The sequence below is a fragment of the Electrona antarctica genome (assembly GCF_951216825.1).
Source record: "Electrona antarctica genome assembly, chromosome: 3".
NCBI classification, from domain to species: Eukaryota; Metazoa; Chordata; class Actinopteri; order Myctophiformes; family Myctophidae; genus Electrona; species Electrona antarctica.
The window spans coordinates 15,348,207-15,492,385 of NC_136808.1; the positions used below are offsets into that span (position 1 = coordinate 15,348,207).

At 43.1% G+C, this 144,179-nt stretch overlaps 5 protein-coding genes and 1 long non-coding RNA gene across 11 annotated transcripts; 4 read left to right on the forward strand and 2 right to left on the reverse strand.

The window, feature by feature from the left end:
- Positions 1 to 36,012: 36,012 nt before the first annotated feature.
- Positions 36,013 to 48,312, reverse strand: LOC306920703 (uncharacterized protein). Of its 3 annotated transcripts, none has more exons than XM_079497535.1 (3): positions 47,930 to 48,312; positions 43,197 to 43,257; positions 36,013 to 38,541 (listed from the first exon to the last, which is right to left on the reverse strand). In XM_079497535.1, the coding sequence occupies exon 3, from the start codon at positions 38,531 to 38,533 to the stop codon at positions 36,638 to 36,640; it is 1,896 nt and encodes a 631-aa protein (XP_079353661.1). In that variant the 5' UTR covers positions 38,534 to 38,541; positions 43,197 to 43,257; positions 47,930 to 48,312; the 3' UTR covers positions 36,013 to 36,637. The 3 variants fall into 3 exon arrangements, with proteins under 3 accessions (XP_079353661.1, XP_079353662.1, XP_079353660.1); XM_079497536.1 differs by lacking the exons at positions 43,197 to 43,257; positions 47,930 to 48,312 and adding an exon at positions 41,016 to 41,228 and having other exon boundaries at positions 36,013 to 37,549; positions 37,607 to 38,541; XM_079497534.1 differs by lacking the exons at positions 43,197 to 43,257; positions 47,930 to 48,312 and adding an exon at positions 41,016 to 41,228.
- Positions 48,313 to 48,685: 373 nt separating this feature from the next.
- On the forward strand, positions 48,686 to 70,178 carry dync1li2 (dynein, cytoplasmic 1, light intermediate chain 2). 2 transcript variants are annotated; one of them, XM_079496154.1, is made up of 13 exons: positions 48,686 to 49,112; positions 50,076 to 50,149; positions 50,421 to 50,537; positions 50,929 to 51,159; positions 55,319 to 55,479; positions 57,969 to 58,062; positions 60,099 to 60,234; positions 60,745 to 60,856; positions 61,365 to 61,424; positions 62,454 to 62,498; positions 63,370 to 63,487; positions 65,444 to 65,566; positions 66,666 to 70,178. In XM_079496154.1, exons 1-13 carry the CDS (start codon positions 49,027 to 49,029, stop codon positions 66,680 to 66,682), a joined length of 1,374 nt encoding a protein of 457 aa, XP_079352280.1. In that variant the 5' UTR covers positions 48,686 to 49,026; the 3' UTR covers positions 66,683 to 70,178. The 2 variants fall into 2 exon arrangements, with proteins under 2 accessions (XP_079352280.1, XP_079352279.1); XM_079496153.1 differs by having other exon boundaries at positions 48,687 to 49,112; positions 66,661 to 70,178.
- A 2,177-nt stretch (positions 70,179 to 72,355) lies between these two features.
- On the forward strand, positions 72,356 to 110,024 carry cmtm4 (CKLF-like MARVEL transmembrane domain containing 4). The gene is made up of 4 exons (XM_079497345.1): positions 72,356 to 73,051; positions 83,875 to 84,051; positions 104,037 to 104,135; positions 105,268 to 110,024. Exons 1-4 carry the CDS (start codon positions 72,863 to 72,865, stop codon positions 105,430 to 105,432), a joined length of 630 nt encoding a protein of 209 aa, XP_079353471.1. The 5' UTR covers positions 72,356 to 72,862; the 3' UTR covers positions 105,433 to 110,024.
- A 23-nt stretch (positions 110,025 to 110,047) lies between these two features.
- Positions 110,048 to 119,614, reverse strand: cmtm3 (CKLF-like MARVEL transmembrane domain containing 3). The gene is made up of 5 exons (XM_079497347.1): positions 119,374 to 119,614; positions 114,834 to 114,989; positions 114,300 to 114,395; positions 113,458 to 113,575; positions 110,048 to 112,374 (listed from the first exon to the last, which is right to left on the reverse strand). The coding sequence occupies exons 1-5, from the start codon at positions 119,491 to 119,493 to the stop codon at positions 112,346 to 112,348; spliced, it is 519 nt and encodes a 172-aa protein (XP_079353473.1). The 5' UTR covers positions 119,494 to 119,614; the 3' UTR covers positions 110,048 to 112,345.
- Positions 119,615 to 121,332: 1,718 nt separating this feature from the next.
- Positions 121,333 to 126,201, forward strand: LOC306920156. Its single transcript, XR_013789621.1, has 2 exons — positions 121,333 to 121,612; positions 125,306 to 126,201. It is a non-coding gene; the product is annotated as an uncharacterized lncRNA (long non-coding RNA).
- A 1,117-nt stretch (positions 126,202 to 127,318) lies between these two features.
- On the forward strand, positions 127,319 to 136,433 carry LOC306920452 (mitotic checkpoint serine/threonine-protein kinase BUB1-like). Of its 3 annotated transcripts, XM_079497209.1 has the most exons (12): positions 127,319 to 127,376; positions 129,895 to 129,938; positions 130,028 to 130,089; positions 130,617 to 130,807; positions 131,011 to 131,129; positions 132,354 to 132,405; positions 132,875 to 132,962; positions 133,077 to 133,435; positions 134,118 to 134,133; positions 134,387 to 134,475; positions 134,793 to 134,913; positions 135,351 to 135,451. In XM_079497209.1, the coding sequence occupies exons 3-9, from the start codon at positions 130,073 to 130,075 to the stop codon at positions 134,129 to 134,131; spliced, it is 840 nt and encodes a 279-aa protein (XP_079353335.1). In that variant the 5' UTR covers positions 127,319 to 127,376; positions 129,895 to 129,938; positions 130,028 to 130,072; the 3' UTR covers positions 134,132 to 134,133; positions 134,387 to 134,475; positions 134,793 to 134,913; positions 135,351 to 135,451. The 3 variants fall into 3 exon arrangements, with proteins under 3 accessions (XP_079353335.1, XP_079353336.1, XP_079353337.1); XM_079497210.1 differs by lacking the exon at positions 134,118 to 134,133 and having other exon boundaries at positions 133,077 to 133,439; XM_079497211.1 differs by lacking the exons at positions 127,319 to 127,376; positions 129,895 to 129,938; positions 130,028 to 130,089; ... (2 more) ...; positions 132,354 to 132,405; positions 134,118 to 134,133 and adding an exon at positions 136,260 to 136,433 and having other exon boundaries at positions 132,876 to 132,962; positions 133,077 to 133,434; positions 134,384 to 134,475; positions 134,793 to 134,954; positions 135,351 to 135,517.
- The last annotated feature ends 7,746 nt before the right edge of the window (positions 136,434 to 144,179 follow it).

Here is a 144,179-nt window from a genome sequence, read left to right on the forward strand (position 1 = left end):
CGGGGTAGAGAACACAGGACTCACATTCTCTTCACAGAGGAAGAACCCATTACGCACATGCTGGCATTCGCCAAGGTCTCTTGACTGATGCTTGTTTTATTTTCCGCCCCCCTCACCTCGCACACTGTGATTACTAAGAAGACAGAAAGAAGTGACAAATGACAAATGATGCAGCTAGGTGCGTCACTCACAAAAAAAACAAAACAAAAAAAAACACCACATAAATTTCTGTTGAGAAATCCAACCAGCATGGACAAGTATGCATCAATATTCTTATCTGTCATGTTTTACTTAAGATATCCTTCGATGTGCTATTATCTATCCTGTTTCGTTATTTTATTCAAAACGCCTTTGATGTGGGAACCCTGTTTGCCAGGAAAACAGTTGATAAATCTGAACCAGTGACAACTTTATGAGTTCCTCCCCCCTCAGTGGAGGTTAGCATGCTGCTCTGTTGAATAAATACATACTAATGTAGCACATGTAGCCACGTGTGCTATCTGTGAGGCTGTGATTTATGATATGACACCGCCATACGACTTAACTGCCCACACAACATGGGGATTTGTCTCACTGTAATATGACATGACATAACACAAGAGATTCAAATAAAATCATTAGATCATTTTGTGATGACATTAAGAAACTGAAAATTAAAGACCCCAAAAAAGGGGGGGGGGGGGGGGGGGGGAGAAAATCAATAAAACATATTAGAAAATAAATATCTTATATTAGCCTATTCATAATAAAAAAATACGTTCGCTGTTCACAATAAGATTTGAACTCACAGCCCATCAGTACATGGGGAAGGAAACAGGCCTATCACTGCTGTGACGTCAGGAACAGTGCATTTTAGAGCTCTTTGGTGGTCTTGGTGTCCAAGAACGGCTTTTGCTACTACTTCATAATTAACAGAATTCTTGAAAGAACAAATATTGGCAGAGGGGAAAAAATAAGTCGATATTTCAGACTTTCAACGGCCTGTCATAATCTTCAAGATAGCCCCATTGATTAAAACTTAAAAGTATAGTGCAAAGTGCGACTCACTTTATAGATTACCATTGTGTTGAAACCAATGGACAAAGATTTCATGAAACAATGGTGTTTGTGCAATTTTAGTAACTTAAGCTATTGAGTGTATCTGTGTGATTTGATATAGACTTCCTCTTTAATCTCATTAAGTCCCTCATTCCCATAAATAAATGTGATAGAATATGGAAAGCTGTCATCCCTAAAATATTGAGGAATTGTGTTTGGGAATGCCTCTGCATTAGTTGTGTATTCAAAGCTCATAATGGTCACAGAGTCAAACATACATCAAAATAAATTATTATGGGGCGGCTGTGGCTCAGGAGGTAGAGCAGGTCGTCCAATGATCCATGGGTCGGCGGTTCGAATCCTGGCTCCTCCTGTCCACATGTCGAAGTGTCCTTAGGCAAGACACTGAACCCTGCATTGCCTCCAGTGGTTGCCACCATTGGTGTGTGAATGTGGGAAGTGAGGACGCTGGCGACGACTGTTTGCTGCTTCACCTCCCAATGTATGAAATGTATGTATGTAAAGCGCTTTGAGTAAGCATGTACAGTAGTGCATAGAACAGCGCTATAAAAATGCAATCCATTATTATTACGATTAGTTGAATATACAAAAAGATTACAGACCGTTTTAATGCAAATCAATGAAATCATACCGTACATTCACATAAACATTTTATTTAAAACTGTCTCAGAAGGTATAGCAGTTATCTGATCATCAGAAGGTTTCCAGGCCAATCCCATGGCTTCTTCTGCCATTGTGTTGAAATGTATGTCAACAGGACACTGAACCCTTGAACTTGAAGAGCAGGTCGGTGTCTTGCATTCAAACTTTCAATGGTGCTACCTTGCAGATTATTGTGTTATGGCCCCTGAAAGCCTGAAATAGGCTATGCCATTTGTTCTTTCATGGCTTCTTTTGTCAATTATAGTTTAGTGAATGACAAAAGTGTCACCCTATAGGCCTATCACCCCCCTGAGTTCATCATCTCACACTGACTGAATAAAGTTTGAGAGTTATCATGAAGAATGCTCAGCGTTTTGTTTCTGGTTCTAAGGATGTCTAGACTCTAGAAGATCACTCAGCTGGGTCTGAGGATTCCTCACTATTTGTCCAAGTCATGCCAACGATTCTGGCAAGCTTACTCCTTAGTCTGCAATTGAGGTTGCCAAGCCATGATGTAAGGTTAAACATGCACACGCTCGACCAGAGTACGTGTGCACACATTTTAAAATTGGTTGGCTCACGTTAAGGCTGTGATTCGACAATAAAGGAGCATTTCTTGAATTCAGTGTTTTCAGAGAAGCTTGATACAATCCAAAACTGTACTCGAATACTTGAAGCTGCCTACAATTTCAACAGATTAAGTAAAAGTGCCGTTAAGACTTCCCGATGAGTGATCAGTTCTTTAGTTCTACCAGTGTTTACTCTACACCACTACTTTGACACCATGTTTGAGCTTCTGTGTTGCGTCAGATAACCTTCTTAACTTCAATAACAGTAATCAGTATACTTGTACAAACTGTAGCATTGTTATGGATTATGATTTAATCATAATTTAGTTGTCCAAAAAATGAGGCCACTGTTAACTCCAAGTTCAAAAGAATGAGTTGTCATTGTATTTTAAAGCAGAACAAAAATCTAAAAATAGCACTCAACCTTTAGGTTGCTGAAGATGTGTTGTAACACTGTTAAGCAAGGTTAAGATGATATAGTCTGTTCCTCTATCCTATATAAGGCAGTCTAAACTAGCAACATAGGAGGTTAAGATATTAAAACTCTTTCCATCTTGTCATGGCAAGGGTTGTGCAACCTCCTCCACTTTAATGCTATAGGAGAGGTTACAGGAGCACGGGTGCATAGTTGATCACATTCTGCACTATATTTCTGCACTCATTTGTTAAAAATAATTATAATTATAATTTAAAAAAAAAAAACAGATAATAGACACCAGTGTCTACGACACTATGACGTCAAATTCTCCATTCATTGTCAATGGGAATGATGTTTGTGTAGGACAACGTTTGTGAACATACACTAAAAGCTGGATATAGGAGGGGCTGGTGCCCCTCAAAGACTGTGATTTAACATTTGTCGTTCCCCTATATGTAGTGGAAGTGAAATTGCCTTTGGCTCCACTTCTTTAGAGGCCCCTGTGTCAGTACAATTTGGGGTAGATCAGATCAGTTCATGATTTATGCAAAAAGCGATTGGCCGGATTGGAATTGAATGCAGTGAGGCCAGAAAAGTGAGGACGCCAATTGTGATTGGCCGAAATGTGATGATGTATGATGATGTATGATGATAAGAGCACCCCTCACTTCACACAAGAGTGATTTTTAAGGGGCACTAGCCGCCTCTATAAACAGCTTTTGTCCCCGCCCGTTTGCCATTGATAATGAAAGGGGAATTCCAGTCAAATGTCCGATAAGTCTTGTCTCCGCCCGTCTCAATATTTGCCATTGACAATGAATGGAGAAATGACGTCAGAATTCCGCTAAATATAGGAGTGTTTTTTGTGCAAAACTAATGCTTGCAATGGATTCAGCATCATGAAAACCCCCTAGTTTGACATGTCACATGCTACTTAAAGTATAATGAAATTTTGAATTGTTTAAAATTGGTTGATAATGGTACCCCAATTTTCAGCAGCTGTCACAAAGTTTCCCAAGGGAGTTGGGTTGGAGAAAAAAAAATCTGTGATAGTAGACACCTTTATGAACACATCTGTGAAGAAAGCTAGTGGTAAGCATTTTTCTTCCAGATTTGCCATAACTTAAGCTAATTTTCCTTTATTACCATTCCAGCCTGACAAGTAAACTGAAGTCGATAGCAGTTTATCAGAACAATGAACAGGATAACAGAATGAATGAATGAATGAATGAATGAATGAATGAATGAATGAATGAATGAATGGTAAATGGTGCATTTATATAGCGCCTTTATCCAAGGCGCTTTACATAGATTGTGCATTACATTCACCCATTCACACACACATTCATACACCGATTGCGGCGGAAGCCATGCAAGGTACTAACCAGCACATCGGAATGGAGAAATTACGTCAGAATTCCGCTAAATATGACGTAAATTAAACATCAAAACATTAAACGCCATTGACATTGAAGGGAAAACTTACGTCATATGTAAACGAGCAAATCGGCTAACCAATCACATGTTGGTGGGAGCGCTTGACCAATAATGGACCATCTTATGTAGCCTACCTTGTGTAGCACTAACATAAATTGATGTACGATGACAAGATTCATTTCACACGGGTGTGATTGTTGTCCTCACTTTTGGCTTCAATGTTTGTGTTTACGCAGACACCAAAAACTGGGCATAGGAGGCCCCTCAAAAACGAAGTAGTGTCGGAGTATTTTGAAGAAAACGCAAAATGGTGGAAAATGTACAGTGCTACAGTTCAAGAGTTAATGGCCAAAATGTGAAGCAGCCTGTTATAGCGCCACGATGATGCCAATTTGAAACATTTGAGCTGGTCTTCCTTGGTCTACTGGGAGTGAGTGTCCAAAGTTTCATGGTAATCAGTGCAATGGTTGCCCAGATTAACTGGTCACACAGACACACTGTAGATGGATGGACAGACGGTTGAAAACATAATCCCCGCCTCCGGGCCATAGTTAGGTAAAGTTAGCTTAAGTTGTGGCAAATCTGCAAAAGAAAATGCTTACCACTAGCTTTCTTCACAGATGTGTTCATAATGTGTTCTCATTCATTGATTCATTGATTCATTGATTCATTGATTCGTTGAGTCATTCATTCATTCTGTTAACCTGTTCATTGTTCTAAATAATCCGGTTCTGATAAACTGCTATCGACTTCAGTACTTGTCAGGCTGGAATGGTAATAAGGGAAAATTAGCTTAAATTATGGCAAATCTGGAAAAAAAAGCTTACCACTAGCTTTCTTCACAGATGTGTTCATAAAGGTGTCTATTATCCATTATCAACCAATATAAGGCAAAGAATTCCAAATTTCATTATACTTTAAGTAGCATGTGAAATGTCAAACTAGGGGGTTTTCATGATGCTGAATCCATTCCAAGCATTAGCTTTGCACGAAAAACACTCCTTGGGCTAAATTCGGCCATAGCCACTTGCCCAAATGTGCCCAAATGTGCTGACCTCATCACATTTGTGATGACGGCTATGGGCATTTGTAGGCAAATGAGTGTTTTTTGTGCAAAACTAATGCTTGCAATGGATTCAGTATCATGAAAACCCCCTAGTTTGACATGTCACATGCTACTTAAAGTATAATGAAATTTGGAATTTTTTGCCTTATATTGGTTGATAATGGTACCCCAATTTTCAGCAGCTGTCACAAAGTTTCCCAAGGGAGTTGGGTTGGAAAAAAATGTTCTGTGATAGTAGACACCTTTATGAACACATATGTGAAGAAAGCAAGTGGTAAGCATTTATTTCCAGATTTGCCATAATTTAAGCTAATTTTCCCTTATTACCATTCCAGCCTGACAAGTAAACTGAAGTCGATCAGTTTATCAGATGCAGTTTATCAGAACTGGCTCCACAGGAGTCCCGGATTATTTAGAACAATGAACAGGATAACAGAATGCTAGAATGCACTCTGTCGAGTGCCTACTTGCTTGTTGCACACAAGTAGGCCATACATGGCATAAATGGCCTACTAAGTACTGTCGACCGCTACAAACTGTCAAATCTCAGCTTCTCTGTGAAAGAACGTTTGAAATATTGAATTATTAGGTTTAGCTATTTGCTACGTACCTACTTTTTGCACGTAAAAAAGTAGTATTATGCCTCTATGTATGTATGTAATTTGTAAGTTGATTAGTGGTATACTGTGGTTACTTTTGATGCGTATGCACCGTCCCAGCATATGACGTCAGGGTATAACTGGTATAGCTAGCTCTCAATGATGACTAGCTCTCAATGATGACGTAATAAAGATGTGGATTAAAGGTCCCAATGCCAGAGTGTAATTGGTTTTCGATGGTGACGTAATGACGATATGTTTTAGTGTCGGGAGGATTAGAGGTAATGCTCCTATGTATACATGTATGTAATCTGGCCCCACTGCCGTATCAGGCACAAGTAGTCATTACGTCATTTGCTGGGACGGTGCATACGCATCGTCCTGGGCGAAACTAGTACTTGCGCGCTCTGCTTGCGCAAGTAATGAATGAATGAATGAATGAATGAATGAATGACTCAACGAATCAACGAATTAATGAATGAGAATCATAACATGGCAGTATGTCCTCAACCACACTTGACTCATCACAACACTGGCTCTTTCTTGTCAATGACGTCACATTCGATGACAAAGGATTGGCTGGTGTTTGCAGCGAATTCCTTTTTTACTGGCCCTGCCCTTAGTGCATTGGGACATTCCCAAAGCTTGTCTCACACCTGTGAATACGTTTTTAGTTTTTTAGTTTTTTAGCTTTCCTCTCTCCTTTTGACACAATGTCACCACATGCATAAAGCAGATGACCTTTCATTGAGACGTCTCTTCAGCTATTTAGATAAACATGTTTTATTGTTTTGCGAAACTCGTTCTGGTGTCAGTGACATTGCCTTCATAGACATGTACTGTAGTATACTGTAGTATATGAGGAGATAGTGTCTGTGAGTTCACAACTTCTGTACAGGACTCAAAGCAATATAAGTATCCCATTCGGTATCCTCCAGACAGTCTCTGATTTTATCTTTGCTCCTTTCGGACCATACTTGTTGTATCACTTTGGTTGCATGCTTCTTTCACTTCACAATAAGCCCTGTACTTAGGCAAAAGGTGAACAACATGCGGTCTGCATACAGCCTTAAGCATCTGGGAGAGCCTATATTCCCAAAGCACAAATACAGTGGACTAGAATGAGTGGGACAGTGTATACTACTGAAGGTTTGGCAGGTGTCCAGATAGCTTGCAATTAAAACCTTCAAGGACAAAAACTGGTTGATCCAGAGAAAGGTTGGGCGAGAGTGTGCATTGTAGTAACTCACTATTCTCTCTGTGACTTCTTTATTGTCCAGGCCAGGTATATATGCCTATAGGCAAGGATTATAGTCCAGAAATCTTGCTCAACTCACACTGGAGGTACAATGGTATATATGAAACTGTTAAAAGGCTATTTCATGTGTGTTGTGTGTGTCCACTTTGTATTTCTGGCCACGAGAACCTTCATGTTACCCACTCATTCTCATGCACTGTCGTCCACCTCCTCTATTGCAATCACCAAGGCTTCAGCCTCCCGCCCCCGCTCGCAACAGCTTTATCTCCCGTCACAGGGGAGGCTGCATGGACAATGGATGAGAGAGAGTGTGTGTGTGTGTGTGTGTGTGTGTGTGTGTGTGTGTGTGTGTGTGTGTGTGTGTGTGTGTGTGTGTGTGTGTGTATGTGTGTGTGTCGGGGGGGGGGGGGGGGGGGGGTGCGTTTGTGTGGCTGGATTGTTAATGCTAAAATCAATCACTGAATCAGAAACACTGACTCGGCAGAAGGGCCACATTGCCAGCGATTATGTTTTTATTCTCTCACTGTGGTGTGGTGGCTTCTGAGAGGGTGATGAAGGGAGTTGGGGGAGGGGAAATGAGGGAGGAGAGGACAGCAAGAGCAAAGCAAAAGAAATGGGGGGGTGCAACAGTGCAAGGCAAGCGCTATTAATGCATTGCTGTATTGAACATTTCCAAAAAGTGTATGTATATATGTATATATATATAAAAAATCTATTTTTACATTTGTTTTGTGAGCTTGTATATCGGCTATTTTCACTATAATTGAATTAGGGCATAATTTGTTAATTCATAATATATTTTTGGTCCCAAGAGTCCCTTTATAGAGTGGAGTCACTCAAAAGTACAATATTTCTATTTAAAATGTGGAGAGAAAGTCCAAAAGAGGAATACTCAAAAAGTAGTCAAGTAAATGTAGCCTATATATACTTAGTTACTGTCCACGACCACCACTGGTCACATGGCACAGATGATGTATCCCCCTTCGTCCCAATCTGAAACTGGATAGAACACTCCCCTCCTGTGAGGCTGTGTGCTTTGTAAACAAATCATAAAGAGAAGGAGTGAGAGGGTCGAGCTGTTGGAGGCAGAGAGAAAGTTGAAAGCATACACTTCATACTTCATCATACCACCATTTTGTGAAAATAACAGGTTTATGAGTGTAAAACGTGACACGACAAGGGTGGGGGGGGGGGGGGGGGGGGGGGTTGGAGCATGATGCCTTAAGTTCTGATGGCTCACGATTATTAGTTTGAGATATTTACCTGGCTACGGTCCAGCCAGCTCAGCCCTCGCCTCTTCATGGGGCCCAAGAGGAGCTGAGCTGAATTAAAACAGGCCCTGCTGGAGCAGAGCACAGCGGAGAGCTCAGTGTGTTTACTGTGAGACTGCAGGAGACCTGCATACTTTAACCCTTGCAGGGTTCTGCTGAGAGGCTCCAAATTCTTCCCACTACCAGATGGAGCTGAAGGCGGTTGTAGTGCAGTGTGAACACTACAAGTAGAAGCACGGAGGAAATAAAAACCTACGTTTCGACCCCTTATGGGTCTTCGACAGGTATGAAGACAACAACATACCTGACGAAGACCCATAAGGGGTCGAAACGTTGTCATCACATAATAAATACATTTCCTGTGGAAGTTACAAAAAGTGTGCGGACTACTTCTCCTTCTCCTGTACGTATCTTTTTGTTCAGCACCTGAAAGTCTTTTTGTAGATGTGCGTACTTTTCTCTGGATTCAGGAGATGAGAGGACCAGACATGACTAGGGTTACTACATTACTAAATAGACTACATTATCTCATTCCGGCCAATTCGAATTTGTGTCTTCACCATCGTCTTCAATGTTTGTGTTTACGCAATGTTTGTGTTTACGCAATGTTTGTGTTTACACAAACACTCAAAACTGGCCATTCATTATCAATGGCTTAATGTTTGTGTTAGGACAATGTTTGTGTTTACACGCACCCGGCCTCAAAGCTGGACATAGGAGGGAGGATATATCCTGGATCGCTGCCCACCTCTCCAGCGTCAGCGCCTGGAACTTTGCAGTGTTGCTGGCGTCACGTAGGTGTGTCTACGTAGGTGGCACACCTCCTTCCCCTCCTAGCTGTGCCTTGGCTTGGCTCCCACAGCGTCAGTGGACTCGCCATCGTTCCCAGCCAGCCTCATCTTTCTGACTGCAGTTCCCAGCCAGCCTCATCTTTCTGACTGCAGTGTCCAGCCAGCCTCATCTTTCTGACTGCAGTTCCCAGCCAGTCTCATCTTTCTGACTGCAGTGTCCAGCCAGCCTCATCTTTCTGACTGCAGTTCCCAGCCAGCCTCATCTTTCTGACTGCAGTTCCCAGCCAGTCTCATCTTTCTGACTGCAGTGTCCAGCCAGCCTCATCTTTCTGACTGCAGTTCCCAGCCAGTCTCATCTTTCTGACTGCAGTGTCCAGCCAGCCTCATCTTTCTGACTGCAGTGTCCAGCCAGCCTCATCTTTCTGACTGCAGTTCCCAGCCAGCCTCATCTTTCTGACTGCAGTTCCCAGCCAGTCTCATCTTTCTGACTGCAGTGTCCAGCCAGCCTCATCTTTCTGACTGCAGTTCCCAGCCAGCCTCATCTTTCTGACTGCAGTGTCCAGCCAGCCTCATCTTTCTGACTGCAGTTCCCAGCCAGTCTCATCTTTCTGACTGCAGTGTCCAGCCAGCCTCATCTTTCTGACTGCAGTGCCCAGCCAGCCTCATCTTTCTGACTGCAGTGTCCAGCCAGCCTCATCTTTCTGACTGCAGTGTCCAGCCAGCCTCATCTTTCTGACTGCAGTGTCCAGCCAGCCTCATCTTTCTGACTGCAGTGCCCAGCCACTGCAGCCGGCCTCATCTATCTATCTATCTATCTATCTATCTATCTATCTATCTATCTATCTATCTATCTATCTATCTATCTATATATATATATATATATATATATATATATATATATATATATACTATAGTTATATGTCATATGTGTATGTTGTTTTGTAATCTTTTTGTCTGCTTGCCTGTCGACCAGCTCACCAGACTCTCTCCACTACTTTATTTGATATTTTTAATTGTGTATATACTTTCACCATCCATCCATCTGGAGTTCCATTAGCCGCAAGGCCTTTATTGAGCCTCTCAACCAGCCTCTCCAGATGGGATCACAGTCCTCTGTCTATAGGTCCCCGCAAGATCTGAGTGTCAGATTACACCCACACACACACACACAGACACACACACACACACACACACACACACACACACACACACACACACACACACACACACACACACACACACACACACACACACACACACAAACACACGTAGTATACTGTATGCCAAAAGTGTGCGCTACCACAGAGAGAGAGAGAGAGAGAGAGAGAGAGAGAGATACAGTATATATATATGTGTATAGTGTACACACAGTCCATGAGCAGAATGCACACACCCTATCTGTAATAGTCCCTTTCTCTCAGCACATACACAGCTGTGTGAATGTCACATGACTGAAACAATTAGAACAAAGGTGAATGTCGAACAGATGGTTCCGAGGTTTATCAATATCATCTCCTACTTCTCCAAAGTAATGGCCCGGAATGTAATGCAATAAAAGCTGTTTAATTATGTATTGTTTTCTTTAATATTTTTCTTTCTTTATTACTCCTTTATTGTAACCTTCATTTTCAATACTGTCAAGTTATGGTGAAACATTGGCATGACCGTACAGACAGCCGGTGTGTGATTCAGCGTGATCATTGTTATATCGATATTTGGTGATAAACCATGTGTAAACAGGAATGTTTTTGTTATGTCAGCTGCGTGCGTGCGTGCGTGCGTGCGTGCGTGCGTGCGTGCGTGCGTTTACGACACGTGTCTATGATGCATGCATGCGTGTGTGTGTGTGTGTGTGTGTGTGTGTGTGTGTGTGTGTGTGTGTGTGTGTGTTTACGACACGTGTCTATGATGCATGCATGCGTGCGTGCGCATGCACGTGTGTGTGTGTGTGTGTTTACGACACGTGTCTATGATGCATATATGCGTGTGTGTGTGTGTGTGTGTGTGTGTGTGTGTGTGTGTGTGTGTGTGTGTGTGTGTGTGTTTTTACGACACGTGTCTATGATGCATATATGCGTGTGTGTGTGTATGCGTGTATCTGCCTTAGGGTATCATAGCAGGAGCACATTCTCCAGGTGCCATTCTTATCTCTGACACTGTTCACCGGCCTTCTCTTCATCTGCCATCGCTAAGATCTCTCGGCGACAGGCAGCCTGGAATTCCATTTGGAAAAAAAAACATGGGTTGTGTGTGTGCGTGTGTGCGTGTGTGTGCGTGTGTGTGCATGCGTGTCTGTCTGTGTGGGGGTGTGTGCGTGGGTGTGTGGGTGTGTTTGACTGTGTGTTTTGAACCTCTGCCAGGCAGAGACCCGTCACAGTGAAACACAAGTTCATCTGTACGTGTCCTCAAATATGCAGCAGCACTTGTCAGGCAGACAAATAATTTACCTGTCTCTCCTTCACAGAGAACCAGCAGGCCGCCATTATTTTCCACAAAGGTTGTGTGCGCGTGTGCATGTGCGCGCGTGTGTGTGTGTGTGTGTGGTTAGTTACAGCACTGAGGCACATACACACATGGCTCCCCTTTAGATGTAAAGCCTTTCACCCTCCTTCCTCTGTGGAAATTGAAGAGGGGCCCCTATAGGTGAGAGAGAAGCACTGACTGAACGAACGGTTTGGAATTTCTGGAGCTGCTAATCCAAGTCGGACTTCTTCAGCCAGGGCTCCACACTCATTTTTTCACAGGTAGCACTGGTGCCACCTACCTTTTCATTTGGTAGCACCACCAGAAATTAGGTAGCACCATCTTTTTCTTTGTATAGCGTGGTATTAATACATGACCTTTAAGACCTTATCATGCTGATAGTTAATTGTTAATTTCCATACCATAGTTTTGCATTGATGTAAAGACTGACAATGACACAAACTTGATATTTGCAAACTTGATATTTGCAAAATATTTTAATCTGAACTGTAGGTTTCTCTGCAAGAGCAGCAGTTTGACAACATAGGTCATCTTCTTATAAAAAAATAAAAGCAAAACATAACAACAGTAGGCCTATGTTGTTTTTAGATCATATCATGACAATGTATTTAACTGCCTTCTCTTTTTAAAACTTTTTACTGCTGCACAGCACAGACATTAACTTAACAACAACAACAAGGTGCATTCAACATAACAACAGTAGGCCTATGTTGTTTTTAGATCATATCATGACAATATATTTAACTGCCTTCTCTTTTTAAAACTTTTTACTGCTGCACAGCACAGACATTAACTTAACAACAAAAACAAGGTGCATTCAACATAACTTAAAGTGACAGCAGCATTAAAAGAGTACTTTTTTTTCTTTCCCCCCTCCTCAGTCTCTTTGGCCAACCTGTCACTGTCCTCTTCACTCTCAGAATATGAGATTATCGCCGGTTCCACAACTTCCTCTCCACCTTCTTGGTCTCCTAACCCATCTCCAGCACTAGCAGCCTCATTTGTCTCCTCTGACACATTTCTTTTCTTGAAAAAAATCAACTATTGAGCCGCGTTTCATGTCTGCATCTTTGTATGTTTTCTTTTTCGGAGTTCAGTGAGCGCGCCGCTTGTACGCTTGTACTTCATCACGTGACTCACATGCGCAGGCACGTGACGTCACTCACATGCATGCAAGCTACTAGCTAGGCACTAGCAGGCAGGCAGAGCGGGTGAGACCGAGAGAGAGAGAGAGAGGGGATTCGATTGAGCCAAAAGAAAGTAATACTTTATTATCGCACTACTAACATAGCCGCCCGGCGCCCGTGCCTCAGTGTTGAGACGGGGTAAAAAAAAAAAAAAAAAACGGATCGTTTTTTTTTTTTTTTTCTCTCGCCTTTCCAAGTATCACCGGTGCGACCTCGTTAAATTTTAAGTATCACCCTTAATAAATTAAGTCGCATATGCGACCTAATAGGTCGCACGGTGGAGCCCTGTCTTCAGCCATAAACTGCTAGTTGTAAAAATGTTGTGCAACATTTTACGACCAAATCCAGAAACTCTCCATGAGTCCCTGACACACATCTTCACCCATTTCTCCACGCTCAGAGTTACTGTAAGGTAACACTGAGGGTTTTACTGAGCAGTGACAGTCTCTCTTCTCATTTTTCACACAAAACCTTGAATTAGCAACACCTGTTTCAAAACACATTCAAAACACGAAGGGAGAGAGAACTATGTGAGTTATGTGGACAGGGGCATGCATGGAAAACTGGAATTTGTGGTATGTCCAGGATTTGAAACTCTGACATGTCAGAGTTTGTTTCTTCTACGGTTTCTCGTATACAACAATAGCTCACCGTGTGTGTGTGTGTGTGTGTGTGTGTGTGTGTGTGTGTGTGTGTGTGTGTGTGTGTGTGTGTGTGTGTGTGTGTGTGTGTGTGTGTGTGAGCGAGCGCACACGTGCAATGTGCTCCACAGGACAGTGTTGATGAACAGGAGATGGCCACGGTGAATTCCACAGATAAGTGGCATGGTACCCTCTGCTGCTTAGGGTGAAAAAGGGCACAGGACCCCAGAGGTGGCCGCACACATGCACAAAATTACACACAACTCTTAGACACATATTGTTGTCTCTGTTGGGCAGAATCCTCATATCTCCATATTCAAGTTTTCCAGTCTGTGGGTTTTATAGATTTGGAACCAAAGAATTATTAACAAGAGCTTGTGACTAAATAATAACTTCATTGGAACCTTTGTAGTCTCTCGAGCCAGACTGTTGACTCACACAATTTAAAAACTCTTCCGTCAAACAGTCTGTGAAACGGAAGTGATGAAAATGATACCGGTGTATGCCCGCCTTCCCCGTTTCCATTTCATCTTTGCAGTTGCGCAAATTAGTCCCAAATGTCAATCAAATGAATTGAAGCATACTGCATATAGCTTGCTGCTAGCGGAAAAGATTATTCTAAACGTTATTTTGCTGTCTAGCTTGATACGGTTTCCACCCTATAGCGACAACATGTTGCCCACAGCTCCTAATAGTTAGGATGGGTTAAATGCAGGGGACACATTCCAGCTATATGTACACGCTTCATGGCCAATACCCCGACAACAACATGGACCACAGCTGCACACATGCACAACATTACTCACACAAACAGTAGAAGATTAGATCAGGGGATACATTACTGTGTGTGTGAGCGAGTGAGTGAGCGAGTGAGCGAGTGAGTGAGTGAGTGAGCTAGTGAGTGAGTGGCAAATAACTGGAGAAAGCAAAGAATAAGCAGCTTTTCACCAATTTATGCTTTCAAGATTGGTGAAATTTATAATTTATATTTATAATAAACTGGTGCACCCAAGAGCAAGGTCAAAATCGTACATAACTTAAGCCACACATGTACACAGACAGACATGCACACACGTGCTCACACGCACGCACGCACGCACACACACACACACACACACACACACACACACACACACACACACACACACACACACACACACACACACACACACACACACACACACACACACACACACACACACGCCACAAAATGGGGTAGCCTAAATCAGATGCTGAGGAGGCCCTAGCTGTGGTGTCACATCAGAGCATTCTTCAGATTCTTGCCTGTAATTACACTGGCAGGTCTGATTCAGCCCTCATGTCTGTTTTCCCCACAAACAGGAAGGACGGTGTTGATCTCCATGTGATCAGTATCTGTCTGCCGTAAGAAGAAGAAACATGGCAGTGAAAAGACTGCGTCGGCGTAGAGAAAGCATTGGACATCACACAGAGGAAACAGAGGTGCGTTTACTGCCCTGTGTGCAGCCACTTAAAACACACAGCACTTTAGCACAGCCATATAACCACTGTGCACGTGCACGGCAGTGCTGTACAAAGTACTCAACCCCAGTACTTGAGTACAGACACTCCAGACACTCCTGGTCAAACATTACAAGTGAAGGTTGCTCAGTCAAAAGGAGAAGAGAGAGAATGTGGTAAGGTATAAATTACAAAGTAGGCCTACATTTGTTCCAGAATATATTTCATATGTACTTTTTTTTCCCTTCCTAGAAATTGAGTTGAGTCAAAAGTACAATATTTGTCTTGAAAAGTACAGTGCCTCAAATGAAAGTATCTTACAAATACAAATACTCAAGTAAAGTACAGATACTCAATAAATGTAGTCAAGTACAAGTATACTGTACTTTGTTATTGTCCACCGCGCACATACACGGCACGCATGGTTGTCCATTACAGACACGAGTATGCAAGTTCAGCATGCTCTGCATGTGTCAGCAGGCTGGGAGATGCTCTGTGTTGCTTGTATATAAACCACAGAGAGCCATAACACAGCAGCACGCCTGACAGGGTGGGGGAGGGGAAGAAGTACTCTGATTATTATTTTTTGCCAGGTGCTTGAAAAGCGCCTGGACTACATTTGATACTTCTCTACTAGTGACCGTAGCGACCTTAGTGGACACTGTTTCATGATTGGCTGCCTCTAGGCTGCCTCTAAGCCAATGGGAGACTTACAGTACCCATGAAACAACAGGATGAAAAACCAAACCCTGTTTTGTATTAATAACCGAGTAAAAATAAATAGTACAATATTTACGACTGAGATGTATAGTGGAGCAGAAATATAAGGTATATTTTCTTTATATATATATATATATTATTTTTTTACAATACGGTATTTAATAAAAAAATTAAATACTCAATAGGTATCTCATGAGTAAATGTAGTTACTCATAGTTACTCTCCGCCACTGGGGCGGGGCTGGGGAACAGAAGGAAGGTGGGGGTGTGTGTGGGCGAGTAGGGCAACCTCACCAGGGGACCAGTGAAATATGTGGAGTCATGTCCTCCCATTAGACAGCAGGGGGCGTGCGCTGTAATCTGACACCAAGAGATGGTTTCACTTGCATCTCTAGAGAGGCTGAGGCCTGGCAGTCAGAGCATTAGAGAAGATGTCTGTGGCTAGGATAATACTATCAGGACACACACAAGCGTGCACTCCCACACACACACACACGCACGCACGCAAGCACACGCACACACACACGCACACACATACACACACACATGCATGTACACGTACAGGCAAGCACACACATGCACGTACACGTACAGGCAAGCAAATGCTGCACACAATCACTGTCAAGTACATTGACAATAATAAACAGCAGACATTTTGTGATGCAACAGTAGTATATCTGCAGCCTCCGGTTCGCCCTTTCTCTACCACGCACGCACACGCACACGCACACGCACGCACACACACACACACACACACACACACACACACACACACACACACCTCTGCCTCCCATCCCTGTCTTTTTCTACCCCCACTCTGTCTCTAAGCCAGCCCCTCCTCTCTGTACCCTCGCTCATGCAGGCGCCCTTTGAAGCAAAACACAGGACGTCTCCTTTCAGCAGAGCTCTCCATGTTCTGTGGCAGGCTGACTGTGCTCACTGGAATGCCGTTCCCTAGGTTTTATTACAATAAGATGCTAAGGCTAACTAGCAATAAGCTTATTCCAGGGTGATTTTGGATTGAATATTGCACGTGCACACACATACACGCGCACATGTGCGTACGCACTCACGCACTAATGTTATCATGCTCCTTAAGCCTCCTTGTTAAGTCAATACAGTGGGGGTCAAGAGAAAGTCAGGCAGCTTGTCCTGTAGTCATATACCAAGTTTACGAAGGATAACTTAATGTTATTGTTTGGAAAGTAACTTATTGGGTGTCTGACCTTGAGATGAACCTTCTTAGGAGGTACGGTACACAACTCTCCCCTGGCCATCAGCTGAGCGGACCAGTTCACTGAGCAGAGCCCGGGAACCGGGCCCTTTGGCTCTGGATGTCAATAATGATCCCTAGAGACAGTGACGCCTGACCTATACCGTCTCTTGAAACCTATATCAGAGATTGATTTGAGTCACTCTGCTAGTTCTACCTGTTGACAAAGTCACTGTTACCCACTGGGCCGGTTTGTTTGTCAGACAAGGGGAGTATAAGGGGCCAGCTCTCCCCTGGTCTGACACTTGTTTATACTTGCCCCTTACCACATTCTCTCTCTTCTCCTTCATACGTTCATTCTCTCTCTCAGTCCTCCTTTCTGGCGTCCATCCATTCAGTCATTGCTTTGTCTTTTTAAAGTCTTTAAACTAAAGTGCTTTTTCCAAAGCACTTCACAATGTATTTCACATTCACATCACACACAGATGGCAGAGGAAACGATGCAAGGTATCAAACTGTCAGGGCTTCAGTGTGTTGTTCAACGATGCAAGGTACCAAACAAATGTCAAGGCTTCAGTGTCTAGCTCATGGACTTTGACACACAGCCAGGAGGAGCTGGGGGTCGAAACGGGAATCTCCACTGAGCCACTGTTATTGTCTCCACCAGGCCGAAGGCAAGGGGAGTGTTTTGCACTCTGTCCGTGTGTCCGTGTGTGTGTGTGTCCATCCGTGTGTCCGTCTGTGGACAGCTAATCTCTGGCGCCGTTGGCTTGATCGCAGCCAAACTCTGCGCACACACTCCCTGGATACCAGAGCTGAACCGCAGCACCAATTTCTTCACATGGGCCTGTTATAGCGCCACCAGGAGGCCGATTGTTGCAAAACACATTTTTTGATGGTACAGATTTTGTCCAAACATCACACAAATTGGTACACAGTCTCTCTATAGCCATCAAATGAAACAGGTCTTTCAGATTGATTTGTCATACTCCATCCTGATTGGCTATAAGATTGGCTTCCAAAGTTTGCAGGAGTGCTCCGTTTTGAATCATGAACACAGTGTGTGATTTCCATGAAATTTTGCAAGCACATTCCCACTAGGCCGAGGACGAAATAACACTTGATTTTTTCAAATCAGCCTCATGGTGGCGCTATAACTGGGAGATTTGTGTTTTTACCTATAACTGCACCAATCTGTGTAGGGCTAAAACTTTGATTTGTGGCACATTTCATTCATAAATTGTGGAATGCCAATATAATGCAGAGTAATCACTTAATTATACCTATAGGTTTCAGCACAAATGCCATAAAGCATTTTCCTGTTATATTTGTCACTAATGAACATCAGTACTAAGGCCCCATTTACACTGGCAGCCAAATCCAGCCTGAATCAGATCTGAGCCGCATCCAGATTGGAATCTGATTTGTTTAAATGAGTCATGTGACCATTTAAACCAATCAGATTTCAATCTCGATGTGGCACAGATCTGATTCAGGCTAGATTTGTCTGCCAGTGTAAATGGGGCCTAAGAGTGTGCGAGTGATGGTGTAGACCAGAGTGGTCGGATGGAGTTTCAACATCACTAACTGAAGGCTAACATACAAGATCACTTAAACATTAGCAAGAGACCATAGCTGAGCGTCTCTGAGTGGTGGCGCAGTGGTATAATGATCAGACTATCAGTACAGATAATCCATGTTCAAATCTCTGTTCTCCTATTTTAACGCTGGTGTGTTTCAACTTCATTAACCGAAGGCTAACATACAATAGATCACTTTGAAATTACCAAGACATTTTGTTCACCCCTCCCTGCCAGAAATCACGCTGAATCACATGGTGTAGGTCTAGAATTTTTCCGACCTTTAGAAAGTGGTTAAATAGTATGTAGCCTACTATGTCGAAAAACGACATAGACTATACACTGACAACACGCTAGACAGGAACGCCCAAAAACGTCACATCCGGTTTTAGCCTGGGGTAAGAATTTTCTATGGCTGCCAATGCAACTTGGTCCAATCCTTAATCACATACGGACAAACATCTATGCCGATGCTATCTAACTTGCGGAGGTAGCGTGCCTTGTCCACGGGCAACAGATCTTTCAACGTATGGCATTGCAAATACGTTTGATAATCGCTACTCTGCTCAATATTGTTTTGAAAATGCCGCAAATTGCAGTGCAGTGAACGAGCGAAAATCACAACGACATACTATAGTATGTTGTCGAAAAGTATGATTTTATTTTTTTACAGTTAATTACTTCTCAGGAAACAGACCATCACTCATGCAAGGTCTCTTGGTAATTTTGAAGAGATATTTTGTATGTTAGTCTTCAGTTAGTAAAGTTGAAACACTCCAGCGGTAACCTAGAAGGACTGGGATTTGAACATGGAATCTATAGCGTCTGGTCATTAGACTCTAGTGATTCAGACACTCTCTTTTGTAGTTAGCCTTAATAAGGTTGAAACACTAAAGTCGGTGTGTTAAGTTGAAACACTTAAACCGTAGGCAGACTGCGATTATGGATGTGTCCGATGCCGTCAAAGTTTGTAGGATGGTCCGTTTTGAACAAAATGCCTCAAATCATGAACGCAGTGTTGCGATTTATATGGCATTTCGCACGCACATTTCCACTAGGCCAGGGAAGAAATCCCACCTTTTCAGCATTGGCCTGTTATTGCGCCACCAGCAGGTCCATTTTTGCAAAACTAATTTGTTTGGAATAAAATGCCTCAAATCATGAATGCAGTGTCCAATTGCCGTGAAAGGCGTAACACGAAATGCCATACTTTTCACATTGGCCTAATATAGCACCACCGGGAGGCCACAATAACCTACCTGCCCTGGCGGAGACCTGCGCTCCAAAGACGACTTTTTCTAGTTGTTGTTTTCACCATGGGGAGCTTAATTATCTGCCAAGAAGCCTGGTAAATATGAGATGTGGTCATGGCCATGTCCACAACCACATTAAAATGCTTAACAGCCAACCTGTCTGTCCCCATCAGTGTAACAGGGAGACAGCAGTTGATGATAATCTAGCCTCTCTCGTTGTCCTCTCTCATCCATTCATCTCACCCCACCCCGGGCAAACTCTCTCCTGCAGGACCCAGCTGCTAAGGTCTGCAGTCGTTCTCATCCACAAGGCTAATATAACCACGGACGTATTTGATGGGGTGGACACGGGGGACATGTCCCCCATGGGCTGCGGACTGGCAGAGCCGGTATTTGGACCGCACAAGGGCCGCGAACGAAAACGAAAGAAAAGGCAGGCACTATATAGGACCAGGCGGCCGCTCGCTGCCGCTGACACACCAGGTCCAGGCACAGACTATTCTTGTCAACACTGTTTTACTCCAGTATTGACAAGAATTACCAACATAAACAAACCTATACTACAGCAAAATAGGCCTACTGCAAATACATTTAAAAGTAATTAATCAGTTGGCTAATAATATTAAATAATAATACATGTATATTAACACATATCATAATCATAATAATTAGCATAAAACTAAATAATCAAATGGCCTCATACAGGTCCATTTGGTTACATTTGTAAGTTTATAATTTAGCTGTGTAAGGACAAAATGAAGGAAAGTATTGGAGGAATCTTTCATAAAAGGATGGCCTGGGGTTATATCAGCTGGCTTGCTTGCTGGCTTGCTTTTTTTCAAGTAATAGGTGGGGATCTCTATCCGAATGCAGAGTGGCTGCCAATCCCTGTGTGGTGGTGGACATATGGCAATACTGGGGGCCAGGGGCGATGTGGGGGTAGAGGAAATGCAGTGTGTGTGTGTGTGTGTGTGTGCGTGCGTGCGTGCGTGTGTGTGTGTGTGTGTGTGTGTGTGTGTGTGTGTGTGTGTGTGTGTGTGTGTGTGTGTGTGTGTGTGTGTGTGTGTATTGAGTTAAAGGATTTAAATGGGGCACACAGAGTGTCAGTTACAGAAGTTGGTCCCAGACATAAAGAAAAGTAATTCGCTGTGCATTCATCTGAAGGAGGGGGACATCCTAGTTCCTAGTTCTTGAAAGAAAACAATGTCTCCCTCCCCCTCCCCCACAAACTTTCCCTGTCAACCCTTTTGTCTGGCTTCCTTTTAGCGTCAGTTTCTTTCCGTTTTTACGCGTATGCATGCAGCTATTCAATTCAATTCAAAGGGTTTTATTGGCAAGAGAAAACATATACAGTACGTTTACATTGCCAAAGCAACAATTGGAACAATACAATCAAAGAAATATATATGTACAATTGAAAGTAAGAATTAACAGATCAATTTGTACCAAGGTCACGTGTGTGTGTGCAGACACACACACACAATGATTAGTAGTCTTTAAGGTGGTGTTCCATTTGATATTCATACACAACACATATACAATTACACACGCATTCATGCACGCACGCACATGCATGCACACGCAAATGCACGCACGCACGCACGCACGCACGCACGCACGCACGCACGCACGCACGCACGCACGCACGCACGCACACACACACACACACACACACACACACACACACACACACACACACACACACACACACACACACACACACACACACACACACACACTACGTAAAATATGTATTCAAGTACTGTATTCAATTTGAGGTAATACTTCACTTAATTAAGTACTTCATAGCTGAGTATGTGGGTTGCACCCATGAAAAATGAAAATATCAAAATATGTATTTTCAAAAAGCAGTGAAAATAGCAGCTCTACAAGCTCACAACACGTCACAAACACGTTATGAGCTTGTAGATCTAATTTAGCTATTCTTTGTAAGACGAAGTAAGGCTTAAGTGATTAAATAGTATGTAGTTGTGTGTATGTTTGCGTCAAATTGTGTGTGTGTGTGTGTGTGTGTGTGTGTGTGTGTGTGTGTGTGTGTGTGTGTGTGTGTGTGTGTGTGTGTGTGTGTGTGTGTGTGTGTGTGTGTGTGCGTGTGGCCGTGTGCGCGTGCGTGCGTGCGTGCGTGCGTGCATACATGTGGTATTCCAACACATGGCTGTCTGTCCAGGCAGTGTGACAGCATTTCATTTTTCTGGCTGTTGCCTGTCCTGCAAACAGAATTACATGTCATGTGTGCAAAATAACATGTTTACATGCACAACGGCAGTGGGCTACATGAGACAACATCATTAATGTGCAACGTGTATGTGCTGGTCATTAATGTGAGGAAATCGCATTGCTCCAACTTGGTATGTTCACTATGGAGCCCTGTGGCCGAATAAGAGCACCAGTGTCACACATTTACAGATAACCATTGTTTTTAAAGGGGGGAAAATGTATTCACTGTTCTTGTTTTGCAGCGATGGTAAAAACATGCAATCTTCTAAAAATCCAGAAATTGCTAATTGTCTTATTAAAGAATAAACCAGTTTGACAAATAACCATCCATCTTGTGCACTACTTAACCATGCACACACAACATACACATGCATATTGCATAAACATGTGCACACCAAATCGATCTCATGTTTTTTCTCGCCAATCTGACAAATAACCTTTTATATCATGTCGTACACAGCAGTGTGTGTGTGGGACTGTGTGTGTGGGACTGTGTGTGTGTGTGTGTGTGTGTGTGTGTGTGTGTGTGTGTGTGTGTGTGTGTGTGTGTGTGTGTGTGTGTGTCTCTCTCTCTCTCTGTTGACATAACAGGAGGTGAAAGGCTAGAGTGAGGGGCTGCCACAGCCCTTACAGCTCTGCACATTTAAACATGACAAGCTTAGTAAAAGAAAATCTCTGGTTTAAATTATTTAAATCTACCCTGTAGTTGATTCAGACATGCAGCCATGTACTGAGTCCCTCAGAGATATTATACAGTAATGTATTTAAAGCTGCAATCACTTTTACAAAATTAATGAGTATCATTTACTTTACTAAGCTGTTGCACTATGCCTTAGTTGTTGCACACACCTGGGCACTGCACAGTAAAGTCCAGGGTCTTGGTTTGACTCTGGGACAGATAAACTGAAGAAAGGAAAGGAAATATCTAGTTAATCCTATGGAGAAAATTCATTTCTTTTCAGCTTCATCCAGCTGATCACTGCTGCTGCTCATAGGGGAAGCAAGTATGGGTTAAGTCAAGTGTCTTGCTCATAGACACTCGACACATAGACAGCGCTGAGAATCAAACCCAGGCGGCCTCTACCCATTCAGTTGTTGCCACCCCAACTTTATTTCCCAGTTAATGTTACTGTGTGCATGTGCCCTTGAGCACTTGTGAGCTCTTGTTTGCTTTGATCAAAGGAATAGAACAGGTTCGTACACGATAGCTTCCTCCAATCAATTGTAATTAGGCATCCACTTGTGACATTTTGATCGAACTGCTGGACTAGATAAGCATGACAGACATGTGCTCACCTGATCGGTGTGTAACAATATAGATTAACAGAAATATACAAAATCAATAATCCAATTATATATGATAAATGCTCACTATATGATAAAATGTAATTCCTGACCAGCCTATGTATGGATTTGTGTACATATACACACTATACATTGGGAGTTCATTGCCATTTTGTTAAACATGGCTGATGTGTTCCTTGTCACGAAACAGTTCAAGAGAGTCACAGTGTCTTCTACAGAGAGAGATATATAATATCTCTCAACGTTTTGTTACATCAGTGCTGTTCACCTCTGCACAGTACCTTGACAGTGGGTGAGACATGCCTTGAGCAGCTATTTCCAGTTGGTCGCTAAGAACAACCAGAGGCCCTGACCAGGTCTGCTTTTCACATAGACCTGCAACAGACCTATTATCAGTGACCTCATATATTAGCAGTGCACTATATATGCATGGGCGTGTTTTGTATATGCACATTAGTGTATGGTGTGCTTTGTGTGTGTGCATGTACACAGAGCTCAGCTTCTTAACTATCTATACAATGCTATACTGTGTGTGTGTGTGTGTGTGTGTGTGTGTGTGTGGGTGGGTGGGTGGGTGGGCGGGCGCGTGCGTGCGTGTGTGCTTGTCTGTGGTGGTGGGATGTGGCGTGGTGTGGGGGTGTGACAAGAAAAAAAGAACATGGAGGCCTGGTACTTTGCTGACAAAACATTGTGAGCCAACCATAATATGTAAAGAAATGTTTATGTTTGACACTAGAATTTCACCTTTCTACTTACAGTATATGAACGAAGGTGTGCTACTACAGTGAGAACTGTTTCCATAACATTTTGAACTGCCGAACCTCAGCTAGTGAAATGCACCTATGTCTTAGTATTAACAATATGTTTTTGGATCCTTTGAACAACACAAGTGGTTATTTAAACTTAAATGACCATGCTGGTGGTGTTGCACATTTATCCCTTTGACTTCCATTGAAGGTATACTTGACATTAATGACGACCATTTTCCATGACTTGTTTTATTTTTTGAGGAAGCCAGACCATTAAAAATGTGCTATAAACATCTACTTGCATCCAACACATAATTGCTGTTATATTTTGTCAAAGTTATGTTATTGTTGCATTTTAATTATAGGACGATTAAGGGATTTTTTTGAACCATTTAAAATTGCTCTGTGCCCCCCTCCCCTACACCCCAAAACAACTCAATAATAATAATTGTCGTGTTCGCAACTTGTGTTGTCTGTTGTTGTGCATTTGTACTGTGCATCCTCATGTTTGAGCTCATTATTAAATTGTATGTGACTAAGAAATTTGCACATGAGACACTGGTTTGTATGCATTAGTTATAGAGGTAAACACATGAACCAAGCTGACCAGATTGTGTGAGTGAGTACATTTTGTAAACTAGGATGGCTGAATTTGTGCTTTTGTCCAGGGAACCACCAGTGCTGTACGTGGACTCACTGTAAGCAGTCTTTTGTCCAGGGAACCACCAGTGCTGTGGACCAGCAGTCTTTTGAGATAACATTGAGCCTCTCGATTTCACTGGGATGAGCAATACCACATCACAGGACTAATGGTCAAGTGGTTAAGGCGAATACCATAAATTAGCTCTAAATTATGCAGCTTGACAGCATGTCTCGGATGTGATTCTCGAGCCTGATGGACCGTTGCTGCGTGTCACTCCCCGAGTCTCTCCCCATAGAGCGTCGCAGTCCCGCCCCCTTTCATGACGACGAGCGTGGCCTGGAAGAGAATTTGCATTCATTTTTCCCATAGACGTTTCAGAAAGTATTTATTTAAAGACCAACTTGGATGGTGACAACTCATGACAATAAACACACTTTTTTGGGCCGAACAAATAGTTAGAAAGAAGAAAAACAACAAAAAAGTGTTCTAGCCTGCCCTTTTTTTTCCATCCGAGTTGGCTTTGTCCGAGGTTTACAGGTCTTTACATATATTTTCTGAAACGTCTTTCGGGAAAAATGTATGCAAAATTCTCTTCCGGGCCACTCGTTGCGACGCTCTATTTGCTGTCTATTGAAATAAAGGCAGAAAAGCCTCAAAATATCTTAAAAAAACAAATGGTTATACGGTATTCCAACACCAAGTTATTCGATTTATTTGCCTGTCTGTCCAGACTCATAGTATGTAGTGAAGATTTGAATAAATGTAATGTGTTTTTGGGAGTTCACAGTGACTTTGACCTTTGATCTTTGACCACAAACTTATAATCAGTTGAGTCCAAGTGGATGTTTCAGTCAAATGTTATTCCTGAGATGTTGGATTCATGTGAATGGGAAGGACATGAGGTCACAGTAACCTTGACCACTTACACCACTTACACCTGCACAATCACTTCATTGTTGGATCCAGGTGGATCTTTGTGCCTGTCATGGAATTCCCTCAAGGCGTTAATGAGATATCACGTTCATAATGTTGGGCGTACGGGTGGTCATATGGACTGACAGATCTCAGACCTTAAAGCTAAGGCCACAAATACAGTGTGCGATATTGGTCAGTCATGACGGTGTGCCGAACTTTGCTTTTAAACATAGCAGTCTTAATATTGTGTGCAATGCTAGAAATCTTGTCAGTATGTTATCTCAGTATCTGCAGGTCCAGTACACCACCCATATTGGAGCTGTCCAATCAAAGGTGCTGAAATAATATGTCTGTCTAGAATAGTTACAGTATCTTCTGCACAGATCAGCAAATCTTTACAAAAAGATCCGACAAGATTTGTAAGAGAACATAAAGGATACCATATATGTGCAGAAATTGCTAAAAAAGAAAGTTCCCTGGTGGCTCTAGAGTAGACCATTTCCGAAAAAGGTCCCTGGGGAAAGGTTTGACTTACAAACTAAATGTGGTGTACATCCATGACTCATAACCAGCAGTGATGTTTAGCAAAACATTGACTCAATTATTCAGTAAGTTTGGTCATGTTTTTATGACTGTGGACAAACTGTAAACAAACACAAACTCTAAAACCAAAGCCATTAACCACTTAATCTCTTGTATGACAAATAGCTAGCGAAAATAGCGTTGTAATCTTGGATTAATTTAATTATTTTTTGTATCTTTTGAAAATGTCCACCTAGTATATGCCTAAAATAAGGATGCCAGGTTGTAAGTGCTTAACCTAGCACCCCTATTCTGGAGGGAACATTTACGCAACACGTTGCAAATAAGCTATTATGAAAAGAGCGTACCAAGTACCGTTGCAACTGAGGTCTAATAGTAGAGTGTTTAAAGGGGCATTCCACTCATTTTCAACATTTTACTATGTCATTACCTTAGAGCTGTTGTGTGGAAATAATAAAAAGGTCCCCCCATTCTGTGTTTCCTAGAACTGTAAGTATTAACATGGTGAAACACATCTTGATGACATCATCAAGATGTGTTTCACCATGTTAATGATTTTTTGCAGACCTCCAGTTCTAGGAAACACAGAATGGGGGGACTTTTTTATTATTTCCACACAACAGCTCTAAGGTATATTAATGACATAGTAAAATGTTGAAAATGAGTGGAATGCCCCTTTAAGTTGTTAAAGGGTTAATGGCTAGCAAAAAACCCAGTTAGCAAACAGTCATCCATTCACAGTCAGCAGTCACCCAGTAGGCAGCTGGCCAAGCTTAGCAAAACATCCACCTATAGCCATTCATTAATTCATTCAGCCAGTCAGCAAGTAGTGTTAGTGATACAGAGTATAGATAAAAGCCAGTCAGCGAGTGGCTCTATCTATATTCTGAACTGTCATAGCTGTTATCAGCTTTTAATTTATACAGTGAACATGCAGGGGTTTGTGCTACATACTGTATGCTTGGAAGATAGTTTTACATACAAATGTGAATTTGCATGGGTGTGTGCGTGTGCGTGTGTGTGTGTGTGTAGGTGTGTGTTGCACAACAGGATAGCCTCCTGAATGGCTTTTTGTTCTCAGAATGTCCTGTTCTGCTCACGGGTTCTGTGTCTTTCATGTGTGTTACTACACACAAATGCAAACACACGATGACATACACACACGTGTGTGCACACGCACGCATGCGCGCACGCACGCGCACACGCACACGCACACACACACACACACACACACACACACACACTGTGCTGCAATAACAGGTTGGAATAGCCCATACCTTTGGCGAAAGCAAAGGGGCAAGTCTCTCTCCCCCTCCCCCTCCTTCTCCCTCTCCCTCTCTCTCTCTCTCTCCCTCCCTCCTTCTTTCCTTAAGATAACCTTCCATTGCCTCGGTTTCTCTACCTGTGCCCCTACCCCTATTTCTCTGTTCTTTCTGTCCTGTTGCCCTCACTGTTTTCCCGGTTGCCAGCGGTCATTTCATCTCATGTATAAATAATGCAGGCAGCTTTGGCTGTCTTGTGTAAGTAGTAGCTTTGATTTAGCCCTGTCACCTGCAGCACGGTCAAGGTCATCTTCACAGAGGTGCATTCATGTGACTAGTACCATGGTGTGGCTATGGCACACACCGCAAAATCCTGGAATCTAACACATTTTATTAATTTGGGAATTTATATGACTCAGTGTTAGTTATTTTTTACTGTTAATGCATTTAAGAGTATTTTCTTTTGGTTAATTATTGAACTACATTGACATTGTCTATGACCTTGTTGCAGGATTACAGGCACATTATGGAAATCAAATGGACCCTGCTTTCAATATCCTTTAAAGATGGAGTGTTGTGATTTTTTTCCCCTGTTTAGTATGTGTCTATGGAGTTAAATATATACCCCCAAGTGTGGTTAGAATATTCAAATGTCTTCCCGGTGTATTTTGGTTTCTTCCTGAAAGCTGAAAGCCTTTGAGTCAAAAGGCCCAATCGAAAATACACTTTGTGACATCATAACCCTAACCCCTCCCCTAACCCCTCCCCCATTATCATACAACACACAACTGTCGCATGTCCTACCGTTGGTAGGGCGTTCCACATTTTGGTGGCATAGGAGCGAAATTAATTTAGTCCCTTGTTTGTGCCGAATCTGGGTTGCACATGGTTTCTATGGTCCCTCTGGTGTTGTGGGTGTGGACCTCATTGACATTAAGGAAGTATTTAGACAGGTACATGGGTATCTTGGTGGTGTATCGAATCTTGTGGACCAGACCCATGTGTGTGTGTGTGACGTGCGTGTGACGTGTGTGTGACGTGCGTGTGACGTGTGTGTGACGTGTGTGTGTGTGTGTGTGTGTGTGTGTGTGTGTGTGTGTGTGTGTGTGTGTGTGTGTGTGTGTGTGTGTGTGTGTGTGCGTGTCTCTCTATGAAGGTGACTTCACATAACGGAACAGTTTCCACCTCTAATCTAAAACACACACAGACACTGCTCACATTCCCCTTCTGTACCCCCTACTATTGTTTTAGTCAGCGCTAGAAGGTCTGATGCAATCACAAACGCTGTTGGTTAATTATTGCTTTCTAGATGAGGGACAAGTGAAAGGTAAATCCAACGTTGCAATGCAGAGCTTTCACACACACACACACACACACACACACACACACACACACACACACACACACACACACACACACACACACACACACACACACACACACACACACACACACACACACACACACACACACACACACACACACACACACACACAATTAGAACATCCTTAAATCCTTCATATCCTAAGACATCTGAAAACATTTAGATAAGTGTGTGTGTGTGTGTGTGTGTGTGTGTGTGTGTGTGTGTGTGTGTGTGTGTGTGTGTGTGTGTGTGTGTGTGTGTGTGTGTGTGTGTGTGTGTGTGTGTGTGTTAGTGCATGACGCCATACTATCCTAGTCCATTTAATGGCCTGGAATAAATTGAGTCTGAAACTAACTCTCTCTCTCTGGTTCTGAGCAGAATGACAAGAGTTGCTCCCTGGTACACCCCTGCAGCCATTTAAAAGGCAGTTTACACACACACACACACACACACACACACACACACACACACACACACACACACACACACACACACACACACACACACACACACACACACACACACACACACACACACACACACACACACACACACACACACACACACACACACACACACACACACACACTTGCCTCTTTGTGCACACAAACCCCTTCTGCACAGAAGGTACAGACCAAGAGAATGACAGAGCTGTTAAGTGGCCATTCACTCAGCTCTGTAGCTGCAAAGAAAGAATAGCCTGTATGTGTATGTGCAATGTGCACACATGTGCGTGAGTGTGTGTGTGTGTGTGTGTGTGTGTGTGTGTGTGTATGTGTGTGCGTGCGTGCACATGTGTGCGCTTGTGTGTGAGAGAGAGTGCAAGCCTTTATGCACGTGCATGCGGTCGTGCATGTGGGCGTGCATGTGGGCGTGCATGGGTGATGGGCTCTTTGAGAAGGGAAGGGGGAATCAGTGTCCATTAGACTAACCCCACAGATCAATATAGATCCTTACCACCACTGAGCTCGGACTAATAGGCTTCTGCTTGCCCTCATGATAATGACAGCATTAGTGCACATACGTCCAGATGGGGTGGCTGGGGGTGGGGCGCTCGACCAGAACCGGAACTATAAAGAGAGATGTTCAAAATGTTAGAAGTGAATGTGTAATTTGACAGAGAGAGAGAGAGATATGTTACCAGAAAACAGAACGTCTCATGTGTGTGCTGATGTGTGCACAATGTCCTGCTGTTTGTTCAGCATAATCGTGTCAGTCACCATATCTTAATGGCTGGCGGTTTTAGAGAACATAATGGGGAAGAGACAATGTGTGTGTGTGTGTGTGTGTGTGTGTGTGTGTGTGTGTGTGTGTGTGTGTGTGTGTGTGTGTGTGTGTGTGTGTGTGTGTGTGTGTGTGTGTGTGTGTGTGTAAAGAGGGAGAGGGAAAGAGGAAGAGAGAGAGAGAGGGATGAGAGAGAGATAGATCTAGATGTGTCTTGCATGTGCATACAGTTCCTCTGACAGACACCCTCTTGCTTGAATAATAAATACCGATCAGTTGTTGCCATAGTGTGGCCACCTGATTCCTATTAGCAACATCAGCAGCTGAGGGGCGAGCAGGGGGAAAACATGTCTCTGATTCAACCAATAGGCTTTCCTCGAGTCCATGGATCTTTACGCCTTGTTGCATAACACAGGGAGACGTTTAGATGCCTGTAGAAAATTAGCTAAACTGACCAAGAGGATTCAAGGGGAATTAATGCAGTGCTTTAATACATTGAAATGCTTTAATACAGACTTTTGTAGTCTTACAGCTCATTCCCAATTCATGCCCTAAATTGGCTGTATAATTTCATATCTCCGGTGTGGTCTCAAATGAATCAAGCAATAAGATAAGAGCATTCTGCTGTGTGAGACTGTGGTTTCTGAGATGGAAAGAATTGTTGCTCAACACAACTTCCCGAAGAAGGATCTGAGGATGGAGCAAGCCGGGAACCTTCACATGAGTTTGCAGGAAAGAGCGCAGCCCTCTCCTTTTTTCACACTTGACTACATAAACATAAATAGATCCAAGTTTATTTCCTGTTGCAGCATTGGTGAATATCAGTAGCATGTAGCTAACAGGAAAAGTGGACCTAAGCTATTTCCTATCAAATCAATTCCAATAACAAGGTCTATTGATGATATGCACACGGCTGCCATCTTGCCAGCAAGGTGCTACCTACTGTAGGTGCAACTTCCCATAGACAGCCCATTCGTCCAAACAGAAAAGTCCAATTTAATTGTATTAAATAATGTCAAACTCACCAACATTGCAGCTGTACGAAAAGCTTTGAGTTATCGTCTTACTATCTGCAAAGTGTTTGTTTCATAAAAATCCACCGTAGACATGTTATGAGCTACTTCCTGTCAAGAAATTCCTTGCAGATGATTTTTTTCTAAGTGCTGGAGTTTGGAAGTGCTCGTTAACTATCACTCAACAGCCCATGTGTACCACCTGTTTAGAATTTGCACATAATGCAGGAGGCAGCTGGAGGTTGCTTTACTGATAACGAGTGCTTCCAAACCTTGACACTTAGAAAAATAATCATCTATTGGATGAATAGATGATTCATCCAATAGATGAATAGGCGGATCTACCATCCATCTATTCTATATAAAATGTACAACGACATCATCTCCTGGGCAGTTTTCAGAAGAAGAGAGGGTTCACATGTTTTAAACTAGTATACAGTATATTATTGTAACCTACCTATTATTTGCAAAGCTTCTATCATAGTACCTAGACTAGCTTGGTTTGGCGAGACGTAGACTGTAGACATAAAGGATTTGTCTTAAGACGTAAGGATTTCTCCTGATGAAAAGTGAAAACAAAAAAATGAAACACTCACTATTAGTTTGTGAAAGGCAAAGTAGCCTGTCGTTTCCATCAAGGTAGTATCGCCCAAAGTGCGTGCCTGCGTGACTTCCAAATCCAAGAAAATATTTCAGCAACGTAAGCTCCTTCTTTTCTCTTAAACATCAGAGTAATTGTTCGTTGCTTGTGCTCTCTTAAAGGAGTTTTGCACAAGCTGTTTTCTTACCGTATATGAAGACGTATCCATTCGTCATTGAAAAAAAAAACAAGAAAAAACATGCCGAGCGTTCCATACCAAATTAGCGGAATTACCGTCCGGGTGGATCAACCACTAGAACTCTTATTCAATCGCGCGATTTGTTTTATCTGTTCTAGATGATATGACAGGTTAGTCCATGCAATGTTGTTGCTGCACTCTTCCTGTTCTACGTGTGCTGACGTTAGACCCCTCCTACGCTTTTCTTAAAGGACCAGCGCCCTATATGTTTATTTTTTCTTTAATATTTATTGTTTGGTCAATATACATATTATCAACATGATTTTGTAAAAAAAAAACGGTTAGGAAGAAATTCCCCTTTAACACTGGGCGAAAAATAAAATAACCTCACAAAATAACTGACTCCAGTACTTCATTCGTGGCGAACATTTCACCCAGATGTATATAAAGAAATAGCAGGATCTAGCCTAGCAGGAATCGGATACGGATACAGTGTTTTAGAGGCGGGACAAGAGCAAGGATTCAATTAAAGGGAACGGCAGAACGGGCCAAACCATTTTGGGCTTTACACGGGGGTGGACCAAATACAGCCTTCAAAATATATACTTTCGTTTCATGTCTCGCCACATGCAGGTGCATTTGCTCTGATGAACCATATGCTTCATTGCTTACCAATCACCTGCAGAAAGACATGCAGAGCAGGACAAGCAAAGAGAGGGCTAGGCCATCATAACAGCCTTTACACTATATTACATATACACTTAAACTCATTACACTCATTTCTTGTCTTTGGCCCAGGCATCAATTAGGGATGGCTAGAGACGGAAGCCATGTCTCCACTCTCCACACAGAATGAAAAGAGGCTGAAAGGCAGGCTGCGCTCAGTGCCAAAGCTTCTCTATAGAGCCCATAGTGTTTGAGGTATCCAGGCAATGCAGCTGGTCTTTTACAACTATGCAACTTTAGGGCAGTGTTTAAATCAAGATTCACACAAGAACCCTGTTCTGTCACACTGAGAGAGAGAGAGAGAGAGAGAGAGAGAGAGAGAGAGAGAGAGAGAGAGAGAGAGAGAGAGAGAGAGAGAGAGAGAGAGAGATTTGAAGCATTTCATCTTAATTTCTTCACTTGGCTTTGGCCCTCGATATCCATATTGTTAAATGATTTACAGTTTGGCAAGAGCACTAATTTCAAACACCCATGCTTCCCACTAGAAAAAGGTTAGCCTAATATTCTGTGCGGTTGGCTGTGGTTGTCACTGGTTGCATAACTGCTCTGATGGGGTTGTGAAACATTCATGTTTTTCCTTTTTTTCCCCTTTATATTTTGCTTTACCCCTGCTTCAAAGGAAGCATTCAATGAAAGTTGCAAGCAGACCACGGTCACATGGCCCTAAACGAACATGTACACACCTGTGTATGGTGCTAGTGTTCTAAATATCCTATATACCTGCTCTCACATACGCTGCCTATCTGATACATGTACTGTATGTTTACTTGTTCCATTTTGTTAACGGCTGAACAGCTGTCCACTCTTCACACAGAATTCTACAAAACCTGCATGAAAAAGGACCTACAAAGCTCGTAGCGTGCCACTCGGTGGCGCGCTATGAGCTTGTAGATCTGAAGTTCACCCACTGCTTTACACTTCTAGGACTGTGATGTGACAAATAAAACAGATTGATTCTGAATCCATGATATTATGTTCTGCTGAGAGAGACTAGGAGTGCAAGTCTTGCTTATTAAATAAACATGGTAGCTTGTTGACATTGAAAGTTGGTATATAAACACGTCTTAAACTTTCACATACTTTCAGTGGAAGATCTCATTTTGACAGTAAAAAAAAAATATATATATATATATATATATAAAAAAATGTTTTACTGTATATCCAAGGTAACGACCTTTTGGCCTTTCAACCTATGACACATTCATAGAAACTGAGACAGTTTGACATCTTTCTTAAGAGAGGGAGGAGGGAAGGGAGAAGAAAAACATGCCATCAAGTTCATCCTCTTGGCCCCCAACTTCTCCCCAGAACATTCCTTTCATAAATCTAAGGGCAGGGGTATTTTTTTTAAGAAACTGGAGAGACCTGGTATGCGGAGCAGCTCATTATAGAGTTGGAGGTACCTGTATGGGGACCTTTCATATAGCGATCTAATCTTCTCTCACATTTTGGACTCACAGTCCAGTGGATATATTTCAGGATTCTGTGTTCACACTGTAACTAAACAAATACCGCACGCACGCACGCACGCACGCGCACGCACGCACGTGCACGCACGCACGCACGCACACACACGCACACACAATTAAATCCACACAAACATTATCAAGGCACATCTCATTTAACTCCCCCATGTTAATGCAGCTTTAACGCCTTCCTGAGAGGGACCTTATAGCCCGTCTGTTCTGACATAGCCGTGTGAGCAGCAAGCTTGGCAACATTCTACACGGAGGGAGCACGTAGGTGTCAAAACCTGTTTATCAATGCCAATTTCCATCCTCTGCACTCAAACTAGTTTTTCTTGCCCGATATGCCAACATGAAGAACAAAACGTAATCTAAAATCACACCTGTGTGAAGTGAGCGGTGCAACTGTACTGTGTGGGGGTCCCCACAACATCCAGACCCCCCAGGAGGCGGTCCGGTTCCGTCAAGCCGCCCGCATCCGAAATCGTCGAGAAATGACAGAGTTACCGTGTGGGGGTCCCCGGAACATCCAGACCCCCAGGAATGCGCCCAGGAGGGCGGCCCGGTTCCGGCGAGCCTTCCTGCGTCGGAAACGGTCGAGAAATGACAGAGTTACCGTGTGGGGGTTCCCGGTACATCCAGACCCACAGGAATGCGCCCAGGGGGGCGGCCCGGTTCCGGCGAGCCTTCCTGCGTCCGAAACGGTCGAGAAATGACAGAGTTACCGTGTTGCAGCTTTTCGTGCTCGGACATACAGACCCAGGGACATACACACATTGCTACGTAATGGAGCGATTAGGCACCGCTCAAAAATGGTTGACGCCAAAGGAGAGATTTCATTTGTCACAGATGTCTGCTCTGTGTTGCATCAGAACACCAACCCCCACTCCTCTTATCCCCATCTTGGTATCTCCCTGCCCCCCACTCTTCAGACTCAGTTACAAGCTAGGCCACTTTGTTGAACTATCAACAAACAACAATGACTTAGGCCTATATTCAACTGAAAGATGTGCTTCAGTTGAATATGCAGCATTTTTGTCGTGCGACATGACCGTTTGACAAAGTAGCCTGCCCTAGCCTATAAATTATCCCCTCCTTTTCCCTGCCTCTCCTGCGAGAATTCCAGCCCTTCCCCCTCTAGGTCCCCTTGTGAAATGTTGGGAGCGTTGAAGCCTCAGTGGTAGGTATGGTGATGTAATAGTGAAAAGGCTGGGGGAAGATGACCTATAGAAATGAAATGATCTCTACTCTGTATTATGCACTGAGCTTCATCCATGTTTGTCCAACCAAAATCCAAGAGCCAGCCAGGTCCCACCAACCCAAATATTTAGCAATTTTGGCCCATGGCCTGAAGGACATTGCCCTTGAACATATGAACATGCAACCAAACCCTGTCCCATGAGAGCTGGTGTGTGGCAGCAATGGTGGTGCATGTCGCAGCGTTTGAAACAGAGCTTCTATTTTCTCTACCTCAGTGGTTCTCAACCTGTGGATCCCCACTTCATTATTATTACTATTATTGTTTTATTTTTTAATTTTTTTGGTCCTCAGATGAAGGTGACGTGACAATTTAAGTTTTAATTTAAAAAAAACTATAGCAAACTATACTATAAAAACTGGTCAAAGTGAAAATACAAGCGATCTACAAGCGCTGTGAGCTTGTAGATATCACGCTGCGAGGCGTTGAGCTTGTAGATATTACTATTTCCACAATATTTATCTGTGGAACAGACCGAGTCAAACAAAACGTAATGCCTCAACTTCTACAATAACAGGTGCTCATCAGGGAGGGCGGGGGTCCCCAGTTCAAATATGTTTTTTTGGGGGGGAGGGGGAGGGGAGGTCGTGGCTTGAAAAGGTTGAGAACCACTGTTGTACAGTAAATGATATGGTATTTTTTCTCCTTTAGGAAAATAATGGAAAAGGACATTTCACCGCTTGAAACACTGTTGTCACTGCTTATCGTTTATATTTTGATCTATCATAAAGGTACATAATACCGTAAAATACAGCTAAATAGTGTGAAGGTACATAATCTATTAATTCATTTGGTGTGCCTGTCTCAGTGGATCTTAACAAAAGCGATGTTCAGAATGCATGAGAAGGAGAAAGATGAGGTAGGCTGACAGTTTTTTATTCTCTATTCCAAGCCATCAAGTTAAAATGAACATTCCTCTCAGATTGCATCATTATAAAAGGCATTTCATCCATAGATTTTTTTAATATATATATATATATATATATATATATATATATATATATATATATATATAGTTACAGAAAGGATATGTGAAAGTCTAAATTAGATTATATACTAATATTTCAAATAAACAATTTCTTATTATTCATCAGGCTCACACACAAAGACAAGACTATTCATTCCATCCATTATTTCCATTGTTAATGGTCAGTAATTTTCCTCTTAGTGTGCTGTCCAATTTTGCTTCGTCTCTATCGTCTCTTTTTCCAAAAACACAAGCCCCCTCTCTGTGCTTCCATCTTACTTCCAACACTTACTTATTAACGCTCTTATCTACTCATTCTCTCTCTTCTCGAGTGGTTGCATTTCATTTTTGGTTAGCCAGATAAAAATCCTTTTTGCCTGAGTTACCACAAGAAACATCGTGGTGGTTTAGACATTTGAAAAAGTCTGTGTAGCTGTGGTTGTTATTGTTGCGTAGTTTATTTGCACCATCAGAGGATAAAACTCGAATTCACATTATTTTGAAAGATGCCATCTTTTCAGACCGAGTCAACTGCTTGGCTGATGATTGCCTCCACCATGTCAGAAACCGCATCGGGAGCTTCCTGAATCGCCCCACTCAGGATCAAGTCCTTTTTCAGTTCAATGTCACTCAGCTCCTTGACAGGAATCTCCTCTGGCTTTTCAATACCATTGACACATTGCTCTGATTGTGGCTCATCAGTAGCAGCAGACTCTGTGCACTCTCCGTTTACAGCAGGGCTCTCTATATCTCCATTTTCCATCTTGGTTTCCACAACAGGCTCTGGGGTGACTGCAGCAGGTTCTTCAGCAACAGCAGCGGCCTCCGCCACCACCTCAGCCTCATCAGTAGCCTCAACATCAGGGGCTGATTCTGAGACAACAATCTCAGGGACAGGCTCTGCGTCTGCCTCTGCCATGACCGTTTCTTCTTCTGCTGCTGCAGACTGCTCTGCTACTGGTTCTGGATCTGCCACTGGGACCGGTGTCTCCGCATCAGCCTGTGTCTCCACAGGTGTTTCGGGCTCAGCTGTTGCCTCAGGTTCTGGGGAGGCTGCAGTTTCTGGCACCACTGCTTCCTCCACAGTGTCAATAACAGTCTCTGGGATGGGCTCTGGCTCAGGTTCTGTGGGTGTAGTGATAGCGATCTCGGGTTCTGAAACAGGTTCCGGTGCATGGACAGGCTCCTCTACTTGGACCTGTTCTGGTGTAGCAACAGGTTCAGGCTCAGGCACAGCCTCTGCAGGTTCTTCTGGTATTGGAGCAGCAGGCTCTTCTGTTACAACTGGGGACTCGTCCACTGGGGGTTCTGGTAGAGCTGGTTCCTCTGGAACTGGAGCTGCCTCCTCTGTGACTGCAGCTGCCTCCTCTGTGACTGCAGCTGCCTCCTCTGTGACTGCAGCTGCCTCCTCTGTGACTGCAACTGGTTCCTCTGTGACTGCAACTGGTGTGGCTGGCTCCTCTACGGCTGCGGCTGGCTCCTCTACGGCTGGCTCCTCTGCCGCTGCGGCTGGCTCCTCTACAGCTGCGGCTGGCTCCTCTACAGCTGCGGCTGGCTCCTCTACAGCTGCGGCTGGCTCCTCTACAGCTGCGGCTGGCTCCTCTACAGCTGCGGCTGGCTCCTCTGCCGCTGCAACAGGCTCCTCTGCCGCTGCAACAGGCTCCTCTGCCGCTGCAGCAGGCTCCTCGGCAGCGACAGCTGGCTCCTCGGCAGCGACAGCTGGCTCCTCGGCAGCGACAGCTGGCTCCTCGGCAGCGACAGCTGGCTCCTCGGCAGCGACAGCTGGCTCCTCGGCAGCGACAGCTGGCTCCTCGGCAGCGGTAGCTGGCTCCTCGGCAGCGGCAGCTGGCTCCTCTGCAGCTGCAGCAGGCTCCTCTGCGGCTGCAGCTGGCTCCTCTGCAGCTGCAGCAGGCTCCTCTGCGACTGCAGCTGGCTCCTCAGCAGCTGGCTCCTCTGCGGCTGCAGCAGGCTCCTCTGCGGCTGCAGCAGGCTCCTCTGCGGCTGCAGCTGGCTCCTCTGCGGCTGCAGCAGGCTCCTCCGCAGCGGCAGCTGGCTCCTCTGCAGCGGCAGCTGGCTCCTCTGCAGCAGGTTCCTCTGTGGCTGCAGCAGGTTCCTCTGCGGCTGGAGCTTGTTCTGTTGGAGCTGTAGGTGCTGACTCTTCCGAGGTTCCCACGACTGACTCCACAGCTTCCGTTACTGCTGCTACTGCTGAACCTACAGTCTCCTCTACCGCTGCTGATATCGCCGTGGCTGCCTTAGCTGTCACCTCAGCCACTGGGGCTGGTGCAGCGCTCTCAATCTTGGCTTGAATGGACTCCACTGCACCGACAGCCGCTGCAGTGATCTCATCTCTCTTCTCTTTGGGGTCACTTACATCATATCCCTTCTTCTTCTTACTCAGTTTGGCTCCCATGGTTGCTCCTATAGGAACAAGAGGAAAATGTCAGTTAACATTGGATCAGCAGTTTCAACTTTACCGTTTAACGGGTTTTAAGAACTAAAATGCAAAATAAATGACACTGTAAATAACAGTGAGTGAGCTATTTACTTTAAAACATGTGAGGGAACATGTGAAGGAACACTTCAAATAAGTGTTTTGCTTTTGGGTGCGCCCAGGCTGTAAAAGCCACCTGAAAAGCAAATGTCACATGGGATAAGGTTTTAGCTAATAGACCACAGGCTATTAGCTAAACCTTCAACCCATGATCCCATGCAAAATATCCTCTCCTGTTCTTTCTGTCTCTCTTGTATGCAATCAAATTTAAAGTGTTTGCGTAGTTCCAGTCCTCAAAACACGTCCATTTGTAGAATTTGTCTAACCAATGTAGCCTACTGTATATTATACTGCATAATAATTTTGCAAGTTTATTTCTGTTATTTTATTTTTTATCTTATAGTTTCTTGCCTACAGGCCCATGGTTGTAAAATACAAAAAGCTTTTCTGCAACTTAGGTGAGCTGTGCAGCCAACTCAGTTGCAAGAAAAGGGTTTTTATTGTAAAGGGGAAAGGAGGGCATTCCAATTCAGAGACTTCTTCTCCCTGCCAAGGACAGTTTGGCTAGAAGACAAATGACCACTACATGGGAACCTTTCTGAGATCTGAGGACTCAACAGGGTTCCATTATGGAATCTTGGGTCAAGCCAGCCCCTATTCTAGTGTGGGCCTTTTTAAGACATGCATTTATTCTGCCTGGTAGACTACTCTTCTAGACTGCCAGAGAGTGCGGGAAGTGCATAGCAATTAGCAAGGCAAAACCTATGGATTTAGGATGCAGAGCAAGTACGGATTAGCTATACTATGCAGTCACCTTCACAAAGTGTAAATATTAAATCTTGTATGCACAGTCTATGCTTATCTGTATGTAGGATATGCCATGCAGTTCTAAGAATCCATTGTACAGCAATGCTGTGATGAAGAGGAAGCGCCAATGATTACCAAAGAATGTAACTTCCTTTTGGTTAGAAAAGAGGGAACTGGAAGTTCACCTCCAAGTGAGAGATTGGGGATTCAGACAAATGGCAGAGTTGACACAGGGAATGGAACGCTCAACCAACCGGTTTTAATATGAACAAACAGCATATGCATTTGCATATACAGTAGAAGGAGCATGGACGTTTATTGAGGCTACAATTCAAATTTAGTTCTGGCCATATACCTGTCAAATTGTTTGGCTTATACTGAATAGTTTGAAGTTTGAAATTAAGATATGGATAATAACATTGTCAGACTCACAGGCTATAGTCAGTGACTACACAAGAGACCAGTTGCAGGTTCATAAAACAACTGCGGTAAAGGGACATGAGCATGGAGCTGTCCATAGTACTGCAATGGAGCAATCAAAACGGGATGCGCCACGCGCTATGCTAGGCCGCATCATTACGCACGCAGTGGTCGTCTTGACCAAGATGAAAATGTCTACTCAACACATGAAAACAATGACCAGCCATGTCTCCTTCACATAATAACTAATGACTCAACAGCGCAGTGCCTGGTCACCAATTATTTGATTGACGTGAAGGTGGTTTTGTCTCAAAACATTAGGATTGTGAACATTTACCATTCGTACATAACCGGGCATGAAATATGGCATCGATCTAACGACCCTTTCAAATTATTATTATTATGAACGTGCATGTGGACTATAGGACAAATCAAATCTGTGATTCTCAGAATTTGTCAAGTCTCGTTATTGGTGTTGCATATTTAGGAACGAATGGCCCAATAAAGAAAAAATCAACAACACTGAGTAAATGCATGCTTTGCGCACAATGTTTGAAGGTGCGCGAAAAAGAAAACACATTTGAAGCACGTACACGTACATGCACCGAATAATAGTGGGAATTGTGAACTTAGAAATTAGATATCTCGTCATTATCCACATCGTCACTTCATCGAGCTATAGCCATACCTTTAAAGTCAAGGCACAATATATTGATGACTAGCCTACACACACATGATTAACTGCTATAAGACTCCACCCCCACATCTCAAGGCACGTACCCCACTCCGTCCTTTCATCTGCTACCCTTAACCCTTTTTCCACGGCCATTTGAAAATATATAGCAGTTCTACTGTTTTATAACACATAAAACTGTGCTATAGCTTGATCATTATTTTATGAGAAACCAATTAGCCAATTAAGTAGGCATATACCTATAGTAGCAATTATCGCTGAGTAGACGCGATAGCCATGCCAATTTAAAGAAGAAGAAATAAATAAAAAAAAAGCAAAAAGAAAATAGCTGCCAGCGGAAGAATAAGCTTTAGCTTCATACAACGGATACAAAACAATGGTGACGCTGCCCTGTCTCCTACATAATTGTCACAATATTTCTTCATTACACCTTTCTTTTTTTGAGAATTGCTACATCTATAGAAAATAGATTAGACTAACCTGTGTTTGTGGCTTCGATCCGTTCACAAACTGATTTGAAGATCTGTTGTACTCCTTGAAAGCTTCAGCTGGAACTGATAATAAAAGTAAACCTTGGCGACTGGACAGCTGCACAGATTCCGCCCCGTTCTCCGAGGTGCAATCTGTGACTGCTTAACTGAGGAGTGCCCCTCACTGTTTTCTAGACATCTGTCGTTATCACAATCTACCCTAACCTACTACGGCTCTGTCCACAATCTATACCCTCCCATCCTTTAAACTCCTCCTTTCCTGCACACCCACTACCATTACAAGCACATGTTTCTCAAGAAGAAAATTGGGCCTTTATTGAACAGACTACCTCATGTTTGCTGCTCTTTTTTTCCTTTAAAAAAAAAATTAGCCTACTGTTCAGTTGGTGGTTGAATAGTCAACCTTATTCTACTATAATAACAAACATCCATCAACATCTATAGCAAACAAAAGAGGCACAATAGACCTAGGAAAAAAAAACTATGTAACTTGCAAGGGAAAAACAACAACCTTACACAGTGCACAATAAAGGAAGTAGGGTGCATTATTGTCTCCACCAGGCCGAAGGCATGGGGAGAGAGTATGTTTTGCACTCCGTCCGTGTGTGTGTCCGTCCGTCCGTGTGTGTGTCCTTCCGTCCGTCTGTGTACAGCTAATCTCCGGCACCGTTAACCCGGTCGATGCCAAACTTTGCACACACACTCCCTGGATGCCAACGATGAACCTCTGCCCCACATTTTCCAGAACAACCTGTTATAGCGCCACCATGAGGCAGCTTTTCACCTTTTTTACCTAAAACTGCACCGATCTGCGTGAAACGTTGCATGCACACTCCCTAGAGGCCAAGGACAAACCGTTGACCTGCATTTTCCGCATCTGCCTTTTATAGCGCCACCAGGAGGCCCACTTTTGTAAAACACATGTTTTGATATTACTCCTCCAGATTCTGTCCAAAAATCTCACAAATCGTTACACAGTATCTCTATGGTCATGTGCTCAAGTCGGATCTGTCCGATCTTTCAGATTCCATCCTAATTGGCTATAATTGGCTTTCACAGTTTGCAAGATTGCCCCGTTTTCAACAAAAGCCTCAAATCATGAACGCAGCATGCAATTTACGTGAAATCTTTCACACATTTTCTTACTAGGCTGAGGAATATATCCCACCCTTTTCACATTGGCCTGTTATAGCGCCACCAACAGGTTGATTTTTGCAAAACACCTTTTTGGAACAAAATGCCTCAAAAACATGTTTATATTAATCCTAAAAAGTTTGCCAAACATCTCACACAGTCCTATCCTCCTGGTGGAGACCTGTGCCCAGAAGGGCACTTTTTCTAGTTATACATATTTTTGAGGGGCACTGCTAGCCCCTTCTATGTCCAGCTTTTAGTGTGTGTAAACACAAACTTTGTCCTAACACAAACATTAAATGCCATTGACAATGAATGGACAATTTTGAGTGTTTTGCGTAACATTGAAGACGAAGGTGAGGACGCAAATTGGCCGGAATGAGATGATGATGTACGATGATAAGAGCGTCCCTCACTTTACACAGGTGTGATTTTTTTTAAATAATATCTAGGCTACTTTCTTTTAGGCCAACATACAATTGAAAATAACATGTACAGTAACTATAAGGTCTCAAGTTCTGAATAAACAATATTGGATCTCAGGATAATAAATGTAACCTATAGCTACTACAACAACTGTTACATAAGTCAGAACCTGAACCATGGGCTTCTGGGATAGTAGGTCAATAATAATACTGTGGTTTAGAGCTTACTTGAGAACAGGTTGTCTGAAGCACGTATGCTTTAGGCAATGTTTGGCTACATAATGTACTGTTCTGTAAGTCATTGTTTAAAGTGCAAGGCATGAAGAACGCCAGAGGGTCCGTATTCTCAAATTAAATAGGCATTGCACATTGGTGCAATATGCCTTCTGTGTGTTAATGGGAGTGGGACAATGTGGTAGGGGGTGCGGCAAGATGACATTTTACATCTCACTCCTTAGGTGAACATGCACATTGCCCATTTAATAGTAAAGCACACTGCTAAATGCAGATGATACCTGGAAATGTTAGAACACCATACAGTAAAGCTATGCATGTTTGCTCAGAAGACAGACTACTGCTACTGCTTTCATACAATGTATACTTTCACTGACCTGAATTTCAGAGCCAACTTGACAGCAAGGATAAAACACCCCACAAGTCTTTCCAGCCTTCCTGCAAAACAAAAATAATTTGCTTCCTCACTTTTGTCTTCAATGTTTGTGTTTACACACTTTTGTCTTCAATGTTTGTGTTTACACAGACCCTCAAAGATTTTGCAGGAATGCACTGACTGAAACAGGTTTCTCTTAAAGCAAAACAAAAATACAACAAAATCACAATGGCACTGGTATTTGACTAATATAGTATAACATACCGTATCCTGTTTATTATCGTTTTATTCAACACCATTTGGAATGCAGAGTCAACATTTTCTTTAGCATAATTTAAATTGAGGACAGTTTGATAATTCCAAATTATATATATGAAATATGAATATATGAATATATATTAAATATGAGAGACAAGGTTGCAGGCTATATAGCATGGTAATTCTTACATAACCATATGATGCAACATATGCAATTTATTTCTAAACAGATTCTAAATCATCATTTAAAGTGTCACGTTTCTAAATTTTAGGAAGCAAATTTGGAAAACGAGACAGTTCTGTTTTTATACTGTTCTAGCCTACTTCAGCAGTTGTTTTTTCACACTTTACCATATGAACTTCCTATTCTCCTCAACCAACCAACTTGTCACGTTTTAGTTGTTCTAACCAGGTGTAAATCTTTAAACAAATCGGCACAATCAAGCTGAGCTGTCTTGGGAGAAACAAGACTAAGAGAGCAGCATCATCATTACTGATGGGACAGTGCCCTCTTCTGTTAGACCTTACAGCCAGCAGGTTGGAGTACAGATCTAGATCCTAACCACACAACAAACAGTAGTAGATCAAGTTTTACAATTAATTCTATATTTTATATAACAAATCTGTGACTGCTAATAGAGATAGATAGAGAGAGAAAAGTATATTGTCTGTGCATTTGAGAATATGAGATGTTAACTTGAACCTTTGGAATAGAGGTGTGCATAGACTGCATACTACCAAAGAAACATGCATTACATGTCAAGAAAAAACAACTCCGTCCACCATGATATTTTAGAATTTGATTCATTGAATTTCAGACATGCACTTCAATGTCTACTACAGGCCTGCACTTGAAGCCATGGTTCATTGAGCAGGCGGATCTAGTTTCTGTTAAGGGTTGGAGAATAAGAAAATATATGTTCTCAAGTTGTTTTGTTTCCCCTGCTGGCAGGGGAACTCTGCTGTGATAAAAAGAGTGGTGAGGTCAAGTTTCACATGATCCAAGAGCTCTGGCATGTGGTCCCAGTGGTAAAACCACTAAAGCCAACCAATCTACTTCACAAAGATGGAGGACCCACAGCCATATTGGAATGCCTGGGGGGAAATCCCTAAAGGCATAATGTAAATGTTTAAAGTCCATAACCATCACAACCAACAGTAACACCTGGTGAGGAAAAATAGGGCACAATATGGATGATGCATGCAGGCCACCAGTAGTGTCAAACCAGTGTAGGACCAACCTACACCAAAAGGGAGGTGGTTGTGCTTAACTGACAACTGTTGAAACTTTGTGGGCGAAGGGAGCAAACAATATGTGATTCAGCCAAACAATGCTTGTGTGCATGATTCATTTTGGCCTATATACTAGAAAAAAATCACAACTGTGTGAAGTGAGGGGCGATAATATATTAATGTCTAACTCATGATTAGGTGATGTAATGGTTATGTAAAACAAACTGTGACAAAACAAACATTACATTCTCTTTATTGTTAATGGCATTTAATGTTTGTATTAGGGACAAGATGATTTAAAATTTGTCAATGGCGTTTTTAAAACAAACATTGAACTAAAAACAAACATTAAACCTGTATATAGGAAGACAAAAGAGCTAATGCATGGCAAGAATAAAAACATAGTCACACACACACACACACACACACACACACACACACACACACACACACACACACACACACACACACACACACACACACACACACACACACACACACACACACACACACACACACACACACACACACACACACACACACACACACACTAAATTTGAGCATATAGCACCATCTACTGGAGATCTATTACAACTTTCCAACAGCCACTTTTTAAGAGCTGTTCGTGCTTAGCGAGGCACTTACTATACCTGAATCTGTTACCCATGAGGTTTTTACATTTACATGATGGAACAAAGTCTGTTTCACTGAGTTTCACCTATCAGTTGAAAGAAGTGCCTTCAACACCATTGAGTCACATCTGCTGGCGGAGAAACTTGCAGCGATGCAGGTGGACCATGGCATGGTGGCTTGGGTCACTCACTACCTCACAGATAGACCACAGCACATAAGGCTCTTGTGGGCTGGTGTGCAGTGCAACATGGGTACTCCCGAGGGGACTGCTGTCACCTTTCCTGTTCACTGCCTATATCTATGACTTCCACTACAATTCAGAGTGATGCCACCTGGGCAGTGTGGGCACCTACCTCCAGAGGTTCTCAGATAATAACTGTCATCGTCAGCAGCATCACAAATGACAACACAAGTGAGCATGATATGACGAGATATAAGGGACTTTGTGAGGTGGAGTGAGGTGAACTACCTGCGGCTCAACGCCAGTAAGACCAAGGATGGACTAATCATGGACTAATCTTAGCCAATCAGGATGGGATATGAAAAATTGGACAGATGCAGATCCGTCTTGATCACATGACTATAGAGATGTGTTTTGCAAAACTTGGCCTCCTGGTGGTGCTGAGGCTGATGCAGGGTATCAGTTTTTCCTTGGCCTCTAGGGAGTGTGTATGCAAAGTTTCACACAGATCGGTCCAGTTATAGATAAAACCTGAATTAGCCTGTTATAGTGCCACTGTGCCACTGTGCCACCATGAGACCGATTTAAAAAATGTAGGGTGGCATTTTATACTTGGCCTAGGGGGAATGCGCATGCAAAGTTTCACTGCAATCTGACTGCATTCACCTCCTGAACACTTTGGAAGTCAGTCTTAGCCAAATATGATGGAATATGAAAAATCACACCCGTGTGAAGTGAGGGGCGGTCTTATCGTCGTACATCATCATGACGTGAAATAGTCACTATACCTATTTGCTCAGACACTATGACGTAAAATTCATTGTCAATGGGAATTTATTGTTTGTGTTGGATAAAAATACCGATTTGCTCGTCCACATATGACGTAAATTCTCCATTCATTGTCAATGGGAATTTAATGTTTGTGTAAAACGGACATCTACACTAATAGCTGAATATAGGAGGGGCTAGCGCCCCTCAAACATCTGGCAGATTTGCGTGATGTTTGGACATAATCTGTAGAAGTAATGATGTTTAGCAAAAATCGTCCTGCTGCCCACAGTCGGACGGACGGATGGACGGACGAACACACAAACATGGGCACGGACAGGGTGAATACATAGTGCAGCCACGCCTTCGCCCAGGCGGAGACAATAATAATTGTGTTGATGTCGATGATCAGCTATTATTATTATTAGCTAGTTATTTGTCATACGACAAAGTATATATACCATATCATTGCCAATCATTCATACAGTATTTGTATTATTTGCATGTAAAAATCAGACCCGTCTGAAGTGAGTGGTGCTGTACTGTACTTGTGCTGTACGTACTGTACTTACTGTACAAGCCCTCCTCCCTGGCCTGTGTGTGTGTGTGTGTGTGTGTGTGTGTGTGTGTGTGTGTGTGTGTGTGTGTGTGTGTGTGTGTGTGTGTGTGTTAGGCTGCGCAACAGTGACACTTGGTGGTCAACAAACACTATAACGCTATTTCCGTGCTGGGGCGGCCAGCCAGCCAGGGACACATATTGTTGTGCATTGGAGTGGCTGCACCACTCAAAAATATACTTGTCAGTTCTTAGTCAGACAGCTATATACCGGTAGGATGCTACTGTATTGGCCCTCTAGTGTATTTGACCTGTATACATTTACGGTAAGTACATTGGCCTCGAAGCCTCAGGCACTCGAGGGGCCCCTCGGTACTGGACCTCATGGTTTATTGGTTTTCTAATATAGGCCTATTGTAAAATAGCTCAAACCAGTGCTGATTATTTCGTTAGGACCCGCTACAGTGGTGTTCGATACGAACTTAACCGGGATGTGGAAACCTCTACTTCAATGCTCTACGAGTTTCTTAGCCATTAGCCAGTTATTCTGTCTCATCTAGAAGACTCGTACCCAAGGTAATACAAGCCATTCAAGGTATATGGGTTGTAAAGCCAGATACCTTGATTCGTATATGTTGACCTGTTGGAGATACCGCGTGCGTTGCCTGGAATCCGGTTTAGAAGCCATGGGAGCCGCCTTTTATGCTGTGCAAGTCTAGTGTTACGATGATGTCACCACTGTGTATATCCATCTTTGGAGTTTCTACATTAATCTGATGTCAGCGCTGGATATCGCTGTTGTCTCCATATATGGGACTATGGGTTATCCCATATATGGAACTCTAAGTGAAAGCCTTCGCAACACCTATCAACTGACATGGTCAATGTTAAATACAGATTATGATGGAATTAGAATGTTGGCATTCAAATGTATAAACAACACCAAGATTGTTGGCCAAGACAGTCTGAACAATCACTCTATATTTTGGCCTATGTAGTATGTAGTCCTAAAAACAACTAATGATCTAGGTTCATTGTCACTACTGTAGTGTACATAGTCTTTCATTAGAAGCAATACATTTACATTAGGCTACTCAATACTTACCCCTTGTTGTACTTTGCCGGATGGCAGCTCTTGGTGTCTTTGGCAGTGTCCTCACTGTCCTGCTAGTGTCCTGGCTCACCCTTGGCAGGTTCTTGTTAAATGTGGGATTGGAGACACAAAATATGCCATGTGCGTGATATTGCAGGATGTAAATCCAGTATGTGGTCCTCAAAGTGGGGCCAAGGACCCCCCTATAGCCGCTATAGGGCCCCCAGTTCCATGAGTGTGAACTCTCTAACGCACTGGACCATAGGCTAGAACACCCTCAACTGGCCTGGGCCTTGGCTCAGCGGTCCAGGCACCTTGGCTGGTAATCCAGTCTGGCAGTGTGCCGCGGGCTCGACTCCCGATCCCGACGGCCTTTACTGCATGTCATGCCCCCATCTCTCACCCCATTTCCTGTCAGCCTACTGTCTGTCCCTCCATAAAAAATATAAAATAAAGGCGAAAGCCACAAAAAAAAACATTAGAACACCCCAAACTCAAGGACCCCATGGGCCCCCCCTCTTCTCAAACTTTTTCATGTTATGTCAAAAATACTTATCCTTGGGATTGTGGGTGGGGGGAGGGTGGGATAGGGGATTGAGTTTTATTTTTATATTTTACATGTCTGTCTAATACTTGCCCCTGGGCTACTGTCGAAAAACCTGAATAAAAAGATTTTGAAAAGAAAAATACTAGGTTAGGTTTAAGTGGTTAAATTTGGCTGGCAGTTCACCTCACTAAGTCCCTCACTTCACTATCTTGTCATGCTCTCGAGTCATTGCTCACTCGTGTTGTCATTTGTGATGCTGCTCAGCTGCTGACGATGACAACTTTATTAGAGCCCCCCAGCCTAATTTAACCACTTAAACTTAGTATTTTATACTATGTCTATTCAAAAGTCATTTTTGCATAATTTATATTTAACAAATCTTCTCTTAAGGGGGACCCCTTGGTACAAAATATTTTCAGGGTGCTTTCTTTGACAGAAAAAGTTTGAGAGCCGACGTGATCCCGCAGGAAAGGAAAGGAAGGGAGGAGGTCCATAGGGGCGCCCTAGTAGGGCCTTGTCTTTGTGGTTGCTAGAGAGAGAGAGAAAGAGAGAACTAGAGAAGATGGCTCCCGTTCTGGAGAAACAGCTCCTGGGCGCAGCCGGCTCAGGCGACAATAACAACGAAGACGAGGAAGGACAAAGCCTTTGGTAAGTTGGACTCATTTTCATACAGCCTCCGTGCCTTGTTCCAACAAGCCACAACGAAAAGCCTCACTTTATCACTGTGCTTTATCGCTACTACTACCCGCTGCTTTCCAGCACAAACCCGGCGAAGCAGTAGCCTTTAGCATGTCCGCTAACATTAGCCAACCCGACCCATCCGTTTGTGACTACATGCCAGGCTAACGCTAACCACTAGCGAGTTCCCCATAACATCAGCTGTTGTGTGTGACGTTATTGACATTTAACTAGTGGGATGGTGATCATTCGTAAGATCACCAGATGCCATATCTTTACATTTTAATAATCTGTCCAAGCTGCTGGACAGTAGTTATTACCGTTATATTGCATAGCTAACTGTGTCTACTGGTCTGGCACCAAGCTAGCCAACATCACCGAAAGCAGCCGGCGGCGACGTCAACTGCTACTGTAGCTAATGACAGAACCTATTATTTATACTTGGTTGTCAAATGCAATGATTGTTATCAGCCCTTAGGCACCAGGAGTGTTGCACATTCCCTCTCCATTTAAATATATATATATATATGTTAAAGCTATTTCGTTTTAATAGCGCACGCTGAACGTCCGTTCATTTATATTTAGTCCATTGCTGTGTTTTCTTGGCTGTATTTCCTGCTTTTTTTTTTTTACTGTTGTCTGGGACCATATATAACTGTCTGGGACTCATCTCAGTCTCAGATTTAAGCTATTATCTTTTAACTCTGGTGTAAAGATTTGGCGTCCATGATTCTGTGAAATACAATTGGTCACAATGAGGAATGAATAGGGAGAATGGATGCTATCAATAGTCAGAGCACCTGATTGTCGTGCTAACGCCCAAGAATAGTGTGAGAACTGCTCACTCACCGTGTTGGCGACTTTGTTGTGTGTTGTCATATGTCATGTGTGTCTTTTTCCTATTTTAAATACTGATTTGGGGATTAATTGCAGGTCATCAATACTGAGTGAGGTCTCAACACGTTCAAGTTCAAAGTTGCCATCTGGAAAAAATATACTCGTGTTTGGTGGGTATAAAATCAGTTGCTACATACTACATACATATGTAGTGTAGAGTCATTAAGAGTCATTAAGATAACAGTCCTACCATAGTACCATAGCTAGCTAGTCCTACCATAACATGACAATCTATTAAGATGTTACATTTAATAGGTAATGATTACATTTGACAATTGTTCCGTTACTTGTAATTATTTTTCAATATAATATTGTTAAGAACAGTGTGTGTGCATTATGAGTGCATGGAAGAAAACTGACAGGACCGTCCAATTGTCCCAGGTGAGGATGGATCAGGAAAGACCACGATCATGGCAAAGCTTCAAGGAACGGAACACAACAAGAAAGGGAGAGGGTTGGAGTACCTCTACCTGAATGTCCACGATGAGGACATAGATGGTGAGTTTGGCTGCTTTTCTCTTTTGATGCCTTTAGTAAATGACTATAATTTGCTTTCTTTCTTGAGTGTGACTAGGCCTGTCTGTCACAATTATTACATGAATTCCCTAATTGCAATTATTTGAAATATTCTGAATTGTTTTTGATCTACACAACGCACTGTGAGCTTGTAGATTGTCTATTTCAGCTAAATATTTGAAGGCATGATCAAATTATTAAATGCATGGCCTGTTCAAGCCTATTTTCATTATAGGAACCAGTCACTGTCAGACATTTATTTGTATATTTAAATGTATGCCTGTTTTTGCAATTTAGCAGAAAAGTAAACTTTTAACTTAATCATCAACTAATATTTCATGATTGTGACCTATTTGTGACTACTTCTTTGCAGACCTTACCCGCTGTAATGTATGGATCCTGGATGGAGACCTGTACTATAAAGGCCTGCTTAAATTTGCCGTATCGGCTGAGTCACTCGGTGACTGCCTGGCCGTGTTTGTTGTGGATATGTCACGACCATGGACCATTATGGAGTCACTACAGAAATGGGCTAGCGTGCTACGTGACCACGTGGACAAGCTCAAGATCCCTCCTGAACAGATGAGAGAAATGGAACAGAAAAGTACGTAAATGAGTGACTTAATTTATGGGCATTCTGAATCACTGTGCAGTTGAGGGTGTACTAAATGATATTCAATCAATGGATATGGGAGTCAAAAATGGGACATTTAAGGGGAAACCTATGTTTACCAACTCTTTCCTTGACTTTTTGCTTATAAAGCAGGTTTTGTTTAAATCAACAGGTAACTTGTTTCTAGCTGGTCTCAGTGAGTGGCTAGCATAGTTGGTATCGTGACCTGGTGGACAGTGGTGGTAATAGGTGGCTGTGTGTGTGTTATAATAACTAATCATTTTAGTAATGAGGACGGAAATTGGGGCTGTGATTGGACGGCAAACTGACCATGAATGGCGCTGAAATTGGTGCTGTGTTTGGAAGTAAAATTTACCATGTATGTGTATGGCATGGCACTGAAATCTGAGGATGGGAAAATTATCATCTATGGCGCTGAAAGTAGTTTAATGTATCTATTAACCTACTCAAGTAGGTTTTACTGACAGGAAAGATGATAAAGGACAGAGCCCGGATCCTCCTTCACTTGGGTGAAATCTACTCACAATGCACTCATTCAGCAAAAAGAAAAAAAAAAGAATATCGTCATATCACCAAATGGGTATGGACTAGTATACATAATAAATGGAGTCCCACTCCCAACGCTGCCTTCCTCCTCATACAAGAGGAAGGAAAGCTTAGTCACTGCATAGCACAGGCAAGCAAGCATACAGTATAACATTTCACATGGTCATGGACTTCTAGGTCATCATTAGCGAGGCCCATGATGCTCAGCTGTGTTTTTTGACTAGAGGCAATTTCTAGAGCTCAATACTTGTGATACATTCAGATGCTGTCATTCTTTTCATTTTTAGACATGACCATATCTGTCTTGAACTGTTCCTTTGTACCCAAAATCTTCTTTTTCTTGAAAAAAAGTTGGTTTAGCCTGCAGGGTTTCTTTTTCTCTCTCTCTCGCTTCTTTTTACACCAGGCTTCGTCTTTCTCCAAAGGTTACTTTCTGTGACTGTTCTGCTTATGTAACACTTCCATGTTTTGTTATGGCAGATAGATCACAGAGTGGTAATGTATATTTCCGTGGAGTAAAGGGAAGTACGTTGGTACGTGTCAATTGTGAAACAAATTTGAGCTTATTAAGCTTGGAAGGTACGTTTACATTTGTAGTCTCTCTCCTTACAACTGGAGACGAGCTTACTTGACTCCACCCATGGTCAGGCTTTTGCAAGAGCATGTCATCCAGATAGGGCATTTACAGCATGTCAGATATGATGTCATCACTGGCACTGCACAATGCACATAGCAAATTGGTGATACCAATCCAGAGAGTGTATTTGTTGCGCATGGTCAGAGTCTAAGAGGTGTGTGGTCAGTGTGTGTGCGTGCACGCATTGCTTTTGTTCAGTCCGTCTTGCAGGCCTCTTGCATCATGGTTCCCTCCCCTCTTGACAGTAGCGTCAGGGAAAGGAAGGGACGTAAGCCCTGAACTCATTCAGTGGGCTGGATGTTGTTCTGACTCCAGACCTGTAACTGGAGCAGGCCGTCTCAAGTCCTAATACTGGATCAACCATTTGCTGGATCACACTTTAAAATTACATAAATCACATGATGAGATTGTTGATTTACCAATTTGTGACAAAAAGGAATTCTGTTGGTGGCCCTTGTATGTGGAAAATAAGTGTTGGCTTTTTTTCTGGTTTGTTTAGACTTCTTTAGACTTTAAGTCCATTTCTTTCAAATCAATGAAAAAAGTTGCTATGTCAGGCATATTGTATGTCTCTATGGTAAACATTAGTCATGGTTGGTCATTCATAAAGCTTAAATGGAAATGAACTGATATCTTGATAATGAGTCAGAATAAAATGACTAGCTTCCCCCCCATGCTGAAACTCAAATCTACTGCTACAATACTTAAACAGTCCATTCACATTGTAGAACAAGCACGTTATATGTGCACTGCTGCTTTGCTTTGAATCTAGCTACGTCTGAAGTATGAGTGTCTCCTGCTTTACAAGTCATTTTCAGACTACTATCAGATGTACTGAGCTGATGGATGTTATGTTGTAAAAGAAAAATAAGTCCTACTTGCAGAACTAACTGGCTTTATGCTTACCTTATAACATCTAACTAAGACCACTAATTACATGTTTAGTAGCCTAAAATATTTTCTTGTTTTTCAATAATGAGACTTGATCATTATGTATTAACTGGAATATGTCTGTCTTTAAAAATGTATCTCTGGCTGTGTTATGTAAGAAAAGTACATTATAGGCTTTGACTTCTCAACAGTGTAATCTGTAGTATGTGGCCTGACAGAAGAAAAACAAATCCCCAGTTATAGTGGCTTGCTGTGGTCTAGCAAAATGTTCACACAACATTCCTAGAGGTCCCAGTAAACCCTAAAGATTCAAGAACATAGTAAGTTTATGCAAAACAGGCAAGGTGTACTTTAGTTCAAGTAAAGGCAAAACACAAACGATAATATATTATTTTAGCATTTTAAAATGTATAATTGTTCTGAAATCATGCTTCTAATTAGGTTAGGATTCAAGGAAGTCATTGTGGAGGGGCACTATTTGTGGGCCATTCATTACACTTTCAATTATACAAATCTATCGAGAGGCCAGCTACATAGAATTTTAGGGCAGCCAGCACCAACAAGGTGCCAGTGTTATGACTGAGTGAGTTACTAATAATTATATAGATATTAACATATGCAAAGAGTCCTGTGTTTGAAGATTATTATCAAATCTATTCTGATGCTCTATTCTGATGCTTTTTTCGATGTAACCGCCTCCTTCTCAACAATGCTAAACAAACTCGCTCTTTGTCCAGCAGTACCTCTTCTAGTGCACACCTTCTCTTCACTGCCATACTCCTCAGTACCGCTAGCGAATGTGAGTGAATATAAACATGACATAGTATAATTGCAAAAGACTGCTATCTAGGTTTTTGGCAGTGATACGGCTAATACTATAAAGCCTTTGCAGAAGTATAAATCACTGGCTATGCCATGTTTGACTTGACACTGACAACATGGCTATGGCAACACCTAGACACAGAAGCCTGTGTGACTTCACTGCAATCCGTTCACATGAGTTAAAACAAACCCTAAAAATATGCGAAAGATTCTAAATGTATATTTGTGTATTGCACATATTTGCACAGTCCACCGTATGTTCAGCAGCATTAGATTTGCTTAATCGGGGGGATTCACCCTGAATCAGAGAGGGAATTGTGATCTAATTGCTTACATTTTGTCCACTCCCTGGGCCGGTATGTTAAATCCCATGGCGGAGACGTAAACATTTTGTCTCGCACATACTTGGTGGTGCAAGGGGGATATCAGGAAGTCATTCTAACTTGTAGGTCACCCATAACGTCATTCCTGACCTGAGGAAGTAGGCCATAGCTTCCTGCATCCCAAAACACAGCAACTGACGAGTTGCATCCTTCACAAAGCTGGGATGGAAGTTTGGAACAATGGGAACATACTGTATATTATAATTTGTTATTTTATTTTTGCTGTTCTGCAGAAGTACTTGTAAAGAAGGGTGGATACACTTTATTAATTTTCATATTGGTGAGAAATCACTGAAATATGGGTAAAGGTATGTATATTGGAAAAAGTCACTGAAATATGGGTAAAGGTATGTATATTGGAAAAAGTATGCATTAGAACACAAATTGGAAAATGTCCTTCACTGTGCTTAAAGATTCCACATTACATGTTATAATGTTATTGCATAATAACAAATCACAATACGGTTATCAGTACTATACTTTAACTTTAGACTCTAGGGTCAACTGAAATCAGCAACACTGAAAAATATTTATTTTATGGCGGTCGTCTTGGACAGTACCCCTGCAGACCTGTCCTGGGCTGTATGTTGGTACTGGTCATTGTCAGTCATGTCTGTGTATATTGAAGTTATTTACCTGTGCAATCTTTGTTGTTTTGTTGCAATTGTGAATGTCTTTACTAGTTTATTCACATGTTACAGGGTCCCCTGCCAAAAACACAATTGCACCGTTCATCTCAATTATTTGTTTTGTACGACAATTAATTGTCAAGTAAAATGTCATGATAGTGTGACAACACAGCTCTTAACTGATGCACTGATGCCTTTCTCTTCCTCTGCTCGTTCACCAGTGGTGAAGGCGTTCCAGGAGTACGCAGAACCAGAGGATGCATCCTCGTCCTCCCCACAGAGACGAGCGACGGCAGGAGAGGACGACGACGTTGTTCTGCCTCTGGGAGAAAACACACTCACACACAACCTGGGCATTCCAGTGCTAATAGTTTGCACAAAGGTAATTTAACCTCATTGCTTGAGATGTTCCCGATACCCGTATCGGCCGCCGATAACTGCCTAAAATGCTGGTATCGGCAAGTATGCCAGTGCATGTCAATCCGGTACCACATCATTTACACATTATGATATTTCATTTAGAGTAAATTATTTTCAATGCTTCAGTTGACGTTGCACTACTGTTTTATACTCTGAAAGTACTATTTACATTATTATTTTACTAATTGCGGTTGCACTTTAACTGTTGTTAATGGAATTGTTTATCAAAGACTGTAAAAATGGGACCCAGTGCCTCCCTGCTTGACACTTAGCATCAAGGGTTGGATTGGGGGTAAGTCCCTGCGACATACTAGCGTCATGTCCAGGGGGTGTACTTGTACATCAAGCTGCCTCACGCTACAGAAACAGGATATAGGCTCCTGCCCTATGGGCCTCATGGCTCGGCAAGGCTACTTACTTAATGGAATTGTTATTTATTCCTAGATTTGTTTGCTATGCATTGGTATGGAATCGGTTCTCTGTTTTGACCCATACGCAAGTTGTGGGTATCTGAATTAGATCGAGAAGGAAAATATTTCACAATTTATCAAAACCAATTATGGAAGTACTAGAGTCCCAAATCTGGGTAGGGTGAACGTGAGACCTTAAAGACCGAAATGTGCCCACGTGCCACTATGCAAATCAAATAAAAAAAGACCTGTGCAAGTCTTTGTGGCTTTTCCAGGTCAGCCCTGATGTTATGTTGTCGTCAGTTTGATGCGTTGCTTCTGCCTGCGACGCAGTGTCCTCTTTCTGATGAAAGGCCAGCATTATACTCCCCAGTTCTGGGTAATGGCCAGTGTTGAGGAACACAATGTAGCCATGAGCACACTTTCACATGGTAGATGTGACCAAGGAAATGTTCAGTGTGTGCTTTTCGTTTGTTGCTTGCTCTTCCTCTCTCTCTCCCGTCTTCAATATTCTCTCAGTGGATTAATTTTTCTCTTGAGGTGGGACTCGTTTATACAGGTCTAGTAGTGCTGCACGATTCTTGCTCAAATGTGAATCTCGATTCTCTTCCACAAGAATTGAGATCGCGATTCTCATCCATCGTCCATGAAAATGTTTGTCTTTAGTCTGTAGTTGCTGAACTACAGACTAAAATATTCGCAAATATTCTCGTTTTAATATTTGCTACTGCCACCAAGTTCTGCTCCAGGAGCCAACTCCCGTGGCTTTAAACAGACAACATCAAACTGCTTGACTTAAACCTCTCTTAAAGTTTATCTCTTGTAGCAAAAACATAAGAAAATGAATTGGACAGCCAACTAGTACTGCACAATTAGAAATGAGATCGTAGGTGTATGAAATCTAGATTGCGATCTTATTTTGATGAATCGTGCAGCACTAGAATATAGCAGTTCTCTATAGGCGTTAGTTCCTTTATTTTCCATTGTACAGTAGGTTGACTAATTTAAACACTTTACTGTCTTTGACTATAACCTTTAAACCAACCTAAGTATACATTTAAATTGTATACATTTTGGTTCATGGATGGATTGACGGATGGACGAAAGTACCTTAGCTGTGGATAGAAATACAATGTTCACCTCAGAAAAAAGGAGCCACTGATTCAGTTCATTGATGTACTGTATTGTACTAATGAATGGATGGATGTTGTGCTCTAGAAATGAGGCTTAAATGTCTATGGAGAATATCAAAGCCTATATAAAGATGTTTAAAACAAAATGTATCATGAGTGGTGTTGTTGCTATACTGGGCACATGCCACAGATGACGACATGACAATATAGATAAGATTAGCAGGCTTTATGCTGTGACAATAGACCCAATTCCATAATATTCAGTGAGTGATGTGGTGCATCTCTTTATGTTAATTCCAAGTGTTTTGGAAACTTTTGATCAGATCTATAGAGAAGAGTGTAGCAGGAGTATTTATATTTGATGACCGTCTCCTGCATATTTAACCAGGCCCTGCTGTCGGGACACGGGCATGTTTAATTTGAGGAAGTGGCTGCCTGGCCCGCCCTGAGTCATGCTCGGCTGACATGGATGTTGTCAGTCGCCTCCCCCTTGTGGTCACCATGGAGAGGTGTATCGAGAATGCAAGGTTGGGCCCAACTGCTGGCCTGCTGAATTTGAGTGCTGCCTGACAGTACCTGTTATCCTAAAACGCAAAATGATGTTGCAAAAAGGAGGTTGATGGGGTGAGAAAGAATACGAGTTGGACCAGATTTAAAGGTGTGTGTGTGTGTGTGTGTGTGTGTGTGGGGGTGTGTGTGACCACAGAGTAAGAATGTGGTCATGTAGGCAAAGAGTGTGAAACCTAATGTGTTGCTTATCGAAAATCAGTTATTTTGTGGTTGTATGACAAAGTACGAATTAGGCTTGATGAGGGTAAGCAGAGCAATGTTCTTCTCCTGTCCAGACCCGCAGGAGAACATATAAGTGAGTCTCATCTGTAATGGCTGTATACCCCTTGTCTCTTCAGTGTGACGCAGTCAGTGTATTGGAGAAGGAGCATGACTACAGAGAGGAGCACTTTGACTTCATCCAGTCTCACATCAGGCGATTCTGCTTAAAGTGTATCCTTTCTTGTGTGACCATAATTCTAGTCTGCCTTGTATCAAAGTAACCATTTTTAACTAAAACAATGCTTCTGTCTTCCAATCGAATGCCTTGATATTTCTATAAATATCTTGCCACAATCTGACTACTGTGATTCCTTGTTGAATTGTCAATAGAGTCTAACTTCAGGTTGGCCTTTTTCCCCTCTAGTGGCAGGGCTCTAAGAAAGGCAAGTTCACATCTCCTAGTATTGCCATTAGAGCTGGGACTCGATTAAAATTTTTAATCTAATTAATCAGAGGCTTTGTAGTTAATTAATCTCGATTAATCGCATTTTAATCGCATATCATTATTTGACCCGAGAACAGTGAGAAAGCTATTTTTTCAAATGGATTTTGGTATACTAGTGAATCAATGAATAGTGACTACAGGATACCACTAATTTTCAACATTTTACTGTCATTAATATACCTTAGAGCTGTTAATAATAATAAATAATAAAAAGGTCACCCCATTCTGTGTTGCCTAGAACTGGAGGTCTGAAAAAAAATCAGTGACAGTAACAAGTACATCTCAGTGACATCACAAAGCTGTACTTCATATTGTTACTGTTTTTTGTCAGACCTCCAGTTCTAGGCAACACAAAATGAGGTGACTTTTTATTATTTCCAGTTTTCCACACAACTCCATAGAAAAATGTTGAAAATGAGTGGTATTCCCCTTTAAACAATACATCTTTTTTTTCAACAGATAAACAAGTGCAGCAAGTGCCTATATAAAGTGTCTATGAATACTCAAATGTGCTTTGCATGGTGGGGCATTATTAGGGGGGAAACACTTAGACAAAGGAATAAAATAAAAAACGGTGGAATGAACTAGCTGGGGAATGCATTTCACATGGGGTTGGGGCAGAACATTGTCTGACCACGGACTTTCACACTTGCTGCTTCAGTATGTTTCGCATCGAGGACAGCTTGACAGCTTCGTGCTGTGGTGAAATCTCTGCGAGCCTCTGCAAGCCTCTACTCAGTGCGAGACATGCTAAGCTGAAGCAGCTAGCATGGAGCTAACATTGGTCATATGGCTTATGGATCCTTTCCCTCTTACATTGCACACAACCATGCTGCTATCCACGCGTCCATCCGATAGCTTTTAAATCTAAATGCCCCATCCACGGAGCAAAAGCGATATAAGCGGCTTCTTCATTCGATTCGTTTCTCGTTTGGGTGGTGTTGTTGTCTGACGGAGCTGTAGAGTGAAAATGGACTGCTGCTGCTGCGAGGGGGGGGGGGGGGAGGCTGCTCCTCCCCCTGCAAGCAGTGCAAGGCATGCAGGGGGGGGGGGGGGCTGCTCCTCCCCCTGCAAGCAGTGCAAGGCATGCAGAGCCTATATTCAGTACTAGAAATGCGCCCAGTGAGAAACGTTCCGCCGTGAAAAAAAAGGTGCGATTAAATGCGTTAATTTTTTTAACGCGTTAATTTTTCTGTAGTTAATTAATCTCAATTAACGCGTTAAAGTCCCGGCCCTAATTGCCATACAATTTGCTGTGCACATTAAAAACCCTTTGATTGCCACCCCTAATAGCAGCTGATTGTGCCTTCTGCCAGCTCTAGACGACATTTGAATGCCAAAAAAAAAAGTGTGATTTAATTACGTCAACGGGAGTGCTGGATTTAGCGATTAATAACGTCAAGGGGTTAATGCTCCCCAGAAGATGACCCATGCTACAGATTTTGGTGACCCTTTGTCCTTTTCCTTCAGTGCTACCATTAGGCAAATGTTTCCTCCTGCATACCTTTTACTCCCAAACATATTTGTCTCATAGACAAAGATGGTACCACATTATAATGAGCATTATTGTGCTGAGCTGGACAATGCAGTGGAAAAGCAACCGTAATCTTTTTTTTTTTGTAGAGACCATGGTGTCTGTTCATCGTATAAAGGTGATGCATCTTTGCATACAATACCCTAGTGTCTACTCTACCCAGTAAAAGTTGAAACATATCCTCTGTGCCTCCCAGTGACTGTTCTTCAGCTTAACACCGCCTACCAGATGGAGCTGGTCTGATCTACACCTCGGTCAAAGAGGAGAAGAATTTAGGTCTTCTTTACAAATACATAGCTCATAAAATGTATGACTTTCAGTTCACCTCACCTGCCTTAGTGGTGGAGAAGGATGCAGTGTTCATGTAAGTGAAATCTTTACCAGCTCTGCGCTTCTTGACTCATTTTTAAATTGTCTTCCTATTTTGCCTGTCTTGTCTGACAAGAATTAACCCATTCTGGGCGGCAACCCCTTTTGGTGTTAGCATTATGTTATGCTTTAGCTATTGAAAAATAGCAGATCTACAAGCTCATAGCGCGCCACCGAGTGGCGCGCTATGAGCTTGTAGGTCTGCTATTTTTTTTAAATCGAAGAACGACTGACATAGAAACATAGCTTTTTCAGAAAACTGTCATTTTCAAACAGACATTTTTAGAATCTGATCTCAGGTCAAAATGGGTTAAAAAAGGACTCCATGACGTCAAGATGGCTAAAGAGAAGCCAAGGGACGACAATCATGGTTCACCGCTTCACATGTGTTGTGGCCACTTAATGACTTGTACTATGTACTGTATTCAGTTGCTGAAAGTTTCTTTTTGGAAACACAATCACCTAATTGAAGTACCGGTATTTCTTATTTTCTTCCCAAATGTAGTCCATCTGGATGGGATAACGAGAAGAAAATTGGGATTTTGCACGAAAACTTTACAACAGTCACTCCCGAGGATCCATTTGAAGACTTCATTATGAAGCCTCCAGTACGAAAGGTAGGCGTGCAACATTCAAATTCTTCTTGTTGATAACGTACGTAGCATTTCCACTAGGCATGTATCGATATTAATCCTGACGATATGAATCGATTCATTGAAATAAAAAAATCAATTTTCAAAAACTCATATTCAAGTGCTTTTGGAGAGAAATGATAGTCACTTTCAGTAGTAGAGCACTGTAGAGGGGAGCTGTGTGTGTCTGTGACTGTGCCCAGGTGATGATGGTCGTTGATGCTCATCAAGGAAGGCAATTATGTTTTTGCACTGTCAAAAGTAATGCTACTTCTTTTGCAATGTAGTTAAATAAAGAATCTCAGGGGGAAGATAAATTATATAAAATGTAAAACTGTAATTTCTCTTTAAAATATATATATATTTTTTAATATCGTGAAAAATCGTATCGTGAACCTCATATCGTGATACGAATCGTATCGTGAGTTGAGTGAATCGTTACATGCCTAATTTCCACTCATTGATGCCATCCTGTTTGCACTCCTCTTTACAGTTGGTGCACGACAAGGAGATAAATGCAGAAGACGAGCAGGTATTCCTGATGAAGCAACAGGTATACGTCATTGTTTACATTCATCACTTTTGTCACCAAGGATGCCTACCATATTTTGAATTCCATTTCGCTGCATTCATACTGACAGCTACAGGCTATTCATTTTCAATGGAAGCCAGCGACATGAAGACACCTGACGTTTGTAGCTGCTACAAAATGTACAAAGCCACAATCCGAGTTGAGCTGGATAAAAAATGATAAAAATTGATACAAAGACAACAAAACAAAAGAAAAACAAAGCAAGGGAGAAAAAAAAGGAAACAAAACAAAAACAAGTCTGCATTTTTCATATTACAGGATACATTAATTGAAATCCTCATACATTATCGCTAGGCTAAAAGAAGAGATCCCACTTTTCCTATTTTTTTTTATAGAACTTATCCTTTTGTAGTCAAGTATGAATGTTAGTTTTTCCATGGCATACAGTTCCTCAATAATGTCCATCCAATGTTCTTTCGTTGGTGGGTCCTGTTGGCACCAGCGTCGTGACATGTGATCGCTTTCTTAGTTTTTTAACCATTTCCACTTACCTTTTCTCTTCACACAATTCCATGCTTTATATTTTTCCCACTTGCCTTATGCATACTTGACGTCGTCAACAGCGACTTGGTGACAGGGGGCGCCCGCTGGCCTAGTGGTCCAGGTGCATGCCACATATAGGCTCTTGCCTGACAGGGCGTTGCGTGTTCGAGTCCCATTCATGATGACCTTTGCTGCATGTCTCTCCCCTTCTCTCTCTCCCTCTTTTCTGTCTGCCTTCACTGTAACTATCAATAAAGGCACAAAAGCCAAAAACAAATCTTAAAGAAAAAAAGAAAACAGCAACTCGGCGACAGATGCCACGTCGCTTCGTATCTTTTGTAGCTGCCAGTGTGAATGCACCGTTAACAGCTGTAGTCTTGCATATCAGGAGCGCAGTACAACATCTATGCTGAATTGTAGATACAATTTGTCTATGAATGCACCTTGGAAACGTGTGTTAGCATTCATGCCTCCATTCATTATTCTTTTCGCTTTCTCACTCCATAGTCTCTGTTAGCGAAACAACCAGCTACGCCAACAAGAGGAGCAACAGTAAGTGTCTTCTATGACATTGGTTCCTAAAATTGGGCCTGGGTCAGTGGGTCCCCTGGGGGTCCATGAGGGGGTTCCAGGAGGTCCCCAGCAAAAAAGGGACCTTTGACTGATTGTACTTTTCGGCTATATTTCACAATGTGACGAGTTATGAGCTTGTAGATTCATGGTTATCTTCTCTTGTGGGGGTCCCTGGCACAACGTCTTTTCAGTCTGCTACCAAACGAATATCAATTTGGGGGTCCTTGACATGAAAATGTTTCTACCACCTTTGTTTTCTTCCACATCCTATTTATCCAACCTTTATTTTATTTTATTTTTCTTACTTTGTATTTGATGGCTTTATTTATTTGATTGGCTATGAACATGCTATAATTTTTACATAATGTTTGTGCATTTGATATCGTTGGTGTTGGGCAGAAACCTTGTATCTCCATATTTCACTTAGTTTTTTTTCTCCATAAATTAATGCCATATTTTATACATGTCATATGACAGTATTAAGAATAGCCAACAGATTGGAGCTTGTACTCCAATTTACAAGCTGACAACACGTCACATAACACGTGATCTTGTAGATCTGCTATTTTTGAAAACCTGAATTTTCTTATTTTATTTCACCAGTAATGACCTACGTCCTACGGTAACCCCAAAATAGTGCTGTCAAGTCTAGATTTTATAGTTAACCAATAAAGTATTAAGAAGAGCTTGTGAGTTGTGACTAAATCAGAAATTAATCCATTGAAACACCTGTTATTTTTTCCATTTCCTGGAAAAGTAATTGTTTTGGACATACAGTACAAGGTTTCTACCCGACTGCGCTCATACTCCGTCACGGTTTTTGAGCCTTCTGTGTGTTTGTGTTTTGCAGGAGTCTCCAGGACGGCCGGCCTCAAGTTCACCCAGACCCTCTCCTCGTGCAGGGCAGCCTAATGTGACTGGTAGCTCACCAATGACGGCAGTCAAAAAGCCTGACCCCAACATGAAGGGTAAGCATTTTGATTTAACTGCAGGAAAGTGGTGTGTGAGTAGGGCTGTTACGGTCGTGACATTTTAGTGGATGATAATTGTTGTGCTATTTATTTATTTGCATTAAACACGATTAAAAAAGTTTGTTGCATTGAACCCTGGAACATATAAATCAAAATTCATTTGGTTGCCTTTTAGGCTTTGTAAACAAAAGGATATGACAAATGACTTGAAAATGCAAAGAAATGACTACAGTACAAAAAAAACAGCTATTTAATAATGTTATACTTAGAAAATGGCTCACAACTTTTCAACAGATGAATTTATATAGATGAATGGAAACAGTTCTGATGATTATGCGAAATAATTATGATTGTGACAGTCCTTGTTGTGAGTCAAAATGTCATAATTGAAGGTGTTGTAGTAAAGCTTCTACCCTGGTTGTTGCTTCTGTATTGTTGAATTCACATCTCTATCTCTGAGTAAGGTCGCATTCACACCTCTACTTCGGTAGACTCGATGCGACTGGGGGGGTGGGGGTTGCATCATTCTTGCATTTTTTATTTACTGCGTGTGCGTTCACACTGCGTTCAACCGCAGCAGGGAACTGTATCAATGTGTTCAATTCATAAACTACAAAATCTATGTTGTTAAAATTATACTTTGAGTAATAGTTAGGACATAAAGTGAGAGTAACGTGGATAGTGGATACAGTGTCGTCGGAGAGACGGGGACTGTGCACGCTGTTCTTTTGGGCACATTGCGGAGGCACAGCGGCCGGAGACGGGAGCGCAAAATGATTCTGAGCTATTCGACGTTTACAATATATACTGTATACTAGGCTATACTCTCATAGACGATCCGAACATCATATAAAATTAATATGCATATGCCATGTCGGCTACAGTTTAGGCCATGCTGAGCTATGTGTTTAATTTTGAGGGAGGCTATTTATATATTTAAACAAGCTGAAGAAAGTCCCCACTCAAATCCCCACACATAGTGGCAGTGACTGCAGTGTTTCTGTGTGTTTCCTGTGCTTGTCTGACCATATTTCAATGAGGGCTTCGGTCTCATTCGACCACGTCTATCCACGGTAACGGGACATCTTTGCGCTGGGTAAAATATGGCCTTTCCGTCTCCAACTGTGTTTACTCCTCATACTCCTCACGTTTCATTGCCTTTATTTGATGCGGATTGCATTCACACCTGCAGTGAATCGAAGTCTGGTGTCCTTGGAAACGAAGCGAAACCCCCTTTTTTTTTTGGCAAACTAGAATGTGATTGTTTAATCCGCACCAGAATTCTAATGAGCCTTCACAGCTGCCAAACGAAGTGCCCTTTCCGACAATAAAGCAGCAGGATTAGTTTTAATCGCAGTAAAGCATTCTGTTGTGAATGCCACCTAAAAAGAACTTGTAACAGGATAAGCATTTCTCCAAGAGGTAGCCATTAAAATAATTCTCTGAACAATGGATTCCTGCATAGCATTCTGGATGAGCCTTGTCTGTCACTAATCCATTTAGGCCAGTTTCCCCTTGTAGACTAGTGTTCTTGAAATAGATTTCCTTGGTCAAGGTGTTTTGTTGTCCATTTGCTTTCATTTTGTTTTGCAGATGTGTATCTTCTATGTTGGCATCAGGTTTCAAGGAAGGCCCACCATATAGATTTGAAAATGGTTTAAGCATGCCACTGCACCACCAGTGGATAAGCATTTAGATATGCTTTAAGACTTGGACATGTTAGATTTAAGTTTATGCCTCATTACCTGAGCTGTGTGACTATGGTTGTCTGTAGGTTAGTACATTGTCACTTTGACCATAAGCATGTCCACCAGAGGTCACTGTGGCTCAATTATGCAAACCTCTAGGTAGGTAGCCTTGATTTTTCTAAAATGATATGCATTGATGAAACCACAACCTCTTTGTAAAGAATCCATATGAAGATAGTCAACACAAATGCTGTTTCTTCCCCAGGGGCAGCTGCCAACGAGGGAGTGCTGGCTAACTTCTTCAACAGCCTGTTGAGTAAAAAGACCGGAGCTCCTGGGAGCCCTGGGACGGGAAACCCTGGAGTGCAAGGGTCCGCCAAGAAAACAGGTACAGATCCTGACCCCTCCAGACACTGTTAACATGACTTCCTTGCTATATCCTCACCCTCTTCCCTGCAGGTTACCATTTTGTCCATGGCCATTGCGTCAACATGGTCAAACTCGTAAGTCAGGTTACCCTCGTTGGTGATCCCTGTCCTGTTGTTTTAGATCCATGTCAGGACCTGGGTGTAATTTACAGTTGATTGAAAAAGAAGAGAGGAATTATGTACACGGTCTGTTTTTGTTTTTATGGTGGGCCTTGGACCATGCTGTTGTCTGGAGATTTCTCCCCGCAGTAAGAAAAAGTAAAAAAAGAAGAAAGGGAAGCATTTTCCTCTTGATTCCTTCAGCCTTATGACACCTGGATGAACTTGGGGAAAGGCCTGTATGCACGAGAACCTCCATGCTCATGTCATGTGACTGCAGAGACATGTCCCAAACACCACGCAGAAAAAATGTCAAGTTGCCTACAAATGCACGTGCCATATCTATAATCTCACTGCCGGCTTCTGCTCATCACGCAGTTCTAACCGATTAATTAACCTGATGTTTATCAAACTGTTGCTCGGGTAAACCTCAGCTGTTTTGTTCTCCATTCAAAAATATTTCTGGTACTCATTAAAACCCTCTGTTGATGTATCCATTTGTAGCTCCATCCGAGGATGTACAAATGTGCACTCAACATTTGTACACTCTCAGAGTTAAATGACCACAGAGGGTTTTACTGTGTATGGAGAAAATATGTGAAACATCTGGGGGGCTCCCGGTGAATGGATGAGGGGAAACGCTGCATTAACTTGTCTCATTGTCTGCACTCCACTGACGTTCTTTTGTTCCAGCCTTGGGCAGAGTCGCCATATCTGTAAAACCATGTTGAAAGGATAATGCATGAAAACACATTCCCCTTGTCCTCTGATTGGTTTTGCATGTGCGTTAACCATGGTAGTGTGCCGCTGGTGGCCCAGCATGGGACCATAACCCCCCCCACCCCAATCCTCCATCCATCCGCTAGCTGGCTCTTTTTTTATTATTCATGGACATACACACACAGAAGCTACAGGAGATTACTTTCTGGCTTTTTTGTCTCCTATTTTCCCCCAGGGCAGAAGCCGGGTTCGACTGATGTTCAAGCTGAGCTGGACAGGATGACCCGCAAACCGGACTCCATGGTTTCAGATAACAACGTACCACCAACACCACCAATGGAGAACGAAGCTTGAAGGCAACAAAACAAAATAAAAACAGCTTGCATCGTCCCACTGCATTAATACTCTGGAAAAATACACCAACATTTACATGACAAACTTTACAAAACTACAAAACAACTTAAAATTGACCAAACTCCCAGTGTCAGCCGAGACGGTGGTTTAGCCAAAATGAGTTTCAGATGCTATCAGATATTTTGGGTGTTTTTTTTTTTTCTTTTCAGGGAGATTGGGGGGAAGGGGTGGGGGGGGGGGGCGGGGGGGTAGGAGATAAAAGATGTGTATGAGATGTTGGGTGTTGAGGAATTTGCTTCGGTTTCAGTCTTCAACTGTAAATGTTGTGCGAGGGCTGTCAGTTTAAGGTAATGTGCACACACTCCCTGGAAGCCAGCCAAATGCTCTTGGCTGCAGGCCCCCCACCCCCTGATCACTGGGGTAAAATACTCAACCCCTCATGTTCCTAAAGAGTGGAAACATACTGCTCCTGTGGCCTCTTGTTCAGCTAATCTCATGGAAGGAAATTGGTTGCGATTTGAAAGATATTTAAACTAAATATATTCAACAAGGACGATAATGAAAATACTTGCAAGCATAGTATGTTTAAAAAAATGTTGAATATGATACTGATGTATTTATACAAAAATAATACTTTATTTAATTTTTCTCAGCACCACTTACTCGTTCGGAGAAACATTATCACGTAACTTAAAATACCACTCATGTCATGACACTAATATGACAAATCCAGATAGCTGATAGCATACAATGTTGTCTGCCCCTTAAATGTGGGCCTTACTCATCTTGTAGGATTCTGTAAATATACAATGCAAAATTTGCTATTCAAGCTTTGGTTAGATTTTTTTTGTACAAAATGCAATTGTATCCAAATTACTAGGAAACGGTCTCTGACTCAAGGCTGGCTGGGATTTGACAGGCATACGGTTTGCAACAGAAGCTCTTCTTTTGGCTACAGGTGTTTGTGTATATGTTTGGGGAGGGGGTTGGGCAGCATCTTTTCCTACTATAACTCCCAAGTGCCTGGCACAGTTTGCTGTTTGTGTCATAGTAGAGGTGCTTGTCTACTTCAAGAGGAAATGCACTGTAGCACCAACAGTTTGTGTTTGTCATTCAAGTAATTTATTTTGTTTTACTTTACTCTTTTCTTTTTTTTGTACAACAAGCCTGTGGTCTTTGTACTTTTTCAGAAAGGAACATTTCTGTGGCCTATATGACAATGTTCAATTGAGCAATAGAGTGAATGCCTTTCTGTATGTGAACTGTAAAGGTATCTAGCTGAGGATATCTAGAAGTAACCACAATTATAGAGCATTTGCGTCCCCCAGACGAACACTTTTTGTGGCCAACCCATATGGAAATCAGTTTTACGGTTTAAACAAATTGTTAAGCTTATGCTTTAACACTTGACAGTACTGTCCTGTTTTTCAGTTTCAAGTGTTTTGTATTATTCACTTATCCTGGCATGTCAATTAAAACATTCCCAGTTTCTACATGTTGTAACTGTAGAAATTAATCTCTGTAGGAAAGTTATTTGTCCAGTCCAATCTTTTGTTGTGTGATCATCCTCAGTGCCCATTTAAAATGTTGACTTTCGCCTTCAATGTGCAGTTCACTGTGCACCCTGCCTTTAGTCAGGTTTACTCATCAATGATGAGTCAACCATGTCCTTATTAACTTCAGTTATAATGGTGGTGTACATTTTATTCTCTGCCATATCACATCTGTCATTTTCTGTATGGTTCATGAAACACTATTAACATCAAAGTGCAGATTATCTCACTCAAATCTACCCTACGCAATCCTATGGATTTATCTGACGACAAATTTCACGTGAGGACAGAAGAGCACTTACAGTAGAGCAAATTGGAACATGAAACACCAAAGATGCAAATTTTATTTTATTTTTAATATAAGTTTTGTTGTAGAATTTGTTATCAACTGTGTGATTTGCAAGTGACTGTTTTCCCTTGTCTTTGCATGGAGAAGCCATTCCAAGTTTGAGGCCTGTTCATAAACTCACCCCCACACAGCCTGTACTTGAGACCTCATATCCAATGGTTCAGGTGTCTAAGGGAAGGAGTTGTATTTGGACATGGTTTATACAGATTACAGAATGTTGATCTGTGAACAAATTGGGCCTGACATCTCAAGTAGGGGTTGCATGTCTTTATTTTTGTTATATTTGCTCTGTAAGGGAATAACCACAAGACCACATTGGTTTGCAGTCTACTTTACGTTTGCATGAACTAATCTGTTGTCACAAGATACTGATGGAACTGCTATGGATTTTCATTTGATCACAATGAAGTGCTTATTGTTTATTTTGATTGGGCAGTATATGCATCTGAGATCTGTTGCTATAAATACTGAAGCACAAAACTGGAACAGCCACATGTTGAAATAAGCACTTTTCTTTGGACACTTGCATCGGTTCTCTTGTTTTTACAGTTAAAGATACATAATGCATACATTTCCTCCTGCCTTGCCTTTTTTAGAACATGTAATTAATGGCTCTTAGAAGTTTACCTACACATTAAAATTGCATTATTTATCTGCATTTGCTGCTTAATTAATTGAAGGTGCCCCTGGTGGTCAGCTATTTTTCCAGAATTAAATGATGTAACCCATATACTGACTTTATATTCTATTTTCTTTCTTTTTTTTTCTTTTTTTCTTGGAATCACTGTCACTAGACCTTTTGCTATGGGGATTGTTTGGGAGGCCATTTGGGAAATATCCCAGATAAACCAAATAAATACCCAGTGTTATCCAGGTCTGTCCTTTCCCCCATTTTAAGAAATCCCCATGTGTTCAATGTCTTGCTTCACGATTTCTTGTAACGAGTAGCTTACAACCTTGCCCAGAAATTACTTTGGTGATAGATACCTATACTAATTTAAGTAAAACACGAGTTCACTTACTAAACGTTTTTTAAGTAATGTTCCCCCTGCTGAGTGAATGACGTTCTCATTTTGCTTGGTTTCAAATTAACACTTGCTCTTTAAGATTGGCCCTTGCGCCCAAGACTGAATGAGACTACTGAACAAATGGATATGTACAATTTATATTCACACTTCCGTTGTGTTGAAAAGGATTGCTTCTTTACAACTTAATCTTTAGTGAATTGCCTTCAGCCCTGTTGAGACTATACGTATACATATTTAAAGCTTTTGCTTCCAGTCCTTTCTATTCAGGATATAAAGATATTGTACCCAGGTGGCTGGCTGAATTTTGTGTTCTGAATACATTCTGAAGTTTTGATTGTATGACCTTTATACCGTTCTGCAGTCTGTAAGCAGCCTTGTGGAATCTATAGCTTCTTGTGCAGACAGATAAGGAACATGTTTCTCAGCCCTGGCTTCAATAAAACAAAAAACCCAGATTTTGGTTACCTTGGCTTTGAGTTTGTGTGCTCTATGTTTTTTAAGTCTAAAGAATCCTATGATGTCTAGACATGTGTTTGCATTGTATTATTCTTTTAAGCAAAACAAGACGTGGATGTGAAGATCAGCAAACCTCACAACATTTATGAGAATGATACAGATTTCTCACAATAAGAACAAACATTTGATTGTAAGTCAATGACAGAGGCGTGCTCCCACAATTCGGTTGTTCTCAAAGTGGGGTCCGGGGACCGGCAGCCTCGCCAGGGGTTCTTGACGGGGTCCCCAGCAAAATGAGTGAATATAGCATCAAAATAGGTTTAACCACCTTAATCCTACAACCAGCTATTTGGGAAAATAAATAGCAGATCTAGTTGAGGACTTGTAGGCATATAGATCTGCTATAACAAAATATATGAACATTTGAATACAAATTTTGTATGGGGGTCCCCAGCACAACATTATTTTCTGATTGTTGTCTGGGATCAAATATTATTTTTCTGACCCTGGGGCCTTCGAGTTGACATGAAAACGAGAACCACTGCCATTACCCTCTTGGGTTTCTTCATGGCCTCAAAATCCACAAGAGGGCAGTAAGGTATAATTAAGGTTTATTTTTATTTTGTGCCGCACAAGATTATCGGTGCCCTGTTGTATCCATATTATTATTAGCATAGTTATCCTCGTGCATTTAAATACGAGATAAGTAAAACACTGGGTATAACACCTAGCCTATTTGTCCGACTATTATCAGTTCAGTTTATCACCCTGACCTACTTGTACACCGTATACAGTACGTAACGTATAGCCTACCCCACAGACTACAGTGCACTACACAATAAAATCTACCCATTTGTAACTGAGACAGAGAGAGATGTTACCAAACTGCCTCGAATGCTCCATTTAGGTTGTGTTTTCCACACTGAGTAAAATTCACACCTGTACATCGGATACACAATCGATTATGTCTTGGATCAAGACATAATCGATTGTGATTTGTGATATGTCAGAATAGATCAAATCAAATTGATTGATTGATTGAAAATCTCCTAAGAGGATAAAACCAGAAAAAGCACTAAGACTTGTTTACAGTCCTCCATCCTCCATTTTTCAATTCACCAGAAATAAATATGACTTGACTTGATCTGAGGAAATGGGTGGGAAATCTGATCAAAGGAAAGCCCATGCAGATGCATGACTCATGGGAAGCCGTTTAGGCCTTAAAGGAGCATTCAGTGATTTGGGTGATTTGGAAACCCCTCCAGTCTGCCCCGGTAACAAGATGTGCACATGCACACGCACTACAGTGGTGGGACACGCGACAGGCCAACAGCACACGCACGAAGGCCCGCCCCTGCTCGATCATGATTGGCGGAAGGCCCCTCTCTCTCCTGATTGGATGAAGGCTGGGCCACCTAGCCAAAAACGAAACCTAAGGTTTGTTGACCCCCAGGGGTTAACTGGGGACAGGGAGGAACTCCTTATATGGTCAGCACACTCTATAGTAGGGAGGATTATCACAACAAAACAAAAAAAGAAGTGGTATTTGAATTAAGTGAAATCACTGAATATACCTTTAACTGAATAGTCAACTTGCACAAATGACATATGCATACTTCACTTGTACATTCATTCATATATACTACATACATATTGGTACATTGATCACTTGCATGCATATCGGACGGTACCTTCCTTGCGCATATTAGCAAGTGCCAAGTGAAGTATGCATAATGTGAAAGTGAAAGTTGACTATTCAATCAGTTAGGCATACAGCTAGGCTACCTGACCTGACTGACTGACTGACTGTATGCCTGTAGCAGCCTCCTCCTCCTCCTCCTCCTTGCGTCTGATAGGAACCTGTAGGGCGGCTGTCTGGCTGTCCTGATCACCGGTCCTGATAAACGGATGGTTTAGGTAGTGGGAGTGGACAAAATTACAACTGTCGTTAAACAAAATATAGCACAGTAACAGCAGATGTCGGTATGACGTTTCCCCGGCTAGATTCATTTGCAGCAAGCTATTATTTGTGAATACTTTTGGAAAACGTGTGCATATACACAGGAATGTGCAGTTTCGGGGCGGAGACTAGACCGCTTTGCATCAAGTAAAAACGTTGCGCCTGTCTTTACTGTAGCCTGGAAGTTACAATACCTCCCGTCTGGAAAACAATAAGTATTTCTCTCGTTTCTTCTGGGAAAGACACGGGTTGCTTTTGTCGGTTGCATCGAGGAGAGTGGAGGTCAACACTAGACGGGGTTTGTTTGTTTTTTGGTGCCGAACGAGGCAGAATCGTCCCCATGAAGTGACACCGAAACGCGAACAAGTGACCCGCCTTGGGAAGAGTGGTAACATTGTTTCGAGTAGGTTGTAACATTGTTGTAACCTCGTAGCGGCGAGGCAGGTCGCGCGGCAGTGATGGTTGTTACTCTGTGAACAATGTTCAAAATAACATAACATCCTCCTACCGTACGTCTTTTTTTATATATCGCGATCGCATGGGGGGCTATCAAAAGTGGACCGACTCGTTTGTTTTCCTCGCTCACTTGTGAGGTTCTTTTTTATGGAACAAAGTGTGCTTCTTTCTGCACACAGCCTACGCCGTATATGCTGGCTCTCACGTTAAGTTATTGAAGCCATTTAACCTCAACTCGAGTCAAGTTTGAAGCGCACTCCCTAAAAACCATCATCACCATCATGAGGACCACCACGGAGGAGGCGGAGGGCTTTGATGGCGAGGCCTCCAACACGTCCATGATCTCCGGGGCCAGCAGCCCCTACCAGCCCACCACGGAGCCCGTCCATTCACGGAACGTTCTGGGAGGAATCCGATGCGACATGGAGTACATTAAGTCACACTTTGGGATCCTAAAGGTGGTCGAAGTGGTACGTGTTCTGTTCTGTTCGCTGTTGCTTGCTGCTGTAACCCCAGTGTGTAGTTCCTCGTATGGCGGTGTCGATCGCCGAATATAGCGGATCTACAAGCTCACAAAGCGTCAGAATCGTGGCCACGCTTCATGAGCTTGTTGATCTGCTATTGGATCAGCAGAATAGTTACAGCGACACCGGCATGGGGCATGCTATGCCCGCCATGGCAATGCCATGATGATGGCATGGATGTGTGTGTGTCTCATTGCTGTTCCATCCCAATGGTCCTGTTGTCCAGGTGTGCTGTAGCTATTTTATCCATTCATATTCCAGTCTTGTTAAACCCATATATGGGAAGCCACAACATAGTGTGGCTTACTAAAATAGTAATGATATTCCCAGTTGGTGTCCTCATGCCAAACTTTCTCAGGTGTTTGACAGTGGGTCTCAAAACTTTCATGTCAAGGGCCCTCAAATTATGTGTATTTGGCCACAGACCAACATCTGAAAATATATTTGTGCCTCTTGATAAAATGCAATAAATAAATAAAAGTCAAAGGTCTGTTCAGGAGCAACCTGAAAGCCCAAAATGCTGGAAGAGTTACTATGGAATATATATAGCTAAACCACTTAAACGATGTACTTCATCGTACAACAGTGTCCCACAGCGAACATAGCCATACAAGCTATTTTGAAAAATAATTGGAAATGTTCACCTATGACATGCCATGCATTGCCATGTAAAGTGGTTCACGCACACGCACACACACACACACACACACACCACACACTCTCTCTCTCTCACACACACACACACACACACACACACACACACACACACACACACACACACACACACACACACACACACACACATACACACACACACACACACACATCACATACACTTCTCTGTATCTATCATACTGTATATGGCATGCTACATGTACTATACTTATTCACACAACTGTTCTATTCTATTACCCATGGACCCTTGAATAGGTTTTCATTTGTTAATTGAAAATGTACAGTGGCTTGAATATTATTCATATGTGGTTTGAAGACAGAAGCAACTTCTTGTCTGTATATCATTTGTGGGAAGGAAAATGTTTATAATCTCTGGACTGCTAGTGTAACAGCATGGTGGTAGCATGCTGCAGTGAACCTGCACTGTTGCACACACCTGTGTTGTTTACCTGCAGATATGGGAAGAAGGGCTGTGTAGCCACCTGTCAGCAGGGTGCTAAAGCAGGAAGGAAAATATCCCCAAACTGCACAAGACAAGACAAAACTGAAAATGTCCTTCTGTTTTCCTTTGTGAAAAACAGAAACAGTTATACACATAGGACTACAGCCAACAATTAACCAAATTCAGCAAAACAATTCAATTGTTTGACATAAAATGCAGAAATGAAAATGAAACCTAAAAGCACGTCTGTGCCAAGGAATACATGCAACAACATTAGCATAATAGAGGGAAAAAACTAGGTCCTCAGTATAACTATAGGTCTTCTACATTTCATGAGCTTTCATTAGTCAGGTGGTTTCACCTGGCAAAAACACAACAGAAGTGAATTAATCTTTAACGTCTACTTCCTTGCTTTGTAGACTTTTGTAGTTTGACCTAGTCATGTGATTACTCTGAGAAGGGCAGGGCTTTTGAATGTCACCCGACTCACCCACGCTTACTTACAGTTTTTTAGAGTGGGCCTATGAAGGTTTATACCAACCTCTAATACATTGGCATGGTCCCAATTCTTTAATGTTGTGGCATTTCACAGCTGATAGATAAAGCTGTGTCATTTTGAACACTCTTTCTCAACGTCTCGTCCTTAGCCCACCACAGGTCCAAATGGACCCGGTCCCCTACGGGTCTGTAACTCTTGAGTGTAATGAGATAATTCTGGGACTCAAATTTAGACTGTAAAATCTGCAGTGTTAAATGGAACCAAATGGACCCGTAAAGGTTAATTTGTACCCCTGGTGGTCCTCGGACCCGGCATTGAGAACCAGTGATTTAGATTAGAACATCTCAGCTTCAGAACTGGTCAGGAAATGATCCTATTTAGGGACTCTAGGGTCAGTTTATTTTCCACTGTTCAACTGGGCAATCATTCACTGGCTCTGAGGGTAAACTATTTATTTTAAACTAAATGTGATGGTAGATCATTTATGCTGACTTTACATTTAGTCTATCATGCTTACTGGGATATAGAATCTAAGACAGGAGGCGATAATCAGCTACCGGATTTGATATATGTTCATAGGAATGAATATTTAGTTTCGTGTCACAATTGATCTTGTCTTGTCTAACAAGAGCCAGTGACGCTGGCTGAATGTCTCCCAACCACTCGCTCTGGCTGCCCTTTGTTTGCCATTTCGTATTCGACTCTGTCAAGAAAAATGCTTGTTTGATTACATCCACACCCTGGCCCTTGTAAAGTGGTAGTTACACAACCAGCCTGAAGGTTACAGAGCCGTGTTTACATTACACAGAAATTCTCTTGTCCGTTCTAATGCTGATAGTATAGGTTTTTCATGCCAGGAAGAAAATGGAACTGTTTATCTATGTTAGATAAAAGTAGACATCGTTTCACCATGTCGTCCTGACCTAGTAAGATGTAGCAGGCTACTGCAACAAGCATGCTACTGTATGGACAGTAGGGCAGGGCAATATAACTTCAAATCCATATCACACTTATTTCAAGCTCTTGCCTCAATTACGATTAATGAACGATTATTTATTTAAAATAGTGAAAATAGATATTTTCACAATTCTTTGCCTGCCACCATTGTACAACGAAGTACTGTATAATACAGGGTTTAAGTGGTTATTAGAGGGTGCATTTGTACTGCTTTATACAATGTGGCATTTCACACCTGATGGATAAAGCTGGGTCATACTGTCATTAAAGCTTTGGGTCATGTTGAATAATTACACAAATAGTTAACAATTATAAAATATCTATTTGAATGTTATTGTGCCAATCTCTTGATATTGTATACAAATAAAATAATTACAAAAAACTCAGTCAGTACGATACAGGATACAGCTCTGGTGTATCCTGTACCCCCCCCCCCCCCCCCCCCCCCCCACCCCCCCCAGACTTCCCAGTACCCTGGGATGAAACCTGACCAGGGCGTGTCCACTCTCATTAGAGAAGGCCCCGCCTTTAATCACTAGAGCTTAACTGATACTTGCCTCAGGCTTTAAGCCCATTCATTGATAGTGCAGGGTTGATGCCTGAAATCTGATACGTTGTTCTGTCTAGGGGTGGGCTATCTGGCAAGACATATGATTGTGATAATGTTTTCCATATATCGATCGATTACAAAATGTATCACAATATACATTGTAAGGCATGCAAGCCAAATTGGGCTCACCACCGGTCACATTTGATAAAACTATTTTACTATTATACTGAGCTACCAGAGTTTACCATTTTCGGGACTCATTTGGAAGAAAAACATTGTAGATGAATAACATAATTCAGTATGATCTAATGACTCCTGGTTATTGGTCTTGCCTGAATGTTAGCACGGCAAATCCTTAGTCACGATCATTCTCAATAACCTCCTGATTGTGTCATGTTGAGTCTGCCAGAGCAACAACTGTTTTACCCCTGTTCTAAAATCAACCAAATCAGTGAATGATAAATGCACTCCAAACGGGGCTATTGGACTTAAATGTTGCATAGTGTGTGGGGGGACGGGAGGGGGTGGTTGAATACTGGTCAATCACCATGAACTTTATGACAGAAGAAAAGCTCACTTGAAATGAAGTTGAACCATGTCATGTTGCTTGCTTTTTGTGGTCCTTTTAACAAGGAGAAATGAAACATTTTGCAAAGGCATTTTGCAGCCTGTGGATGCAATCTAATGAAGTTACCAGATGCTACCACTATGTCAACGAGCACTTCCTGCAATGAAAGATTGCTCTGTTCAATTCTGGTTTGAACATTTCTCATTCTGTGTTGGTAGTGGAAAACCAAGGACTTTCACGTGCACACATTCATTTGTTGCATACACATGCGCACGCACGCACGCACGCACGCACGCACGCACGCACGCACGCACGCACGCACGCACACACACACACACACACACACACACACACACTATACCTAGAGCTAGCTCTGGTCCATTGCCCTAATGCCATTGCTGCCGTTGGATTAGAGCTATGGGACTTTCAATGTATTGCCCTCGCATGAAATGCAGACCAGCCTCTCGACTTCTGCTAAAATAAAAAGATCGATTTCGCTACTCACCAATACGAAGACGGTTTTGGTCATTAGAAAGACTACTTTCCCTGGACGGTTAGCCAACCGTCTGGGTACCTAGGCTGCTGAGCCAGGCTTCCTGTGAAAAAATAAATCTTTTATAAATGCATTTTATACGTGTGGTGGGGGGCTCAGAGCGCGTCCACCCGGGGAAAGTAGTGTTTCTAATGACCAAAACGAAACGAAACTAAACGAAAACGATCTTTTTTATTTTAGCAGAAGTCGAGATGCTGGTCTGCATTTCATGCGAGGGCAATACATTGAAAGTCCCATAGCTCTAGAGCGTGAAAACCATCATGTATTTCAGGCTATAACAGTAAAGTGAGCTTTGTTGAGCCATGAGGCCCATAGAGCAGGAGCCTATCTCCTGTTTCTGTAGCAGCTTGATGTACAAGTATACATGAAGCTGTATGTCCAGGTACCAAAATGGGTCCCATCTTTTAGAGTCTTTGGTATGACACAGCCAGGGATCAAACCCTGACCTCCCAGTCTCAGGGCAGACCACAAGGCATCTGAGCTGGTTCAATTTTAAATTTCAGGCTATATTAACCACTTGAGACTGGATCTGAATTGATCTGTACTTACTACTTCTTAAACTGCTTTTTGAGGGGTGCCAGCCCCAGGTTTAATGTTTGTCTTTAGTTAATTGTTTGTTTTGTAAACGCCATTGACAATGAAGGGAAAATTTACGTCATAATGTTCCTCATCACGTCATATTGTCTCTTTATTGTTAATGGCGTTTAATGTTTGTGTTGGCACCGTTTGTTTCACATCACCATTACATCACCTAATCAACATGAGTTAGACTTTAATATATTAGCGCCCCTCACTTCACACAGGTGTGATTTTTTCATCTACTGGGATGCTTGATCACAACATTTTATAGGTAAAAGCTGCACTACTGCTTGGAGAGCAGATAATACCTTTTCAGTTTCTGGTCTGTGCAGTCAGCCATATTTTGTCATCCATTATTTAATGTTTTGTGCACAACAGATGGTGTACGTATGCTATGCAAGAAGGATCTGATTCCATTAAGCTAGCCTTAACTGACAGTGCACAATAGACTTAATCATACAGTGTAGGTGTATATGCCCGCTCAAGTGTGTGTAAATGAATGCATATATGCAGAGGAGGTTGGATAGAGGTGAAGGTTGACGTCAAATCATTACTTAGTCAGATTAGCCGGCGTGGTACTTTGTGCTGCTGTCTGACACGTGCGACACACTGAAGCCTGGCTGGGGAAAGCTTCCTTTTACCAAGAGACATGACCTCATATTTCATCCTAGTCACCTCCTCTTCTACGTTGTGGGTATAGAGCCTTTTAGTTGACCTGATGAAGCCCTGCATGGGTGAAAAACATTGTTCATTACTTTTGGTTAAATAAATAGAAAAGACGAGAGACGAGAGCAGTTTATGTCCGTGTGTGCCATTCCCTTATCTTCTGCATGCTATGCAGGTCGTGGCATGGAGGTGTGTGTGTGTGTGTGTGTGTGTGTGTGTGTGTGTGTGTGTGTGTGTGTGTGTGTGTGTGCGCGTGCGTGCGTGCGTGCGTGCGTGCGTGCGTGCGTGCGTGCGTGCGTGCGTGCGTGCGTGCGTGCGTGCGTGCGTGCGTGCGTGCGTGCGAGCGAGCGAGCGAGCGAGAGAGAGAGAGAGAGAGAAGATAGAGAGAGAAGGTGCTGTCTGCTAGTGGCTGGCAGCCCATGTGGTGGGAATGCATCGTTGTCCATTTTGTTGTCTTTTTTTGCGTGTGTTGCTGTTCTCATTTGAATATTTTTGAAAGCAATGAATTGGTAGGATTGGCAAAAGGTTCCCGCTGTACAGGAGAACGAATTTACAGTTTACTAGTTGCACACACTGTCCGTAAGAAACTACATGTGTTTGCGTCATGTATTAGCCAGCCTGTTATCCTGCTCAATTAAATGTGGATGCTTGGATAAACAGGGTACATAGGATGAAGCAGTCCTTCCTGACTTGAGCCAGAGAACACAGGCTGCTACAAATATAATCTGAATTTAAATACATTAAACATTCAACCAGGTTTTTGCAAAGACAGCATTTGTTAAGACTTTGATTCCTGGTGTTCTTGAACATGTTCTTTGCCTTTTAATTAAATTCATATCTGTAACAACACAATCCAAAAAAGTCTAATAAAAAGGCCATCGCCTTTTTATTAGACTTTTTTTGGATTGAGATTGTGTGTGATTGTGTGATTGTGTCAATATAGTATATAGTATTTCTTTATGGAAACATAAATCACAGTCCACTCCAATTGAGTGCATGCAATCTTCCTATTCGGGCTATACAAACCAGTCTCCCTTGTGCTGTATAGTATACCTTCCACAAATGGGAGACTGTCAATAAGACCAAATATACTAGAAAAAGAGGATGGCTATGGCATTCTAGTTACTATTGAACACTGAACAGTGATGTAGTCATGCTTTTTATTGTTCAATGATGAACTAGCTTTTCTTTTTTTTAGAAGAGTGCCTGAAGACTTGAACAGTACTTGAAAGAACCCAACAACAAGGCCAAACAAAGCTCACTGTCTTCTGTAGCTTGTGCACAAAGATGTATTTCAACAGAAGATTGAACACAGCCATTGAATGTGACAGCTTCGTCACTGTGGTGTACTGTACTTAGCGTTCTTTATTTGTGTTTGTGTCCCTGGTGTCTGTGTCTTTTTATTTCTGGTTGCATTTTAATATTGTTCGTAGTCTTGCAATAACAAGCAACATTTGCAAAATCTGGATGTTATTTCACAGTCCCAGTCATAGCATGTTATTTCCTGTCTTCTAGCTGAAAGTGGATCTAATCCTCAGATATTCTGCTTTCCAAGTCGGTGTGTGAGGAGTCTGCTGTCAACAAGTCATATGACCTCTCCTGTGTCCTGTCCAAGCATCTGTGTGAGGCGTTTAAAAGCCTGATTGATGGCTGGGGGTTGGGCAGGAAGTGAAAATATATCCGAACCAAGATTTAAAACCACTTCATAAAACGTTCTGTGAGCTTGAAGATCTGCTATTTTTCTCACCTCACCTATCCCGTAACCCCGGAAGGTCGTTGGGGCACCACATACGATCTCTTGACCAGCTCTCTCCATCCCTTTCTGTCCTCGGCAGCTCTCATTGCCTCATTGAGTTTCAAATGAATCCATTCTCCGATGTTATCTTCCCATCTTTTCTTTTGCCTCCTCTCCTGCCACCTTGTACAGTGCCTTCCAGGATGGTCTTTGCAAGACCTGAGGATCTGATGATGTATCCATATCACCTCAGTTTACGCTTTATTAACAGTGGTAAGGTCATCATGTGGGCCGATGGCTTAGCTGATCTTCCTCGTTTGTGACATGTTGGGTGTAGGAGATACCCATGAGTCTTCTGCTATTTTTGAGGGGCGCTAGCCCCTCCTATGACCAGCTTTCCGGGTTTGTGTAAACACAAACATTGAAGACAAAAGTGAAGATGCAAATTGTGATTGGCCGGAATGAGATGATGTATGATGATAAGAGCGCCCCTCACTTCACACGGGTGTGATTTTCATTTTTTCAAAATCATTAATCGTAATTGAGGCAAAAGTTTGAAATAATCTTAAACTGGTACTGATTTGACGTCATATCGCCCAGCCCTAGCATTTAGTGGTTTGGCTCCCGTGATGCTACAGAATGATGACACAAACTCTGACATCACAAACCAGCATCATAGGCAGAGAGCAAGAGAACAAGAAAATCACACCCGTGTGAAGTGAGTGGTGCAACTCCGTGTGGGGGTCCCCAGGGGGGGGGGGGGGGGGGGGTTCCCCGGAAGTTCAAAACTCACAGGAACGCACCCAGGGTGCCGGCCCGGTTCCCGCCCGGGTCCGAAACGGTTGAGAAATGTGTGGGGGTCCCTCTACTGTACTGTACTGTACTGTACTGTACTGTACTGTACTGTACTGTACTGTACTGTACTGTACTGGAACACCCGAAATCATCATATATACGGTTAATATGTGCGTTTGTGTGTGTGTTAGGTTGCGCACAGGTGGTGAAAAACAACCATGCTGTTTTCGTGCTCAGACCCACCCAGCCACCCACCCACACACACACACATAGCTCCGTAAGGAGTGGTTGCACCACTCAAAAAACGAGTTTGACAGCTTAAATAGGCCGATGTATTGAAAGGAGGAGTGTTGAATATGTGTATAGACTAGATAGCACTGGTTCTGAAACCTTTTCATGTCAAACCCCCGGTGCCCAAATTAATATGTATTAGGCTGTGGACACTCATTGCAGAGACTATGTTTTGCACACGGTTCGTCCGTCCATGTGTGTCCGTCTGTCTGTGGACAGCTAATCTCCGTCCATGTGTGTCCGTCTGTCTGTGGACAGCTAATCTCCGGCACTGTTGGGCAGATTGCAGCGAAACTACACAGACACTCGCTGGATGCCAGAGCAGAACCTCTATCCCGAATCTTTCAAATCGGACTGTTATAACGCCAACAGGAGGCTAATTTTTGCAAAACAATTTTTGGGATATTACAGATTTTGTCCAAACATATTAAATTGGTACACATTATCTCTATAGTCATGTGATCAAGATGGAACGTCCGATTCTTCATATTGCATCAACAATGCTGGCCCACAACCTACCTGATCTGGCGGAGACCTGTGCTCCGATCAGCACTTTTTTTAGCCTGAAAATATTTTGTGGTGGGGACATCCCACCACAAAATATGTGAAATTAATCAATATTGAGCAACTAATGTTTTCCAAATGTTTTCCAATAAGCTCAGCTTGTAGATCGGCTATTTTTGAATAACCGAAGTATAAAACAGACAGACAGACAGACAGACAGACAGACAGACAGACAGACAGACAGACAGACAGATAGATAGATAGATAGTCTATTACGTTACGTCTTACTTTGCTGGGGACCTCCTGGAACTCTCTCAATGACCCCTGTGTGAGAATGAGTGTACTGTATGTATGTATCAGGTGACTAGCAGCACAACTCTGTTTGAGTGCCAGAACCTCACACCATTGTGAATGTGAAATGAATCAATATTGAGCAACTACATGTTTCGTGCCTAAAATGTTAATCCCATGCATAGGGATTGGATGTAAAATGGTGCCCTTACAAAATTGCATTTATATAGCGCCTTTATCCAAATGTGTATTGTATTCACCCATTCACACACACACATCACACACCTACTGTGGAGGAAACCATGCAAGTCACCAACCTACTCATCAGGAGCAGTTAGAATCGAGTCCAGTTGAGTTTGTACCTTGCAGTGGAAAAGTGCCAGTAGACCAGTTCTCAGCCACCTAAGTGGTCAGATGGGTTATGGGTATGCCGTGTGTATTTTCAGAGCATTTTAGTGATCAATCAATTGATTGTGTTCTGAGCTCATCACAATGATCCAAGTAAAATAACAAAAAAAAAACATTCTTTTTCATTAATGTTTCTAAATATTAATGTTATACTATCATTAAAATCTTAGTGTTTTGCCAATTATTTTCTGGCGGCCCACTTGCAGTATCCTCACAACCTGGGAAATAACCGACTATAACTGACTATAGAGCGTCGCAGTCCCGCCTCCTACCCTGGACCAGGAAATGAAACCCAATGCATTTTCCTCATAGACATTTCTTAAAGTATTTATTTAAAGACGGTTACGCCGCGGACAAAGCCAACTCGAGTCGTGACAACTCATGACAACACAAACAATATTTTGGACCAAACAAATAATTAGAAAGAAGAAAAAAACGGCAGGTTACAACACTTTTTTTGTTGTTTTTCTTCTTTGTAATTATTTGTTTGGTCCAAAATATTGTTTGTGTTGTCATGAGTTGTCACGACTCAAGTTGGCTTTGTCCGCGGCGTAACCGTCTTTAAATAAATACTTTAAGAAATGTCTATGGGAATAATGCATTGGGTTTCATTTCCTGGTCCAGGGTAGGAGGCGGGACTGCGACGCTCTATAGAAGAACCTAAATAGTGGTTACGGACACTGGCCCTCCTTGATGAAGACCTCAGTGGTCCAAACATTGGTTTGTTCTGTTCTCCATGACTAATGTATTGTGCATCGTGGCTACGTGTCGTGCAACCTCTTCTTTTAATTTGATTCTCATGCACCACGGTCAGCATCTCAACAACATGCTGTGCTGTGCGCCCCTACTTTATTTACTAATTGTGATCACCAGGCACCAGCCATGCCCCACACCGGTAGTTGAACCAGAGCTGTTTTTTGTGGGGGGCTAGATGGCAGAGGAACACCTAAATAGCAGGATTCTTCCCATACTGTGGTTTGGTGATGGATGCTAAGAGGGGGGCTAGACTAGAGTTATGAGATGGGCTAGAAGTCACATCAGAAAATGTTGAAAGTTGAAACTCAACTGTGCAATGTTCAAGTCTTGTTTTGTAGAGATATGAGTAATGTGTGCTGTTTTAGCAAAAATGCACAGCGATACACTCTGAATCAAACAAAAAACTCCAGATTGTATTGTGCATGCACTCATGCTTACTCACCTTATTTTGTCCTTTTAAATTGCCATTGACCCTCTCCAACCTCTCACTGTCTCCACAGGTGTTATCTCTCATTGGGTTCATCTGCATAGAGACTATCATGATGTGCTCTCCCTGCGGAGGCGTCTACTTCTTTGAGTTCGTCAGCTGCAGTGCCTTCGTGGTGACAGGATTTCTTCTGCTCATCTTCAGCCTCAACTTGCACACCAAGGTGCCCCATATCAACTGGAGCCTTACGGTATGAAAAAAACCTATATGGTACACCCTAGACTGCTGGCTCTGTAGGGGCCAGGGACCCACACAAGGGTCCTTGAGGAGGATCCAGGGGGGGGCCCCAGGCAAATGATTGATAGTTGGACCTTTACGTTTCTGTTACTCAGAGAGTTCCTAATTTTGCTAGGGACCCTAAGGATCCCTGAGGGTCCCCAAACCTAGTGCCTATAATGCATATCAAAAAGGGAACTTGAAATTAAAACCCAGCCACTGATTTAGCTCAATAATAAACTTTTAGTGATAACAATTATTGTTATACTGTACGTGGATTTCTTGAAGCGGATATAGCCGAGTAGAAATCTCACAATTGCACTGTAGGAGTAAATGGGTGATGTTGGACAGCACTACAGTGAGTGTGGGCCAGGTTGTGAGAACGTTCAACATGCAGACTCTGTGTTAGTTGGATGTGCAATGTCAGCTGTAAGCAAATGAGTTGGCGGGGATCCCCCAGCAAAGCTATTGGTTGCCTTTGAATATCTGCCTACATACACACATTGGTGTGTTCTGGACTGTTACTGAGTATAGGGAGTGGAAAAAAGCTCTGCATGCTATATTTCCAGAGGCCACACAGACCTACAGTACTACAGTACTATTTTATTTTAATTTATTTATTTGACAGGGACAATGCTCATTAATCAACATGTCAGTTTTCACATCCATGTAAATGGGCCAGAGTTAGCCATAAGCTAATTTACATCTGTAGTCCCTGAGCAGGTTCTTAAAAATGGTAGTAAAACTATACATACAAAAACACATGCAGTACAATACAATACAATACAATACAATACAATACAATACAATACAATACAATACAATACAATACAATACAATACAAGAACAATAAAACATTGCACAGGCGACAAAACAACTGCAGAGTGAATTGAGAAATTACACCAGTGATAAATAGGGCTGATAATTACTCATAATTACAGATTTTATTTGTTTTTAGCCACCTCTTCAGGTTGAATTTGAAGGTCAAATAGTTGGAGGTCTCTCTTACTTCTGTAGGGAGACTGTTCCAGTGATGGGAGGCTCTAACAGAGAAGACTGTTTTACCAAACACACTACGTCTGATTGGTACTTCACAGTCTCCTCTGGTAGTTGCCCTTGTAACCCCTTGTTGCTCTATCACCACTGTCCCTTCGATCTATGAACTGTTCGGTGCAAGTCCATTTAAGATCTTAAAAATCAGACAAGCATTTGCAAAATGCAGAAAGTTGTACTTTTGAACTATATGGCAATGGTGGTAACGGTTGGGCTTTTGGTCAAGTGTTTTTAATGTCTGTTTGTAAAGTGATTCTATGGGTTTTAAAGTTGACTGATTTGTCAAAACAGTATGTTATGTGTGAAAAAATCATAGCGTGCATGAAGATCGAATTTAGCTGCGTCTGTTGTGAGATATGGTCTTATGTGTCTGAAGTTAGATAGATTGAATCTGATTTTTAATTTTGAATCTGTTTTTTATGTGTCAAGTTTGAGTCTAGTGTGATTCCAAGATATTTAAATTCTGATACTACCTGAATGCTGTTACCCTCGATAAGAATGTCAATGTCAGGGTCTGTGGAGTTACGTGAGAAGTAACATACAAACAGTTTTCTTTTTGTGTTCAGATGCAAATGAGTTCAGATACATGGACAATGGTTGCAGTTAGTTTATCTGCTGCTAGTTGTTTATTTTTAGCATGTATACAGAACTGTGTCATCAGCATACATTTGTATGGAGACTGTTGGACAAACAGAAGGCAGCTAGATCATTTATATATAAACTAAACAAAATAGGCCCCAGTATTGATCCCTGAGGAACCCCAATGTTGCAGTTGAGATATGATAACGTTAAAGGTTACTTTAGTAACCACGGTTGTATATATAAATTGAACGAAATACCTTTCGTTTATGGGTAGGTTTCCTTCAAAACCTAGCTGCAGAACATTATTTTATGTACTCCCAGGACAGAAAATTCTAGAATTTTCGCTGTCCTGGGCTCTAAGGGTGACGTAGGAAGCCACGCCTATCCCGTATAGATACCTGCGTGGCTACGTCAGCCCTCATTCGGAACTTTTCTTCTGCTTTAGAGAACAGAAGGGCGTTCCACGAAAGGTATTTCGTTCAATTTATATATACAACCGTGGTTACTAAAGTAACCTTTAACGTTGTATTATATAGAAATTTCACGAAATACCTTTCGTTTATGGGACTTTATGAACTCCCGTGACCTGAACTTCCAGTGGGTCCCAGGTAAACCTTTTGGGAGGGGCTCGGACCCTTTTGGGTCCAGAACCTAGTCCTTGTGGAGGGCAGGAGGCAGCGCTATGCTGCCCTGATGCCTTACTGAGCAGCGGCCCCCAAGACCGCGTGCGCTAGCGAAGGCGCTGCCACATCTAGGTTATAGTATGTGGCGAAAGTCGAGGGTGTAGACCAGCTTGCTGCTGTGCAGACTTCCTGAATGGAGACACCCTTGTAGAGTGCCCAGGAAGCTGCCACACCTCTTGTGGAGTGGGCCCTCAGGGCTTGAGGGGAATCCACGCCTTGGCTAGTGTAGGCCAGACGGATGGCTTCCACTATCCAGTTAGAGATAGTGACCTTCGTGACGGGCTTTCCTTTGGTCCTGGCACCCCAGGACACAAAGAGTTGGCTTCCTTGTCTGAAGGGAGCCAGTCTATCCGCGTATATGCGTAAAGCTCTGACTGGGCAGAGGCAATTAAGCCTCCTGTCTTCGTCAGAGGAGAACGGCGGGGGATGGAAAGCCTGTAGGTTCACTGGCACACACACTGAGAGAGCATTTTTGGGAATGAAGGCGGGGTTTGCCTTTAGGGTGACCTTGGTCGACCCCTCATCGAACCTCATGCAGTCTGGAGAGATCGAGAGCGCATGTAGGTCGCTGACCCTTTTTGCTGTCGTGAGTGCGATCAGGAGAGCCACCTTCAGGGTTAGGAGCTTGAGGCTCACGGTTTGTAGTGGTTCAAAGGGTGCTGTAGCCAGCGCCTTTAGAACCAGGGACAAATCCCACGAGGGAACGAGGGATCTGCATGTCCTATGTTCCCTGTGTACACCCTTCATGAATTGTTTTACCAGCGGGTGCTTCCACACCGTCTGGTTATCAAAGCCTGGGTGGCAGGCAGAGATTGCCGCCAAATGGACCTTGACTGAGGAGAGGCCTAGACCGTTGTCTAGGAGCTCCTGCAGGAATGACAGGACGTCGATCACTGAGGCCTGGTAGGGGACTGTTTGGTCTGGTCTTCGTGAGCACCAATGCTCGAAGACGCGCCAGGCTGTGTCGTAACGGTCCCTTGTTGACTGGGCTCTGCCTTTCTGAATCGTTTCGATTACGTTCGGAGGTAGACCCACGGCAGTCAACATCACCCTTTGACGGGCCAGACCCATAGGTCTAGGTCCTGGGGGTGAGGGTGGAAGATCTCCCCCCTCGCTTGAGAGAGGAGATCCGCTCGAAGGGGAATTCTCCACGGCTGGTCGTAGAGGAGAGGGGTTATTTCCGACCTCCAGACCCCCCACGACGGGGCTATTAGGAGCACCTTCAGACCCTGAGTCCTCACTCTGTCCAGAGTGGGGCTGATGAGGGATAGCGGGGGAAAGGCGTAGAGAAGGGTTTTGGGCCATTGGTGTGACAGAGCGTCTAGCCCCAACGTTGATGGTCCCCTGATTGCGAAGAAGAGGGGACACTTCGTGTTCTCCTCTGTGGCAAAGAGATCCACCTTGGATTTCCCAAACCTGCTCCAGACCTGGGCCACTGCATGAGGGTGTAGTGACCAGTCTGAGTAGCGGAGAGGTCCTCTGGACAGCAGGTCTGCCCCTGTGTTCAGAAGACCTGGGACGTGACACGCTACTATTGAGAGGACGCGTGTGTTGCACCACAGGATCAGTTTCTGAGCCAGTTGATGAAGACGAGGGGACCTGAGTCCACCTTGTCTGTTGATGTAGCACATGGCCGTGGTGTTGTCTGTCCTGACTAGGACATGGCAACCCAGGATGCGCTGCTCGAAGTATTTCAGGGCGAGGAAGACTGCCATGAGCTCTAAGTAATTTATGTGAAGGGCACGTAGTGGCCCCAACCATAAACCTCTGGCTGTGAGTCCTTCCATCGTGGCTCCCCAGCCTGTCATGCTGGCGTCTGTAGTGATGACTTTCCTGATCAGAGGCTTTCCCATGGGGACGCCCTCTGAGAGGGTTTTCCTGTCTGACCACCATTGAAGGGCTAGTATGCATTGTGATGTTACTGTTACCTTCTGGTGCCGACGGTGCATTGGTACATGTAGAGAGCCTATCCATCGTTGGAAAGGTCTCATATGTAGCCTTGCTAGGCGGATTAAATAGACCGCAGAGGCCATTAACCCCGCCATCCGGAGGCATGCATGAAAAGGAATCGAGCGTCCCCTTTTGAATGACGCCACGCACTGCAGTGTTGCGTCTATTCTCTCTTGGCTCAGGCGGGCCGTGTAAGAGATTGAGTTCAGTGTTATGCCTATAAAGTCTATTGACTGTGTTGGCATAAGCATGCTCTTCTCGTGGTTTATTATAAACCCAAGCGAGTCGAGGTGGCTGAGCACACGATGTGTGTGCGACAGTGCTTCTCGTGGAGAGTCTGCAAGTAGGATCCAGTCGTCTACGTATGTAGCGAGACGGATCCCTTGCTGTCGGAGCGGAGCGATAGCTGCCGCGGTGCACTTTATGAAGACTCTGGGACTCAGTGACATTCCGAAGGGAAGGACTGTGTACTCGTACACTTTTCCTCTGAACCCGAAGCGCAGAAATTTTCTGTGCGGCGGGTAAATCGGAATGTGGAAATATGCGTCTTGCAGGTCTATCGACGTAAACCAGTCCCCTTCGCGAATTAGGCGTAGGAGGACTGGTGGAGTAAGCATTTTGAATCGCAGCTTTTTTAAGTGACGATTCAATGCCCTCAGGTCTAGAATGGGACGGAGTCCGCCCCCCTTTTTCTTTACCAAGAAATAGCGGGAGTAAAAACCGTTCATTGATTGGTCGAGGGCCACCTCTGTGATGGCGCCTTTCTGCATTAATGAATTGATTTCCTCTTGCAGAATGGCGGCCTTTTGCCCGCTCGCTTCTGAGAAAATAATTTTCCTGGAAGTGGGCGGTTTGGAGGCGAACTGTAGCCTGTATCCTGTCTGAATTGTACGGATTCTCCACGGGGAAGCCCCGGATATCCGCCATTGTGACAGATGACGTGACAAAGGGTTCCCTGTGCTTGTCAGCGTGGTGCATGGCCTGCCTAGGGGAAGACTTACTTTGTGTGAAATGTCTCCCTCTAGTGAATCTTTTCGGTATTGAGTTTGGAAAAAATTGGCGTGGAGTTCTTGGCCTGTGACAGCTAAAGCTGTCACAGTGTGGGTTATCTTTCCCACTGGGCCTATGCCCTTCAGAGTTGGTTTTATTGTTTTTTGTGTTTTTTGTTTTTTTGTTTTCTTTATTGAACAACGTGGAAAAACATACACATGTGAATTGCACATAACAATTTTCGGGGTCTGTACAACGGTGCTCACAGCACTGTGTACAGGCCCCCTTAAGCGCTTCAGCGCAGGCTCTGAGGTGAGATCTGTGATCCCCACCTCTGGCCTTGAACTCTGAGTGTGGTGGGGAAGATGACCCGGCCCGGGCAGGTCATTTGCGCTTCCCCTGGCCTCGGCCTCTGGGAGCGCTCCTGGCCTTGTAGGGCGGCGGAGAGGTGCGGCGGTCTGCTCTGCCTCGGCCTGCAGGCTGTCGCTGTCTATCTCCGCTCCGGTCCTGGGACCTGGGTTTGTCATCGGTCTTGGCCTTCCAGGGTGCCTTCTTAGCCTTGGGGCGGCCTACCGGGGCGGCCTGGTTGGCCAGCGGTTCGAGCGCCTTCATCGTCTTGGTGGAGGACTCGAGCTGTTGGATGGTCTCTGACATCTTGGCCAGAGCGTCCTTAAACATACTGTCTGGGTGGATATTTCCAGCCACAAACTCTTTCTTTGTCTCCAGGGAGATGGCGCTGGTCTGATCGACCCAACGCCATCTCTCCTGGAGGATGGAACATGCCATTGCCTTGGCGTTGTGGAGAGTGGAGTCCCTCTGGAGGGTGGCCATCTCGTGATTCAGGCGGCGTAACTCGGCCAGGTCTTCTGGCAGTTCCGCTAGCTGGACTTTAATGGACTTCTGTCCCATCTCAATGAGGAGGCTCTTCATGGAACCCTGGAGAAGTGCTCCTGCATTGAGGGCCTTCGCCACGAATGACATGTGTGCATACTGCCACTTGTTCAGTTTTGAGGCTTCCCTCACGCTGCTGGACAGGAGCTGCGGTTCCTTTACGTGGTGATCCACTCTAGGAGCTGCAGGGTTGGCCAGGTAGGCCGCTATAGCCTTGTCCATAGCTGGCATGAAGTCTATGGCGAGGGTTTGTTTATCTGGTATGTCGTTGGGCCCCTTGGCGCTGGCCTTGGGAAAATCCACCTTCAGGAGGGGTTCGTCCCAGGCGTGCATCATGGCCTCCTCGAAGCCCTGTGCCATAGGGAGCTTCTGTCTTCTAGGTGCAGGGGGGGGGGCGGACTCATCAGTCCTGCCTTCCCATGGTAGTACCTTGACAGTTGACTTAGGCCATGTGTGGTTACAACGTGCACTAGCCTTCCTGTATATCTCGTAAATATTGGAGTCATCCATGGGGGGTACAGGAGGCGGGGGGACAGGAGCCCTGGCTTGCTGGTGCTCCTGTATGTCCATGGCATCCAGGTCGTCGAAGGGGCGACGAGTGGTGCTGACGTAGTCCCCGGGGGAGAGGTCATCATGGCCATCTCGCTCGTCCGCGTAGGCCTCGTCCAGGACGTGGTAGTCCTGGAGTTGCTCCTGGAAGGAAGGGAGCTCGTCATCACGAAGCTCCCCTTCCTCCCTGGTAGTCCAATGCTCCCCACCGGGAGACATTGCGCGGTCTGGGGAAGGGTCCAGGCGGTCCACCATATAGCTGGGTGCAACGGCAGGCTGTCTGCGTCTAGCTGTATGTCTGGGCGGGCACTCAATGGTGGCCTGCACGACGTGTTGTCGAGCACGTGGAGCTGGGGAAGAGCGGCGCGGTGCGAAGGTATCCCTTGGCCTCGCGCCATGAGCCTCGTAATCAGTGGCCTCATGAGCCCTGGTTGCAAAGGCTGAAGTAGCGTACCTGTCTCGGCTAGCGCCGGCAGGTGCTGCTCTTGAAGAAGAGGCTCCGGTTGGGGCTCTGTTGCCCGAGTAGTCGAGCCTCTGTCTCGGGGTAGCTCGTTGTCCCTCTCCGGTGACGCGGGGCCAAAGCCCCTTTGGCGGGACTTGTATGCGAGCTCGTCGCGGGGGAGGAGTGGGGCTCCTCTCTCGGAGTCCGTGGGCGGCAAAGTTGTCATAATACCTTTGGACACGTCCGAGCCTGTTGTTTAGGACGTCGTCGTCCATTTTCTCACAATGGAGGCAAACGGGACCGATTTCCTCCATGGACTCACGGGTGTGGGTGAGGCCGAGACAATACATGCACTCGTCATGCCCGTCTTTGCCCGACATCGTGTTCCCGCATCCCCAGGTGGAGCACGTCTTTTGTTTGGGGCCTTCTTGACAGTCGGCGGGCACCGGCTGTCCTCGATGGCGTCTTTCCCCGGGCTGGGTCTCCCTCGTCAGCGACATGGTTGCTTGTAGAGAGAGGAGTCCGAGTGCTTAACAGCCACAGGTTTATCTTCCTCGTGGCGTGTAATAGTAGACCACAGGCGTATCTGCCTAGTAGCGCTAAGCTAACTATGGATAGCTTTAAGCTAACAAACGCTAGCTTTAGCGAGAGAGAAAAAGAGGCGCGAGCTGTTTTTTCGACAAGCTAGCGTAGCAACAAGTTGCCTAGAACTCACTTGTGTCGAAGTTCGGCTTTTTTTTCTCGAGAAGTATCCTTCTGTTTGCTTCGAGAGTGTGCCAGAGATCTCACGGTCCTAAAGAATTAATCTCTCGGCCGAGTTTGCGAGATATATTACCCTGCACACACTGGAATGTTAAAGTTCGTTCTCGCAGCTTAGCAGAAGAAAAGTTGAATGAGGGCTGACGTAGCCACGCAGGTATCTATACGGGATAGGCGTGGCTTCCTACGTCACCCTTAGAGCCCAGGACAGCGAAAATTCTAGAATTTTCTGTCCTGGGAGTACATAAAATAATGTTCTGCAGCTAGGTTTTGAAGGAAACCTACCCATAAACGAAAGGTATTTCGTGAAATTTCTATATAATACAACTGAGTGTTACCAATACGAACGCTTTGGTTCCTGTTTGTTAAATATGAACTCATCCATTCCACTGCTTCAATAGAAAAGTTAAATATTAAAAGAGAGCTTTGACAAGAGTACCTGATGGTTCACCGTATCAAAGGCCTTTTTAAGGTCCAGAAATACGGCGCCCACTAGGCCAGTTAGCTGTTTCTGTTGAATGGTTGGAGCGAAAACCGAACTGCAGTGGGTGCAGAGGATTGTGGTCCGAGTTCAAATGAGCGGTTAGTTGTTGGGCCACCCATTTCTCTGCCACTTTGGACACAACAGGTAGAATGCTAAGTGGTCTATAGTTAGCCACATTTGTTTGGTCCCCAGCCTTAAAAATGGGTGTTCCAATAGCTTTTTTCCAGGCACTTGGAAAAATGCATTGATTGATTGATAGATTTATCAAGTGGACGATAGGGCAGGCTAGTGCGTCCTTGTGTGTTTAAAAAAATGTTGTGTCCATATTATAAGCATCCTTTGCTTTTGAATCTCTTAAAGAGCTCATAATCTCTACCACTGCAGATTCTGTGATTTCTCCTATCCTGAAAATGGGCGTGTCTTCATTAATGGGAGTACTTGTCCAGATTCTAGTGGAGAAGCTTTGTGCAAGCTCTTCAACTGAATTTATAAAGAAACTATTAAAGGTGTTTGCTATCACATCTTGATCCAATGTTAAAGTTCCATTCACTTAAAGTTCAAATTCCTTTATTCCAATTAAGCATTGGAAGGTACACTTTGAGCCATACGTACAACATCCAACCATAGCTATCAGATTGCCTGGCTTAAGGTATCCTCAGTCCTGAAGTGTTTCACCTCAGACATGAGGTGAAACGCACAGTTTCACCTCAGACATGACGTGTTTAGCTTTTGGCAAAAAGAAACCAAATGAAAGATTTTTATTGTATTCAGGAAGCCAGATATACAGTGTGAGCTGTGTAGTGAAAACAAATCCTGTACAGCATTTCTGCATTTCTGCTGAGGCTTGATGACTAATAATGGCTAATTTTATACTTTGTCTTACAGCCGCGTTGCTTGTCAAATGCAATGTGTCACGTGAGTGTGTGTGTGTGTGTGTGTGTGTGTGTGTGTGTGTGTGTGTGTGTGTGTGTGTGTGTGTGTGTGTGTGTGCAAGCGTGTGTGTGCGTGCGAGCGTACGTGCGTGCGTGCATGTGTGTGTGTCAGCACAAATGCGTCTGTGCAATAAGTTTGATTGGTGGGACATTATTAAGTCTAATTTGTGCTCCTTCAGCGATGGTGTCGCATGCCAAGAACGGCCGAGAAAAGCAGACATACAGCTACTAATTTGTGAGCTTGTAGGTCGGCTATTATCTGTGTGACACAGTTCATACTTCCTGCGAGGAAGTATGAACCGGGCTCCCAGAAGAGAAGAGGCAGTATACTTTGAAGCAGTCAGGCTGTGGTGAGCTGTGGGTTGGCTCAGTGCTGGTGCTGGAAAACATGCAGTTATAGGCACAAAGATATTGGATCTTTCTTCATTTGCAAAGTACACATCTACCTTTGCCAGCGAGAATTTGGTGATTGGCATTTAGAGTTGTACCGTTTTTAATGGCGTGCCTCAAGTCTACACTTTTTTTAATAAAGAGTTTCTTTCCAGAGCCTCCCTTCTGCATGGACCCTAGCTTATGAGTGTAGTAAGTAACAAGTCCAGCATGCTGGCTTTGCTCTCCCCTGTACAGGCTGTACCCCATGCTGTTATATCTATATCTACTCTCCCCTGTACAGGCTGTACCCCATGCTTTGCTCTCCCCTGTACAGGCTGTACCCCATGCTGTTATATCTATCAGGTTCTACCCCCCCCCCCCCTGTACAGGCTGTACCCCCCCCTGTACAGGCTGTACCCCCCCTGTACAGGCTGTACCCCCCCCCTGTACAGGCTGTACCCCCCCCCTGTACAGGCTGTACCCCCCCCCCCCCCCTGTACAGGCTGTACCCCCCCTGTACAGGCTAGCTGTACCCCCCCCCCCCCTGTACAGGCTGTACCCCCCCCTGTACAGGCTGTACCCCCCCCTGTACAGGCTGTACTCCCCCCTGTACAGGCTGTACCCCCCCCTGTACAGGCTGTACCCCCCCCTGTACAGGCTGTACCCCCCCCTGTACAGGCTGTACCCCATGCTGTTATATCTATCAGGTTCTACTCTCCCCTGTACAGGCTGTACCCCCCCCCCCCCCCCCCCCCCTGTACAGGCTGTACCCCCCCCCCCCCCCTGTACAGGCTGTACCCCCCCCTGTTCAGGCTGTACCCCCTCCTGTACAGGCTGTACCCCCCCCCTGTACAGGCTGTACCCCATGCTGTTATATCTATCAGGTTCTACTCTCCCCTGTACAGGCTGTACCCCATGCTGTTATATCTATCAGGTTCAAAGCTACCACATGCCCTTTGGGCCCCAGGGGAGTTTTTTATTTTACCATGAAAACAGCATTTGTGTTCTACTGCTTCTCTGAATTCCCAGCCATGTGCTGACACTGCCATCAGCCCACGGTAGAGCTGAATCTTTTATAATGTGGCCAGTGTGTGTCAGGGATTGTTCATAGCTTCATACTGTAAGGTAATATCATTACTATATGTGCTACAGTATGCCGCAGGCAATGCCGCAGGCCAAATGAAGATCCTAATGCCCCGTGTTGTTCTCTCTCTACACATTGGAAGACGAACACAACCCTGGGGCTTTTACCAAATGTATGGGTTCATACTTTCTGTGAATGTGCATTTTGGCTAGAACTGCAGAACTTAGTTTTAGGAGGAATATATTGTATGAAGTGTTCAATATCATTCACCTGCTGCTCATAATAACAGACCAAATGTTTGTCAAATGTTTGCCCATACTGAAAGCATCAGACTGTGAATGTGGCATCGGTCGGGCAGTGCGGTATAGTTCAACCCGTCATTATCTTGATGTCAACATAAAAACTGTCAGCGCAATAGTGAACCTTTTAAATTGATATTGTACATACTACCATTATATACACATTCTAACATATAGTCAGTGATCATTGTCTCTTTTTAACAACATAAACCCTTGCATCCCTATTCTGGAGGGGAACATTCTGCCAAAATAGCAGATCTGCAAGCACACAAAGCATCGCATCATTCACATTGTAAATCGACTATTTTCCACAAAGAGATTTTGTGTGAACGGAATAAAATGAAGGGGGACCCAGGTCAATGTTGTAGTGTTTAAGTGGCTAAAGCAATGGCCGTTGCAGTGCAAACTGCAAACCTGGCATTTTGTGTAATGATTGTCCTACAACTGGCACCATTAATTGTTTTATTGAATAATGACAGTCATGGTCAAATGACCAACCTCCAGCGAACAAGCTGGGGGCCACTCAGTCGGCCACCTAGGGCCAGTGCAGAAAAGAGGACAGACCTGAGTGAGAACACACACGCGCACGCACGTACACTATGCTATATCTAGAATTTATATACAGTAGGCTATAACCAGTAAGACGCCCTGAGGGCAAGAAGCCAGACGGCAGACTGCTGGGCGAGCGCTGGCGCTTTGGCATGGGGGTTCAGATCAACGTATCCTGAATTCTGTACTGGCCATATATGGACTGTGTCTTGCGTGTACAGGGTTTGATGAACAGGAGTTGCTGGCCTGCTCCATATATGCAGATCTAGGTGATGATCCAGTGTTCTCCATGTATGGTTATCCAGGGTTAGATGAGGTCAGTGTCGTGATCTTCATATATGGAGATGGCCAAATATGGTGGCGTGACGTGTCACGAGGTGTGATGTCATGAGGCGTGACCATATATGGAGGCATATATGGAGATCTAAGGGTCTCCATGATGTCACGTGATGTCACGAGGCATGATGGATTGGTATATATATATATGGTGGTGTGACGGACGAACGTGAGACGCAGGATTTCATAGTAAATGCGACCTTCGGTCGTAAATAAAATGATAGAGAAATGATTTAAAAGGAGAAGTTCTGAAGCAGAATGGAACTGCAGAGCCATGACATTATGAGGGGAGGAAGTTGCTAGTTAATTGTACTTACTGTATTTGACTGCACTTGGTGTAAATGTCTAACATTCAGAACTATAGCTCTATTTGCAATTATCTGGAACCCGTTCTACTGTTGATCTCCATATCTATGATGATATAAGTATCCTTGTATTTGTTTATACAGTGCTTGCGCGAGTTTACCAGAGTGGATCTTCTTCCACTTCTGGTATCACAACATTGAGTATGTATGCGAACTGTTGGCAATGTCTTACTCTGAAAGGGCACTTTGCTTAACCTCGTGACAGTCATAGACTAACCACTGTACTGTCCACCACACGGACGCACGCACGCACGCACGCACGCACGCACGCACGCACGCACGCACGCACGCACGCATGCACACTTTGCTTCACCTCGTGACAGTCATAGACTAACCACTGTACTGTCCACCACACACACGCACGCACGCACGCACGCACACACGCACGCACGCACGCACGCACGCACACACACACACACACACACACACACACAGAGTCACACACAGCACATGACATGACATGCACGTGGCAGCAGTTATTACTATGTTTAGTGATTAATCTGTCCTCACACTCCACACAGCTATTCTCTCTCTCACATGGTGTTTATTTTGCCTCCATCTGAACTCTTCTGGTTTTACAGCAGAGTTCTGCCACCCAAGCAGAAGCAGCAATGAAATATATCCGCTTTTTTTTAAAGAGCGTAGAAAAGCTGTACTATGTAACTTATTTTTTCTGAATAAACGCATATTTTGCCCAATCTGTATGGTAGGTAGAGTATGTTAGTATGTTAACTCAATACAACTTAGACTGTTTATACAGTCTGTGACCAGATTGGATCTGCGTGTTCAGACTGATTATCTGTGTCTGGTACTTTGACATGACCTAGTTACGAGTAGTACTGCCTGCCGGTCAAAACTCGATTTCTCCCCTGAGCAAGCAGGCAGGTTCTGTAAGCTCAGCGGTAAAAATGTTTGCACTTGTGGAGGAGACCAGGGACGGGTTCATGTCCCTGTGGAGGAGACCAGTGGGGACGGGTTCATGTCCCTGTGGGGGAGACCAGTGGGGACGGGTTCATGTCCCTGTGGGGGAGACCAGTGGGGACGGGTTCATGTCCCTGTGGAGGAGACCAGGGACGGGTTCATGTCCCTGTGGAGGAGACCAGGGACGGGTTCATGTCCCTGTGGAGGAGACCAGGGACGGGTTCATGTCCCTGTGGAGGAGACCAGGGGTGGGTTCATGTCCCTGTGGGGGAGACCAGGGACGGGTTCATGTCCCTGTGGGGGAGACCAGGGGGGACGGGTTCATGTCCCTGTGGAGGAGACCAGGGACGGGTTCATGTCCCTGTGGAGGAGACCAGGGGCGGGTTCATGTCCCTGTGGAGGAGACCAGGGACGGGTTCATGTCCCTGTGGAGGAGACCAGGGACGGGTTCATGTCCCTGTGGAGGAGACCAGGGACGGGTTCATGTCCCTGTGGAGGAGACCAGGGACGGGTTCATGTCCCTGTGGAGGAGACCAGGGACGGGTTCATGTCCCTGTGGAGGAGACCAAAGACGGGTTCATGTCCATGTAGAGGAGACCAGGGACGGGTTCATGTCCCTGTGGAGGAGACCCGGGACGGGTTCATGTCCCTGTGGAGGAGACCAGGGACGGGTTCATGTCCCTGTGGAGGAGACCAGGGACGGGTTCATGTCCCTGTGGAGGAGACCAGGGGCGGGTTCATGTCCCTGTGGAGGAGACCAGGGACGGGTTCATGTCCCTGTGGAGGAGACCAGGGACGGGTTCATGTCCATGTAGAGGAGACCAGGGACGGGTTCATGTCCCTGTGGAGGAGACCAGGGGGGACGGGTTCATGTCCCTGTGGAGGAGACCAGGGACGGGTTCATGTCCCTGTGGAGGAGACCAGGGGCGGGTTCATGTCCCTGTGGAGGAGACCAGGGACGGGTTCATGTCCCTGTGGAGGAGACCAGGGACGGGTTCATGTCCCTGTGGAGGAGACCAGGGACGGGTTCATGTCCCTGTGGAGGAGACCAGGGACGCGTTCATGTCCCTGTGGAGGAGACCAGGGACGGGTTCATGTCCCTGTGGAGGAGACCAGGGACGGGTTCATGTCCCTGTGGAGGAGACCAGGGACGGGTTCATGTCCCTGTGGAGGAGACCAGGGTCGGGTTCATGTCCCTGTGGAGGAGACCAGGGACGGGTTCATGTCCCTGTGGAGGAGACCAGGGACGGGTTCATGTCCCTGTGGAGGAGACCAAAGACGGGTTCATGTCCATGTAGAGGAGACCAGGGACGGGTTCATGTCCCTGTGGAGGAGACCGGGGGGACGGGTTCATGTCCCTGTGGAGGAGACCAGGGACGGGTTCATGTCCCTGTGGAGGAGACCAGGGGCGGGTTCATGTCCCTGTGGAGGAGACCAGGGACGGGTTCATGTCCCTGTGGAGGAGACCAGGGACGGGTTCATGTCCCTGTGGAGGAGACCAGGGACGGGTTCATGTCCCTGTGGAGGAGACCAGGGACGCGTTCATGTCCCTGTGGAGGAGACCAGGGACGGGTTCATGTCCCTGTGGAGGAGACCAGGGACGGGTTCATGTCCCTGTGGAGGAGACCAGGGACGGGTTCATGTCCCTGTGGAGGAGACCAGGGACGCGTTCATGTCCCTGTGGAGGAGACCAGGGACGGGTTCATGTCCCTGTGGAGGAGACCAGGGACGGGTTCATGTCCCTGTGGAGGAGACCAGGGACGGGTTCATGTCCCTGTGGAGGAGACCAGGGTCGGGTTCATGTCCCTGTAGAGGAGACCAGGGACGGGTTCATGTCCCTGTGGAGGAGACCAGGGACGGGTTCATGTCTCTGTGGAGGAGACCAGAGGGGACAGGTTCATGTCCCTGTGGAGGAGACCAGGGACGGGTTCATGTCCCTGTAGAGGAGACCAGGGACGGACGGGTTCATGTCCCTGTGGAGGAGACCAGGGACGGGTTCATGTCCCTGTAGAGGAGACCAGGGACGGACGGGTTCATGTCCCTGTGGAGGAGACCAGGGACGGACGGGTTCATGTCTGCCGGGTAGAACAGGAAAGTTACAGAGTGCTGCTTTAAAGTTACAGAAGCCTCCTGTGACTGTTACGATCTTAGTCCGTTGGTGTGTGTGTGTGTGTGTGTGTGTGTGTGTGTGTGTGTGTGTGTGTGTGTGTGTGTGTGTGTGTGTGTGTGTGTGTGTGTGTGTGTGTGTGTGTGTGTGTGTGTGTGTGTGTGTGTGTGTGTCAGAGTGCGTGTGCAAATGAAAATAGCCAATCTACAAACTTACAACGTGTCAAGTCGCAACACGCTGTGGGCTTGTAGATTTTCATAATTAACATATATCGCTCATTAATCGTCATTTAGGCAAAGCTTTGAAGTTTGATTGTGATACTGATTTGAGGACATATCGCCCCAGCCCTTCTCAGGACTTTCATTGAGCTTGCCATGTACTTGAGCCATGTTTAAATCAGCATGAACTTCTCTGCAGACGTCTTCTTCGTTTGGAAGCGGCATAGTTCAGTGGTTCCCACAGTGGAGTCCGGGGACCCCTAGGGGTCCTAGAGGGAGTTCTAGGGGGTCCCCAGCTAAATGATAGTTTGGAACCAAATGTACCCTTATGGGTCTGTAACTCTGAGAGTGTACAAATGGAACCTGGCATAGTTGACATGGAAGAGTTGACCAGAAAGGTTTCTACAGCTGGAATCCCAATTATTCTAGCACATAAACACAGCCCTAGATACACAGCCACATAAACACAGCCCTAGATACACAGCCACATAAACACAGCCCTAGATACACAGCCACATAAACACAGCCCTAGATACACAGCCACATAAACACAGCCCTAGATACACAGCCACATAAACACAGCCCTAGATACACAGCCACATAAACACAGCCCTAGATACACAGCCACATAAACACAGCCCTAGATACACAGCCACATAAACACAGCCCTAGATACACAGCCACATAAACACAGCCCTAGATACACAGCCACTCGGACGTAAACATGCAGCATATTGTCCTGGTCGTACCACATTGTTCTGCAAAGCATTTCAATTCTTCTTTTATGTAATTATATACTGTATGTCAGCCTACTGTCTGTCTGTCCCTCCATAAAAAAAATATAAAATAAAGGCAAAAGCCACACAAAAAAACATTAAATTATATACTGTATAGTAGTTGTCCTATAAAATAGCATACCTACAAGATCAGAAGACGCTGTGATGCAACACGTTGTGAGCTTGTAGATAAGAATGAAAGTTCTTAAGTGTGTCTGTGGGTTTTATACATATTTAACCAATGAAAAGCATTAACAAGAGCTTGTGACAAAATAACAACTACATTGGAACACAATCAACACAGGTTGTTTTTCTTCTATTTCCTGAAAAGTAATCAGTTTGGACATAACAAGGTTTGGTTCTCTGTTTGAATGAAGCAAAATATATAGGAAGACCATTTGTTTTGTTTTATTATTTCAAAAGAGAAAGCGGTGGAGCAGTCTTGATGACTAAGGCCCAGGGCCAGCGGTTTTGGGGGTAGTGTATGTGTGTTATTTAAAGGTTTACAGAGTGCTGGCCTGGTTAGGATGTGGAATGTGGGAAATGACTGGAGCAGAGCGAGGCAGGGGTCAACCAGAAGGACAGGACTCACAGGGTTGTAACAGAATGTGCATGGGATCATTCTGAATGGCTTTGTTGTCCCTGAGAGCAGGACGGCACTGGAACTGACATATACCGGTTCCTGAAAAACCAGTCAAGCCAGAAAAGGTGTGTGTGCATGCATGCGTGCGTGCATGCACGTGCACATGTGTGTGTGTGTGTGTATGTGTGCGTGTGTGTGCGTGCGTGTCTCTATGTGGGTGTGTGCGCGTGTCTCTATGTGGGTGTGTGCGTGTGTCTCTATGTGGGGGTGTGCGTGTGTCTCTATGTGGGGGTGTGGGAATTACTACACGTGTGAGGGTCAAACATCAAATGCTCACAAGGCATTACAGCAAGACTCGTTGTGAGCTGTTTTCAGCTCTGGGGTTAGGGTTGTATAAATGGCATTCATAAAATCACCATCCCAAAATGTTGATGTCGTCGCAAGTATAGTAATACAAACGTGTGTGTGTGTGTGTGTGTGTGCGTGCGTGCGTGCGTGCGTGCGTGCGTGCGTGCGTGCGTGCGTGCGTGCGTGCGTGCGTGCGTGCGTGCGTGCGTGCGTGCGTGCGTGCGTGCGTGCGTGCGTGCGTGCGGTATGATTACATATTAACAACACTTTGCTACATTAACCACATGAACATGTCATATCATCCCTTTTCTGGACATTTCGTAAAACAAGCCAGAAGTACAGTGAAAATAGCCAATGTACAAGCTCAGCTTCCTATTTTCGGCGAAAAAAGGACACGGATAAGAATATAAGCACCAGGAGTACTTGGGGTTAAAAGGACCACCCATTTTCAACATATGTTCATTATGTCCTCACTATACTAATGCTCATTGTAAGCTGGCACCATTTCTGTCTACACTCTGTGTCTCAGTGGAGGGCTGTGGACGGTTCAAAAACCTGTCTACACTCTCTGTGTCTCAGTGGAGGGCTGTGGACGGTTCAAAAACCTGTCTACACTCTCTGTGTCTCAGTGGAGGGCTGTGGACGGTTCAGAAACCTGTCTACTGTGTCTCAGTGGAGGGCTGTGGACAGTTCAGAAACCTGTCTACTGTGTCTCAGTGGAGGGCTGTGGACGGTTCAGAAACCTGTCTACTGTGTCTCAGTGGAGGGCTGTGGACAGTTCAGAAACCTGTCTACACTCTCTGTGTCTCAGTGGAGGGCTGTGGACGGTTCAGAAACCTGTCTACTGTGTCTCAGTGGAGGGCTGTGGACAGTTCAGAAACCTGTCTACACTCTCTGTGTCTCAGTGGAGGGCTGTGGACGGTTCAGAAACCTGTCTACACTCTGTGTCTCAGTGGAGGGCTGAGGACGGTTCAGAAACCTGTCTACTGTGTCTCAGTGGAGGGCTGTGGACGGTTCAGAAACCGTACCTAGTACTACCAGTGATGATGATGATGATGTAGATGATGATCATCATCATCATCATCATCATTATCATCAGTAGGCAGTAATTTCAAACAATTACATTATTTTGTATGTCTTATTTCAGCATGCTAACTTTCCAGGAAGAGAAAAGTTTCTATCAGCATGGAGGATGTCATTGGTAGGCAGGTTTCTGAACTGTCCACAGTTTACCACCAATTGAGGCTGAGTAGACAGAAATGGTGCCATCTTATAATGAACATTAGTGAGGGCCAATTCTATGAAGATGAGGTTGAAAATGGTTGAAGTGCTCTGTAAAGCTTTACAGTTTCCTGGCTGTGCACATGAGTTGTCAACAGACTTGGTTTGTTAAGTATCATGTGTGCGTTTGTGGCATGCAACCACGTGTCATCATCATCATGTGAGACAATGTCAGGCATTATTACCATCACATATCTAATCATGGGGCTCCATGCATGCATGGCCCAGTCACGCTGCCTTCACCCTGGCAGCTACACAGCTACAGGCAAACACAACGTTTGCTGCTATACAAAATCTACAAAGCTGCAATCCAAGTTGAGGGCCAATTATATGAAGATGAGGTTGGAAATGGGTGCCTTCACCCTGGCAGCTACACAGCTACATACAGGCTACCAAGTGATCACACAACGTTTGCAGCTGCTATACAAAATCTACAAAGCTGCAATCCAAGTTGAGCTGGCTGGCTTCAACTGCATCTACAAGAATATACTGATGATGACATCAGTTATCTCCATATATGGGCATAAAAGGGACACAGACTGACATATAGAGCGTCGCCTTTCATGACAACGCCAGGCCCAGGAATTGATTCCCAATGCATTTTCCCCATAGACACATGGACACAAAAGTATTTATTTAAAGACGGTTACGCCATGGACAAAGCCAACTCGAGTTGTGACAACTCATGACAACAAACACAATATTTTGGACCAAACAAATAATTACAAAGAAGAAAAACAATAAAAAAAGTGTTGTAACCTGCCGTTTTTTTCTTCTTTCAAATTATTTGTTCGGCCCAAACAATTGTGTTTGTTGTCATGATTTGTCACGACAAGAGTTGGCTTTGTACGAGGCTTAAAAGGTCTTTAAATAAATACTTTTTGAAATGTCTATGAGGAAAATGAACGGGGAATCATTTCCTGGGCCCTGGTAGGGGGCGGGACTGCGACACTCTATAGAGATCTCCATATATGCATATACCTGTATATACACGTGTGTGTGTGTGTGTGTGTGTGTGTGTGTGTGTGTGTGTGTGTGTGTGTGTGTGTGTGTGTGTGTGTGTGTGTGTGTGTGTGTGTGTGTGTGTGTGTGTGTGTGTGTGTGTGTGTGTGTGTGTGTGCGTATGCGTGCGCACGTGCGTGTGTGTGTGTGTGTGTGATCTGAGTTGCTAGGTAGCTTTGAAGTGTGTGCTATGTTGGCTTTGTTAACCCCCTGGCGTTTTAAATCCAGGTATAGTGGAACAAATGGCTGAGAATGTGAGAAGTTCAGCAAAGCCTTTGAGTGTTCAGCATCATATACAGCCTTTTTGTACATGTCATGAAGTCAGACCCCGGCGTGTTGAGAAAGTAATTATTGATATGTACAGTGCACTGAATGTATTCTGTGTGCGTGTGTGTGTCTATAGGACCTGGTCAACACTGCCGCCAGTACGGTCTTCTTCTTCCTGTCTTCTCTGGTGTTGGCCTGCATCAACCACAACACTGGAGCTGAGGTAGCAGCGGTGGTGAGTAGAGTACATGTGCACCAATCATCCATCCATTCATCCATTCATTCGTTCGTTCATTCCCACATCCACTCTCACTACTGATGTTTACAGCTGCTTGATTACGCACGCACGCACGCACGCACGCACGCACGCACGCACGCACGCACGCACGCACGCACGCACGCACACACACACACAGTCGCACACACGCACAGAGGAAGAAACACAGTAGCGTCTGATTAGAGAGTTTTTTCAACCTGTCTGTCATTATGATCTGAGGGATCCCCGCCCCCCTTAATACGCCCCCTTTTGGGGTTAGTGGTGATAGCGTGACGTCACTCCATAGACGCTACATGTTAACAGAGGTAATTTAAGAAGTCTACAACTTTTGTTTTCTCAAGGTAAGGTTTGTTCTATCTGTTCGAGCTGATTTACCATCTTGTTTGCTTCATAATAATATTGGTCTGTCACATTTTTACATTAGAAAATGTCCTTAGATTCTCCAGAGAAAAAAAACGTGTAAATGCTAATGTTAAAGACACCACTATTTACCGGAAGTGGGCGTGAAAAGCGGGCTGTGAGATAGGCCTATTGTTGCCTTGGTCTGGTTTCATGTCCATTGAGCGCTGCTGCCCTCTAGTGGACCATTATCTCAGCCTCATCACCATCATATCACATGGTGCCTTTGATGAGCGAGAAAGGGACATCCAACCACAATCAGAATGCATTGCTCCATATGTCAACTTTGTAGGTGTTTTGTTTGTCATCGTCATAGTACAGTGTCACACAAAAGTAGCAAAAAGTGGCAGATCTACAAACTCACATTTAAGTGAAAGTGTTTAGGTGTGTCTGTGGGTTTTATACATTACATACTGAATCAGTGAAAAGTATTAACAAGACTTTACTTACTGACTGTACGTTACTCTTCGTGCTGGATAGCACGTAAGTTCTTCACCAGCGAACGCCGATGATGTCTGTCTGCTAACAAGAGTTTAGTGAATAAATAATAACTACCTCCATTGGAACACAGGTTCTTTTTTCAGTTTAGGAGTTCAAGGTTTCCACCCGACAGCAACGACATACTGTATGAACTGAAACTCATAACGTTTCTTTTTGTTAATATAATAACAACCGTGTCATTTGAATGCAGATCTTCGGCTTCCTGGTGACGTGCGTGTATGGCGCCAACACCTTCCTGGCTGTGCGGAGATGGCGTCGCGGGGACAGCGCGCAGGGCGTGGCCCAGAGCAGCGAGTACATGCGAGCGCGCACCGCATCGCGCGGCGAGATGGAGGCGCGACCTGAACTCGCATGAAGGACTCGACTGACCGGGCGTTCAAACTGAGAAGGAGTGGCTGCACACGGTCACAGTGGCAGCAGAAGACAGCCTGACAAAGGAGAAGGAACGCACGCCTGCGTTAAGGAGGTGCTGACCACGGTAGACACAGAACTGTTTGGGAAAAGGTGGTCGCACAGCTCGTAGGCACGATGCAATATTGTTTTATTTACAAAAACATGACTTTTCGACAGTATAGTCTAGGAATGGGATACTAATGGTTTTGATCTGACAATAATCATACGGCAGAGATTTTGATTCATCGTGAAATTGTCCCTCATACACTGGACTGGACTTTTTCTGTGTACAATAAATCTCTGCACCGGCCATGAGCTTGACAATTGCGGTGATGAAGAAGGTGAAGGTGATCCAAAAATAGAAGATCTACAAGCTTGCAGATCTTCTATGTTTAGCTAATGGATGCTGGGGTGCAAGTGGTTAACAAAGGTGGTATTTTAAGAGTTTTACGCAAATTTGGATTATCGCAATAATATCATTAATAATCGTGACATGAAATGACCATATTGTCTCACCCAGTATAGCCTTCGTCAGGGTTTTGATACTGAGCAAAACTACACTGTCCAAACATTGGTTGTCATCCTTTTAGAATAAAACAGTATTGCATCGTGGCTACGAGCTGTGCGAGCTTCTTGAGAGCAGCAACAGACAGTCCGCCATCGAACATGGCACTGGATTTCAATATTATTACAATGCCATCATCCCACCCACCCACACCAAAAACATCAAAAACAAAACATCTTCAGCTTTACAAATCAACGTGACCCAAACTCACCACTTTCTTCACTTTGCTATTATCTTTGTTTGCCTTCACTGCAGGTGAATAAGTCCTTGTTTCATAGCCATGTGATAGTATACATCAGTGGTTCTTAAAGTGGGGTCTTCACAGGGTTCCAGGGGGGGTCCCCAGAAAAAATGGTTAATATAGCATCAAAATCTGTTTAATCACTTTGGATAGTATTGGATATTTGAAAATAGACAACCTACAAGCGAGTTTGTAGATCTGCTATTTTCAACAAATCTTGTAATATTTATGAAACAGTTTAACAACATATATCTTGTATGGAGAGGTCACTGCTGGCACACATTATTGTCAGATGGGTGTCTGCAGCCAAATACATATTAATATGGGGGTCCTTGATTTTAAAAACTTGCCGGAGAAACACAGTAAAACTCTACACAAGTTGGAATTGGGTTGAGGTGCAATGAATGAGATATGAATATTTTAATGAAGCAGAGGGAAAGAGGACTTCCGTGATGCGTTGTGGAGGGCTTAAGTGATTTCATTCTTCATCGCGTGGCGGTGTCTTGTGGCGAGAATAGCCGACCTGCAAGCTCACGACGCCTCGCAGTCTAGATGCACCACGTTGTGAGCTTGTAGTTCTGCTATTCTCGGGGTAACACTTTCTATGTATGTTTCTATAATAATGAATTCTTATCACTGTGGTGGACCACTAATTGGTTACTTTAAGTAAAGAAATGACATTCCTGAAGGTGTATGGGAGGTATTGATATATATTTTTTTACTTTAATTAAAACATCCAATGACATGCATTGTATAAATATGCTTTACACAGAACATCAAGCAAAGGAAACACAATACAAACAAAATACAGTGACATTAGAAATAGGATGTATAAAACAGAACAGATAACAGATACAGTGCAGAAGAAAAAGAAAACAGAAAAAAAGGCAGTGGAATACAGAAAGGTCTTTGTGTTTTAAAAGGAAAAAAAGTGCAGATAACATTGCGTTATAAAGCAGATAATAATGCATTATAAGTGTGTTTTTATTATGAGTTATAGACATAGGCTACAAATGCATTGTTACCTAAACCTTTTGTGAAAGGAGAATGTGCAAGTATTAACGGATGATCAAACTATTGCATGATTTGCTCAAGCCCCTGTCTATGGAATCTGTGGTACGTGTTAACATAAACATACCATGCCTTTACAGACAGCGGAACAGTCATCAGAACAGCAACCCACAGAGGAAACGTGACCTACTTGAACCTCAACCCCTATTCTGGGGGGAATGTCCGCCAGAAATGGCCGATCTATATCGGCTATTTCTGACAAAGCCATTCGGTGTAGAATGGAAACAAGAACAGAGTTGCAGAGTTGCAACTCTGTTTCCCTGAGAATAGAAGATTTAACTGGTTAATGAGCCTTTTTGCAGCTGTACACGAGAAGGATTTATTACAAGGGTTAGAAACTAGGTGCACGATTATGAAATTATGACTGATATCCGCATTATTTGCAGGTACCGATTCTGACCGATTCCCATATTATACAGATTATGCTGCCTTCAAACATTAGAAATAAATAAGACAAAAGCGACAGAGCCATTGACGGTCACATTATTTTGCGTCATCAATATCTGTGAAAATAATCTGGGTGATTTTTAGACCGATCCAATACCGATAAGGCATTTTTATGGCCGATATGGCTGATTTCAATATGCTACCGATTATATCGTGCATGGAAACGTTTCATTTTAAACATTAGACAAGTTGTAATAAATGAAAGGATGAAGATTGTATTTCTTTTGACTGGTTCTAATGAATTCCTTTTGCATGTGATTTTTAGCCACTGTAAAAAATCCTTTGCTGCCAGCATAATACGGTATAAGTACTGTACGTCCGACTGCAATAAAGTGAGTTGAGGGATAGATGCACTGTTCTAAAACATAATGCTGCCCACAAGACCAAACTATATTCTGACTGCCTTCATCATTTCTGGATTTGTCTTGTGAGTGTATTGGTAAATTGATGCCCCATTTCAAGAGAGTTCTAAAAAACAATAAAAAAACCGGAAAGAATAACATAATCCAGCTCCAATAATGATATAGAGTCGAGTAACAGAAATGGAATTGAGATGTATTTGTTTTGTAGAACAGTGTGCATATGATGTTGGCTGATGATTCCGTAGTAGGTATAATGGTTGTTTAATATTATGTAAATACGGGGCCTCAGGAAATAGAAATTAACGGAGGTACGTAAATGTGGTACATTTGAAAATAAGAATCTACATGTGAGATAAAGTGTACTTATATCTCAGGTATTGAAATAGACATGATGATTTTTAAGACTGGTTGAAGTGAAATTGCAGTGTGCCTTGACCTGAAAGCTGTCCCCCCCCCCCCTGTTTTCCCTTCTTAACTTTCGTAATAAATGTCATTATAGGCAAAATGTTTGAAAATCTAAAGTCATTTGTTTGTTCTTAAAATGTTTCAAAAATAACAAATAGTAGCAACACATTGATCTTGTAGATCTGCTATGTGTGCTATTTGTCACAGGACAAAGTATATGAAGTTGTTTATCAGTGGCCATGACCGGACTGTCACACAGAATGGGGAACAGATCATATTATTAAACCCCTTTATGATTCCACAATGTATCTGTCATGTGACTTGTGATATTGAAATACAGAACTCAAAGATGTCTCATCATTCCATTTTTTTTTTTACTTAATGTTGTAGCTACTGTACTTGATACACAAATGGTAGGCTTGAAAACTGATCATATATGCCTGTGTCTTGGTAGAACCTTTTTTGTGTGTTTTTTTGTATCATTCTAATATATTTGTTTGTATCTACACCAGTGTCGTTCAATATGTGTGTTCTATGAATTGTTTGAGACCTCTGTATGTATATGTGGCTCATGGTAATGTTTGTACAGTTTAAGGGAGTGGTGCTCTAGTCAAAATGGACTGAACAGCACCATCTCCTGGTCTTTGTCTAAATTATATTTGACAACAATGGACCAATCAAGGCCCAATGTCAATGACTTTGAATTATGTTTGAGGGAACATTACCTAACTTCAGTAAGTGATTCTTGTGGACTGTTAGTGAAGATAACCTTTACAAACAATGTCAGAAATATGTTTGAATGTAACTTAAAGATCTAGTACATTGTACACAGACTCATAAATACAGTAGGCACATTGACAGCTATAGAAAACAGAGCATTTCTCATATTGTTTGTATGATTTAAAAATGAGTTCAGTCCCCAGGTGCGGTGCCCAGGGTTACTTTGAATTGACAATCAAATAAATGTATATTGGTTTCTCATTACATCAAAATACTTTACTGTTTTCTGTTTTCACTTGTACCGCCACCTCTGCATTATAGCAATCTATTCTGTACATCACGAAAACCTTACAGATAATCATAAGGGTGTCATATCTCCTGGAAAAAAAGAAAAAGGCTTTCAAAATGACCATTTTAACATGTTAAGACACTAAGTTATACCTACATGTATTCACAAAGTAAAACAGAAATGCCTAGCTCCATTTTACCAAACTGTGCTTCATAACAAAGGTCATATTATCCAGGTTTCAAAACCTGTAATTTTGGCAAAGTTATAATATGGCCTGTTGTTTTAAAGTGACATGCTTTTTTTCTTTCCTTTTAGCTATATGGTCTGTCAATGATAATGTTTTTCTTGTACATCACGATGCCGTACTTAACTGTATTTTTGTATTTGAAATTCAGCATCAGTATAGTTTATAGCGACAATTTAAATAAAAATGATGTGGGCACACAAGACACAAGTGGTCTATTTTTATTTTAAACGTTTATTTACAAAAGGGTGAGCAATGCTGTTCGGAATTTCTTCACATTATCTGTCATTGTTGATCAATATGTATTTTTAACTTGCAGTTCCATGTCTATAATGCATTATACACAATACGTATTAGGCATTATAATCAGATTATAAGACAGTATATTTATAGTTATACACTGTATAATTATAAATATAATTATAAGCACGTATAAATACTCACAATGCTATATAACAATAACCATAACACAAAGTATTTTACATATCTTTATATGCACGCCGCAGAGGTTGTGGCTTTGAATCCATCATGGTGCAACTGGCTTTGTGGAGCGTCTACCTGTGTTCCAGGGGAGGGAGCTGTACTGTATTCCCACAGGTTGGGGCAGTACCTGTCAGTACCAGTGAATGTTGGGCGGGAGGAGGAGGAGGAGGAGGAGGAGGAGGACGACGGAGGATCGCTGGCAGATGATCAGTAGGATATAACAGCAGTGACACACGTGTGTGGGGTGGAATTAATTGACATAACTAAATTGGGTGAAAAAAGGGGTAAAAAGCAAATAAATAAATAAACTAGAAAAGTGTGCTCCTCGGAGCACAGGTCTCTGCCGGGCCGGGTTGCCGGGCCCCAGGGCCTGCAAATTGTTGGAAAGCAGACATAGACTTGAAAAAAAATCAATCTTAATATACATATTGATCACATAACCCCAGAGATAATGTGTATCGATTCATGTGAGTTTTGAATAGTAATAGTAGTAGTAAAAAGTGTGGCATTTCTTCCTTGATATAGTGGGAATGTACGTGCAAAGTTACACGGCAATTGAACTCGCTGTGTTCATGATTTGAGGCATCTTGTTCAAAACAATTAACTCTTGCCAATCTTTCTAGTGCGTTTAATTCATTAGCATTCATTGACACTAGAGATCTTTACTTAGTAGCCGTAAACAATGTCCGCCATTTTGAAGGTGACAGAAAAGTAGAATATGACAGAACAAGTTAAAGTTGCAATTCAACACAGTATATTTATTCAAATATATGACATTATCAAGCTAAACAAGACTACACTAAGTGGTTATAACCCATTGTTAAGGCTGTTTGTGACCCTCACTCAAGCACATAGGTAAACAAAGTGTAAAAAATAAAAGTAGCATTTCCATTCTGCCATCCCAATTATCACACAATTATTATAGTTTTACAACATTGTAGCTACAGCAAGCAAAACCGGTATTAGACAAGAGGATGTACCAGCCAACCTGCTGCCAATCTATTCATTCATTCATACAGTAAACATAATTTGTTGGAATAATACAAATAAAAAAATACTGTGGCATATGCCGATTTGTCTAGTGAAAACAATTACAGAAAGGGTCTTCATAATACCCAAACAAACGCATTGTTAAACGGGTTGTTAATACACTTTTCACAAAATTATGCAATTTCTGGACAATAATAAAAGAAATTAGATTAAGGCTCTCCATATTTTTACCCAGGATTCATTGGGAATTAGGTGTTCTAGTTTGACCAAAGTGGGTTTTCGTTACAAGGTCACTGTGCATCACCAAAAACAACCAGTCACTATTAAGACAGGCGTCATTATTACTAATAAACTGCCCACATGGCCACAATAATCAGTCTGCTGTAAATGCATATCGAAGCCCTCAATATGACATTACAGACTATTCACAGCTTTGACATTTTCAGGATCAGGTTCAGAAGAGTTTGAAAGGACAGCCAACACATTTTCCAAATATAGATATTTATGTCTATAATATTGTAGTTTAAACGGTGAAAACAAAAGCTATTCGCAGTGAGCAGAGCAGTGGAATTTAAAGAAAACAATACACAATTCAGAAGTTTAGATCGGTTTTCCTTGGTGGTATGAGTAACATTTCAGATATTTCCATAAGGATTTTTTTCAAATGAGATCACTGAAGACCTGCATTTTGTACCAATTGATGGCGTTATATCTTTTACCATCTCTATATGAATGTAATGTACACATTGTATAGAGCCAACTAAAGTATTCTCACATTTAGTTTATGCATCTACATGTATACATTACATGTGCCATTGCTGGACAATACATTTCAAATCCAAATGCTGTTCAGTGAGTGCATTATTCATTCACCAACAATCAATGTGACTTTTGCATGGATCTACCATAAAATGCCTTCATTTACTGTATCACTGAGGAATGATGGAAGATGTGTAACATTCTAGAAGTCAGAGTAGTGGTAGCTGTCTCTGAGCATCTCTGTTCCTCAGCATTCTCTTGCACAACTTGATGTAAACAAAAAACATATTCGCTGGTGTTCAGTCTGAGTCCGAGTCTGAAAGATCATCTGCAAAGAAAAAAAAAGTTATAGGTCAATTAAAACTAACTCTGCTTTCATGACTACTGTCTTTTCCAGTATGTACTTCCTTAGTCTCACATTGCCAGTCCTAATTCTATCCACCTAGATGTCAGGTGACCTTTAAATACAATGTATGGAGTCAGCTGACGAGCCCACGCCAACTGCTTTGAAAACCAATTATATCACTGTCCCAATATAAACCATTGCTTGTTTATTTAACCATGCAGGTAAATACTCTAGACTAAAATCTCTGACCTGGCTAAGAGAAAAGAATAAAACACAATCACAACAACAAACTCTGATTTGTCTGGATAGTGGATACGTCAGACTAATAGTGTAGTTCCTGTTAGCTGCTGTACAAAGAAATACCAACCACTCAACCAGTGGCTGCACTCTGACTTACATTTACTTTCAAGCTCATGACTTTCACTCTGCTACATTTCAAATAGAAATATTACACTTTTGACTCCACTACAGTTCTAGGAAGCGACACTTGTTACCCAAACTTTCACAAATATATCATGAACTAGAAAAAGTGCTCCTCGTCCTCGGAGCACAGGTCTCCACCGGGTCAGGTAGGTTATTGTGGGCCAGCAATGTTCAGAATTAAGTCATTATAGAGGTGAGTGGAATTAAGTTATTGCACAGATAGGATAGACTATAACTATAAAACAGATCCATCTTGATCACATGGTGAGTTTACAGCCAAGGGTCATTCTACGAAAACGTGCCATTTTCCATGTTCAGTGTTTGATTTAAAAAATACAAGCCCTATTTAAAATATAGTCACAATAGCCAATCTACAAGCTCACATGTCGTGCTGCAACCTGTTGTGAGGTTGTAGATCTTTGTGCATTTTTTGTGATCTAAATGTCCATACAACAATGCATTGTTGATATTAAATAGAAAATGTACAGTACATTACAATTTGCAGCTTTGAATACTTTTACTTGAGTACTATTTACTTGGGTATATACTTTGTCCACCACTGCAACAATGTCATTTAATCTCATGTTTTGATTTCTAGTCAGTGAATGAGTCATAAAGCATCAGCGTATGAGCTTGAATTACCCTGGCGTCTTGGTGCTTCCTCATTTGACTCCCCTCCGTGCTTGAGGAAGTCAGCCAGGTCATTAAAGATTACGTAAAAATCCAAGGCAAAAACGATAGTGGCAATGAACCCGAAAACCTGTGAAGAGAATGGTGTTGGTGCCAGGCAGAAAATGTGTATTTTCATTAGGCAATCTTAAAAAGTATGAACAAGAGCTTGTGGCAAAATAATAACTACATTGGAACGATTGGAACACAGGTTCTTTTTTCCATTTCGTGAAAAGTAACGGTTTATCAATAGTCACTTTATGGATACACAGTGTCAACCTGCAGGTAAGAATACAAATATGCCTGACACATTTTAAAACAACATGCAGACAAAAATAGGCAATAATATTCATAAAAATCCAACTTAGAAGCGTGTGTGCAGTTTTGTTCATGTGTAGCGGGTACATACATAAAATGACTAGTAATAATAATAATAAATATATAATACAAATTAAAATAAATAAACAAAAAAAAGGGGGGAAAGGGGGAGGGGCCTCTAGCGGTGACACATTTGACATGTGTCACCAGGGCAGTAGGTATTACACAAGATTCTTGTGTAACACAATCTTGTGTTACACATTCTTGTCACAAGAATGTGTAACACAAGAATGTGTTTTCATAAGTGTACAGTAAATAGGACAGTTGCATGGATGCAATATAGTGTGTTGTAGACTGTATTTGTGCATGGAGAGATTTGTGCAAACAGAGTGGTTTGGTAGAAGACGACAAACGGATAAACGGGTGCCCCCTTTTCAATTAGGGTAGAAGGATGTAAGCTTTGACATGTTAATTGTATCAAACTTGATCAACTTTACCCCAGCAGCCCTGGAAGCGCCATCTGAGTATCTGGACACTGACATTATGGAGATGATGAAATACAGGATGGAGGCACTCACACATCTCAGGAAATCCTTGAAAGGGAAAAAAAGAGAGACTGAATGAGAGAGACGCACATTGTTATGGGATATTAATTTACTTTATGTTTGTCTCACGTGGAGGGGTTTAGATCAGTGGTTCTCAAACCTTTTCATGTCAAGGAGCTCCAAATTCATATACGTAGGTATTTGGGCCACAGACTCCCATCTGAAAACATTTTGTGCCAGGAACCCCTCATACGAGATGTGTGTTGTTAAAATGTTTCACAAATCCTTTGTCAAATCTTTTCCATGTGTTCTTTAAAATAGCCGATCTACAGTCTCAAACGCGTCACATCACGCTGTGAAGTTGTGGATCAGCTATTTTCAAATGGTCAACGTATAAAGGGTCCCCAGGGACCACTGGGTCCCCACTTTGAGAACCACTGGTCTATATCATGTGCCAGTAGACTTTTGTGTTAATTGTGTTATCACCATAAGAGGCCACTGGAAGCCTTTAAATCTCTCATTGAACTTCGTGGAATAGGCAAAAAGCATGAAGAGTGCCAGCAGGAACTCAAGGAGGGGCGCCGTGACGAAAGCTGCTGCTTCAGACGCCGCGAAACACGTGAACGAGATGAAGGACAGAGCCTAAAATGACAAGAGACAAAGCATTAATGTCAAATGAGCTTTCAAAGGTTCTAAAATACACAAGCTAATGATTTACCTACCAACGCTGTAGCTGTTCCCTTCTCAACTTAGTTTTTCAATTATTTTATTAGCTACCCGCCTACCCCTACCCCCTTTATGATGCTTGGATAAATATGCTGTATACGTTATAATTGGTCTATTCTAGACAACCTTGGATAATGAGTGGGAGTTTTTAGGTTGCAACTGTTGCTCTTTTCTACCTGTGTTTGATCCCTGTTGTTGTTTCTCTTTTTTGGAGTGTTGCAACCACTCCAAGGAACAGCAATGTCCCTATGTCTATCCCTATGTCTGTATGTCCCTATGTTTAGGGTACCAACGGGGGGCGCTGTTGCACCACTCACTTCAGACAGGTCTGATTTTTCTGAGAATGGCTGAGAAGACACAAGCTTCTGATAAGCTGTATGTGTGCACACCACTTCAGTTTTCAGTTATCATTGTGATTCAACAGCACATCTCTCCCTTTTGAGAAAAGCTGTGATTCACACACAGGCCTACTTCCTGTATTTAATGAGATACAGCTGTTTAAAGACAATGTTTATTCACAATGGTTGCACAGCATAACATCTCTCTCCGCACACACACACACACACACACACACACACACACACACACACACACACACACACACACACACACACACACACACACACACACACACACACACACACACACACACAGCAACTAGAGTTAAACTTTGGTTTCACAATGAACTCTTACAAAGTGTGTATGCAACAGTATGTGAACCAGTTGACCATTGGATAATGGGTCTGGTTTATAACCTGCCTTGACTTTATTCTTTTCCCTAGTAAGCACTGACTGGACACAAACTGGGAGTGTGGGCATGTCCAGACACTGTAATCTTAAGCAGACTCAGCCATCTTGTCTTTGTTGCAGCCAGTCATCAAAACTACACAGATGTGGCCTGGGGGTAGAAACTCCCCCCTGTGTTAACTAAAACTAAAACTGCTGCGGCTGCGGTTCCCGCAGACGCTGGCCAGGTCTACTGTACATTATTCCATTGGTTCTCAAGGTGGGGTCCGGGGACCCCCAGGGGTCCTTGGTGGGGTTCCTGGGGGGCCCCTGCAAAAATAGTTCAAATAGTGTCGACTTCCATTTATTATATGTTGACTATTCAAAAATAGCAATTAGGGGTTCAGAGTCTTGCTCAAGGACACTTTGACACTAACTCTGGGGGAGCCTGGGTTCGAACAGGCAACCTTGCGGTTTCCATCTGGCCACTTTACCCCTGAGCCACCACCACCCCAAAAAAACGCTACAAAAAGGGGATTGGTTATTAATTGATTATTTTATTAACTTATTGATTTTTTTTTATTTGTACAATTAAATGGATAGATTAGTTGGATTAACTGTTGAACACAGCACTGTTGTTGTTGTTCACTTATTGTATGAAGAAAAGATCATCTTATTATCAGTACTTGCCAAATAAACCACTTCCTGTACCGGAAATGTCTTCATAAAATAGCAACCATGACAGTGGAGTGGGCAATCATATGGGGATAAAGTCACAATGAGCTTTTCATTACATTATAACAAGCTTTTTTCAAAGATATGTTTTGGGGCTATAGGTTGCATTCAACAACTTTGAATAAGTTACAGGTTTGTATTCTTCAAAGCCTACAACACTGAAATATGACCAATGTTTTAAGGCAAGATCAGGATGGGGAAAATCATTTGTACCATTTCAAATACAGCGAGGAGTGTGTTTCATCTTAAACATAATAGCTTACAAAATGTGAGTTCATACATCTCCCCATGGCCTTGAAATAGCTGCAATTGAAACATCCATCTTGCATGGCCTTGAAATAGCTGCAATTGAAACACCCATCTTGCATGGCCTTGAAATAGCTGCAATTGAAACACACAGTAAGCCATACAAGGTGCTCTGTGATGCACTGTTTATAGAAGTTGAGACTGTTGAGATCTGTGACTGACTAAATACTCTATGCCCAACAGTTCAACTAGCTTATAAGCCTATACTTGTTGTTTTCATTAGGCCTAAATCTAGTGGTCCAGCATGAATACTGGACAACTCACCCCGGTGAGTTGTCTTCACTTTCTGACATGGCGGGGTGAGTTGTCTGTACTTTCTGCGGGGGCGAGTTGGGCGAGTTGGTAAAGGGAAAAGACGGACAGAGACGTGGACAGCTCGCCTTAATATTTCCCGACCACATAAGACAGTATAAATGACTATAAGGCATTATTAAATAAGCTGTTATTGCCTTTTGCTGTCTGAAGAATGTTCATTAGGGGAGTTATATTGTTGAAATAACAGGGCCAATTCATTGCTGTTATGGATGGGAGAATGATGATGAGAATAATAGGGTTGAGTCTTGAGTGCAACTAGGGGACAGAGCTATATCATGCTGTAAGCACTTGAGTAGTAACCACTCAAGTGTTTACCACCATCACTACATGCTATTGTTCAATACAGACAGCTCAATCAATCGTAGGCTACTATGTGTTTGGTAATTAAAACAAATTACAATCTAGCATCCTCCCCTGTACATGCTATACAATATTCAGTCAACTATAAAAATAAAAAAGAGCTCAAAGGGTATATTCAGTAAACTATAAAAAAGAGCTCAAAGGGTAATCAAATGTATGCACACACACTGTGCAAACACTCAACTCACCCCGAGACAACTGAGAGATGTCCGGTGAGTTGTCCGGACTTTCGGGTGAGATGTCCGCACTTTTTCGTCGGAGGTGGAAAAAGGGTGAGTTGTCTTGTTAAGCGTTATTCATAGTCTGGTTTTTCAGTGGTGAGGTGACCACCGAACTACAACATGACGTCACGAGCCGCGGTGAAGAGCAAACCACCGCCACCGCCCCAGCCCTTCTCTCTGTTTTTACTCACCACCGCTCAACGTTATTTCAGCTCTGGTTATTTCAGCTCCGGTGGTCACCTCACCACCGAAAATCCAGACTATAAATTAGCCTTTACCGTCCAGCAACTGCGTACAGGCTGCTGCTTCAATATGACACAGACAATATTATAAGACCATTACAATGGAATGGCTTCATCATGCCAACATTAAAAGCAATTCTGTTGCCACAAATATCTGAGGTGGGAGCTCCAAAGCTGTGCTTTTAGTAGGCCTACAGTTGTCTTGTGTTAAAAATTATTACAATATTTACAATATTATATACAATATTTTATTGACCTTGCAGGGGGAATTCAGTTGCCAAAGGCAGAACAGCAGTTAAGATACAGATTACAGGGCAAGAAAAGTATACTACAGCAGGGTAAAATACATCACCCTCAAAGAAACAAAATGGTGACACTGAAGTCTTGTGCAGCAGCCTATCCACCCACCCACCCACTTTGTCATTCACTGATATTAGAGGCCATATACAGTTTCAGATTTGAAAGCCAGTGGTGAGGAGGATCACATTTTGATGTGGGAGTGGACGTCCATTGTTGAAGCAGACAGATTTAGTGCCTTAGGCCAGGGCAGGGCAAGGGGTCCATATAGAGCCCTATCCCTGCATTTACACAAACAGTCAGAGAACTGTGCCTTTTGGGAACAGTGTGAATAGAGATAGCTGTGTCCAAGGCTGTAGCCTACTCTCACTGTCACATGATAGCTATACGGCTGTGACGACACATATTATTGGGACATTTATGATACGTCTCCTGGATTTATGGTCCACAATGAAAACAGTCTAGAAGCTTTTTTCCACAGATTATAATTCGCTTCATCCTAATAAACAGTGACATTTGTAATGATGTATATACTAAAGTTAAAAAGCCGAAGTAACGGGACAACTCGAATGACCCATCACTCATGGTGGACACACCCCCGTTTTCTTTCCTGATCTGTAGCCTACTTTCATTTCATTTAAAAACAAAGGGCATTTTAAAAGCACAACATAGGCTAATATCAAATATGTTTTGCTGATTTCATAAACTGTGGGTAGGATAGATCTGGATTCAGTAGGCGTATCAGTTCATCATTCATGATAAGTATAGGCTACGATTCTACCAATCGCTAAACATTGCATAACTAATAGAAAGTATCCACATTTAAAGTTCGTTTAAAGAGTTTACCACAATATACGTTAAATTATTAGGCTATTAACCGCCACACCATGCTCCTCCCTTGACTAATGCAAACCTTGTGATGGAGACTGCTATAGCCTAAAGAAAATGACAGATTTGAAACGGTGCAAACTTTAATCAAAATATTCCAATGAGTTTCCCTGTCGTGGATAAGTCGAATCTAAAACTGGTATAAAAACGCACAATTGCGCAATTTCACTCATACGCATGGCTAAAACCAATGTAAAAATCACTTCTTACCACTTCAGCAATAAGAAGCATTCCTTTCCGTGAAGTGGCAAACTCTTTGCTGGGGAGAATGGAGAGTAAAACACTTTCGCGAGGTCCAGTCGTGGAAGTGGGAGCTTCGATATCCCCCATTGTGAAGATCTGTCTTTAAAGTATAGGCCTAATTTGAAATAAATCAACTCAACTAAAGTAAACCTAAGCTTGTTTAAAGACAATGTCAAATGCACAACTCGCGCGTGATAGGCCTACTTCTTGACAGTGGAAACGGAAACAATGACACTGCGGTCTGCGGAAACGCAGAGTGCTTCACAAAGGCGCAACATCTGCATTCTCCAGATGTGAAACGCGATGCCCCGCAGCCCCGGGCCCATAGTCCATGGGCCCAGACCAGAATTTTCATTAGTGAGGGACATTCAAGGTGGCAAATGCTCTATAGGTCTATATTAGAGCTGGGACTCGATTAAAAAAATCTAATTAATTAGAGGCTTTGTAATTAATTAATCTTGATTAATCTAATTTTAATCGCATATCAATATTCGACCTGGGAACAGTGAGAAACATTTTTTTCAAAAGGATTTTTGTATATCAGTGAACCAATGAATATTTACTACATAAGCTTAAGCAATAAAACATTTTTTTAATCAAGGTGTTACGCTACTTAACCAAGACCAACAGATAAGTGCAGGTATAGTATATATGAATATTCAAATGTGCTTTACATGGGGGGCATGAGAAAACAAATAAAAGCTACTTTATTAAGGGGGGGGGGGCACTAAGTCTAAGATGATCGAATAAAAATAAATCAAAACAGTGAGTGGAATGAGCCATCTGGGGAGTTTGGGGGAGAAATCAATGCATTCCACAGGGTTGGGGCAGCAATTCCAGAACAGCGGAAAACATGGCAATTAGATAACATCACTCTGTTGATTTATCAATACCAACATTTGAATTAATAGGGCATAACCGTTTTGTCTGGTCGAGTGTGGGTTGGACTTGGACGTGGGTTCAACTCATAGCTTGAGACGCACTAACATTAGCCCCATGTGGAACGTCACTCCGCTATAATGTAGCTCTGTCCACATATCGGAAGGAGAGGTTCCATGTGGGGCTGAACTTGTGTCGACATCCATGCTTGCTGCTTCAGTATGTTTTGCATCAGAACAGCTTCGTGCTGACATTAATGTGGTGAAATCACCACAGCGCATCGTTTGAGCCTCCAGGTTGTATGGCTGTATCCAGCTAGCATGGAAGCTAACGTTCGTGTATAGCAGCCCCATATATCGAACCTTCCCCTCCACTATTGCACACAACCGTGCTGTTATCGATAGCTTTTAAATCTAAATGTCCCATATACGGGGCAAAGGCGATATAAGCGGCTTCTTCATTCCTTTGGGTGAATGGTGGTGTGTTGTTGTCTGTCTGACTGACGCCACGCGTGCAATTTGTCTCCGCTCGGTCTCCGCTCGGGACCACGCCCACAGCACGCCCACAGTCTCCGCTCGGCCCCGTAGAGTCCATAGAGTATATATATAATAGAGACTGAACTAGCGCGAAGCTCCGCCCCCCCAGCTATTCATGTCAGTGGAAGTTGCTCAGTGGCGTTTTGAAGCACCCGGAAGACTGCCGGAAGTCCCTCCCAGGACCTCAACTTTGAGGTCCTGAGTGACGTAGGGCAACTGAGCGCTCAACGTTAAAGCCCAGCTGCACGGGGTTTCCCGGTCATGAATCCACGGGTCCGCCTGTAGTCCTTCCTCCTACCACTAGGACCCAGAGCTTCAACGTTGGAAAGCCTGCCTGCCCCCTTGGTAGAGTCCCATTCTGAAGCCCCTGTCTCCGTTCAGTCTCCGCTCGCCGGGCCCGCCCCCTCGAGTCTCCGTTCGCCGCTCCCATCCACTGCAATGCATTCCGAGTCTCCGTTCGCCCACTCCTCACCCGTCTTCTCATTATGCGAGGAGAGCAGGTCCCCGCCCCCCTCCCCATCTCCCAGAAACTGTCACGGCGGCCATTGCTGCCCGGCCGGGAGGAGCTGCGGTGAGATGAGAAGAAGAACACTTTGGGAATTAATTTACAGGCATTTTGATAAAATAATTACGGTATCGATGTGTCGGTAGGGTCCCAACAACATCCCGATTTTTATGTTTTATAAGTTTGGACGAAATTATGGACGGGATTTCTACATCTGCCTCACTCACTGCCTTGTGCCACCAGTGTGGAGTCTGTCTACCGTCCGTCCGGACAGTAACAACAACAGGTATTTAATGACCACAGTATTTGTGCTATACTTTATAATTCCAATTTCCACTAATTTCTAATCCACTGCATCTAAATATTGTACTTTTACTCCACTACATTTATTTGAACACTTTAGTTACTTTGTAGATTTTGAATCTTATTATTACAAAGCAAAAGCATAGATTAACCACTTCAACCTTTTGGCCATTTGACAATTGTGAGCTTGTAGATCTGCTATTTAAAAACAAAATGACATTTGAAAGCTTGAAATGAGACATTCTACATGGGTATACTTTCTACCTTTGGTACTTTTTAAAGTATTGATACCAATACTTATTGTACTTGTACTCAAGTCAATTTTGAATTCTGAACTTTTACTTGTAACGGAGTAGTTCTATATTGCAGTATTGATACTTTTACATAAGTAAAACATTTTGAGTACTTTTTCCACCACTATCTATTCTAGAACAACATGCTTCTCTTTTATTTCCTTATTCTACACCAAATTCAAATGTCCCCCTCTTCTGAGTTTCATGAGAGGCATTTATGAGATTTAGTAGGGTTCAGTCTCAGTCACGGATACACATTGATACGTATGAGGAGGTATTACGCAGCAGACCGCCATTCGAAAAGGTTTTGTCCCCCAGGGACCCCCATAAGAGAAGATTATTGTTGTTAGATCAGATTTAGTACATCATTCTAAAAGTGTCTGTACTGTAGGAGGGGAGATATAACAGTGGAGAGGAGAAACCTGATCTGAAAAGTCATTATTTTGCAGTCTCTCATTGGGTCATTTCCTCTGAAGGGGCCCTGTGGGTCTCAGGGAAAAAACTCATTGATTTACAGTATGTGAGTACTGAGTACTTACAGTAGGAGCATGGTGGTGCCTCACTTGGACTTGAGGACATGACAACAACAACAACAGGGATTTAACCAATTATAGAATACAACGGCTTCTATTTCCCCCACAACATAATGATGTCTTCTTTAGGACACTTCATGTCCTTGGTTGTATCTTTTCTGTTTAATGAAGCATATATCTTAGCCTCGATACCCAGGCTTTCATTTCGTCTACATATATCTTAACAGACTTGAAAGTACTTGTAATCTTTTTATTTTATTTTCCAGGACTGTTCTCTATTCCTTTTTTTCTGAGATGAGTATGCTATTATTTCCCCTCTTATTGTGGCTTTTGCAGCTTCCCACAGTATGGTTGATGACACTTCCTCACTATCGTTTATCTCAAGATAAGACTTCACGCTTTGTTTAATTTTATCCTTAAAATACTGATCATCAAGCAGGGAATTATTTAACCTCCATAAAGTTTCCCCTCGTTCCCTTTTCAGATTTAGTACCATTATGACTGGTGCGTGATCCGTTATAGCTATGGGTAATATTTCACATTGTGTAACTTTTGAGATCTCATTCTTGTACATGAAAAAATAATCCAGTCTTGAATAAACATTGTGTGCACCAGAGAAAAAAGTAAAAGCCTTTTCTTGGGGATGTAAGCAGCGCCATACATCTACAAGTCCCAGCTCAATTTGAGCTTTTCTCATTAATCCCGCTGCTTGTTCCGATTTATGTTTTATTTTACTCTGGGTATCCTTCTGATTCATTGTTAAGTTCATATCACCACCCATAATGATCATGCCCTTCCCTTCTGTTGTTAATAATGTTAGGATTTTTTTCACAAGATCTACTCCTTTTCCAGGTGGGTTGTAAACATTAATGAGAGTTATTAGTACAGCGGCTTATACCCCAATACAAGAGGTATTGTGCACTTTTTCAAAAAAGCATGAAACTTCTACCATAGTTAGATGATATCATGAGGTGTATTTTCAGATGTGGAGTCAAGTCAGATTTGACCCCTGAGGCCCGGTAGAGCATAATATGTGACCAATACCCATAACATCCTATATAAGGCAAAAAAGTCCAAATTTCTTCATTCTTTAAGTAGCATGTGACATATGAAACTAGGGTGTTTGCATGATTCTGAATCCATTCCAAGCATTAGTTTTGCAAAAAAACACTCATTGGGCTTAAAACGGCCATGCCCACTTGCCCAAATGTGCTGGCATCATCAATTTGTGATGACGGCATTGGCCGTTTTTAGCCCAATGAGTGTTTTTTTGCAAAACTAATGCTTGGAATGGATTCAGCATCATGAAATCACCCTAGTTTCATATGTCACATGCTACTTGAAGAATGATGAAATTTGGACTTTTTTGCCTTATATAGGATGTTATGGGTATTGGTCACATATTATGCTCTACCGGGCCTCAGGGGTCAAATCTGACTTGACTCCACATCTGAAAATACACCTCATGGTATCATCTAACTATGGTAAAAGTTTCATGCTTTTTTGAAAAAGTGCACAATTTTTTGGTAATCCGCTGTACTATATACATTGTTCTTCTATTTCCCCGATTACAAGAATGTACCTTCCTTCCTTATCTCTGATACATTTTTCACTGCTAAACATTAGATTATTTTTAATTAGAATAGGCCTATCTCACAGCCCGCTTTCCACGCCCACTTCCGGTAAATAGTGGTGTCTTTAACATGAGCATTTACACGTTTTTTTCTCTGGAGAATCTAAGTACATTTTCTAATGTAAAAATGTGACAGACCAATATTATTATGAAGCAAACAAGATGGTAAATCAGGTCGAACAGATAGAACAAACCTTACCTTGAGAAAACAAAAGTTGTAGACTTCTTAAATTACCTCTGTTAACATGTAGCGTCTATGGAGTGACGTCACGCTATCACCACTAACCCCGAAAGGGGGCGTATTTAGGGGGCGGGGAAATTCTGTGAGATAGGCTTATTGCCACACCCCTTTTAGCTGATGTAAAAGAGGAGGAAAAAACTTGGGCCGAAGCTAGTTTTTCCAATTTTGCATGTTCCACTTTGTTCAGGTGTGTTTCCTGTAAGAAAATGATTTTAAGTATAATTTAAGTTTTCCCATTCCGCTTCCCTTGGGAGCCGCAATTACATCATATTCAAAGCCTTTAATCAGCCAAAAAAGAAACAAAAATGAAATATTCATATACAGTGTCAAAACTATAAAACGTGACAAGCCACCCAACCGTGCACTTCCAACGTATGTAACCTCTCTATGGTTACGTGAGGTATTCCACATTATTATATTTATGTGAAAAGAAGAGTTTTCAATACAAAACTCATGCCACAGGATGGTCCATGTGGACAATATGAGATTAATTAACCCCATATTTGCATGGTGGACTGCATGCGAGTACATGTCCCTCCTCCGTCTCTCGTCAAAATATTCAACTTTCAAATTAACAAAAAACAAAACAATAAATAAATAATAATAATACTTGCAATAAAAATCAAAAACTCCATTGCCCATGCTTCATTTTTATATTTCATTTATATGTAGGCACCTCTCTGACTCCCAGACTCCCCCTAAAGGGTCCCAGTAAGTTAAACACACAACAAACAAAAAGAAAAAATACTGACAAATTATATTCCAAAAGTTCCCGGTTTCAAAAAAAAAAAGCCTCCCATTCAGGCTCATGATACCACTGTTTAGAGACTAAACCCATCTGCAATCAATCAATCAATCACGTTGGTCGCTCAACGCTGATTGGTCAGTGGGGCGGACCCGCACGACTGCAGTTAGATTTGAATGTCCAGCATTTATTTTAAAAAGTATTATCCGTTTGCCCTTGCCCTTTTTAAAGGTTGACGCTGAAGTGATGGAAATCGAGCTATCGCCCACGCCAGCGGCGGCGGCGCCACCGGTACAAGAAGAGAAGACCCAGAAGGAGCAGTGTGCTGAACCGGTACAAGAACCAGTACAACAAGAAGCATCGGTCCCTGTCCAGCCAGAAGATGCAGATGGTCCCTCTAAAGGAGCCACTGCCTCAACAACAACAACACAGGCAGACAGAGCCTGCAACAACCCTCAGCAGCCCATCAGGAAGAAGAAGAAAAGGAATAATAAGAAAGTGTAGTTATGTTGGGTTATGAGTGTGTGTGTGTGTGTGTGTGTGTGTGTGTGTGTGTGTGTGTGTGTGTGTGTGTGTGTGTGTGTGTGTGTGTGTGTGTGTGTGTGTGTGTGTGTGTGTGTGTGTGTGTGTGTGTGTGTGTGTGTGTGTGTGGTTAAGAACACTGGTTCTCAAAGTACCAACAGTCCTACAGTCATGAGTCCAACACCCTACCCAAAACTCTAACCTAACCCTAACCGCATGCGGACGCCACGGGTGATTTTTAACCCGCCACGGGTTAGTTTGAACCTGCAGCACTTGTCAGGAGCCACGGGTGAATTTTAACCCGCAGCATGGGTTACTTTTAACCCGCATGTCGGGAGCGACGGTGTTGTCGGACTAATGACTGTAGGACTGTTGGTCTAACCAACGTATGTACCCCGCGGGGGACCCTCAATGGTTCCTTGCGGGGGTGCCAGGGCGTCCCCCAGCTAAATGGTTCTTAGTTAGGAACCAAACGGAACAGGTTTGGAACAGGTCTGTAGCTCTGAGAGTCTACAAATGGAACCATTTGTAGTAGTAGTAGTAATAGTAGTAGTAGTGGGGGTCTGTGGCGCCAATGCATACCAGACTGGGGGTCCTTGAAATTAAAGTGTGTGTGGGGGTGTATGTGTTACGGTGGGGGGTTATTTATATTTTATTTGGTCAGGGTGTGTATGTGTTTACCTAGTGCCTTATGACATACTGGGTTTGTCTCAACTGGTGTGAGCAAAGCGCTAGTGTACTGTACGTCTAAACAGGTTCTATACCGGGAGCAGACTACTGACGACTGAAATGGCCGTGTATTTTTCAGTTTCAGTTTTTCAGCAAGTAAAAGTGGGCCTAGATATGACCCATTGTGGTGGGACTGAAGGAATGAGGAATTAGTAAGTTATATATCGTTGACGGAATAGATGAGGATGATGATGATGATCTTTGCAGCCTGAGCTTTAACAAAAAGGAACTGAATACTTTAAGCCTTGCCTTACTTACGCAAGACAAAAAAAGAATCTATGCCAAACCAACATACTGTGTCTTTTCCATTGGAAATCACAAAAAGATGCTACTGAAATAAAAGTGTTTTTGACATAATTCATCTGTGTGTGTTTTTGATCGATTAAAAAAATGCATTTATACATGTTTTAAACGCTGGTTTATTGTAAACCCCCATATAAATCTCTTTCTCTCTTTTTCATGAATTCACATCCATAACTGGGTAACAGAATCGGTTGAATTCATAAAAATAAATTCAGTTTAAAGACTAATTTGACTAGTTTGATGGAACACATGGAAAATACAACTTCAGGAGTATTTCTTTTCTGCATGTCAGCCAGCCAGTGCCATGGTGCAGTACACTATTCAAGCCAGAAGATGACGCAATAAGCACGCTGCAAGTGAAGCACTAATAGTACCTAGTCTACCTGTATAATTACCAGAGCCATAGAGTATAGACAGAGTTGTATATACCCCTCTCCAACTGTATCTACTTTCCCCATATTCAACTGTTTTGAATATGGGGACAAATTATATTCCAAAAAAAGTTCCCGGTTTAAAAAAAAAAAGCCTCCCATTCAGGCTCATGATTCCACTGTTGGACTAAACCCATCTGCAATCAATCAATCAATCACGTTGGTCGCTCAACGCTGATTGGTCAGTGGGGCGGACCCGCACAGCTGCAGTTAGATTTAAAAGCTAATTCTCATTTTCTCATTCAACACATTGTCAACATAACGGCGGACGATACTTTTAAATTTCTTCTTGAGATGGATGTCCCCACGAGTTTGCGGTAAGTCGGCTTTTCTTGGAAAATGTAAACAATTGTCAACTTGAATTGACGTTAGCTTTTAGCTTAGCTCACGCCTTGAAAGCTACAGACTGTAGGCTTGCCCTGAGTCTAAATGTTTGGGCTAGGCTTGCCCCTTGTGTGAGCTTACAATGAATTAGGCATTTATCAGAAGCTTAATTCTGAGCGATTTATAGTAAGCAAGAACAACACATCAAATACATAAAAATAGTCATTAAGGATCATAATTAAACTTAACAAACTTACGTCTGTCTAAAGCCTAGCTATCTAAAGCCCTAACCCCACCCTTGGACCTAACTACAGTAGAATATATGTATAATGAATACTATGAGCTTCCTATATTTAATTCATATAAAACACTACGTGTGAACGCATGATTAACCTCGCGGCTCACTCCTAGTCTAAGATTTAGACTCTCGTAGATGTATTTGATCAATTCGATAAATCGATCAGATACATCTATCTACCAGTGCCTCCCAAATGTCGAGTTAACGATCCATGGCTACAGGGTTAGTACTTTGTTTATATATATGGAGAAATGGACTTTGATCATGGATGTCCAGTGACTATTACGGGGTTAGACAATAGAGATCAAAACTCGTATCATATATTCGAAAGTAAACATTGTCTTGATCCAAGGCTATTGCTGACTGCAGATAGATAGATACATGAATTGAATTTGCAACAATGAAAGGGAGTGTACCTATGTTCCCCAGGTTCTATGTTCCCCGCTTACCCCAAAAAGGTTCTATGTTCCCAGGGTTCTATGTTCCCCACTCAACTAAAAAAGGTTCTATGTCCCCCATTTTCCTCTGAAAAAAGGTTCTATGTTCCCCGCTCACCCAAAAATGCAGGAAATATTAATTTTTAATTTCAAATTATTTAATATCATCTCTAAACACACATAACGGAACATAATGGGGAGAAATTACTATCAGAAACCTGCCCTTTGGGCGAGCACGCACGCAGGCAGACGCACACACACCCGCCTACTTTTGGGGACCGGGGTTCATATGTTAACTTCTGAACTGTCCACAGCCGCCATGGTTGAGTGGGGAACATAGAACCTTTTTATAGAACCTTTTCTTTCTTTTTTGAGTGGGGAACATAGAACCTCTTAAACCCCAGGGGGGTCCGGGGGGAAAATCTGCAACATCGGCGTTGGAACCGGAGACCAATTGGGTCTCCATTGCCCCGCTGAGCGCTGTTCAGAGGTGGACAGCCGCTGCCCCCGCCGGCGGGGGCAATAGGGCTCAAGAGGTTATGAAAGCCATGAAACCACTGCGAATGAGCCCATACTTATTAACATGTAACTGTTTCAGGAGCTTTGAAAGCAGTTTGGATGGCTACACAGGAGATGACCCTCTGGAGGAGTGGGACAGGTAAATGTCGATATGCAATGCCGTTTTTCAACAAAACTGAAGATGATGACCGTAATATAATGTGCAGAACATATTATATAAGTGCATTTGTTCTAGATTTGCCCAGAGTCTTGAGAAGAGACTGCCTGCTGGAGCTTCTGCAGGGATGCAAGATGTGTTTGACAGAATTGTGAAAAGATTTCACAATGTTAAAAGATATTCAGATGACATCAGATATGTGGCCTACTGCATTCGATTGGTAAGAATGTCGAGATATTTCCCAAATGCATTGACACATGTTTTGATTCATTTTATCAGCCTCTCCCCTGCCCCCTATTTTTTTTTATCCCAAATATGGATGGAGTGCAGGTTTGGGTCTTTGAAATGGTTTTTGGTGCTTTTATCATTCATTTCAATGTTCTTCTGATAAAAATACAATTACGTTGTCCTGTTTTAATGTCTCTGAATGTACTATTCACATGTTGGTCCACACTAGATACTGGCTACACTCTATTATTTAGTCCTGCGGTTCTCACAAATTGTGCTTTTTGATTTTAATCCGTTTGGTGCAGGCAAGTTACTATGAAGATCCCACTTCTGTGTTCAGCTATGTCCACGGTAAGGGTATTGGGACTAGGACTGCAGCCTTCTATATAGCCTGGGCCCAGCAGGAAGAGCGGCAGGGGAAGCCCGAAAAGGCTGCCTCTGTCTACCAGGGAGCCATGGAGAGCCAGGCACAGCCCGCAGATGCTGTCCTCCATGAATTCAGGTGATTCCCGTTAAGCTGCAACTATCAATTATTTTCTAAGCGATCATTCTATTGATAACCTTTTTCTAAGAACGATGTTCATATCAAGGTATCCAGCAGCAGGACTCACCATTGTTTTTTTTGTATGAAATCTGAAACGGTAAATTGTCGATCAGATGAATGTCACAAAGACTACTTAACTTATTTTACAGTTTAAGTCAAATTCCTAATTGAATGAAGGGAAGCAAAGCACAGACTTTTAGCATCTGTGTTGAAGGTGAAGCTGTTATCTCCATCAGTGAACAGGACAATAACAGCAGGGAGATGCTGACACCAGTGTTATGTTCTTTGAATGCATAAGCTAATTGGGGGCTTTGGTTCTGATTTGCAGGAAGTTTGAAATGAGAACCTCCAGAGTCCAACCAGGAGTGTCAGGTGAGATATCTTCCATTATAATTCATTTGTTGGCTTGTTTGCATTCCGTACTGTGTATCATCATGTCAGCTGTCTAATGTGTTCCATAGGCCGTGAACGGCATCCCCTTCAGGATTCCCAGGTCCTCAACCAGAATGTTGCATCAAGCAAGGTTTGTGTGTGCTTGCTGTCCCTGTGTACTCACTGACATGATTTGGTTCCATCAGGCAAGCCTTTTTTTGTTTCTCTTATGTAGTAGCGAACAGTTCTCCAAATAACACATTTGACTGCATCACAGGGCTACAGTGACTGTCGGTTCCCACCACCTCCAGTAACATCAGTCCAACTGAGTTACCTTTTTTGTTTCTTACTATATTCAAGTCATTTTGTTCTCAACAGTTTCAGTAGCTTAGTTCAGGGGTTCTCAACCTGGGGGTCACGACCCCTCAGGGTCGCCAAATTATTATGGGGGGGTATTTTGAGTTTACATAGTACACGCACAAACTTTCCTTAATGATTATATCTGGTTTCAGTATTTATGATGTATTTTCTCTTATTATTATGGTTATTGTAGCAGTCAATTTGTATTGGGGAGCCCAAAACGTTGAGAACCCCTGGCCTAGTGGTTCTCAGGCATTTTAATTTCAAGGACTCTTATTACAAGTGTAGAAATGGAATCAAAATGCACTCGTGTTACAGGCCTCTATATGATATCACCATATCACGCTCAGAAAATGCCGGCGTAAAGTCGTCTGTGACCAGGTCGGACGTCTTTTCGCGGTACTACAAAGACAGCCTGGTTTGCGAGGGCTCGGAGTACTGCTTCGAGGAAGTCAGGGCTGCCAAGTACTTTCTGAAGCTCAAAGAGGAAAAGGAGCGGAGAGAGTTTGGTAAGTTGAGTATTAATAATATTGCAGCTGTCGGGCAGAAACTTATTTCAACTTTCTTTCTCCTGTAAATGAGTGACCTACTTTGTCATGTGATTTATTGAATACTTGTAACCTGTAAAACAATTCAAGCTATGCTAAAAGGATAACGACACAAAGCCCTGTGTTTGTTATGCTAAATCTCTTGCTGTGTTCTGGTTGAGCAGAGGAGAACCAGAGGCGATTGAGGGAGTCAGAGGAGCGCCTTGCTCACATGAAGAGGATGCTGGAAATGTCGGATCAGAACCAGGGGCCCACTGCAGCCAGATGCCCTGCCGACCAGCAGGTTAGACCAGGCCTTCCCAAACCTCTGCATTCTTTGCAATGGGCTCTATGCACACACCATTTTGGAAAGAACTTGGGGCCCCTTCTTCCACAGGTGTTACCGCTGATGCTAATGAAGGCTCTGTTCCATTCTGGCAAACGGAGGGGTGCTGCTCTGCTCTGTCTCAAAGTGTCCTTGGGTTCCAAATGGCCCCATACGGGTGTGTATTTGTAACTCTGCGTGTACAAATGGAACCATTTGTACAGAGTTAAGGGGTCCTTGAAATTAAAACGTTGAGAACAACTGCACACTAAATGTAACAGTGCCTTCATTAGTATCATCGCTAACACCCATGAAGGAAGTAGGGAATGGGCTATATTCTGTGTGCATATAGCCCATTGGAAGCTACAACTAACCTGTGGTTAAAGGAGCATTCAGTGATTTGGGTGATTTGGAAAACCACCCAGCCTGCCCCGGTAACAAAATGTGCACACGCACTACAGTGGGGGGAAGTGCAACAGGCCAACAGCATGTGCACCAAGGCCCGCCCCCACTCGATCATGATTGGAGGAAGGCCCCTCTCATCCTGATTGGATGGAGGCTTTGCCACCCGCCACCAAAACTGAAACTAGGGTTCTTTGACCCCAGGGGCTCACTGGGGACAGGGAGGAACTCCTTATATGGTCAGCACACTCTATAGTAGGGAGGATTATCCAGAAAAAAAGAAGTGATATTTGAATTAAGTCAAATCACTGAATATACCTAAGACTGCATACTCGACTAATTCAGAACCTATGCCATGCTTCTTTTTTCTTTTTTTTATAAAGTATATTTATTGGTTTTAACAAAATTAAGGACAAACAGACATTACACAACAAGAACATAATAACAAACAAGAAAAGAAACGGCTCAGGCACAACACTATTGTAAACTAGAAAAAGTGCCCCTCTGGGCACAGGTCTCCACCAGGGCAGTTCAGGTTGTGGCCTCCTGGTGGCGCTATAATAGGCCAATGTGAAAAGGGTGCCATTTCTTCATATGCCTTTGATGGCAATTGGATGATTTGAGGCATTTTGTTCCAAAAATGTGTTTTGCAAAAATCAACCTGTTGGTGGCGTTATAACAGGCCAATGTGAAAAGGGTGGGATATATATTCCTCAGCCTAGTAAGAAAATGTGTGAAAGATTTCACGTAAATTGCATGCTGCGTTCATGATTTTTTTTGTTCAAAATGGATATGTTTCAGGCCCCAACCCTGCTGGAAGACTCAAATGCATCACTGCCCCAAGCTGCAATTGGTATGTCCTTAAGGGGAGGTGGTGGTGTATGTCCAAGTATATGCACATCAGGTGTTTAGCGTAATGCTTAAATACTGTAATTGAAGCTATATAAAAACCATCTTCCCCAAGATGTCTATAATCAATGTGCAAGCTAGTCCAGCTCAGAGTAATTTAGTAAGAGTGGCGATACTAGCGTAGACTCTCATTGTAACAATGGAATGCGGAAGCGCTCATTCTATCTCAATGGGATAGTTCCAATGTTTGAAACTATAGCCCATAGCACCCCGCTTTGCACCGAGATCAAAGCGTGTCGCCACTCTCTTACTAGATTACTAGTCCAGCTGTTTTCTCATTGGCTGACGTCTGTGCACACAGCAAATATGTCCGTGCGGAAACTGACACTGACGCAATTATAGTGGACACCCGCAGATAATAATGCTGCTCGTAATGAATTCTCCCCCTCTTCCCGACCCTTGATGTTTTGAAGGTGTACCGTTGTCCTGTAAACCCCCCACCAACCCAACGCCATTTACCGTCTTCACAGATGAGGATTGCTCCAGTCCACCACCAACACTGTATGTGTGCTAATAAAACCTGGGCCAAATTGGAAAAACTTTGATTATAGCCTGTTTTGGTGTCATAGGATTGGGCAGAAATCGTATTACTAATCTTCCTTCCTCTCGTTCCAGCCCCATTGTAGAGAACGCGTCGGACGAGAAGCTGTCTGAAACGGCGCTGGGCCTTTCCAAGCTCCAGGGAACCATAGTGGGAGAAGGCCTCCCGTCGGGCCAGCACCACAATGTCACCTCATGTTTCTCCAACACTGTGACCCCTCCCACTGCCAAAGCGCTGTCGGGCATCGCGAGTCCCGAGGTAGTGACGGAGCCGGACCTGGATGCCTTCGAGAGCCCCCAACGTGCTCATCAAGCAGCCGCTTCCCCGCGGCAGAGCATTGGCCCCATGATGACGCCAAAACGACCTGCAAAATCTGGCAGTGTGACATGCCCAGCATTGCCACCCAGGCGGCCAGCCTGGGTATACCATTACCACAAGTAAGACGCGCGAACGCGGGAAGCGAACGCAGCTCGTAAATTGCAAAAACAACAATTAGAATAAATTACGTAATTTTTTAAGGTTTTTTTTAAGTTATCTTTTTTAAGTTTTTTTTTTAAGTTACGTTTTTTTTACTTAAGTTTTTTTTTAAGTTAAGTTTTGTGTGTGTGCGTGCGTTTTTCCTTTTTATTTTATTTTTTTAAGTTAAGTTTTTTTTAAGTTAAGTTTTGTGTGTGTGCGTTTTCCTTTTTAAGTTTTTTTTTTACTTAAGTTTTTTTTAAGTTACGTTTTGTGTGTGTGCGTTTTCCTTTTTAAGTTTTTTTTTTAAGTTAAGTTTTTTTTTACTTAAGTTTTTTTTAAGTTAAGTTTTGTGTGTGTGTGTGCGCGTGCGTTTTTTTATTTTATTTTTTTAAGTTAAGTTTTTTTTTAAGTTAAGTTTTGTGTGTGTGTGCGGGTGCGTGCGTGCGTGCGTGCGTGCGTGCGTGTGTGTGTGTGTGTGTGTGTGCGTGCATGTGTGTGTGTGTGTGTGTGTGTTTTTGTGTGTGATACAGCTGCGCCCTCTGGTGGTGGGCGGGTGGTGTTACAGCGTGACACACACACAGACACACACACACACAGACGTGATCTGCTGGGTCTCATAGTAAATGCTCACTGCGTTCGCAATCACTGCGTTCGCAATTACCAAGGGTAATGGTATGTGAAACTCTCATATTGTATCTGTGTTGTTCAGATGTAACAAATTCCACAATTATTCTAGTCTAAAGATAAATTTAAAAAAAATCACACCTGTGAACACAAGTCTGTTCCCCAGACGTGTTGTCAGCATGTAGTTGTAGAATGCGTAGTTTGGAGAGTTTCTCACATATCAAAATATACTTACAGTATCAAAGTACTAATATTATTACGTCTGTCTTGAGTAAAACATCAGTACTTCCGCCACTGACAGGTAAGGAAGGAGGAAGGAGCGGTAAGGAAGGAGATACGACCGTCTACCAGGCCATCGCCCAGGCGTCGGGCATCAAAATTGTTATAAAGGTAACACCAAACCTCTGCATTAACAAACGTAACTTTGAACCACTTGGTTTGACCCACCCACCCACACTCATAATTTGGGTGTGTTTGAGAACACGATTACGATTTTTCAAAAATAGCAGACCTACAAGCTCGTAGCGCGCCACTCGGTGGCGCGCTATGAGCTTGTAGATCTGCTATTTTTCAATAGCTAAAGTATAACATAATGCTTAGTTAAAACAAACGTGTTCCCGTCCAGAATTGGTTTAAAGTATGCCATGAAGAACACTCAACAGGTGCCTATTAATGCTATCTTCAATACATTACGTTTGGTAACGTAGGTCCAGAAGCCAGGCCATCCGTGGGAGTTTCACATCAACACACAGCTGGATGCTCGACTGGCACCAGATGTGCGGCATCTCTTCAGTACATTTCACTCGGCCCACCTCTTCAGCGAAGGAGGTGTGCTGCTTGGAGAGCTCCATGGTTATGGAACTCTACTGGTGGGTGCCCATTGGGGGACCGCATGTAATTCAGACAGGGCATTAGTCCGACATGCGTCCGCATGTCGGACAGAAAATTGCTGATCTACAAGGTCACAAAGTGTCACAGCGTTGTAACCTTGTAGATCAGCCATTTGCAGTTTATTTGTCATTCTAAGTTGGAGTATTAAGTGGGCATACTAACAATAGATTAAATTTATCACGGTGCAAGCAACTTGTGTCACAGATACCTCAGCCAGATACCTCAACACAGTTCTGTGTATTGTGCTGTACTGTTTATGAAGCTACTTCCACGCCATTTCACAAATCACAGTTTTGGACTTACGTCAGTCACATGCACCAATTCAGGATGAAAGTGAAACATAATCTCACGACTGACGACGCTTTGTCCCCCAGAATGCGGTCAACTTGTACAAGAAGAGTGCAAGTCTGGGTGACAAGCTGATGCCCCAGCCGGTAGTCATGTACCTCACCATGTGCATCCTACACATGGTGGAACAGCTGCACAAAATCCACATCATCCATGCTGACATCAAGTCTGACAACTTCCTGTTGGGAGAGAGGTGGGTTGGGCCATATTTCATATTAATATCTTAATCCGAAAGCATCTGGGTTGTTTTAGATTTGATAAATAGTAGATTCTATATATGGCACACCAACTTTTTACTGGGGCCACGCAGTAAAAGTAAATGAATCCACAAAACTAACGTAATTTGTATTGTTGACCTATTTCTAAAATATTAGCATGACTTTTGTTCAACTTTGACCCCTCTATCACATGGAACAATTTTTTGGGCGTAGTGATATGGACACAAAACATAGTTCTGTGTGATAGAGGGGTAAAAAAAGAACGGAAGTTGCACTAATATTTTAGAAATAGGTCAACGATACAAATGACGTTAGTTTTGTGGATTCATTTACTTTTACTGCGTGGCCCCCAGTGCCCCCCCACAAAATGACCGGAACTACTTGATATTTCACCAAAACCAGAGCAGAACTCCCACCACAGGACTCGGGCAATCAATTAATACAGTTGCAACCACTATATTAATGGCAAGTATTTCATACAACTTAAGTTTAAAAAATCTGAACTATCCATTTAAGTGTTCACTCGTTAAAACCAGCTAAGCATCTGTGTCATTGTCGCTGCATCTGCTATTAAAAAATAGCAGATATACAAGCTTGCTGCCTGTCACTGCAAGATCGGTACATCTGCTATTCGTGAAAGTGAACTACTGAGAATTTAGACTACTTCCAAAAGTATGAAATGTTGGCCGTTAACCCATCTTTGTCTCCCTTCCACAGGAACCCCCACAGTCGCCTGGTGGTTCTGCTCCTGGAGAACCGGCCTTCCAAGAAATAGATCAACCACTGTTTTGATTTTTACTGTTGAGTCCGCTGTTTTGTTTTTAGATTTTACTGTTTTTAAAAATGTTTAATGTTTTTTAAATTTAAAGTAAATAAATAAACAAGTGATATTTTAAATTTAAAGTGTTCTGTTGCCTTTTTGTAAGTTTTGTGGGCTTAGCCATGGCCTAATTTGTGGTCTGTTTGGACTCATTGGACCCTTGGTGGTCCCAGGACCCAAACAAATGTACTGTAGAATGTGGGTTCCATATTATTTTTTTTACCAGCTGCGAAGCAGGCTGGTCTACTTTATATCAGGTTGGTAGTGGCAATTTATTTCATTGGCTGCCTCGTCTCTAGGCAATCAGACTTTTTGCCTCTAGCTGACCTCAGCCAATGGGATAGCATTGCAGCCAGCAAGTTGGAACAACAACCCACTAGTATGACTTATGTCAATTCTTGTTTTTAATGGTATCAAATGGGTCTGTGGCCTATTGGATATCAGACTGGGGGTCATTTAAATGAAAAGGTTGAGAATCACTGTCCTATTGTTTCTGCTAGTCTAATAAATGCAGGCAGTATTGAATCCACAGGAAAAGTGGTCCTGTTAAAATAATTGCCTTTGACTGAAATAAAACCTGGCTGTCTCAGTAATGTCATGCCTGAATCCTATATCTTAACTGGGCTATATGCAATATATTCCTAAAGTACAAAGCAAAATGTGGACCTATAGCTAAGACCTGGCCTCGCCCACTTAGACACTCCCACTTGGACACTTTCCAGCCAGGCTCATTCATTCCAATGTAAATTACTAAATATCATGGATTTTTTTTTTGGGAACCAGACCTTCAAAATCTCTTCCAAATCCGTCAAGGCCTGCCATATACACTGGAATAATATGGGCATGACATTTCTTTTTTTTAAAACAATGTTTTAGCATGGGAGAGGTTTGTCTACTCTAAACCATGTTATGCTTAGCTGTGATTGGACCATAGCAGTTTGGGGAGGGGCTTAGCTATAGGTCACATTGTCATTGCTTAAATATTGCAGCAGGTAAAAGGTGGTGCTGATTTTAATTGACTTTGATAACTTTAATTCTTATACATGTAGCTGCTCGCTAAAGTCCTGACGGTGCTGTGGATTCAAACCTGGCTGGGTCTCCCACGTCCGCTCGCTCGCAGAGCTGGAGTCTACGGTCGGTCTCCGCTCGGGAGCACGCCCACAGTCTCCGCTCGGCCCCGTAGAGTCCCATTCTGAAGCCCCTGTCTCCGTTCAGTCTCCGCTCGCCGGGCCCGCCCCCTCGAGTCTCCGTTCGCCGCTCCCATCCACTGCAATGCATTCCGAGTCTCCGTTCGCCCACTCCTCACCCGTCTTCTCATTATGCGAGGAGAGCAGGTCCCCGCCCCCCTCCCCATCTCCCAGAAACTGTCACGGCGGCCATTGCTGCCCGGCCGGGAGGAGCTGCGGTGAGATGAGAAAAAGAACACTTTGGGAATTAATTTACAGGCATTTTGATAAAATAATTACGGTATCGATGTGTCGGTAGGGTCCCAACAACATCCCGATTTTTATGTTTTATAAGTTTGGACGAAATTATGGACGGGATTTCTACATCTGCCTCACTCACTGCCTTGTGCCACCAGTGTGGAGTCTGTCTACCGTCCGTCCGGACAGTAACAACAACAGGTATTTAATGACCACAGAAAAGCAACAAAACTCCTCTAAAAACCATAGAGTATATATATAATAGAGACTGAACTAGCGCGAAGCTCCGCCCCCCCAGCTATTCATGTCAGTGGAAGTTGCTCAGTGGCGTTTTGAAGCACCCGGAAGACTGCCGGAAGTCCCTCCCAGGACCTCAACTTTGAGGTCCTGAGTGACGTAGGGCAACCGAGCGCTCAACGTTAAAGCCCAGCTGCACGGGGTTTCCCGGTCATGAATCCACGGGTCCGCCTGTAGTCCCTCGTCCTACCACTAGGACCTAGAGCTTCAACGTTGGAAAGCCTGCCTGCCCCCTTGCTAAAAACATGTAACATTGCGTGTTTAAACTGCCATATTTTTTTATTTGCTTATCTTTGACCAAGGGACTGATGCTAACGGAATTAGCGCTTTAGCATGGTCACAACAACACAGACAGAGTAGACCATACAACAGTATGTCAAGCCAAATATTATGTTCCATAGATAAGATCATCACTGATCATTATACTCATTAGAACCCCTAAATGACAAGACATTATTTTAAATATATTTAGCTTGGTTTATTATGTAGCAGATTGAGGGAGGGCATGAGCTGTTAGCTCCGTTTTTGTCAACTTTATCAACATCATCATCATAACTATACAGTTGTTAAACATGAAAGGGTTTGATTTGTTGAAAATAGCCGATCTGCAAGCTTGTAGGTTGCCTTTTTCTGACCAGATGAAGAAGGAAGGCTTTAATGTGGCAAAACGTTTGATGCTGTCAATACATGTTGGGTCCATCTGGGTGTCTGAGTTGTGTAAAGTGCTCAGTGTAACATGGATTTTCTATTCTTTATGCTGAAATGGAGAGATTGACAGCTCTTGTCTGTATTTGAGATGTATATTTTTTTCTTCATCAGTGTCTGTAGTAGGCCTACATCACTGTAAGTGACTATCTGTCTTCATCCCAAAAGAGCTGATCTGCAATCTGCACTGTGACATAATTATCATATCCCCTATGGTTTTGTTTCCTAAATTATTTTAAAACGTTTTTCAAAAAATAGCTAAACCTTTCATGAATTAAACCAAAATGCAGTGCTTTGAAAGAAAAAGCTAAGAAATAAGCTCATAGGAGTCCAAGCTAGTACTAGTGGTTCTCAAATGTTTACACATGGAACCACATGGACGCTTATGGGTCCATTTAGTTTCATTTGAACACCCTCAGCTAATATTGTTATTGTTGTTGTCCACTCATTGTGTGTGTGTCTGTGGCAAAAATTGAAACAATGTCCACCACAAGCCAACATGTTGATGACCCCTGGTCCCAGGAGAATGTCTAATTTATATTTTGGGTCACAAGCTAAAACTTCTGGGAACCACTGTCCTACTAAGGTCTCAGGGGCACTTGCAAACAAAGTAAAATAAAAAAATAAAATGTCCATTGTAAAATGATAGGTCACATTTGAACATATTTTGGGGGGGGCCCAGGTGATGGTGACTGAAGTGACCATAGTATAAGATGGCCGATCTACAAGCTCACAACGCCTCGCAAATGTGAGCTTGTAGATCTGCTGTTTTCACTATGTAAATATATATAAAAAACTAAATGGAATACCTCAACTTAACTCCTACAATTCCAAGTGCTTCTCAGGGTGGGGGTCCCCACCGTCCCCAGTTTAAATGTGATTATTTTGGGGGTCCAAGCCTGAAAAGGTTGAGAACCACTGCACTAGGCTGTACGATAAAAAAATGTACCGACAATTTCTCCCACATTCAGATGTTTTATATTTTGTGTTGTTCATATATGGTTGCGTCCCCTCTCAAAAGAGCACTCGCCCGGTCAGGCAACCTGAAAGCAGACTCCACCTGCCCCAAAGTGTTATTTAGCTGCCAGGGGCAAGTGGGCACCCCTTGGTGTTTTATTTAGCTGCCAGGGGCAGGTGGGCACCCCTTAGTGTCAACGCCTGAGGAACCCAGAGGACTAGGTATTAATTAACATCTCAGATACATTAATAGCTGTTTTTTGAAACAGTCAATCACTCATTTTATTTCTGGGGGTCAACATTTCTGTAACTCTGACACAAACAGCTGATATCATTTTTGACACATTTAGACCTGAGGCCGATTCTAAAAAAATGTCTTCTAAATCCTGACAGTTTTCTGAAAAAACCATTGTAGGAGCCATGAATGGGATTGTTGCAATGTGTGGTTATGTTGATTATATGTTTGGTCAATGAAATGAATGCGCTGTCACTGGTGCTATGGATGATTGATTGACGGGCATAGGGGCGGACCTGATTAATTCATAAACGTCACCTGTTCACCTGTTTGGTACACACACACAGTGAGAGAGAGGGGGTGTGTGGGACGCCATACCTTTTGTTGACCGCTTTATTTTACTTTATTTCATATACTTTATAGCTGTGGTCATTTTGCTTTACGTTTGAGCACCGTTATGAGTTGTTTATATTTCTTTAATAAAACCCCTTAAACGCATTGTTTTGGACCCAGTGAATTCCTTATGTTTGTGGAGCGGAGCGCGTCTGACAACCTGGCCCATCCCATCGCCTCTCAGCGACTTTAAGGTTATCTTTTCATGTAGTCGCTTTACACCCATGTTTCTATGTCAGTGGTGCTCAACCCTTTTCATGTCCAGGACCAGAATTACCTCTATTTGACCTTGGGCCCCCATCTGAAAATATGTGGTTCCAGGCACCCCCCAGTTTTCAAAAACAGCAGATCTACAAGCTCGTAGCGCGGGACTATGAGCTTGTAGATCTGCTATTTTTCAATAGCTAAAGTATAATATAATGCTTAAAACACCAAAAGGGGTCCAGAATGGGTTAAATGAGCATTTGTATAGCAACACAAATTGACATTAATATAACATTAGGGTTATCCCAAAAGAGATGATCTGCACTGTATGACATCATTCTCATATCCCCTAAAGCACTGGTTCCCAAACACTGCGTCTGTTATGGTTGTTTCCTAAATTAGCTTTTATTATTTCAAAACATTTTCCACAAAAAATGAAGTGATTTTTTTTGGCAGTAACTTCATGAATACATATAAGAAAAAGCTAAGAAATAAGCTCATTAGGAGTCCAAGTAGTACTAGTCTAGTCAATCACTCATTTGATTTCTGTAACTCTGACACAAACAGCTGATATCATTTTTTACCCATTTAGACCTGAGGCCGATTATAAAAAAGTCTTCTAAATCATCAAACCCATGTTTCTATGTCAGTGGTGCTAAACCCTTTATGTCCAGGACCCCCAGAATTATCTCTATTTGGCCGTGGACCCCCATCTGAAAATATGTTGTTCCAGGCACCCCCCAGTTTTCAAAAATAGCAGATCTACAAGCTCGTAGTGTGGCACTCGGTGCCATGCTATGAGCTTGTAGATCTGCTATTTTGCAATAGCTGAAGTATAACATAATGCTTAAAAAACCCAAAAGGGGTTCAGAATGGGTTAAATGAGCATTTGTATAGCAACTCAAATTGACATTAATATAACATTACCCTCAGTTAAGTATTGCATTAAAGCTGCAATTAATACACAGCCATTCAGAAAAAGTTACATCCAACCAACTATGTTCAGAGAAACGGCAGAGATAGTTTTTAAATGAGATGGACATGTATATGATGGAAAACATTAAAAGTGGGTTTCAGGTGGGGTAATCTAAACTCATCATCTTAACACTGTTGAAATAGTGCATTTCATATTTAATGTAAACAAACATACAACAGGACTAAGGTGAGGCAGTCAGCAGGTTACAGCACTGTAGGGCTTCGAACCCTATATCCAGGCAGAAGCTCGGATAGTACACTACCAGCGCTTTATTTTGCTTTGCAACACCATGTCTGTACTTGCATGTGAATTCAGAAATATAAGATCTACAATATGCTATTAATTAATAATAATCAGTTAACAATGAAGGAAAGCTGTGTTGGTGCTTAATCAAAGCACGCTATTCTTATCATATTTTATACCTTTTCACCCGCAGCGCCTGGAGCATCCACTTGGACACAAGCAAGGGTCTCGTCGGCCGTGGACGCCTGGACGGGTCGCCTGGAGAACGGTGTCTGTTGCGAGACGCAGAAACATCCAATGATTCCAGGTTTGTGCATCAGCAGATGTTTTACTTTATCATGCAAGTAAGGACATGTTAGCATGGCCTAAACAATCACCGGTAGAAGGTACTTTCAGGTTTCTGAAATGGGGTTCAAGTCCCTGCAGTGATGGAAGGCTTAATGTTTTACATGTGTCCTGCTTGTGTGTTTATTACATGAAATGTTATCACAAGTCAGAATAGTACCCGAATGGACAAAACAAATTGTAATTGCAACATGTAACACTTGGTTCACGGCGTTCTCTTTCACAGTAGGCTTTGCACAATCCCAGGCGCGAACCATGGACCTCTCGTGGATGTCAGATTAAACACAGGTATGCACCTCTGGCGACCTTGGACACTCCCATATGCTAATCTGGACACCTTGGCCACTCCTGTATGCTAATCTGGACAACGGAGACCGAGCGGAGGGCGTTGGCCAATCGCTGGGCGGGGCGAAACCACTACTGTACGGCTCGACGTCCCACGCAGCGCCGGCAGCTACTGCAGTGGAGGCTGTTGGTGAGCCGTTTATATCGGTCCGACTGCCTGCTCTGAAACTCGTCCTGTGAGAAACGTTCCGGTGTGAAAACAGGAGTGCGATTAAATGCGATACATTTTCTGTAGTTAATTAATCTCAATTACGCGTTAAAGTCCCGGCCCTAATATTTCAACATGATAGCAGTTCCTAAGTGGTAGCTTAGTTGCAGTTATCAGCCTTCAAAGACACCAACCATAGATTCACAGAATGAAAAATCGCCTACCTGTTTTTTGAATAAAACATGTCATACATGAAGAATTATCTGTCTTTCACTCACTTTAATCAATGAACATCATCATAGCCATCACTGTCATATCAATATCAATTCTTCAGTATTCATCATCTTCATCATTATCATCACATAATCAATCAGTTTCACTTCATCTTCCTCCTCTTCCTTCTGATTGCTACAGGTTTGTATAGCTTGCACATTTCTGTGCACTTTAATTTGTTGGCAAGGCAGGAGCAATCTGAAATCTTGCAGGTCCGTACACACTTGCAGGCCATAAGTTCCAGCACGGCCATTTGTGCTGGTGGCCCCTGCATCTTCTGTGTTCTGCCATTTGGGTTGCATGGGGCCCCGGCAACCTTTCAAAGACTTATGGATCAGGTATTGAGAGGATGTTATGACTATGCATGTTCATATCTTGATGATGTAGTTATTTTCAGTGCCTCTTGGGACGAACATCTTCGACATCTGGGGGAGGTCCTGGGGCGGATCCAACCGACAGGAGACAGAGTACTTGGGGTTTGTAATTGTGAAGGGGGTTATCAAACCACAGGTCCACAAGGTCCATGCCATCAACTCCTGTCCTCTACCTCATACCAAGAAGCAGCTGAGGTCCTTCCTGGGCATGGCGGGCTTCTATCATCGGTTTATACCCAATATGTCAGACAGAGCTGCTATCCTCACAGACATGACCGGAAAAACACGCCCCAATGGTCTCCGGTGGATTAAGGAGGCAATGGCAGCGTTTAGAGACATTCAGCAGGCTCTGGGTACGAATCCTGTCCTACACAGTCCTGACTTTGAGAAGCCGTTCGTTTTACAGACTGATGCTTCAGAGAGGGGTTCGGAGCTGTTCTTCTGCAGGGCCAGATGGAGGACCACCATGGAGGACCTGGCATTCATCAGCCACAAGCTGGAGCCAAGAGAGGTTCGATATTCCACTGTAGAAAAAGAAGCCCTGGCCGAGGGAATTCACTATCCAGACTGACCATAGAGCCCTCCAGTGGATGCAGCGGATGAAAGACAACAATGGCCGCATCACAAGGTGGTACCTGGCCATGCAACCCTTCCGCTTTACAGTGCAGCACATCCCCGGCAAACTCAACGTGACTTCAGATTACCTCTCTCGCTGTTTCAGCGAGAGTTCCGAAGGGGGGGGGGGGGGGGGGGGGGGAGTGTGTGAGGGCTGCCCCACATTGAGACAGCCTATACTGTATGGTGACTTTTCCTTTTTGTCTATTTGTTTAGTATATGCATTCTCAGGATGTTCTACAGTCTACACGCAACACACAAACACATTGAAATAACACACAAG

Excerpts from the sequence above, each read along its gene's own strand:
- LOC306920703 (XM_079497535.1), bottom strand. The coding sequence starts at position 38,533 with ATGGGAGCCAAACTGAGTAAGAAGAAGAAGGGATATGATGTAAGTGAC.
- dync1li2 (XM_079496153.1), top strand. The coding sequence starts at position 49,027 with ATGGCTCCCGTTCTGGAGAAACAGCTCCTGGGCGCAGCCGGCTCAGGC. Across the intron at positions 51,160-55,318 it reads GAGAGAAATGGAACAGAAAA|TGGTGAAGGCGTTCCAGGAG; the intron begins GTACGTAAATGA and ends CTCGTTCACCAG. Across the intron at positions 58,063-60,098 it reads CAGGCGATTCTGCTTAAAGT|ATGGAGCTGGTCTGATCTAC; the intron begins GTATCCTTTCTT and ends ACCGCCTACCAG.
- cmtm4 (XM_079497345.1), top strand. The coding sequence starts at position 72,863 with ATGAGGACCACCACGGAGGAGGCGGAGGGCTTTGATGGCGAGGCCTCC. Across the intron at positions 73,052-83,874 it reads TCCTAAAGGTGGTCGAAGTG|GTGTTATCTCTCATTGGGTT; the intron begins GTACGTGTTCTG and ends CTGTCTCCACAG. Across the intron at positions 104,136-105,267 it reads GAGCTGAGGTAGCAGCGGTG|ATCTTCGGCTTCCTGGTGAC; the intron begins GTGAGTAGAGTA and ends ATTTGAATGCAG.
- cmtm3 (XM_079497347.1), bottom strand. The coding sequence starts at position 119,493 with ATGGGGGATATCGAAGCTCCCACTTCCACGACTGGACCTCGCGAAAGT. Across the intron at positions 114,396-114,833 it reads GCTTCCAGTGGCCTCTTATG|GATTTCCTGAGATGTGTGAG; the intron begins GTGATAACACAA and ends TTCCCTTTCAAG. Across the intron at positions 113,576-114,299 it reads GCGCTTCCAGGGCTGCTGGG|GTTTTCGGGTTCATTGCCAC; the intron begins GTAAAGTTGATC and ends TTCTCTTCACAG.
- LOC306920452 (XM_079497209.1), top strand. Across the intron at positions 130,808-131,010 it reads AAAGGAGCGGAGAGAGTTTG|AGGAGAACCAGAGGCGATTG; the intron begins GTAAGTTGAGTA and ends CTGGTTGAGCAG. Across the intron at positions 132,406-132,874 it reads ACTGCCCCAAGCTGCAATTG|GTGTACCGTTGTCCTGTAAA; the intron begins GTATGTCCTTAA and ends GATGTTTTGAAG.